Here is a 144179-nt window from a genome sequence, read left to right as displayed (position 1 = left end):
AGCTGAGAAAAGAAGAGAAACTAAAGGCAAAGGAGAAAAGGAAAGATATACACATCTAAACGCAGAGTTCCAAAGAATAGCAAAGAGATAAGAAAGCCTTCCTAAGTGATCAATGCAAAGAAATAGAGGAAAACAATAGAATGGGAAACACTAGAGATCTCTTCAAGAAAATTAGAGATACCAAGGGAGTATTTCATGCAAAGATTAGCACAATAAAAGACAGAAATGGTATGGACCTAACAGAAGCAGAAGATATTAAGAAGAGGTGGCAAGAATACACAGAAGAACTGTACAAAAAAGATCTTCACTACCCAGATAACCACGATGGTGTGATCACTCACCTAGAGCCAGACATCCTGGAATGTGAAGTCAAGTGGGCCTTAGGAAGCATCACTATGCACAAAGCTAGTGGAGATGATAAGATTCCAGCTGAGCTATTTCAAATCCTAAAAGATGATGCTGTGAAAGTGCTGCACTCAATATGCCAGCAAATCTGAAAACTCAGCAGTGGCCACAGGACTGGAAAAGGTCAGTTTTCATTCGAATCCCTAAGAAAGGCAATGCCAAAGAATGTTCAAACTACCGCACAGTTGCACTCATCTCACACGCTAGCAAAGTAATGCTCAAAATTCTCCAAGCCAGGTTTCAACAGTACGTGAACCATGAACTTCCAGATGTTCAAGTTGGATTTAGAAAAGGCAGAGGAACCAGAGATCAAATTGCCAACATCTGTTGGATCATCAAAAAGCAAGGGAGTTCCAGAAAAACATCTATTTCTGCTTTATTAACTATGCCAAAGCCTTTGACTGTGTGGATCAAAACAGACTGTGGAAATTCACAAAAAGATGGGAATGCCAGACCACCTTACCTTCCTCCTGAGAAATCTGTATGCAGGTCAAGAAGCAATAGCTAGAACTGGACATGGAACAACAGACTGGTTCCAAATGAGGAAAGGAGTACATCAAGGCTGTATATTGTCACTTTGCTTACTTATCTTATATGCAGAGTACATCATGTGAAATGCCAGGCTGGATGAAGTACAAACTGGAATCAAGATTGCCGGGAGAAATATCAATAACCTCAGATATGCAGATGACACCACCCTTATGGCAGAAAGTGAAGAAGAACTAAAGAGCCTCTTGATGAAAGCAAAAGAGGAGAGTGAAAAAGTTGGCTTAAAACTCAACATTCAGAAAACTAAGATCCTGGCATCTGGTCCCATCATTTCATGGCAAATAGATGGGGAAACAATGGAAACAGTGGCAGACTTGTTGGTGACTGTTGGTGACTGTTGGTGACAGACTGGATGGTGACTGCAGCTGTGAAATTAAAAGATGCTTGCTCCTTGGAAGAAAGGCTATGACCAATCTAGACAGCATATTAAGAAGCAGAGACGTTACTTTTCCTACAATGGTCCGTCTAGTCAAAGCTATGGTTTTCCCAGTAGTCATGTACAGACATGAGAGTTGGACTATAAAGAAAGCTAAGTGCCAAAGAATTGATGCTTTTGAACTGTGGTATTGGAGAAGACTTTTGAGAGTCCCTTGGACTGCAAGGAGATCCAACCTGTCAATCCTAAAGGAAATCAATCCTGAATATTCATTGCAAGGACTGATGCTGAAGCTGAAACTCCAATACTTTGGCCACGTGATGCAAGGAACTGACTCATTGGAAAAGACCCTGATGCTGGGAGGGATTGGGGGCAGGAGGAGAAGGGGATGACAGAGGATGAGATGGTTGGATGGCATCACCGACACTATGGACATGAGTTTGAGTGAACTCCGGGAGTTGGTGATGGACAGGGAAGCCTGGCGTGCTGCAGTCCATGGGGTCGCAAAGAGTCGGACAGGACTGAGCGACTGAACTGAACTGAATGGTGTTGCCACTTAACCAGTTTGAGTGACGGGAAGAACACTTACCTCCTTTAAAGTCCCTTTACCTTACACCGTTTATAGTTGTCTTAAATATTATCTCTATAAACACTGAGCCCCACATTAGACAGTGTCATAATTTTTACTTCAATCATCAAAAATAATTTGGAAAACTCAAGAGGGGAAGTCTGTTGTATTATCTACATTTTTGTCCTTTTCTGTATTTATCTACATTGTTCTTTTCTGATGTTCCAAGGTTCCTCTTTTGTTATTTCCTTTCTGTTTGAGGAACAACCTTAGCCATTCTTTTATGGTAGATCTGCTAGCAACAAATGCTCTTAGTTTTCCTTCATCTGAGAATATCTTGATTTTCCCTATATTCCTGAAGCATATTTTCATGGGCTTTGACACAATTCTGGGTTGCAGTCATTTTTTTCAGCATTTGAAACAATACTGCACCACTTCCTTCTAGTCCCTATGGTTTCTGGTGAGAAATCTGCTGAAATTTTGTTTTTCCCCAAAGGTTTCCATATTGTTTCTCTTTAGCTACTTTCAAGGATTTTGTAATTTGTCTTTAGCTTTTAGATATTTGACTCAATGTGTATTGACGTGGATTTCTTCAGGTTTATCTTTGAGTTCACTCAGTTTCTCATTGTACATTCAGGTGTTTTGTTTTTGTTTGTTTGGTTGGGTTTTGTTTTTGTTTTTTGCCAAATTTAAGAATCTTTCAGCCATTATTTCTTCAAATATTTTCAGTTCCATGTCTTCTCCTTTCCTGGGACTCTGATGGCATAAATTTTAGATCTCTGTTAGAAGCCCACACATCTCTGAAGTTCTATTCTTTTTTCCACCACTTTATTTTCTCCCCGTTATTTCAATTGGATAATGTATTTCTTTTTTTTTTAATTTTATTTTTAAACTTTACATAATTGTATTAGTTTTGCCAAATATCAAAATGAATCCATCACAGGTATACATGTGCTCCCCATCCTGAACCCTCCTCCCTCCTCCCTCCCCATACCATCCCTCTGGGTCGTCCCAGTGCACTAGCCCCAAGCATCCAGTATCATGCATTGAACCCGGACTGGCATCTCGTTTCATACATGATATTTTACATGTTTCAATGCCATTCTCCCAAATCTTCCCACCCTCTCCCTCTCCCACAGAGTCCATAAGACTGTTCCATACATCAGTGTCTCTTTTGCTGTCTCATACACAGGGTTATTGTTACCATCTTTCTAAATTCCATATATATGCGTTAGTATACTGTATTGGTATTTTTCTTTCTGGCTTACTTCACTCTGTATAATAGGCTCCAGTTTCATCCACCTCATTAGAACTGATTCAAATGAATTCTTTTTAATGGCTGAGTAATACTCCATTGTGTATATGTACCACAGCTTTCTTATCCATTCATCTGCTGATGGACATCTAGGTTGCTTCCATGTCCTGGCTATTACAAACAGTGCTGCGATGAACATTGGAGTACACGTGTCTCTTTCCCTTCTGGTTTCCTCAGTGTGTATGCCCAGCAGTGGGATTGCTGGATCATGAGGCAGTTCTATTTCCAGTTTTTTAAGGAATCTCCACCCTATCTTTTTTTAAAATATGGAACACTTCGCAAATCTGCACATCATCCTTGTTGAGGGGCTGTGCTCATCTTCCCTGTATCATTCCAATTTTAGTATATATGTTGCTAAAGCAAGCACTATATCATTCTATCTTTAAGTTAACTGATTTAATTGATTCTTTCCCCTATCCACTCCATCCTACTCTTAGGCCAGTTGTTGAGGTTTTTGTTGTTGTTACTGCACATTTAGGTATAAAATTTTTCAGAGTTCTTTATAGTTTCTATTTCTTGCTGAGACGCCCTATTTTTTCATTTGTTTCCAGCATGTTCATAATTGGCAATGTTTCGTTTCTCACCCAGCACGTATAGAAGTCTTGGCTCCTCACTTGGCCTTCTCTGCTAGCACCCTACTAATGGAGGCATCGATTGAGCCACCTCATTACAGCATGGCAAAAGAAGAAGTCTAGATCCTCTGGAGAAGGGCATGGAGACCCACTCCAGCATTCATGCCTGGAGAATCTCATGGACACAGGAGTGTAGGCCAGAGGGTCGCAAAGAGCTGGACACAACTGAAGTGACAGCATGCAAGCAAGAACGGATGTCTAGGCTCTCCTCGTGACCTCTGCTGACACAGAGTGGGTGGGACCATCATTGTTTCCTGCGGAGTCTGGCTGAAGCAGAGTAGTTATTGTCTAAAAGTTTTATGTCTTGCTAGGCTATATCTTTCTGGTCCTTTGACCACAGAGAGCAGGCTTTGTTGAGTCCTTTACTTTGTTGGCTTCTATCTCTCTACCTTTCAGAGTCTTCTTGTGTTCATTTTATATACATCTTCCAGGAGCTTTAGTTGTACTTAACAGAAATAATAGGAAAAAGTACATCGACTCCATCTTTCCATAAGCAGGGTGGAAGATTCTTTTTAAATATAATCAAATCTATTTTACATTCCTACTAGCAATGCACAATGGTTTCGTTTTCTCCATGTCCATACCAACACTTGTTTTCTGTTTTATCATAGCCATTCTGATAAGTGTGAAGTGATATCTCATTGTGATTTGTATTTGCATTTCCTTCATGATTACTGATATTAAGCATCTCTCCAAGTGCTTACTAGACATTTCTGTATCTTCTTTGGATAGAGGTCCATTCAAGTATTTTGCTTATTTTTGAATTGGGTTGTTTGGGGGGTTTGTTATTGAATTTTAGGAGTTCTCCATATACTTTGTTATCAAATCAGATCAGATCAGATCAGTCGCTCAGTCATGTATGACTCTTTGCGACCGCATGAATTGCAGCACGCCAGGCCTCCCTGTCCATCACCAACGCCCGGAGTTCACTCAGACTCACGTCCATCAAGTCAGTGATGCCATCCAGCCATCTCATCCTCTTTCGTCCCCTTCTCCTCTTGCCCCCAATCCCTCCCAGCATCAGTCTTTTCCAATGAGTCAACTCTTTGCATGAGGTGGTCAAAGTACTGGAGTTTCAGCTTTAGCATCATTCCTTCCAAAGAAATCCCAGGGCTGATCTCCTTCAGAATGGACTGGTTGGATCTCCCTGCAGTCCAAGGGACTCTCAAGAGTCTTCTCCAACACCACAGTTCAAAAGCATCAATTCTTCAGCACTCAGCCTTCTTCACAGTCCAACTCTCACATCCATACATGACTACAGGAAAAACCATAGCCTTGACTAGACGGACCTTTGTTGGCAAAGTAATGTCTCTGCTTTTGAATATGCTATCTAGGTTGGTCATAACTTTCCTTCCAAGGAGTAAGCGTCTTTTAATTTCATGGCTGCAGTCACCATCTGCAGTGATTTCGGAGCCCAAAAAATAAAGTCTGACACTGTTTCCACCGTTTCCCCATCTATTTCCCATGAAGTGATGGGACCGGATGCCATGATCTTCGTTTTCTGAATGTTGAGCTTTAAGACAACTTTTTCACTCTCCACTTTCACCTTCATCAAGAGGCTTTTTAGTTCCTCTTCACTTTCTCCCATAATGGTGGTGTCATCAGCATATCTGAGGTTATTGATATTTCTCCTGGCAATCTTGATTCCAGCTTGTGTTTCTTCCAGTCCAGCGTTTCTCATGATGTACTCTGAATATAAGTTAAATAAACAGAGTGACAATATACAGCCTTGACGTACTCCTTTTCCTATTTGGAACCAGTCTGTTGTTCCATGTCCAGTTCTAACTGTTGCTTCCTGACCTGCATACAGATTTCTCAAGAGGCAGATCAGGTGGTCTGGTATTCCCATCTCTTTCAGAATGTTCCAGTTTATTGTGATCCACACAGTCAAATAGGTGTTTGCAAATATTTTTCCCACTTTTTTACTTTGTTGCTGGTATTCTTTGATGCATGAAAGTTTTTAACTCTGATGAAATCTAGTTTGGCCATTTGTTTTCTTTTTTTGCCTTTAGTGTCATATCCAAGAAATCATTACCAAATCCAGTGTCATGAAAATTTCCCCTATGTTGTCATCTAAGAGTTCTATAGTTGGGAGCTTCCTAGTGGTCTAGTGTTAGGGTTCTGCCCTTTCACTGCTGTGGTCCAGGCTCAGTTTCTGGTCAGGGAACTGAGATCCTGCAAGCCACATGGACAAAAAAATAAAATAAAAAAGTGTTTTACAGTTTCAGTTCTTACACTTAGGTGTTGTATCCATTTTAACTTAATTCTTGCATATGGTGTTAGACAAGGGTACAGTTCATTCTTTTGCATGTTGATACCTAGTTTTCCCAGCACCATTTCACAGCACTATTGAAAAGACTGCTCTTTCGCTATTAAATGGTCTTGGCAACAATTACTTGTCAAAATTTACTTTTTTAAAAAAGTGAAATCATGAATTCATAAAATATAAAATAAGCAAATACAAAATATTTAATTCATTGATTAATGATAAACCAATAAGATGTTGCAACCAGCTTAAAGGAGAATTCAAAGGATAGAGACATACATAGAGCATAAAATGAATCTACAAATAGATATAAATAGACATTTGGGGGGTGTATTAGTTTCTTACTGCTGCAATCACAAATTTACTGGCTTAAAACAACAAATTTATTACTTTACAATTCTAGAGGTTGGAAATCTAAAATGGGTGTTCAGCAGTGTGGATATTCCTTAAAAAACTGGAAATAAAACTGCCTTATGACCCAGCAATCCCACTTCTGGGTATACACACTGAGGAAACCAGAATTGAAAGAGACACATGTGCCCCAGTGTTCGTCACAGAACTGTTCATAATAGCCAGGACATGGAAGCAACCTAGATGCCCATCAGCAGATGAATGGATAAGAAAGCTGTGGTACATATACACAATGGAGTATTACTCAGCCATTAAAAAGAATTCATTTGAATCAGTTCTAATGAGGTGGATGAAACTGGAGCCTATTATACAGAGTGAAGTAAGCCAGAAAGAAAAATACCAATACAGTATACTAACGCATATATATGGAATTTAGAAAGATGGTAACAATAACCCTGTAAGCGAGACAGCAAAAGAGACACAGATGCATGGAACAGTCTTTTGGACTCTGTGGGAGAGAGTGAGGGGGGGATGATTTGGGAGAATGGCATTGAAACATGTATAATATCATATATGAAACAAATCGCCAGTCCAGGTTTGATGCAAGATACAGGATGCTTGGGGCTGGCGCACTGGGATGACCCAGAGGATGGTACGGGGAGGGAGGAGGGAGGGAGGTTCGGGATGGGGAACATGTGTATACCTGTGGCGGATTCATGTTTATGTATGGCAAAACCAATACAATATTGTAAAGTAATTAACCTCCAATTAAAATAAATAAATTTATATTAAAATAAATAAAATAAAATGAGTGTTCAGGTCTGTTTCCTTCTAGAGGGTCTAGGCGAGAATCTGTTTCCCGCCTTTTCCAGCTTTAAGAGATTGCCTTCATTCTTTGGTCCATGACTGCATCACTCCAACTTCAGCTTCCATTGTCACATCTCCTTCTCTAACACTGACCCTACTGGTAAAAGGATCCTTGTGATTACATTGGACCCTTCTGGATAATTCAAGAGACTCTCCTCATCTCAAGATCATTAACTTATCACATTTGCAAAACCCTTTTGGCCATGTAGAGTAACATATTCACAGGTTACAAGTAGGACATGTACATTTTGCAGGGAGCATTATTCTGCCTACAAAAATGGGGGGTCAATTATTCCTTCCATCACAAATAATTAAGTTGCATATATAAGATTAAAATCATTTGCACTGGGGACTTCCCTGGCATTCCAGTGGTGAAGACTTTGCCTTCCAATGCAGGTGGTCAGGGAGCGAAGATCTCACATGCCTCATGGCCAAAAAGACAAAACCTAAAACAGAAGCAAGATTGTAACAAATTCAATAAAGACTTTTTTTTAAATGGCCCACATCAAAAAAAAGAAAAAGAAAGAAATCACTTGCATTGCTATTGGTTATTTACAATTTGCATGTGTGTGTATATTCAGTCGCTCAGGCCTGTCTAACTGTTCGTGCCCTACGGATTGTAGCCTTCCTGGTTCCTCTGTCCATGGGATTTTCCCAGCAAGAATACTGGAGCAGGTTGCCATTTCCTCCTGCAGGGGATCTTCCCAACCCAGGGATTAAACCCATATCTCCTGCACCTTATGCACTGCTGGTGGATTCTTTACCACTGAGCCACCGGAGAAGCCCCATTTACAATTTACAAAATCATAAAATAGCACAAAGGTGCAGCCCCCGAGGGGATAATCCAGAAAGCAGTGTTTAGTGTTCCATTCCACTCCAAAGCATAGTTTTCCATTAAAGACACCTCATAATCCTTTTGACCCAATTCAATGTCTTTCACCGTCTTCACTGGTTCTCTAACCTGTTTCATTCCCTTATTGCTGTTTCAGGTTCTTTCCTCACCGATAACCTCTATATGCCTTATTGTGCTTTCTGTTCTACTCTCTTTCAAGCTCCTTTTAATTTAGTGTTCATTTCTGATTTTGTATTTTCTTCTGTTTCTCTCCTGATTTCTACCAAGATAGTTCACTATCTTCCTTTCGTTTAGCTCCTTCTTTCCTAAGGTCTTAAATTTCTGCTGTGTGGTCTTTCTTCAAAGCTGCAACTATTTCACTGAGCTATTATTATTATCATTAATATATGTTGGAAGGTTAGGGTACAATTTTCCCCCACCTTTAGCAACATTTTTCTGGTGTGTTTTCTTCATATGCAGAATAATTCTGTTTTTCCTTTTCACTATTTTTCTTATGATATTCTTATAAATGTGCTATAATACCTATTATGTTACTGATATTTTGGTGAGTTCTGTTTTCTAGGATCAGCTGTTAGTGGGCAATCCTGAATGTTGGTAGTACTGGGGCTCCAGGGCCCCCTCTTCTGTGAATACAAAGGACAGATTCTTTCACCTACTCTCTGTAGAGCCAGGCTGCCAGTGTAGAAGGGCTCCCCAAGGCTCACAAATACATGACAACTAAACAACGCACTCCTAGACAACAAATGGGTCAAAGAAGGAGTCAAAAGGAAAACCAGACAATGCTTTGAGATGAATAAAAATGAAGACACAACATACCACAACGTATGGTATGCAACTAAACAGTGCTTAGAGGAAAACTTATAGTTATCACCTTTGTTAACAGAGAAGAAAGAGCCTATCAATAACCTAATGCTGCTGCTGCTGCTGCTGCTGCTGCTGCTAAGTCGCTTCAGTCGTGTCCGACTCTGTGCGACCCCATAGACGGCAGCCCACCAGGCTCCCCCGTCCCTGGGATTCTCCAGGCAAGAACACTGGAGTGAGTTGCCATTGCCTTCTCCCAATAACCTAATGGTCTACCTCAAAACGCTGAAAAAAGGAGAGCAAACTAAACTACAGAAGGGTTTCTTCCCAACCTCTAAGCATCTTCAGTTCCTTTATCAGTAACTGCTGTCTCCAAGGAACACTGAGTCTGCCTTCCAGGGACCCACTCTTTTCCTAAAGCAGTTATTCCTAGGTTGGCCACATCTAGACGCCCTCCAGGCCCATCTACATCTTCTCTCAACCTCCTCCAACTGATTTTCAGTCTTTATTACAGCAGCTCCTCCTCGGAGTAAGACCTTCTCCTTCTAGGAAGTTCTTGTTAGACTCTTCCCCACTGCCCCTTCTTCTCTGCCAGGCCTAGTGATCAACTGTGAGAGCTTTTGACTGCAGTTAAATGTAATTCCAGCTTGGAGCTCTCCTCTGTCTCCTAGATTCACCAAAGGTGCCGTTTCATGTTGTTATTGAGATATGGAGGAAAGTTCAGGGTACTCATTGTTCTACAAGGCTTTTAGGACAAAAAGCATGAAGGTCTGTGACTAAACTGCTGCCTGAGTCCTTCCCAGATTTCCAAGGGGTTTTCTCACCAAATAACTCAGTCTCAATCACGGCTCACGTGAGAGGGCACAGGGAGCTATTGGGGGAGCCCTAGGTTATACTACCATGGCCCTCACCAAGGAACAGAGGCTGCTGCCCCCTTGCATACATGCTCAATTCCACATTTACACTGGGATTATTAAGCCAGAGTGCAATCCTGCAGTTCAGTTCTGATGCTAACAGTCGAGAGCTAGCATCAGGCTCCACAGGGCAAAGCACAGTAAGTAAACGTGCTGTCCGTCTGGGCTCACTCTGCCCCTCCAGGTTTACAACAGGATACAGCATCAGAACTGCAGTGTCTGCAAAAGCCCCTCTGTGCAGGCCTCACTGGCCATCTTTCCTCCTCACACTTCCTCTTGCCACGGGCTGGGTCTGCTCCTCTCTCTTCCCACAGTACCAGCCTCTTAGCCTCAAATTCCTGTACACAATCCCAAATGAGTCTCCAGGACAACCTCTGCTCAACTAAGAACTCACTAAGGTGAACCCTAAGCAAAATGCCAAGAACCCTTGGTCTCTGCTCTCAGCAGCATGGAGAGAAAGCTTTGACCCTCCTCCCTGAACACAGGGCCCGGCCACAGGGGTAGGCTAGGGTAAGGTGCTTCCCGCCAGACAAAGAAGGCCATCCTCCCCAGGGCTCTGCTGCCTGTTCTTCTGCAGCTTGCCCAGCCTGAATTCTTGGGTGCTTGCTCTGGACTCACTCGCCATGCATAAGCTGGTTGGGATTCTGTAGGACAAGGCTCCATATGCCCCTCTCTTGGCTCTTGCCTGCAAAGTCCCCATCTGTGGTATCTTCAGAGTCTGCCCTTCTCTTCCTGTGTGACTTTCATAGTCTCCTTGGGTGCTCCCACCCAGTCCTATGGCTTTACATCCTACCCAAATGCTGAAAAACCCCCATTTCCTGCCCAGGTCCTTCATCCATCTGAATGAAAACACAGGAACTCTTAACTATGGTTTCATCTGGGAAGAAGTTCCAGGAGTTTGGGATGGGAGGAATACCATTTTTCCTTTACTCATTCCCTACTACTTGAATATTTCACAATTCTGTAGTTTTCTATCCATGAAGGTTAGTGTTATGTACCAACTTGGCTTAGATGTGAGAGTGAAAAAGTGAAGTCGCTCAGTTGTGTCCGACTCTTTGCGACCCCATGAACTGTAGCCTACTACACTCTTCCATCCATGGGATTTTCCAGGCAAGAGTACTATAGTGGGTTGCCATTTCCTTTTCCAGAGCATCTTCCCAACTCAGGGATCGAACCCGGGTCTCCCACATTGTAGGCAGACACTTTACTGTCTGAGCCACCAGGGAAGTCCTACACTCTTTAGAGACTAAGTAAAGGAGATTATCCTTGGTAACCTGGATGGGCCTCATCCAGTCAGATGAAAGTCTTCAGAGCAAAACTGAGGATTCCCTGAGGAAGAAGCCCTGCCTGTGGATGCACTGTCAGCTCCTCCTTGATGGTCCCAGCCCGCACTTCCTCACAGCCTGCCCTGCGGATTTTCAACTAGCCTTGGCAGCCCTACATGTAAGCTTTGCAATAAATTGACCTCTCTCTCTCTTTAATATCTTTCTGATTTTGTTTCTCTGGCAGAACCCTGACTGATACAGTGCCTAATACCATTAATTAAACTCAAACTCATTACTCTCATTGCCTCCGCCCCACCATCCAGCCCACCCAGGCACACTGCCATGATCCTATCCTGATGGACTGCATGGCCTTCCTGGCAGCTCCCCAAGTCAGAAGCCCTGGGGTGTGAACTGACTCCTCCCTCCTGCTCCTCCTCTACTCAGTCAGCTGGGTGGAAGGAGAGAGCGGGGGAGTAGAATTCTCTCGAATCTGTGCCCAGCCCTCCAACCCCACTCCAATTTCTTCTCCTTCTGGATCTGGCAGTAGTTGCCTCCCTGGACTCCCTGCACCCATGACAACTTCACCTTCCTTATTCACTCACCAGTCAGGGTCGTCTGAGAAACCCACTTCCCCTATCTGAAGGCCTCTGCACACGCAGCGTGGAGCCCACGTCCCCAAGCCAGTGGGCTCTGCCTGCCTCTCGCCATGCCTCCTCCTTCAGCTCCTCCAGCCTTGGCTCCACACCTGGAGCGGGCCTCCCTCTCTCACCTCTGCACCTTGTCCCCAATTCCCTCACCTTCCCAACTACCCCAGTGAGCCAAGCCCAAGTCGCTGAGCCTTGGACTATCATCTGGCTGTTTGCCTGCCTCCCTGGATCCCGAGCACATTCAGCCCCTGGTGGCAAGGGTTTGGGCTGGCTTTGCTCAGTCCCTGTTTCAGAGTCAAGAACCACAGTAATTGCTGAAAAACATGTCTAACCACAGAATCATCACGTGGACTAATTTACTCGCTCTTTCCTTCTTTCCTTTCCCTTTTGCTGCTCATGATTTGGAACCGAAGAAATGCGTTTAATTAGCTTAGGGGGTTACTAAAGGGAATTTCATTCTATGTTTATGACTTAACTGCAGATGATTTAGGACAAAGAATATTTTGCCCCTGAAGAAAACTAAATAAATTGCTTTGACTCATTTTGGGGCTTAAATTGAGTTTAACTTTTTGTTTTCCAGTAGCACTTGATACTAAAATATGTTCTGCTCAGTGATTCTTTAGTATGTCCTAGAAGAAAATGTGACTCCGGGGCCCCTTTTACAGAGCCTTAAGCAGTTGGAAGAACCCCACGCCCCGGCAGCTCTTACTGTTGTTGCCATCATGACTGTTTTGGATAGAACCCATCCTAAGCATCTTCATTTCCCAAACAGAGTCTTGTCCCTTACCTCAAGCCTTTGTCTCCATCCCTGCCATGAAACTCTTCTAAGTGTTAACTTGGAGATAAGCCTGGTTCACCAGGACTCAAGGCAGAGCCCAAAGCCAGGTGTCCTTGATGGGCAGAGCCCACAGGGTCCCGGGCCTGTGAAGCTGCCTGGTCCCCAACACCACAGGGCTGAAGACACAGCATCAGGAAACAGAGCTGACAGGAAAACCAGCAGCACTTGCTAAAATAGTATGCGTGAACTTTAACGTCCTTCTCTATTTAAGACCCTTCATTTCCCTTCCGTGACCCCCAATCCCTAGTAATCATGTGATACTGTGTCCTCACTGAAAAGTTATGGACGTTGATTGAGCAGACATTTCTGTCAGCAAATAACTGCAACACATACAATCTCCTAAAGGTAAATTTAATCTTTACCTTTGCAGATTGAACCCCTTGCAGATCGAACCCAGGTCCCCTGCACTGGAAGGGCAGAGTCCTAACCACTGGACAGCCAGGAAATTCCCTAAGTTAATTAAATGAAGAGATCAGATGAAACGAAGATGGACAGACTCCAAATCCTAACAACCTGTGTGCCAATGACATCTGGGAGGAGAATCCCGGGGCCCTTTTGGGGGGACTCTCTCTGCCATGGAATGTGTCCTCCCACCACCCTTCGCAGGAAGCTCAGGCCTCAGAATCGGCCTCCCCTCTAAGTTCCAGCCCCCTTCCAGAGAGGTCCATCTCCCGGTAGTTTTCCACCCTCGCCTTCTGAATTCCTGCCATTCCATTGCTCAGAGACAAAGTCGCACTTCTCATAAGCTCAGAACTTTCAGGTTCTCTCACACAGAGACCAGACTCATAAAGGGAGTAACCAAAGAAATTCTAAAGCTCCAGGAACTGAGAGGAGCGGAGAGGGCAGCTGCCAACGGCAAAGCAGTTGAGCCCGTGCGGATGGCAGTGAACCAGCAACCTGGCGGGCCACTGCGGGGCTCGGGAGCCCACTGCCATGGAAACCGCACACAGCATCGCTGCCCCTCGCACCGGCACCAAGCAGGTGACAGTGTTCGGCAAGGCCGCTCGGTGGGTAGAAAACAGCTGAATGAAGCCTTGGGAAGCGTGCCTTCTTCTCGTGGTTGTAACACACTCTCTTCTTATGTCTGGAAGGACGGATTGCCCCAGCGGGACAGCCTCTCCCCGGGAGATAATATCAAAAGAACAGTAGATAAGAAACCTCGGCTCAAAGGCAGCAGCTGCTCTGTGAGCTTAAAGGGACTGGTGTTTCAGTTACTGTGAGTTGAATGACAATGATGAGGACAACCCTTGAGGGGCCAAAGGGAAAGTCACCCCTCCCCTCTTCCAGTCAGAAAGCTAATGGAGAAATTATCCCTTCTGGCTAAGGAATTCTCCCCCAAACCGCTGCATGTGTGGTAACACACAACTGGTAAATAGCAATATTACACATTTCTTACCATAGCAAGCCACAGGAGGTACGTGTAAGAATTAAAAATTGCAATCTTTAGTCTCTTCCCATCCTGAGGCCACTGGAATTAATCTGCCTTGACATGGCTCTGGCCATCTTCTCCCTCTACTGTGAAACTTTCAATGGCTGCTTGTTGCCTGCAGGAAAAATCCAAATCTTTTGGTGTCTGGAAGCCCAAGTTCTCCACAATCTGTCCCTGAGCTTTCCTCACACTACTCAGCAGCTTGAACCTGGACCCCAGCCACCTGCATTCCACATCATCCCTTAAATATGCTGGGTTTCCTTCAACAATTCTTCATCTGGTGCACCACACAGTAAATGTAACACTCTGTCTACTTATAAGTTATGGAGAAGGAAATGGCAACCCACTCCAGTGTTCTTGCCTGGAGAATCCCAGGGATGGCAGAGCCTGGTGGGCTGTCGTCTATGGGGTCGCACAGAGTCGGACATGACTGAAGTGACTTAGCAGCATAAGAAACTTCTGCTAAAAGAGACTTGCACAATACTGGAGAAAAAAGACAACACTGTGAGGGAAAGGGGGAAATCTGCAAGTATTATTTGGTACTGGAAGACAAGAAAGGATTAGACTTAGTCTCACCCTTACAAATAGCTGAGAAAAGAAGAGAAGCTAAAGGCAAAGGAGAAAAGGAAAGATATACCCATCTGAATGCAGAATTCCAAAGAATAGCAAGGAGAGGTAAGAAAGCCTTCCCAGAGATCAATGCAAAGAAATAGAGGAAAACAATAGAATGGGAAAGACTAGAGGTCTCTTCAAGAAAATTAGAGATATCAAGGAAACATTTCATGCAAAGATGGGCACAATAAAGGACAGAAATGGTATGGACCTAACAGAAGCAGAAGATATTAAGGAGAGGTGGCAAGAATACACAGAAGAACTATACAAAAAAAGATCTTAATGACCCAGATAACCACGATGGTGTGATCACTCACTAGAGCCAGAAGTCAAGTGGGCCTTAGGAAGCATCACTATGCACAAAGCTAGTGGAGGTGATGGAATCCCAGTTGTGCTATTTCAAATCCTAAAAGATAATGCTGTGAAAGTGCTGCGCTCAATATGCCAGCAAATCTGGAAAACTCAGCAGTGGCCACTGGACTGGAAAAGGTCGGTTTTCATTCCAATCCCAAAGAAAGGCAGTGCCAAAGAATGTTCAAACTACTGCACAATTGCACTCATCTCACATGCTAGCAAAGTAATGCCCAAAATTCTTCAAGCTAAGCTTCAACAGTACGTGAACTGAGAAATTCCAGATGTTCAAACTGGATTTAGAAAAGACAGAGGAATAGGAGATCAAATTGCCAACATCCCTTGGATCATAGAAAAAGCAAGAGAATTCCAGAAAAACATCTACTTCTGCTTCACTGACTATGCTAAAATCTTTGACTGTGTGGATCACAGCAAACTGTGGAAACTTCTTAAAGAGCTGGGAATACCAGACCACCTTACCTGCCTCCTGAGAAACCTGTATGCAGGTCAAGCAGCAACAGTTAGAACTGGACATGGAACAATGGACTGGTTCCAAGTTGGGAAAGGAGTACATCAAGGCTGTATATTGTCACCCTGCTTATTTAACTTATATGCAGAGCACATCATGCGAAATGCCAGGCTGGATGAAGCACAAGCTGGAATCAAGATTGCCAAGAAAAATATCAATAACCTCAGATATGCAGATGACACCAGCTTTATGACAGAAAGTGAAAAGGACCTAAGAGTCTCTGGTGAAAGTGAAACAGGAGAGTGAAAAAGTGAGCTTAAAAGTCAACATTCAAAAAACGAAGATCACGGCATCTGGTCCCATCACTTCATGGCAAACAGACGAGGAAACAATGGAAACAGTGACAGACTTTATCTTTTTGGGCTCCAAAATCATTGCAGATAGTGACTGCAGCCATGAAATTAAAAGACACTTGCTCCTTGGAGCAAAAATATGGCCAACCTAGACAGCATATTAAAAAGCAGAGACATTACTTTGCTGACAAAGGTCCATCTATTCCAAAGCTATGGCTTTTCCAGTAGTCATGTGTGGATGTGAGAGTTGGACCATAAAGAAAGCTGAGCATTGAAGAATTGATGCTTTTGAACTGTGGTGTTGTAGAAGACTCTTGAGAGTCCCTTGGACTGCAAGGAGATCCAACCAGTCAATCCTGAAGGAAATCAGTCCTGAATATTCATAAGAAAGACTGATGCTGAAGCTGAAATTCCAATACTTTGGCCACCTAATGCGAAGAACTGACTCATTGGAAAAGACCCTGATGCTGGGAAAGATTGAAGGCAGGAGCTGAAGGGAACGACAGAAGATGAGATAGATGGTTGGATGGCATCACCGACTCAATGGACACAAGTTTGAGCAAGTTCCAGGAGTTGGTGACGGACAGGGAAGCCTTGTGTTGTAAAGAGTTGGACACGACGGAGCAACTTAACTGAGAAGATGAGAAAGGATCAGACATAGTCTTACCCAGGAGAAAGAGGTGCTCTCAGACATTGTTGAGAGAGGGAGAGATATAAAGGGGCAGCTCTAAAGGGACAGCTGGCAAAACCTACCAAAAGTATACATGAAAGTACATTTTAATGCACCAGTATCACTTCTGGAAATCAATTCTGCAAATACTCCTGCATACATAGAAATGACAGACACAAGATTATTAACTGGGATGCTCATTGTAATGGCAAAAGATTGAAAACTTCCCAAGTGTCCCTCAGCAGGGGATTCATTAATGTACTATGATACATCAACCAAGGGGACTACCTAGAGCTGTGAAAGAAAATGAGGGAGATCTTTATGAACCAATATGAAAAGATCTCCAGGGTATATTGGTAAATATATTGCATATCACCCTTGTTAAGAAGAGAAAAATCTAAATATGTATCCATACATAATGCATAGGAAACACACTAGTAGAAACAAGAATCTAATGGAAAAAAAAAAAAAGTCACCTAGAGGAGTGGGAGATAAGGAAAGAATGTGAATGGGGATAACTTTTCATGACATTTTGATTTTTGAACCCTGTAAGTTATCTCCTGTTTGAAATTAGACATGATTTTTAAAGGATTATACCCATGCAAACAAAACATTTTTAAATTCAAGAACCACAAAAATGTATCAAGTTGGGCTTCACTTGCTGGATGATCCATGAAATCTACGGATTTTGCATGTTCCTCCCTTGAGGGAAAGCATTTTGCCCTATTTGTGTCTCTAGGTCCAAGTTCATGGTAGGCATTCACAAGTATTTATTGGTTAAGATGGCGGCTATTTGTAGAAACTGACAGCCACAGATAATACACGAAATAAGGTACCAGTGTACACGATCAGGACTGTTCACTTTATTTAACAAGAATCACCATAGTGATGAGAGACAAGTGAGAAAGATGGCTCTGCGGTTGCTAACAGCAGCGGCCTGCAGCCGGCAGGTCCTCTGAACAAAACCTGGGCTGTAGCCAATGAGGGGCTCATCACTGGCTAGAACTTATGCTTGGGGGCGATTTACTGTAAAGGTTTATTCATTTTAACAGCAAATGCTGAAAATGTTCAAATATACATTGTCCCTTAAAATGTATAGCTAAAATATAGGAGATTTAGGTCTCTTGCCATTTTTCCTTTGCTGATAAAAAAAAAAAAAACAGGAAATGAAATCTGGTTTATATATAATTTGTCACACATGTAATATATCCAACTTTGTAAGCACTCCAAGTTTTCATTAACTCTGCTGAAATATATTTACACTAAGAAATCTCTCAGCACTAGTGTCTCCAGTTTCAAACTTCCAAACTTAGTTGCTTTGCTAAAAATGCAGATCAGATCCAGATGGAAGATCAAGCACCCCCATTTGACCTCCTTCCTGATCAAAATCCTATAAATGACAGAAAAGACTCGTTTAATTAACAGAAGCAAAAAACAAGAGAGGGGAGAAAGGAAAGGAAAAAGAAGTACATAATGGTAACCAAGAATCTCCAAACTCTTGAGAAAAATCAACACCATGATAAAATCAAATTTAGCATAGAAGAACTACAACCAATCAATAGAGGACATAAAGACATCATAGGACTTCTCCGGTAAAGACTCCACCTGCCAATGCACGAGATACAGACTCGACCCCTGGTCTGGGAAGAATCCACATGCCTTGGAGCATGCCCGTGGACCACAGCTGTTGAGCCTGTGCTCTGGAGCCTGGAGACAAGAGAGGCCACCACAATAGGAAGCCTGCACATTGCGGTGAGGAAAAGAGTAGCCCCCGCTCTCCACACCTAGAGAAAACCCCACACAGCAAGGGAGATCCAGCACAGTCATAAATAAATAAATTAAATTATTTATTTAAAAAATTATAGTAACTAGAATTTCTATTTTTAGAGAGATGACAGGATATTTTACCCATTAAAAATTAATTGCAAATATTTAGCAAAAACTGAAGATTAACTTCAAAAATAAGGCATTACCAGAATAACACAGGTCAGGGAAACTAGTGACATGAAGATCAAAACAAGGAATTCTCCTAAAGCTAAGTTAGAAGGACAAAGAAATAGAAAACATGAGTCATGAGATATGCAGGGTAGACTCAGAAGTTCCACTGTGTGTGTAACAGGAGTTCTAAAAGGCAAGAACAGGTAAAATGCGAGTGAAGAAATACTCAAAGAAATAACGGGATGGTGGGTGGCAATTCCAGAGCTGAAGAAAGATATTAGTCTTCAGACTAATAGGGTTCATTGAGTGCTAAGCAGAGTGAATGAAAAATCAAATTGAATTTCAGAAATCTAGACATATTGTGGTAAAATTTTGGAACACCAAGTGTAAAAGAAAGTCCTACTAGCTTCAAAAGAGAGAAAATAGGTTATCCCAATACAATGAAAAACAGCTTGGCATCAGTTCAGTTCAATCGTTCAGTCACGTCCAAATCTTTGCAACCCCATGAACTGCAGCAAGCCAGGCCTCCCTGTCCATCACCAACTCCCAGAGCCTACCTAAACTCATGTCCATTGAGCGCCTTCAATCTTTCCCAGCATCAGGGTCTTTTCCAATGAGTCAGCTCTCTGCATCAGGTGGCCAAAGTATTGGAGTTTCAGCTTCAACATCAGTCCTTCCAATGATTATTCAGGACTGATTTCCTTTAGGATGGACTGGTTGGATCTCCCTGAAGTCCAATGGACTCTCAAGAGTCTTCTCCAACACCACAGTTCAAAAGCATCAATTCTTCGGTGCTCAGCTTTCTTTATAGTCCAACTCTCACATCCCTACATGACCACTGGAAAAACCATAGCCTTGACTAGACAGACCTTTGTTGGCAAAGTAATGTCTCTGCTTTTTTAACATGCTGTCTAGGTTAGTCATAACTTTCCTTCCAAGGAGTAAGCGTCTTTTTATTTTGTGGCTGCAGTCACCATCTGCAGTGACTTTGGAGCCCAAGAAAACAAAGTCTGCCACTGTTTCCACTGTTTCCCCATCTATTTGCCATGAAGTGATGGGACCAGATGCCATGATCTTTGTTTTCTGAACGTTGAGCTTTAAGTCAACTTTTTCACTCTCCTCTTTCACTTTCATCAAGAAGCTCTTCAGTTCTTCTTCACTTTCTGCCATAAGAGTGGTGTCATCTGCATATCTGAGGTTATTGATATTTCTCCCAGAAATCTTGATTCCAGCTTGTGCTTCATCCAGCCCAGCGTTTCTCATGATGTACTTTGCATATAAGTTAAATAAGCACGGTGACAATATACAGCCTTGATGTACTTCCTTTCCTTTGGAACCAGTCTGTTGTTCCATGTCCAGTTTTAACTGTTGCTTCCTGACCTGCATACAGGTATCTCAAGAGGAAGGCTTTGGCATAGTCAATAAAGTAGAAATAGGTGTTTTTCTAGAACTCTCTTGCTTTTTCTATGATCCAAGGGATGTTGGCAATTTGATCTCCTATTCCTTTGCCTTTTGTAAATCCAGCTTGAACATCTGGAAGTTCATGGTTCACATGTTGTTGAAGCCTGGCTTGGAGAATTTTGAGCATTACTTTGCTAGTGTGTGAGATGAGTGCAACTGTGTGGTAGTTTGAACATTCTTTGGCATTGCCTTTCTTAGGGATTGGAATGAAAACTGACCTTTTCCAGTCCTGTGGCCACTGCTGAGTTTTCCAGATCTGCTGGCATATTGAGTGCAGCACTTTCACATTGAGTGCACATTGAGTGCAGTTTGACATCAGACATCTCCATTACCCTGAATGCTAGAAGATAGTAGGGCAATTTCTCTCATAATCTGAAGGAAAAAGCATTTTTAACCTAGAATCTAATACCCAGCCAAACTAGCATTCAAGTGGGGATGCTAAATAAAGACATCTTCATGCATGTGTCAGTTCATAGCAGGTAAAACTTGCAAAGAATCAAAGAAAGTGGAAGATATCAGTTCAGTTCAGTTCAGTCACTCAGTGTGTCCGACTCTTTGCGACCCCATGAACCACAGCACGCCAGGCCTCCCTGTCCATCACCAACTCCCAGAGTTCATTCAGACTCCTGTCCATCGAGTCAGTGATGCCATCCAGCCATCACATCCTCTGTCGTCCCCTTCTCCTCCTGCTCCCAATCCCTCCCAGCATCAGATATAGAACCCAATAAATAATGGGGGAAGAGGTAAAGTAAAAACTTAGAGTTGGTGCACTAGTTTTAACAAAAAGTTAAATTTCAATATGGAATTAAAATCTCAGTGAGCTCACTGTGATAAGGAACTGGTTGTGGGGTTAATGGGAGCAGCTAGGAGAGAAAGAAGTGAAATTATTCTCAAAGTGTATATACTGCCTGACTGCAAGAACAGACCTTTTTTAACAAAACATCCTATTATAACTGCCATATTCTATAAAAAATAACTCAAATATGTATTTTTTAATAAATTGCTCAGATTCACTAAATAGTTGGACTAGTAAACCAGTGTTGCTTTTTATTAAGCTAATGAACGTGTTTATAAAGTTTGTCATTGAGTTAACTCAAGGCCAGAAGCAAGGTGAGGAGTACAACTAAGATACTGATTTAAACTGTCACATATACTTTTCAGTAAATCGGATCATACTAGGTGGAGAGCTACCTGAGATGGTAGAGAGATCGTATATGATCAGCAACTGTACAGGAAAGCTTGTATCCTGACAGGTTCTCTTAAAGAGTGTTGAGTTGCTGAGCATGAAAAATTTCTAAAATCACTAATAAATACATTATTAATATATCAGCATATTAAGCTTAAAAGAAACCTCTCCTTTATCCATTTAAATCCAATAAAGAAGCTTCTTTTAATTTATAACAACAGAATGCAAAGGGTGGTAGACTGAACTATGTCCCCAGTTGTTCTCCTCTCTCTGCAGCCACACCCTTGTCACAGTCTCCATGCGGGAGGCACTTTCCCACCGCTTTGGGCTTTCCCATTGACTTTGGGCTCCCTCAATGATATATTAGCAGCTCTGACATAAGAAAAATTTGAAATATGTTTGAGTGGTCAAGAGTGCCCTCTCTCAGACCCCTGCCACCACCTAGAGATGAACATGACCCTGCTAGTTGCAGGAGGAGGGTAGGAGTCCAAAAAAGCATGACACAGAGCCACACCAGGCAACTTGCAAACTCATGTGCCTCAGGTCATACACAGCAGGCGCTAAGTCACTTCAGTCATATCCAGCTCTTTGCGACCCTATGGACTGTAACTCACCAAGATTCTCCATCCATGGAATTCTCCAGGCAAGAATACTGGAGTGGGTTGCCATGCCCTCCTCCAGAGGATCTTCCTGACCCAGGGATCGAACCCCCATCTCTTAGGTCTCTTGCATTGGTAGGAGGGTTCTTTACCACCTGGGAAGCCCCACAAACTCATGAATAAAAAATAAATACGTATTACTGTATGTCATTGACATGTAAGTTATGCTGTTATGCAGCGTAACTGTGGCAATACCTAATACGGGGTAGGTGTTGGGTGTTACCGCAGCAGGTGTAAGGAGTGACTTCCGAGTCACTGCCTGTTAACATGACTTCTCCCATTGTAGACAGAACATTCCACCATAGTAAAAAGTCACCACTTGCACTGTGGTGACAAGGACACGCTCATATGTTGCTGGTGGGAGGGTAAATGGATCCTTTCAGAAAGCAATTTGGGCATAGGTGTTAAGATTCTTAAAAATGCTCACATCTACTGACCCAGTAATTTTACTTCTGAGTATTGATCCCAAAAGAGTAATCTTAAATAAGGAAAAAGGCTTTGTGCAAGATAGTAATGTGGTTTATAACAAAAGAAAAAAGGAGCATTTACTGCAATTATCCCAGTAAGGTTCCCACATGCATTTTTTTTAAATTGGAGTATAGTTGTTAGTTTCTGCTGTAGACAGTATAATATGCAGGTTAGGACCATGGGCCGGGAACCAGCAGTCCAGCGCTTTCCCTTCAAACCTGGACTGCTGGCTCCAGGGCCCATGGTCCTAACCTCCGTGCTGTTCCGCCTAAAACAGCCAAAAGAAAGCATGTGGTTCACTCACACTCTGGACTGTTATGCAGCCATTTTAAAGCACACAATAATTTTATTCTTTTTGATGCAGTGGTAAATGAGGTTGTTTCTATCATTTTTGTTTCTGGTAGTTCATTGTTAGTGTATAGAAATGCACCAAGTTTGTTTACTAATTGTATTTATTGTTTTATTTATTGTTTACCAAATTCACCGATGAATTTTTCAGTTTTCTGATGGCACCTTTGGGATTTTCTGTGTACAGTATCATGTCATCTTCAAAGAATGACAGTTTTTCTTCTACCTTTCCAATTTAGGTTCCTTTTATTTCTTTTTCTTCCCTGATTGCTGTGGATAGGACCTCCAAAACTATGTTGAATAAAAGGGGTAAAAGTAGGCATCCTTGTCCTTTTCTTGGTCTTAGAAGAAATGCCTTTAGTTTTTCACCATTGGGTATAGTGTTAGGGCTCCCCAGGTGGTGCTAGCGGTAAAGAACCTGCCTGCCAGTGCAGGAGACATAAGAGATGTGGGTTCAATCCCTGGGTGGGGAAGATCCTCTAGAGAAGGGTATGGCAACCCACGCCAGTATTTCTGTCTGGAGAATCCCATGGACAGAGGAGCCTGATGGGCCTACAGTTCATAGGATTGCAGAGTCAGACACTGAAGTGACTTAGCACGTACACACTGCATCTCAGATCCGGTATAATGTTAGCTGTGAACGTATTATATGGAGTCTTTATTATTTTGAGGTATGTTTCCTTTATGCTCACTTTCTGAAGTTTTGTCAAAAGTCTTTCTGCATCTATTGTGATGATTATATGCTTCTTATTCTTCAATTTGTTAATGTGGTATATCATATAAATTGATTTGTGGATATTGAAAAATCCTTGTATCCCTGGGAATACCTAGGAATAGACCTATCTAAGGAAGTAAAAGGCCTTGAAAAGTACAAGACATTGAAGAAATGAACTGACCACTAATGTCACCTGGGAAGCCCTCTCTTACCTTATGACCCAGCAATTCCACCCCTACATATTGACCCAAGAGAAAGGAAATACGTGTCCACACAAATTATTGTACAAGAATGTTTATTGCAACTTTATTCATAGTAGAAAAATGGAAGACAACTCAAATGCTCATCAACAAGAAAATGAGTAAGTAAATTGTGGTATGGGTTTCCCTGGTGGCTCAGTGGTAAAGAATCCGCCAGCCAATGCAGGAAACACAAGAGACACAGGTTCAGTCCCTGGGTTGGAAGGTCCCCTGAAGAAGGAAACGGCGACCCACTCCAGTATGCTTGCCCGGAAAATTCCACCAACAGAAGAGCCTGGCGGGCTACAGTCCGTGGGGTTGCCAAAGAGCCGGACACGACTGAGCGACTAAACGACAGTGACAATAATACAGGGGAACACTACGTGACAGGTTTAAAAAGGAATGGTTTACTAACACGAGTGAGAACAAAGAGTACCCTTCAAAAGTGTGTTCTGAGCCAAAGGAGATCCGAAAGAGTGTGTACTTTATGATCGGTTAATATGGAGTTCAAAACTACAAAAAAAAGGCTAATTTTTTGGAATAGAAATCAAAATAGTGTTTGCTTGGGGAGCAAGATGGGGGCAGGAGGGAGACAGAGTGGAAAGGAACAGGCAGGATTTTTTCTAAGATGATAACAATGTTCTATAAGTTGATGGGGGTGTTGGCCACACAGATACGCAAATATTTGTTAAAAAAAAAATCATTGAGCTAAATACACTTAAGGTGTGTGCATTTGACTGAACTATACCTCAGTTTTAAAATGCATGTGTGTGGAGTTGGAGATGATATCCGGCTGAAGCTGAGGGACAGAAAGGCCCATCTGTGGACTTGGACAGCCCCCAACACCCAGCGGGCTCCAGGTAGACAAAGCTTGGCACTCTCATGAAGACTCTGGAACACTTTTCATGGGCTCGGGGTCTGGGCACACCTCTAGATATTTCTGAGGGCCCAGATGAATCTTGGGAAAGAAGTTCAAGTGGGCTGACAGTTGCACTGAAGCTTATCTGCCGCATGGGAAGGAGGCTGAAGAAGGCAGGTGAGCAGAGGAAAAACAGGGCGTGTGCTGAACCCTCCGGAGGAGTCCTGCCTGGAGTCCATGGGCCCTGGGGAGGCAGGGGAGAACCTGCTTCTCAGGCTGCGCAGTTCAATGAACCCCCTTCCCACCTTGGCTCGCCAACAGTCTTATGTAAGTCTATAGTTCCAGCAGTCCTTCCCATGTGGGAGGGGAACGCGGACCGTGCAGGCTTTTCTCATCTCTGTCAGAGGAGGGAGATGCATGGGAAGCTCCTGGGAGCTGGCCCTCCTACAGGTACTAAAGAAGCGGACACACTGGGGCCCATACAGAGTCTGAAAATAGTGTCAGCGGAACAGCAGGTCACGGTGGTGCCGCTGGCCTGAGAGGGCAGAGCGAGCAAAGGCCAGAGGAGCAGGAGCAGGGCCCCGCACAGGACGGGAGACGCCCTCCACAGCCCAGAGACCAAGAGGGCCCCGGGGGGAGGGCTGGGGGCTGCTGTTCGAAGGCGGAAACACTTGAGGACACACCTTAGCCAGAATCCACAGGTGACACCTTAGAGGCAGCTGGGTCACTGAAGTAAGACCCACAAAGACGCTGAGGGCCAGAGCCCACCTGGGTCCCGGGCGGCAGCATGAGCAGCTGAAGGCTCCGAGCTGCCACATACACACGGCAATGTCAACAAAACAGGACTTGGCTGACACAGCCTGGGACTCTGAGTTTGTACTCAGAACACCTCAACTGTGCAGAAATATGTGCAGAAACACTGGGACAAAACATGGCAAGACATCAGTAGCGACTGTCTCTGGTGTCTTGGCCATACCCTGGAACCAGCCCACCCATGTGACTGCCCATGAGCAGACTTTCCCAAGGGGCCTCCAAATGGACAGGCAAGACACAGCCAGCATAGCAAATAACTCATATTTGTCTTGCATAAGACCTTAATTTGTATAATTTTGTGATTTACTTTGGCACTGTCATGAATCTGACTTTTTTGTCACAAAACAGCGAATAACATTTGCTAAACAATGTATGGAATTTAGGGACTTCACCAGTGGCTCAGCTGTAAAGAATCCACCTGCAGTGCAGGAGACCCTGGAGACATGGGTTCAGTCCCTGGGTCAGGAAGATTCCCTGAGGGAGGAAATGGCAAGCTACTCCATTGTTCTTGCCTGGGAAATCCCATGGACAGAGGACCCGGCAGGCTGCCGGCCATGGGGCTGCAGAGTCGGACACAACTGAGCACACCCATACCATACATACATATGGAATTTATTTTTTATTGGTAATAAAAAATGAACTATGTACTTTTAAAAGTGATTTTCCTCTTCTCTGTAATGTTTTGGTTCTTTACAAATAAATTTATAATAAAAGAAAATCCTTGGGACTTCCCTGGTGGTACAGTGGTTGGAACTTTGCCTTCCAATGCAGGGAGTGTGGGTTCGATCCCTGGTGAAAGAGCTAAGATCCCCCATGTCTCTAGGCCAAAAAACCGTAACATAAAAGAGAATCAATATTGTAACAAATTCAATAAAGACTTAAAAAAAAAAAGAAAAACTTTGAAATGTATCTGTGGATATGTGATTACATATAAAATAGTGATTTCAAATGTTTTTGCCTCAGGATACTCTTAAAAAGCTATATTGCAGACCCCCAAAATAACTTTTGTTATGTGAGTTTGTACCTATCCATTTTAACTGTATTAGATAGTGAACTGAGGAGATCTTGAGATATTTATTTATTTTAAAATAGCGTTAATAAACTTAGTGCATGTTAATATAAAATAAGTTTTATGAAAATTAACTGTATCTTCTAAAAATGTAGTGATATTGTCTTACGTTTACAAATCTCTTTAAGGTCTGGCTTTGCAGATGACAGCTGGATTCTCAGATCTACTTCAGCCTTCAATCTGTTGCTATGTCATACGTCATGTAGTCTCCTAAAAACTCCACTGTATACTCCTGGGAGAAAGAGTTAAAAAAAAAAGGGCAAATGACATCTTAGTATTATTACGAAAATAGTCTTGGTTACACTTAGATTCCCTGGTGGCTCAGAAGGTAAAGCATCTGACTGCAATGTGGGAGACCTGGGTTCGATTCCTGGGTCGGCAAGATCCCCTGGAGAAGGAAACGGCAATCCACTCAAGCACTCTTGCCTAGAAAATCCCATGGATGGAGGAGCCTGACAAGAAAAAACGCCCAAATAAAGGTGCCGTGATGCCACCTGGTGGTGTCTCTAATTATTGCAAGTACTGGTTACCACACGTGTGTATGCATTTAGTGTGTGGCGTGTGTGTGCAGGTGTGTGTTCCCATAGGTCATGTGTGTGATGCAGTGCACTGAGCATGCAAGTGACACAGTGTGGGTGTGGGTGGTACGTGGTACATGCGAGGTTGTGGCACGTGTGCGTGTATTGCCTGTGTGTGCTGCGCAGGTATTGTGCATCTAGGTGTCTGTGTGACATGCGTGTGTGCGGTGTCTGCGTATGTGAACACACCGTGTATATGGTAAGTATGTGCGTGGAATGCACGCCTGTAGTGTGTGCTGCCATAGTGTGTGTTTGTGGTGCACGTGCATGTGCTGTGTGTGTAGTATGTGAACACGAGAGAACACTTGCTCTTTCACTGTCTTTGGCATATGCACTCAGCCCTGGACCAATCGCTCAACATTGTAAAAACACCCATTAAATCGCCTAGCACAGCTCCAGGCAGGTGTAAGCCCTCAAGAGACATTCATTGCTGTCCACCAGCTTCATGAATCAGGCATTATCTTCATTGACAAGGAGGACTCTTGGAGGTAAAGTACTTGCTCAAGGTTCCACACCTAGTGAGTGGTAGACCTGGGATTCAGACCTGGGTCTTCTGATCACCTTGGAATTTAGTCATCTGCACTAATGATTGCTTCTAAGTTGTAAAAATCATCTATAGGATATGACCCAAAATATGTTAAAAGGCAAAGGCAATGGCACCCCACTCCAGTACTCTTGCCTGGAAAATCCCATGGACAGAGGAGCCTGGTGGGCTGCAGTCCATGGGGTCACTACGAGTCGGACACGACTGAGCGACTTCACTTTCACTTTTCACTTACATGCATTGGAGAAGGAAATGGCAACCCACTCCAGTGTTCTTGCCTGGAGAATCCCAGGGATGGGGGAGCCTGGTGGGCTGCCATCTATGGGATCACACAGAGTCGGACACGACCAAAGTAACTTAGCAGCAGCAGCAGCATGTTAAAAGGCAAACAAATTTCCAAATGAAAATAGCATGACAGCATCACCTGGGCATTTTCTCTGCTCCATTACCCTTTCCACTGGTGTTCGGGCACACATGTAGGCTACATGAATAATTGAAAAGATATTGATTAGCACCTACTGGGCACCAATTGTATGCCAGGCAGTATGCATATTTTCACATTCAAGTATAAATGTAACAAATACAAATTTTCAGCCTCAAAATCACATGTTCAAAACCTAGCTCTCTATTTTTCATAATGCACTCTGAATTTTTCTTTGCCACATTGCATGGCTTGTGGGATCTCCCAATCAGGGATCAAACCTGGGTCCACGGTAGTGAAAGCGCATGTCTTAACCACTGAACCACCAGGGAATTCTCCAATCTGAATTTCTGATTCCAGTTTCTGTACAGTTTCTTCCAGCCTCCTGAAGGAAAACTCGGTCCCATCTTTGATCCCTCAGACACTTCATGCAGATTCATCCCACCCTGCCCCCCTTTTCTTGGATGGATCCCGGGCTGCAAGACTGACACCTGGCCTCAGTTCCACCAGCATCCTCCCAGACAGCACGTGATGGACGAGCATTTGTGCCTCCACGGAAGCCCACCCCCAGCCACGGCCACCTGCTGGGAGGGAAGGCACTTTTCGTGTTTTTGTCATTGCTGAGAAAGTCCCTGAGGTTCTCTCTCAAGAGATCCAGGCTGTTTACCTGAACTCCCTGCCCCAAGTCCTGATGTGCTGAAGTGCTGGTACTCCACAGTCGGCAGGCTTTCCGTGCTCACACACAGCCCACCCACAGTCCTGCCAGGCTCCCAGCCAGTGCACTCATCTCTCAGCTCCTACAGTTCAGTTCAGTTCAGTCGCTCAGTCATGTCCGACTCTTTGCGACCCCATGAATCGCAGCATGCCAGGCCTCCCTGTCCATCACCAACTCCTGGAGTTCACTCAAACTCATGTCCATGGAGTCAGTGATATCATCCAGCCACCTCATCCTCTGTTGTCCCCTTCTCCTCCTGTCCCCAATCCCTCCCAGCATCAGGGTCTTTTCCAATGAGTCAACTCTTCGCATGAGGTGGCCAAAGTATTGGAGTTTCAGCTTCAGCATCAGTCCTTCCAATGAACACTCAGGACTGATCGCAGTTAGAATGGACTAGTTGGATCTCCTTGCAGTCCAAGGGACTCTCAAAAGTCTCTTCCAACACCACAGTTCAAAAGCATCAATTCTTCAGCGCTCAGCTTTCTTCACAGTCCAACTCTCACATCCATACATGACCACTGGAAAAACCATAGCCTTGACTAGGCTTCCCTGGTGGCTCAGAGAGTAAAAGCGTCTGTCTACAATGCCGGAGACCCGGGTTCAATCCCCTGGAGAAGGAAATGACAACCCACTCCAGTCCTCTTGCATGGAAAATCCCATGGACTGAGAAGCCTAGTAGGCTACAGTCCATGGGGTGGCAAACAGTTGGACATGACTGAGCGACTTCACTTTTTGAGTAGACAGACCTTTGTTGGCAAAGTAATGTCTCTGCTTTTTAATATTCTATCTAGGTTGGTCATAACTTTCCTTCCAAGGAGTAAGCATCTTTTAATTTCATGGCTGCAGTCACCATCTGCAGTGATTTTGGAGCCCAAAAAAATAAAGTCTAACATTGTTTCCACTGTTTCCCCATCTATTTCCCATGAAGTCATGGGACCAGATGCCATGATCTTAGTTTTCTGAATGTTGGGCTTTAAGCCAACTTTTTCACTGTCCTCTTTCACTTTCATCAAGAGGCTTTTTAGTTCCTCTTCACTTTCTCCCATAACTGTGGTGTCAATCTGCATATCTGAGGTTCTTGATATTTCTCCCAGCAATCTTGATTCCAGCTTGTGCTTCTTCCAGCCCAGCGTTTCTCATGATGTACTCTGCATAGAAGTTAAATAAGCAGGGTGACAATATACAGCCTTGACGTACTCCTTTTCCTATTTGGAACCAGTCTGTTGTTCCATGTCCAGTTCTAACTGTTGCTTCCTGACCTGCATATAGGTTTCTCAAGAGGCAGATCAGGTGGTCTGGTATTCCCATCTCTTTCAGAATTTTCCACAGTTTGTTGTGATCCATGCAGTCAAAGGCTTTGGCATAGTCAATAAAGCAGAAATAGATGTTTTTCTGGAACTCTCTTGCTTTTTCGATGATCCATTGGATGTTGGCAATTTGATCTCTGGTTCCTCTGCCTTTTATAAAACCAGCTTGAACATCTGGAAGTTCATGGTTCACATATTGCTGAAGCCTGGCTTGGAGAATTTTGAGCATTACTTTACTAGCGTGTGAGATGAGTGCAGTTGTGCAGTAGTTTGAGCATTATTTGGCATTGCCTTTCTTTGGGATTGGAATCAAAACTGACCTTTTCCAGTCCAGTGGCCACTGCTGAGTTTTCCAAATTTGCTGGCATATTGAGTGCAGCTCTTTCACAGCATCATCTTTCAGGATTTGAAATAGCTCAACTGGAATTCCATCACCTCCACTAGCTTTGTTCGTAGTGATGTTTTCCAAGGCCCGCTTGACTTCACATTCCAGGATGTCTGGCTCTAGGTCAGTGATCACACCGTCGTGATTATCTGGGTCATGAAGATCTTTTTGTACAGTTCTTCTGTGTATTCTTGCCACCTCTTCTTAATATCTTCTGCTTCTGTTAGGTCCATACCATTTCTGTCCTTAATTGTGTCCATCTTTGCATAAAATGTTCCCTTGGTATCTCTAATTTTCTTGAAGAGATCTCTAGTCTTTCCCATTCTGTTGTTTTCCTCTATTTCTTTGCATTGATCACTGAGGAAGGCTTTCTTACACCAACCTGCAATCTTCCCTATTCAGTTCTTCATGCAGAAAAAATGTTTGAATGAGTCTTTCAGGATTTGTCTAAGTAAATCAAAAAGATCATGATTTTCAAATTAGTCTTTCCTTGGTTGTAAGTTAATCCATTTAGAAACTTGGCTGTCTTTGTGTTCTCTCTGGGTCTGAGATCTTAGTGTCCCTTCTTCCCTGAGCCAGGAAGAGGCCCGAGAAAGCCTACAAGGACCACAGTGAGGTAAGAATGGTAATTAACATGCACAGGGCTGGCTGGGTGCTGATTCAACCCAAAACATACAGATGGAGAGGTAGAGAAATGGGAATCCGAACCTCTGTTGGCCAGCTCGCTCACCATTCTCTTGTCCCCACGCCCCCAGGGAAGGAAGGACTTGCTCTCATGCCTCATGCCAACTCCCCAGTGTGGTTGGGCAAGAGCCCCCAAATCTTACCAGCGCAGGTCTGGAGGGGCCCACATCCCTCACATGAGTAGGAAAGCAAAGGCCACAGGGATATAAGTAGCAGTTCTCAACAGAATCCCTGGGGAGCTAGTAAACATACATGTTCCTGGGCCCTGCCCCCAAATATTTGATTCAGGCGGTCTCCAGCAGAACCTGAGCATCTGCATTCCCACAGAGCTCCCAAGTGACGCTAATGCTCTGGCCCAGGACCACAGTGAAAGCACTAATTCAAAGGACCTCAAAGGTGGCTTGAAGGAAGGGGACAGAGGCCAGCCATCAGAGGAGGTGGCCCCAGCAGAGGCAGACTTCAGAAAGGAAACAAAAAACAATGCTGAACACAAGAGACACTGTAATGAGAACTCTTAAGGAGATATGTCTACACAGAGAGACAGGGAGAGAGAAATTAGATACAGATTTGGTATAGATATAGTCCAAAATCTTTGTTTTTTTCTTTTTTTCTTGTTTTTCTTTTTTTCTCAGGAATTCTGGCCCTCAGTCCGACTTCTCCCTTAGACACAGGAGTCTGAGTCCCAGCCCCTCCTGTCTTGTAACCAATTGTCCAGGGCCTCTACTCTCCTATATGGTTCTTCTAGGTTTTTCTCGTGGGACCTGAAGAGCTGACCAATGTCCGCAACGTAGAGAGACTGAAGAAGGAGCTGAGGGTGAGGCTGGGAAGTCTGTTGCCCCTGCTCACGTCCTCTGACTTGCAGTCAGCCTGCCTCCCTTACCCTGGAAGCCCTCTCTAGGTTCGCTGAGGTGGTGGGCAAGGCGTTCATCAGCCTGGTCATGTCGGGCCGGGTGGTGGCAGCGACCGAGAGCTGGTGGCGGCTGGGGAGGCCGGAGGCCATGCAGCTCCCCTGGCTGGTGGGGTCCCTGCCACCGCAGGCCGCTCGCGACTCCCCGGTGTACCTCTTTCCTGGCCGTGACACCTGTTTCCCCACAGGCTGCTGCTCCTCCACCTGGAGCTGAAACGCTCGTTTTTTCTTATTGTTTCTTGCTAATATCTTCCTGACTCTCCTTAAGAGTTCTCACTACAATTATTTTTTAGATTTTTGTTATAATTTTAACTTATTTATTTGTACATTTTATATATTTGTGTATTTTATTTTTACTTTATTTTTAATAGTTTTTATTCTATATACATACAGAACATATATACATACATTCAAATTATAAAAATTCAGTAGAGGTAATGAAAAGCAAAATGGATGCTCTAGCATTATTGTAATTATCACTCCCACACACACGCCAAACTCCTGCCCCTAACTTCCTTGAACTCTCTTAATGAAACCTTGACCATGTTAAATCCAACTCTCCAGCAGAAGATAGCTGGGAAAAATCACAAGTCGCATGGATGGGCTTCACTCCAATCCCTGACTGTGAACCTCAAGAGGCAGTTTGTCCTGCCCAGGTCATGTTGTACTTCCCTCATCCGTCCACTCCCCAGTCTCCAGAGGCTTGTTCTCACTTTCCTCTCTCGCCGCAAACCCCCAATATTCTGCCTTTACCAGCCCTCTCCCACCAGCATCTGCCCACCCTGGATTGTCCAAGCTGCCACCCACAGCCAGTCCCTCCTAACCGATGCAAGGGTCCTGCTCCAACAACATTGCTCTCTCTCTGCCACATCATCAGTCTTCATTCTTTCATTCTCCTGGATCTTCTTCAACTGTATACAACAATGCTGTTACCTCTCCCAGCTGAAAAGAACAAGAGAAAAGACTTGTGGACTCAGCGGGGAAGGAGAGGGTGGGACCAGCTGAGACAGTAGCACTAAAACTTATACATTACCATATGCAAGGGGCTTCCCTGAGAGCTCAGTTGGTAAAGAATCCGCCTGCAGTGTAGGAGACCCCGGGTTGATCCTGGGTCGGGAAGATCTGCTGGAGAAGGGATAGGCTACCCACTCCAGTATTCGTGGGCTTCCCTTGTGGCTCAGCTAGTAAAGAATCTGCCTGCAATGCGGAAGACCTGGGTTCAATCCCTGGGTTGGCAAGATCCCCTGGGGAAGGGAAAGGCTGCCCACTCCAGTATTCTGGCCTAGAGAATTCCATGGACTTCCTGGACAAGTCCATTTGGTCGCAAAGAATCGGACACAACTGAGCAACTTTCATTTTCACCATAGGTAAAATTAGATAGTCAGTGGAAATTTGCTGTGTCATGCAGGGAGTTCAAATCTGGTGCTCTGTGACAACCTAGAGGGGTGGGATCAGGTGGGGAGGTGGGACAGAGGTTCAAGAGAGAGGGGACATACATATACCTATGACTGATTCATGTTGATATATGGCAGAAACCCGTGGAATATTGTAAACCAATTATCCTCCAATTAAAATAAATTAAAAAAAAAAAACCACTGCAGTTTTGTTTTTTTGGCCACACAGCACTGTTTGTGGGATCACAGTCCCCCAACTAGGGATTGAACACATGCCCCTGCAGTAGAAGCATGCAGTCTTAACCACTGGACTGCCAGGGAAGTCCTCAAAACACCCTAGTCTCGAGCTTACTCCTCCTGCCAACATCTGTCCCATTTCTTGTCTGTACTTGTCTCAAATTCTTCTCCATCCACCGTCTCTCTTTAACGTACTTCAATCAGGCTTTTACACGTGACAGTAATAAATTGCTCTCCTCAAGCTTACAAATCATTTCCATATAGATCCCATGGGCTGTCCTCATCTCACTGTCCCAGCATGGCCACCTTCCCATCCTTGTAATATTTTCATCCTTGGTTTCCAGGATACCATCTCCTTGAATTCCTTTCATCTCCTGAACATTTCTTCTCTGTCTCCTTTGCTAGCTCCTCCTCCCCTCCATGACCTTCTTTTCCCCTCTAACTACCTGGCTTCCCTGGTGACAGCCACATCTCCTCCCACTCCTTCCCAGCAACTAGAAGACCATATGTGACTAGTTCTGGCTAATAGATTGAGTAGAAGAGACAGGTCACTTCCCAGCAAAGCCTGGCATAAAATTTTCCAGCTGTCTTTTCTCCTGCTGTAGCTATTTAGAGAATTTCTCATGTTGATGTGTGGGACCAAAAAACCAAAGCAGCCTGTTCACTGAGTCACTCTATAAAAGACAGACGTCCTGGAAATGAACCCAGATGTGCATCAAGCTTCATATCATTGAGCAAACATCTGTGTATCAATTGCTTGTATTTGGGAGATATTTGTTACCAAGGCAGAAGCCTCATCTATTCTGACCAATACAGTTACCTTATCCAACTTTATACCTTTAACTACTTAACTACATATGCCAGTTACTCCCAAATTTATAGATTTTGCCAAATTTGTCTCCTGGACTCTAGACTCAAATATCCAACTACCTACCCAATGCCTCCAGTTGAAACATTAGACTTCTCAAACTTAACATATCCCAAGCCAAATTATTGATTTTACTCTCATAACATTCCTCATTTCAGCTAGCGGAAACTCTGCTAGCCATTACACTCCACTGCTACCAAACTCCACTGCTACCACCCTGATCCCAGCCACTGTCACACTCGTTATTAAAGAATCACTTCCAGTTAGTTCTCCCATTTCTACCTCTACAGTCTATTCCCATACAATTGATACCTGGACAATCTATGCCTAACAGATTAGCCAGAGAGATCTTTTTATTGTTTATGAAACTATACTAAAAATTCTTTATCTTATTGAAGTATAGTTGATTTACAATGTTGTATAAATTTCTGCTTGTGCAGGACAGTGACTCAGTTATATACATACACATTGTTTTTTCATATTCTTTTCCATTGTGGTTTATCAGAGGATATTGAATATAGTTCTCTGTGCTATACAGTAAGACCTTATTGCTTATCCATTTTACATATAATAACTTACATAAGCTAACTCCAACCCTCTGTTCCATCCTTCCTCCGGCCCTCTCCCCCTTTTATAATAAGTCAGATCAAGTTATTCTTCTGTATCAATACTCTACAATGGCTTCCCATTTTAGCCAGAGTAAATCCAAAGTCTTTACTGTGGTCTATAAGACTCTATGCTATGCTAAGCTATGCTATGCTATGCTATGCTATGCTAAGTCACTGCAGTTGTGTCCCACTCTGTGCTACCCCATAGACGGCAGCCCACCAGGCTTCCCCGTCCCTGGGATTCTCCAGGCAAGAACACTGGAGTGGGTTGCCATTTCCTCCTCCAATGCGTGAAAGTGAAAAGTGAAAGTGAAGTCACTCAGTTGTATCCGACTCTTAGCGGATACTAAATATCCAACTACAGTCCAAATATCCAACTACCTACCCAATACCTCCACTTGAAACGTTAGACTTCTCAAACTTAATATATCCCAAGCCAAATTATTGATTTTAATCTCATCAGATCAGATCAGATCAGTTGCTCAGTCGTGTCCGACTCTTTGCGACCCCATGAATTGCAGCACACCAGGCCTCCCTGTCCATCACCAACTCCTGGAGTTCACTCAGACTCACATCCATCGATGTGAGTGATGCCATCCAGCCATCTCATCCTCTTTCGTCCCCTTCTCCTCTTGCCCCCAATCCCTCCCAGCATCAGAGTCTTTTCCAATGAGTCAACTCTTCGCATGAGGTGGCCAAAGTACTGGAGTTTCAGCTTTAGCATCATTTCTTCCAAAGAAATCCCAGGGCTGATCTCCTTTAGAATGGACTGGTTGGATCTCCTTGCAGTCCAAGGGACTCTCAAGAGTCTTCTCCAACACCACAGTTCAAAAGCATCAATTCTTTGGCACTCAGCCTTCTTCACAGTCCAACTCTCACATCCATACATGACCACAGGAAAAACCATAGCCTTGACTAGACGGACCTTTGTTGGCAAAGTAATGTCTCTGCTTTTGAATATGCTATCTAAGTTGGTCACAACTTTTCTTCCAAGGAGTAAGCGTCCTTTAATTTCATGGCTGCAGTCACCATCTGCAGTGATTTTGGAGCCCAGAAAAATAAAGTCTGACACTGTTTCCACTGTTTCCCCATCTATTTCCCATGAAGTGATGGGACCGGATGCCATGACCTTCGTTTTCTGAATGTTGGCCTCACTTCAGCTAGTGGAAACTCTGCTAGCCATTACAGTCCACTGCTACCAAACTGCTACCAAATATCCATGGACTGCAGCCTACCAGGCGCCTCCATCGATGGGATTTTCTAGGCAAGAGTACTGGAGTGGGTGCCACTGCCTTCTCCGATAAGACCCTATAGGTTTTGTTATCCATCAGAACCTCAGTATCCACTCTGTGCCAGTCATACCAGCATTCTTGCTCTTCATCCAACACACAAGGTACACGCCCTTCTCAGGCCTTTGCACCAGCTGCCTCCTAGAATGTTCTTCCCCAGGTCCTGCAAGGCTCACTCCCTCACCTTGTTTGACTAATTCTCACCTTCTCAAGAGGCCTACCCTGAACAACCCATTTAAAATTGCAGATCAGAGGAGCTAAGATGGCGGAGGAGTAGGACAGGGAGAACACTTTCTCCCCCACAAATTCATCAAAAGAACATTTAAACATCAAGTAAATTCCACAAAACAACTTCTGAATGCCGGCACAGGACATCAGGCACCCAGAAAAGCAACCCAAGTCTTCAAAAGGAGGTAGGAAAAAATATAAAAGACAAAAAAAGAGACAAAAGAGGGAGGGACGGAGTTCCATCCCGGGAAGGGAGTCTTAAAAAGAGAGAAGTTTCCAAACACCAGGAAACCTTCTCACTGCCGAATCTGTGCAGAGCCTTGGAAGCACAGAGGGCAACATAACAGGGAGGAAAAATAAATAAACAATTAAAACCTGCAGATTACGAGCCCTACGGTAACTCCTCCAGCGGAGAAGCAGCGCAGACGCCTGCACACGCCACTAGCAAGCGGGGGCTGGGCAGGGAGGCGTGGCGCAGGCTGCATCGCTTAGAGTAAGGATCTGACCTGAATACCCCGAGCGCTATCTGAGCGAAATAATTTGGGCTAGCAAACCAGACTGTGGGATATCTACCACGCTAAAAGCCAGCCCTAACCTAAGACACTGCCAGGCCCACGCACGGAACAAAGGACTGAACAGAGATAGCCGGCTGCAGACCATCCCCCTGCAGTGACAGGCAGCCAGAGCCAGAAGGGGGCAATTGCAGCCCTAGAGAGACATTATCTATAAAACTGTAAGCAGGCTTCTTTGCTAACTAAGATTTCTTGAGGGTCTGGACGGTCAACATCCGCCTGAGAAGATGCGCCGGTTGTACACCTAGAAAACTGAGTGGTGGGGAGGCGATAAGTCGCAGCAATCGCGCTCGCCAAACACCTCATCACCTGAGCTGCTCAGACCTGGGAAGGGCACAAAATACAGGCCCAACCGAGTCTGCGCCTCTGAGGACTACCCGAGTGCCTGAACCTGAGCAGCTTGGACCTGGGAGGTGCCGGCAGCCCAGGGCCGGCCACGGATGGTTCCCGGCAGAGCAACCTAGAGCCTGAGCAGTGTGGGCAGGGAGGCTCCATGCGCCGTGAGCGGGGGCAGAACCAGTGTGGCTGAGGCACTGCGAGCACACGCCAGGGTTATTTGTTTGCAGCGTCCCTCCCTCCCCACAGCGCAACTGAACAAGTGAGCCTAAAAAAAAAAAAAAAGTGTCCACCACCGTCCCCTTTGTGTCAGGGCAGAAACCAGACACTGAAGAGACCAGCAAACAGAAGAAGTTATAACAGAGGGAACCGCCTTGGAAGCTACAGGCAATAGGTACTAACTCTGTGGTTAGTACCATCTACATAGGAAGGGGCCTATAGATCTTGAGAACTATAAGTCGGACCAAGGAACTAGCCGAAAATGAACTGAACCCACAATACCGACAACAAAACCAGAGAAAGTCCTAGATATATTTTTACTATTTTTACTATCATTCTTTATTTTTTTTTTAATTTTTAAAAAAATTTTAAGTCCTCTATTGTTCCTTTAATTTTCACTTCTATAACCTACTATTACTTTGCAAAAAAAAAATCTATTTTTTAAAGCAAACTTCATATATTTTTTATAATTTTTGACCTTTTTTTTTTCTTCTTTTCTTTTCTTTTTTTTTTTTTTAAATATATTTTATTTTGCTTTATTTGGCTGCACTGGGTCTTAGTTGCAGCATGTGGGATCTCATTCCCTGACCAGGGATCAAACCTGGGCCCCATGGACTGCAAACGCAGTGTCTTAGCCACTAGCCCACCAGGGACGTCCCCTTCTTTTCTTTAACATTGTATTTCTGAAATTCCAAACTCTACTCTAGATTTTTAATTTTAGCTTTTTGGTATTTGTTATCAATTTTGTACCTATATTTTTTTTCTTTTTATAATTTTTGTGACTTTTTTTTTCTTTCTTTCTCTTCTTCTTTTATATAACATTGTATACCTGAAATTCCAAACTCAATTCTAGATTTTTAATTTATGCTTTTTGGTATTTGTTATCAATTTTGTACCTATATTTTCTTTATAATTTTTGCAACTTTGTTTGTTTTTGTTTGTTTGTTTTCTTCTCTCTTTCTTTTTCTTCTTTTTTTTTAACATTGTATTTTTGAAATTCCAAACTCTACTCTAGATTTTTAACTTTTGCTTTCTGGTATTTGTTATCAATTTTATACCTATGTTTTCTTTATAATTTTTGCGACTTTGTTTTTGTTTGGTTGGGGTTTTTTTTCTCTCTCTTTCTTTTCCTTTTCTTTTCTTTAACATTGTATTTTTGAAATTCCAAACTCTACTCTAGATTTTTAATTTTTGCTTTTATGTATTTGTTACCAATTTTGTACCTTTAAGAACCCAATCTTCAGTACCCATTTTTCACTAGGAAGCGAGATTACTGGCTTGACTGCTCTCTCTCCCTTTGGACTCTCCTTTTTCTCCACCAGGTCGCCTGTGTCTCCTCCCTAAGCCCTCTCTACTCTATCCAACTCTGTGAATTTCTGTGTGTTCCAGACGGTGGAGAACACTTAGGGAACTGATTTTTGGCTGGATCTGTCTCCCTCCTTTTCATTCCCCCCTTTTATCCTCCTGGCCACCTCTGCCTCCTTCCTCCTTCTTCTCTTCTCTGTATAACTCCGTGAACATCTCTGAGCAGTCCAGTTGTGGAGTGCACATAAGGAAGTGATTACTCGCTAGCCCACTCTCTCCTCTATTGATTCCACCTCATCTCAACCAGGTCACCTCTAACTCCCTCCTCCTTCTTCTCTTCTCCATGTAACGCTGTGAACCTCTCTGGGTGACCCTCACGGCGGAGAAACTTTTCATCTTTAACACAGATGTTTTATCAATGGTGCTGTATAGAAGGAGAAGTTTTGAAACTACTGTAAAAATAAGACTGATAACTGGAAGCAGGAGGCTTAAGTCCAAACCCTGACTCCAGGTAACTCCTGACTCCAAGGAACATTAATTGACAGGAGCCCATCAAAAGCCTCCATACCTACACTGAAACCAAGCACCACACGAGGGCCAACAAGTTCCAGGGCAAGACATACCAAACAAATTCTCCAGCAACAAAGGAACACAGCCCTGAGCTCCAAGATACAGGCTGCCCAAAGTCACCCCAAAACCATAGACATCTCATAACTCATTACTGGACACTTCATTGCACTCCAAAGAGAAGAAATCCAGCTCCACCCACCAGAACACCGACACAAGCTTCCCTAACCAAGAAACCTTGACAAGCCACCTGTACAAACCCACACACAGTGAGGAAACGCCACAATAAAGAGAACTCCACAAACTGCCAGAATACAGAAAGGACACCCCAAACTCAGCAATCTAAACAAGATGAAGAGACAGAGGAATACCCAGCAGATAAATGAACAGGATAAATGCCCACCAAACCAAACAAAAGAGGAAGAGACAGGGAATCTACCTGATAAAGAATTCCGAATAATGATAGTGAAATTGATCCAAAATCTTGAAATTAAAATGGAATCACAGACAAATAGCCTGGAGACAAGAATTGAGAAGATGCAAGAAAGGTTTAACAAGGACCTAGAAGAAATAAAAAAGAGTCAATATATAATGAATAATGCTATAAATGAAATTAAAAACACTCTGGAGGCAACAAATAGTGGAATAACAGAGGCAGAAGATAGGATTAGTGAACTAGAAGATAGAATGGTAGAAATAAATGAATCAGAGAGGAAAAAAGAAAAATGAATTAAAAGAAATGAGGACAATCTCAGAGACCTCCGGGACAATATTAAATGCTACAACATTCGAATCATAGGGGTCCCAGAAGAAGAAGACAAAAAGAAAGACCATGAGAAAATACTTGAGGAGATAATAGTTGAAAACTTCCCTAAAATGGGGAAGGAAATAATCACTCAAGTCCAAGAAACCCAGAGAGTCCCAAACAGGATAAACCCAAGGCGAAACACCCCAAGACATATATTAATCAAATTAACAAAGATCAAACACAAAGAACAAATATTAAAAGCAGCAAGGGAAAAACAACAAATAACACACAAGGGAATCCCCATAAGGATAACAGCTGATCTTTCAATAGAAACTCTTCAAGCCAGGAGGGAATGGCAAGACATACTCAAAGTGATGAAAGAAAATAACCTACAGCCCAGATTATTGTACCCAGCAAGGATCTCATTCAAATATGAAGGAGAAATCAAAAGCTTTACAGACAAGCAAAAGCTGAGAGAATTCAGCATCAACAAACCAGCTCTTCAACAAATATTAAAGGATATTCTCTAGACAGGAAACACAAAAACAGTGTATAAATTCGAACCCAAACAATAAAGTAAATCATACTTATCAGTAATTACCTTAAACATAAATGGGTTGAATGCCCCAACCAAAAGACAAAGACTGGCTGAATGGATACAAAAACAAGACCCCTACATATGTTGTCTACAAGAGACCCACCTCAAAACAGGGGACACATACAGACTGAAAGTGAAGGGCTGGAAAAAGATTTTCCATGCAAATAGGGACCAAAAGAAAGCAGGAGCAGCAATATTCATATCAGATAAAATAGACTTTAAAACAAAGGCTGTGAAAAGAGACAAAGACGGTCACTACATAATGATCAAAGGATCAATCCAAGAAGAAGATATAACAATTATAAATATATATGCACCCAACATGGGAGCACCGCAATATGTAAGGCAAATGCTAACAAGTATGAAAGGAGAAATTAACAATAACACAATAATAGTGGGAGACTTTAATACCTCACTCACACCTATGGATAGATCAACTAAACAGAAAATTAACAAGGAAACACAAACTTTAAATGATACAATAGACCAGTTAGACCTAATTGATATCTATAGGACATTTCATCCCAAAACAATGAATTTCACCTTTTTCTCAAGCACACATGGAACATTCTCCAGGATAGATCACATCCTGGACCATAAATCTAGCCTTGGTAAATTCAAAAAAATAGAAATCATTCCAAGCATCTTTTCTGACCACGATGCAGTAAGATTAGATCTCAATTACAGAAGAAAAACTATTAAAAATTCCAACATATGGAGGCTGAACAACACGCTGATGAATAACCAACAAATCACCGAAGAAATCAAAAAAGAAATCAAAATTTGCATAGAAATGAATGAAAATGAAAACACAACAACCCCAAACCTGTGGGACACTGTAAAAGCAGTCCTAAGGGGAAAGTTCATAGCAATACAGGCATTCCTCAAGAAACAAGAAAAAAGTCAAATAAATAACCTAACTCTACACCTAAAGCAACTAGAAAAGGAAGAAATGAAGAACCCCAGGGTTAGTAGAAGGAAAGAAATCTTAAAAATTAGGGCAGAAATAAATGCAAAAGAAACAAAAGAGACCATAGCAAAAATCAACAAAGCCAAAAGCTGGTTCTTTGAAAGGATAAATAAAACCATTAGCCAGACTCATCAAGAAACAAAGGGAGAAAAATCAAATCAATAAAATTAGAAATGAAAATGGAGAGATCACAACAGACAACACGGAAGTACAAAGGATCATAAGAGACTACTATCAACAATTATATGCCAATAAAATGGACAACATGGAAGAAATGGACAAATTCTTAAAAGTACAACTTTCCAAAACTGGACCAGGAAGAAATAGAAACTCTTAACAGACCCATCACAAGCACAGAAATTGAAACTGTAATCAAAAATCTTCCACCAAACAAAAGCCCAGGTCCAGACGGCTTCACAGCTGAATTCTACCAAAAATTTAGAGAAGAGCTAACACCTATCCTACTCAAACTCTTCCAGAAAATTGCAGAGGAAGGTAAACTTCCAAACTCATTCTATGAGGCCACCATCACCCTAATACCAAAACCTGACAAAGATCCCACAAAAAAAGAAAACTACAGGCCAATATCACTGATGAACATAGATGCAAAAATCCTTAACAAAATTCTAGCAATCAGAATCCAACAACACATTAAAAAGATCATACACCATGACCAAGTGGGCTTTATCCCAGGGATGCAAGGATTCTTCAATATCCGCAAATCAATCAATGTAATACACCACATTAACAAATTGAAAAATAAAAACCATATGATTATCTCAATAGATGCAGAGAAAGCCTTGGACAAAATTCAACATCCATTTATGATAAAAACTCTCCAGAAAGCAGGAATAGAAGGAACATACCTCAACATAATAAAAGCTATATATGACAAACCCACAGCAAACATTATCCTCAATGGTGAAAAATTGAAAGCATTTCCTCTAAAGTCAGGAACAAGACAAGGGTGCCCACTTTCACCATTACTATTCAACATAGTTTTGGAAGTTTTGGCCACAGCAATCAGAGCAGAAAAAGAAATAAAAGGAATCCAAATTGGAAAAGAAGAAGTAAAACTCTCACTGTTTGCAGATGACATGATCCTCTACATAGAAAACCCTAAAGACTCCACAAGAAAATTACTAGAACTAATCAATGAATATAGTAAAGTTGCAGGATATAAAATCAACACACAGAAATCCCTTGCATTCCTATACACTAATAATGAGAAAACAGAAAGAGAAATTAAGGAAACAATCCCATTCACCATTGCAATGAAAAGAATAAAATACCTAGGAATATATCTATCTAAAGAAACTAAAGACCTATATATAGAAAACTATAAAACACTGGTGAAAGAAATCAAAGAGGACACTAATAGATGGAGAAATATACCATGTTCAGGGATTGGAAGAATCAATATAGTGAAAATGAGTATACTACCCAAAGCAATTTATAGATTCAATGCAATCCCTATCAAGCTACCAACATTATTCTTCACAGAGCTAGAGCAAATCATTTCACAATTTGTATGGAAATACAAAAAACCTCGATTAGCCAAAGCTATCTTGAAAAAGAAGAATGGAACTGGAGGAATCAACCTACCTTCAGGCTCTACTACAAAGCCACAGTCATCAAGACAGTATGGTACTGGCACAAAGACAGAAATATGGATCAATGGAACAAAGTAGAAAGCCCAGAGATAAATCCACGCACCTATGGACACCTTATCTTTGACAAAGGAGGCAAGAATATACAATGGATTAAAGACAATCTCTTTAACAAGTGGTGCTGGGAAATCTGGTCAACCACTTGTAAAAGAATGAAACTAGAACACTTTCTAACACCATACACAAAAATAAACTCAAAATGGATTAAAGATCTAAACGTAAGACCAGAAACTATAAAACTCCTAGAGGAGAACATAGGCAAAACACTCTCCGACATACATCACAGCAGGATCCTCTATGACCCACCTCCCAGAATATTGGAAATAAAAGCAAAAATAAACAAATGGGACCTAATTAAACTTAAAAGCTTCTGCACAACAAAGGAAACTATAAGCAAGGTGAAAAGACAGCCTTCAGAATGGGAGAAAATAATAGCAAATGAAGCAACTGACAAACAACTAATCTCAAAAATATACAAGCAACTCCTACAGCTCAATTCCAGAAAAATAAATGACCAAATCAAAAAATGGGCCAAAGAACTAAATAGACATTTCTCCAAATAAGACACACAGATGGCTAACAAACACATGAAAAGATGCTCAACATCACTCATTATCAGAGAAATGCAAATCAAAACCACTATGAGGTACCATTTCATGCCAGTCAGAATGGCTGCGATCCAAAAGTCTACAAGTAATAAATGCTGGAGAGGGTGTGGAGAAAAGGGAACCCTCTTACACTGTTGGTGGGAATGCAAACTAGTACAGCCACTATGGAGAACAGTGTGGAGATTCCTTAAAAAACTGGAAATAGAACTGCCTTATGATCCAGCAATCCCACTGCTGGGCATACACACTGAGGAAACCAGAAAGGAAAGAGACACGTGTACCCCAGTGTTCATCGCAGCACTGTTTATAATAGCCAAGACATGGAAGCAACCTAGATGTCCATCAGCAGATGAATGGATAAGAAAGCTGTGGTACATATACACAATGGAGTATTACTCAGCCATTAAAAAGAATTCATTTGAATCAGTTCTAATGAGATGGATGAAACTGAAGCCTATTATACAGAGTGAAGTAAGCCAGAAAGAAAAATACCAATACAGTATACTAACACATATATATGGAATTTAGAAAGATGGTAACAATAACCCTGTATACGAGACAGCAAAAGAGACACTGATGTATAGAACAGTCAGTCTTTTGGACTCTGTGGGAGAGGGAGAGAGTGGGCAGATTTGGGAGAATGGCATTGAAACATGTATACTATCATGTATGAAATGAGTCACCAGTCCAGGTACAATACATGATACTGGATGTTTGGGGCTGGTGCACTGGGACGACCCAGAGGGATGATATGGGAAGGGAGGAGGGAGGAGGGTTCAGGATGGGGAACACATGTATACCTGTGGCGGATTCATTTCGATATTTGGCAAAAACCAATACAATATTGTAAAGTTTAAAAATAAAATAAAATTAGTAAGAATAAAAATAAAATAAAATTGCAGATCATCCCTATATTATTAATACCACTCCCAACTCTCCTTGCCCTACCCTACTTGTCTCTTTCTTCTTTAGTACTCATCATCTTCAAATATATTATGGTATTTACTTCTTTGTCATCTATCTCTTCTCACTAAAATGCAAGCTCCTTGAAAGCAAGGTTCTTTGTGTTATTCATGATATAACCTAAGTGCCTGAATTTGGGCACAGAGGAGGTGCTCAAAAATGTTTGTTAGGGGAAGGCGCCAAGATGGCGGAGGAGTAGGACGGGGAAAACACTTTCTCCCCCACAAATTCATCAAAAGAGCATTTAAACGTCGAGTAAATTCCACAAAACAACTTCTGAATGCTGGCAGAGGACATCAGGCACCCAGAAAAGCAACCCAACTCCTCGAAAGGAGGTAGGAAAAAATATTAAAGACAATAAAAGAGACAAAAGAGGGAGGGACGGAGTTCCGTCCCGGGAAGGGAGTCTTAAAAAGAGAGAAGTTTCCAAACACCAGGAAACCTTCTCACTGCCGAATCCGTGCCGAGCTTTGGAAGCACAGAGGACAACATAACAGGGAGAAAAAATAAATAAACAATTAAAACTTGCAGATTTCGAGCCCTACGGTAACTCCTCCAGCGGAGAAGCAGCGCAGATGCCTGCACACGCCACTAGCAAGCGGGGGCTGGGCAGGGAGGCGCAGCGCGGGCTGCATCGCTGAGAGTAAGAATCTGGCCTGAATACCCTGAGCACTATCTGAGCGAAATAATTTGGGCTAGCAAACCAGACTGTGGGATATCTACCATGCGAAAAGCCAGCCCTAACCTAAGACACCGCCAGCCCGCACACGGAACAAAGGACTAAACAGAGGTAGCCGGCTGCAAACCTTCCCCCTCCGGTGACAGGCAGCCAGAGCCGGAAGGGGGCAATCGCAGCCCCAGAGAGACATTATCTATAAAACTGGCTTCTTTGCTAACTAAAACTTATTGGGGGCTGGACGGTCAACATCTGCCTGAGAAGGTGCGCCGGTTTTACACCCAGATAACCGAGTGGCGGGGAGGCGATAAGTCGCAGCACTGGCGCTCGCCAAACACCTCATCACCTGAGCTGCTCGGACCTGGGAAGAGCACAAAACGCAGCCCCAACTGAGTCTGCGCCTCTGAGGACTACCTGAGTGCCTGAACCTGAGCGGCTTGGACCTGGGAGGTGCATGCAACCCAGGGCCAGCCTCGGGTTGTTCCCAGCGGAACAACCTAGAGCCTGAGCAGTGTGGGCAGGGAGGCTACACGCGCCGTGAGCGGGGGCAGACCCAGTGTGGCTGAGGCACTGCGAGCGCACGCCAGTGTCATTTGTTTGCAGCATCCCTCCCTCCCTCCCCATAGCGCGACTGAACAAAGAGAAGAAATACAGCTCCACCCACCAGAACACCGACACAAGCTTCCCTAACCAGGAAACCTTGACAAGCCACCTCTACATACCTACACACAGCGAGGAAACACCACAATAAAGAGAACTCCACAAACTGCCAGAATACAGAAAGGACTCCCAAACTCAGCAATCTAAACAAGATGAAGAGACAGAGGAATACCCAGCAGATAAAGGAACAGGATAAATGCCCACCAAACCAAACAAAAGAGGAAGAGATAGGGAATCTACCTGATAAAGAATTCCAAATAATGATAGTGAAATTGATCCAAAATCTTGAAATTAAAATGGAATCACAGATAAATAGCCTGGAGACAAGGATTGAGAAGATGCAAGAAAGGTTTAACAAGGACCTAGAAGAAATAAAAAAGAGTCAATATATAATGAATAATGCAATAAATGAAATTAAAAACACTCTGGAGGCAACAAATAGTGGAATAACAGAGGCAGAAGATAGGATTAGTGAATTAGAAGATAGAATGGTAGAAATAAATGAATCAAAGAGGATAAAAGAAAAACGAATTAAAAGAAATGAGGACAATCTCAGAGACCTCCAGGACAATATTAAATGCTACAACATTCGAATCATAGGGGTTCCAGAAGAAGAAGACAAAAAGAAAGACCATGAGAAAATACTTGAGGAGATAATAGTTGAAAACTTCCCTAAAATGGGGAAGGAAATAATCACCCAAGTCCAAGAAACCCAGAGAGTCCCAAACAGGATAAACCCAAGGAGAAACACCCCAAGACACATATTAATCAAATTAACAAAGATCAAACACAAAGAACAAATATTAAAAGCAGCAAGGGAAAAACAACAAATAACACACAAGGGAATCCCCATAAGGATAACAGCTGATCTTTCAATAGAAACTCTTCAAGCCAGGAGGGAATGGCAAGACATACTTAAAATGATGAAAGAAAATAACCTACAGCCCAGATTATTGTACCCAGCAAGGATCTCATTCAAGTATGAAGGAGAAATCAAAAGCTTTTCAGACAAGCAAAAGCTGAGAGAATTCTGCACCACCAAACCAGCTCTCCAACAAATACTAAAGGATATTCTCTAGACAGGAAACACAAAAATGGTGTATAAACTCGAACCCAAAACAATAAAGTAAATGGCAACGGGATCATACTTACTAGTAATTACCTTAAACGTAAATGGGTTGAATGCCCCAACCAAAAGACAAAGACTGGCTGAATGGATACAAAAACAAGACCCCTACATATGTTGTCTACAAGAGACCCACCTCAAAACAGAGGACACATACAGACTGAAAGTGAAGGGCTGGAAAAAGATTTTCCATGCAAATTGGGACCAAAAGAAAGCAGGAGTCACAATACTCGTATCAGATAAATTAGACTTTAAAACAAAGGCTGTGAAAAGAGACAAAGAAGGTCACTACATAATGATCAAAGGATCAATCCAAGAAGAAGATATAACAATTATAAATATATATCCACCCAACATGGGAGCACCACAGTATGTAAGACAAATCCTAACAAGTATGAAAGGAGAAATTAACAATAACACAATAATAGTGGGAGACTTTAATACCCCACTCACACTTATGGGGATCAACTAAACAGAAAATTAACAAGGAAAAAAAAAAAAAACATGTATCTATAAAGTTCACTAAAGCAAAGCACAGTAAAATGAGGTATGGCAATAAAAGGCGTTAAATTTATCAAAAAAATAAAATAAAATAAAATAAAGTGCTGAAAAATTAAAAAAAAATGTTTGTTAAGTAAATACATAAATAAATAACACCACAAATGCATATTCCTGACACGAAAAGAAGCACGGAGAAAAAAAGAGTGAATAATAATAGTTCCAAAATGAAAGAAAGGAACAGTAGAGAAAGTAATAATATAAGATATAATACATGAAAACTTCCTTATCTGAAAAAAAGACTTGAATTTTCTGATTGAAAATGCCAAGCTAAGTACCAAGCAGAGTTAATTTTTTTAAGTCATAAATATGACATTTCCTGTAAATTTTTTGAACTGTGATTATCAAAAGACAATCTTAGGAGCTTCCAGAAAGAAAGAACAGGCTATTTGCCAAAAATAATCATACTTCTAATGCATTTCTCATACAGTCTACCATAAACATGTCCTTTCTAAGGAAATAACTGAAGAATAGTTTCATAAACATGAAAATTAAATCAGAACAGTAACCTCAAGACAAGAGAAGACAGTGTGTACAAGGAATACTGATGAATGAGAAATCTAATTAAAACCATAACCTGCTTTGTGAAATAATTTTACTAAACTGCCCATTAGGAACTGGGTGTTATATGAACCACCAAATCAAAAAATTGGGTGTGTTCAGAAGCATTTCATTATGACATGTAAGGGGTACCTACTAGAAAAGTCTGAGTGGTTCCAAAAGACCCAATAAAATATCTGTGTGTGTGTGTCAGATTCCACAGGACCTGCCCCTACTGCTTTGCTGCCAGGCCTGCCACTGTTCTGTGATCTTATGGGTATTCCCTATGACCATAAAATGAAGAGAAAAAAGCGCAATATGCCAGCACCAGCCTAAAGGGGACAACCACTCAGGGAAAACCCTAGAAACCCTAGAAAACAGTATTTGGAGATCTTCCCAAAGACAGAACTTCAGACAAGACATCTGGTGGTCCGTGTTGTATGGAAGGAAAGATGGCCTGTGATATGGGTCTACAGTGGTTCACGTGCAGTGGCTAATAGATTGGCCAGCTGGTCTAGGACTTGGAAAGAAGTAGAATACCTAGAAGACAGCATCCACCTCCTGAAGAGAATGCTCTCATAAATGTCAGTCAGCCTCTTCCCCAATCGCCCAGTGCTTGTTCATTAAGTCTAGGTACAAAGTGGCCACAGAAACAAGAAGGAGGCTCTTTGTGGACTTTCCTTCATAGAGGTTGCTCTGGCCACAGCTGCTGCTGAGGGCCTACCCTACCAAAGGCAGACGGCACCAGTTCCCAGGGAGACCACTCAGCCCACTCCAGGTGACCACACTGGGCACTCCTGTCAGGAAGGGGATGGGCCCGCTCCAGGTGATCACAGTGGGCACTTCTGTCAGGAAGGGGATCAGCCCACTCCAGGTGACCACACTGGGCACTTCTGTCATAAAGGGGATCAGCTCACTCCAGGTGCTCACACTGGGCACTTCTGTCAGGAAGGGGATGGGCCCACTCCAGGTGCTCACACTGGGCACTTCTGTCAAGAAGGGGATCAGCCCACTCCAGGTGATCACAGTGGGCACTTCTGTCAAGAAGAGGATCAGCCCACTCCAGGTGATCACACTGGGCACTTCTGTCAAGAAGAGGATCAGCCCACTCCAGGTGCTCACACTGGGCACTTCTGTCATAAAGGGGATTGGCCCACTCCAAGTGATCACACTGGGTACTTCTATCATGAAGGGGATCAGCCCACTCCAGGTGCTCACACTGGGGACTTCTGTCATGAATGGGATGGGCTCACTCCAGGTGCTCACACTGGGCACTTCTGTCAGGAAGGGGATGGGCCCACTCCAGGTGCTCACACTGGGCCCTTCTGTCAGGAAGGGGATCAGCCCACTCCAGGTGCTCACACTGGGCACTTCTGTCATGAATGGGATGGGCCCACTCCAGGTGACCACACTGGGCACTTCTGTCAAGAAGGGGATCAGCCCACTCCAGGTGATCATACTGGGTACTTCTGTCAGGAAGGGGATCAGCCCACTCCAGGTGATCACAGTGGGCACTTCTGTCAGGAAGGGGATTGGCCCACTCCAGGTGATCACGGTGGGCACTTCTATCATGAAGGGGACAGCAATTTGTCCTAATAGAGACAGACATAGTTTTGGTGTATGAATTTGCCTTCCCTGACCGCAATATTCTTGGCAGCTGCCATAACCATCACAACAAAATTAGACAAACTAGAATATTTTTTAAAAGGAAGAAACATGGAAGGAGGGAAGAAGTAAGAGAATAAGGAAAGAAGGAAGTGAGAAAGGAAGAAAAGGAAGACAGGAAGAAAGGAAAAAGAATGGGAAAGGAGAAAAAAAATCCTTATAAACCAAATGCAAATTTTCTAAATAAAATATCAGTAAATAGAATCCAGCATTCTATTAAAAGAAAAATAATAACAATCTAATGGAACTTATTTCAAGAATGTAAGAATGGTTCAAGAGTAGAAATTTTCTTACCATATTAACAGATTAGTGAGAAAAATTTCACCACTATCTTGATAAACATGTTTCTCCCACTATCCAAAAGTAGAGCGTTCCTATGAAACCTTTTGTAAAACTACAAAAGGGCAATAAAGCTAGAAGCGATTACCTCAGTATACATCTTGCTAAAGGACACATGAAATACATCTAGACAAAGCACAGATGCTCACGGACATGGTTCACAGCTTCAGCAGCTCCTTGCTGAGGTGCCAAGCGGTTCCCAGGGAGGGAGTTGGGCAGGGCCACTCTATGCTTGGGATTCAGCTGCCTCTGTACAGACTCATCTGGTTAGCAAAAAAAATGCTGAATGCTGTTTTAGCTTCTTGCCTTTTTTGTAAAGGCAAAAATCTTCTTAGACTTCTTTCAGTTCAAAGCAAAAACAGGTCGTTTTTTCATTGAATAAGGATACTTGATTCACACTATTGTGTTCGTTTCTGCCATATAACAACTTGAATCAGCCATAAGTATGTATACATATATATGTGTGTGTGTGTGTATATGTATCGGAGAAGGCGATGGCACCCCACTCCAATACTCTTGCCTGGAAAATCCCATGGAGGGAGGAGCCTGGTAGGCTGTAGTCCATGGGGTCGCTAAGAGTCGGACACGACTGAGCGACTTCACTTTCATTTTTCACTTTCATGCATTGGAGAAGGAAATGGCAACCCACTCCAGTGTTCTTGCCTGGAGAATCCCAGGGACGGGGGAGCCTGGTGGGCTGCCTTCTATGGGGTCGCACAGAGTCGGACACGACTGAAGCGACTTAGCAGCAGTAGCAGCAGCAGTATATATATATATATATATATATATATCTCCTCCTTCTTGAGCCTCTCACCCCTCTATGTCATCACAGAGTGCCAAGTTGGGCTCCCTGTGTTATACAGCAGCTTCCCACTAGCTATCTAGTTTATACATGGCATTTTTGCCTGGAAAATTCCAAGGACAGAGGAGCCTGGCGGGCTACAGAACATGGGGAGGCAAAGAATCAGACACGACTGAGCATACTATACACAGACAGTGTAGATGTGTCAATGCTACACTCCCAGCTGGTCCTGCCCTCTCCTTCCCCTTTTGTGTCCACAAGTCCTTTCTCTACCTGTTCCTCTCTATTCCTGCCCCCAAAACAGGTTAAAAGGTCTCTTAAGGTAAGTCTTTGTAAAAGTGAAGTGGTGTAAAGTAGGGGATACCTCTGTCTGTAAACCATTTTATAATGTTTGATACCATTCCTGATTTTATTTTAAAGCTGAAGAAGAGAAAGAAGCTTATTTAACATCATGAAATTTAAAAAAATGTCTCCCCACAAATCTATAATAAGAAACTAATGCCATAGTCTAAAGCAATCAATCAGTAATAATAAGAGCAAAAGACAAAGACGTAAATCTTAAAAATGGGGGGGGGACTGACACTGTTTTGCAAAAGACGTGATTGCCTACCTAGAAAATTCAAGAGGGTCAATTGATAGGTGAATAATTAACAAAAGAATAAAGTAGAAAGATATCACAACACAGTAAAAAATCAATACTTTACATTTCAAGTAAGTGGAGGAAAAATAGACTATTGAATTAACAGTGTTTGAATAAATGGCTAACATTTGGGGGAGAAGTTAAGTTCCTGTATTGTATCAGACACCAAAATAAATTCCATACAGATCAATATATCAATATAAAGAATATAATTGTAATACTACTAAAGCAAAATATAGGAGTAAGTGTTTAGAATCTTGAGATGGTAGCAGGGGGGAGTTTAAAAAACCACAAAGACATAAAATAAAAGAATAATATAAGTTACAGAAAGAGAAACCCAAGAAAACTAAGTAGACAGGTTTATCAAATAAATAATGTGAAACCATTCCCAGAAAAGTAGAATACAAGTTTTCAGATTAAAAGTGCCCACTACTACTACTACTTCTACTACTAAGTCGCTTCAGTCGTGTCCGACTCTGTGCGACCCCATAGACGGCAGCCCACAAGGCTCCCCCATCCCTGAGATTCTCCAGGCAAGAACACTGGAGTGGGTTGCCATTTCCTTCTCCAATGCATGAAAGTGAAAAGTGAAAGTGAAGTTGCTCAGTCGTGTCCGACTCTTAGCGACCCCATGGACTACAGCCTACCAGGCTCCTCCATCCATGGGATTTTCCAGGCAAGAGTACTGGAGTGGGGTGCCATCGGAAGAATGAACTTTCAAATCATAATTCAAAATCCACTGGGGATGAAATATGCAACATGATGATTAGTTTACACTGCTGTGTAATCTATTTGAAAGCTGACAAAAATTTTCATCACAAGAAAAAAATTTTTTTTTCTTTTTTTCTTGTATCTATACAAGATGATGGATATTAAGTAAACTTATCATGTTAGTTATTTTGCAATATATGTAAGTCAAGTTATCACACTGAATACCTTAAATTTATATAATGGACTATGTCAATTATATATCAATAAAACTGAAATTAAAAAATAAGTCAATAAAATTGGAATTTAAAAAATGAAATCCAGAGGCCACACAGCCTTGCTTCCTGCCAACTTGGCAAACCAAGGCTGCAGACTTGCTCCCAAGAATGGAGAAGGAAACATGAATACCAAGAAATAACCATCCCCCCAAAATAATAATCCCCAAGAAAGCTCTGAAAAGACTAAAACTTAAGTAAAGGCAGAATTTGCAATAAGAAGGCATATTGGAGTACAGCTTTTTACTCCATCCCCCACAACCCAACCCACCCATTTTCTCGGGACAACATGTCCCCCTAGAAACCTGTGGTTAAACCATAGGTGTCACAGATTGTGAGGTGGTGTCAGAGCAGTGTAAAATTCTGTTGAGATGAAAGCTGATGAAGAGATACTATTACACCATAAAAATGAATGAAAATTTTCCAGCAGTATTGAGATATTATTGATATATAACATTGTATTAGTTTAAGGTATACAATGCAATGGCTTGAAATATGTATGCGAAATCAACTTAATTTTTTCTCTAGTTATGGAGAAAGCCACAACTGGAAGAAATTTTAAGAGAAATAATAAGTTAATAATACTTTCTCAGAAACTGATAGAACTGTAGGGAATAATAGCTAGATCAATAATTTTAACATCTCTCTTGGAACCAATAAACACAGCAGATAAAACAATAAACAGAGACATGAAAGACCTACAAAATGCTTTTTAAATTTCTATGTATGTCTTTATCCACAATAAACAAAATTATGTAATTACATATTTAATTATGTAATTTAGAACATTTCTGAGAATTAAACATATGATTGCACCTTAAAGTACACTTTAATAATTCCAAAAATTCAATATCATAACACCTCTGTTCTCCAACCATAATGGAAATGAAAAGAAAGAGAGAGAAGAGTAAGGGAGAGAGGGAAGGAGGAGGGAGGGATCTTGGAAGGAAAAGAGGAAAGGAAAAATAAAGAAAGAAATTATGTACGCCTACATAACCCTTCCAGCTGAGCTATTTCAAACCCTAAAAGATGATGCTGTGAAAGTGCTGCACTCAATATGTCAGCAAATTTGGAAAACTCAGCAGTGGCCACACGACTGGAAAAGTCAGTTTTCATTCCAATCCCAAAGAAAGGCAATAACAGTGTTCAAATTACTGTACAACTGCACTCACATCACATGCTAGCAAGGTTATGCTCAAAATCCTTCAAGTTAGTCTTCAGCAGTACATGAACCGAGAACTTCCAGATATACAAGCTGGATTTCAAAAAGGCAGAGGAACCAGAAATCAAACTACCAGCATCCACTGAATCATAGAAAAAGCAATTCCCTTGCTTTGGAATGGGATTCAAAAAAAAAAAATTCTACTTCTGCTTCACTGACTACACTAAAGTCTTTGACTGTATGGATCAGAACAAACTGTGGAAAATTCTTAAAGATATGAGCATACCAGATCACTTTACCTGCCTCATAAGAAGTGAAAGTCGCTCAGTCGTGTCGGACTCTTTGCGACCCCATGGACTACACAGTGTGTGGAATTCTCCAGGCCAGAGTACTGAAATGAGTAGCCTTTCCCTTCTCCAGCAGATTTTCCCAATCCAACCCAGGGATCGAACCCAGGTCTCCTGCATTGCAGGCAGATTCTTTACCAGCTGAGCCAAAAAGGAAGCCCCCTCCTAAGAAACCTGTATACAAGACAAGAAGTAACAGCTAGAACAGACATGGAACAATGGACTGGTTCAAAATTGGGAAAGGAGGAGTACGACAAAGCTGTATATTGTCACCCTGCTTACTTAACATATATGCAGAGTACATCATGCAAAATGTGGGCTGGATGAATCACAAGCTGGAGTCAAAATTGCCAGGAGAAATATCAACAACTTCAGATATGCAGATACCACTTTAATGGCAGAAAACAAAGAGGAACTAAAGAGCCTCTTGATGAAGGTGAAAGGGGAAAGTGAAAAAGTCTGGCTTAAAACTCAACATTCAAAAAATGAAGATCATGGCATCTGGTCCCATCACTTCACAGCACATAGATGGGGAAACAATGGAAACCATGACAAATTTTATTTTCTTAGGCTCCAAAATCACTGCAGATAGTGACTGCAGCCACGAAGTTAAAAGACGCTTACTTCTTGGAAGAAAAGCTATGACACACCTAGACGGCATATTCAAAAGCAGAGACATCACTTTGCCAACAAAGGTTCATATAGTCAAAGCTGTGGTTTTTCCAGTAGTCATGTATGGATGTGAGAGCTGGACCATAAAGAAGATTGAGCACAGAAGAATCGATGCTTTTAGACTGTGGTGTTGGAAAAGACTCTTGGGAGTCCCTTGGACTGCAAGGAGATCAAACCAGTCAGTCCTAAAGGAAATCAGTCCTGAATATTCATTGGAGGGACTGATGCTGAAATTGAAGCTTCAGTACTTTGGCCACCTGATCCGAAGGGCAGACTCATTGGAAAAGACTCTGATACTGGGAAAGATTGAAGGCAGGAGTAGAAGGGGGTGGACAGAGGATGAGATGGTTGGATGACATCAAGTGACTCAATGGACATGAGTTTGAAGCTCCAGGGCATAGTGAAGGACAGGAAAGCCTGGCGTGCTGTAGTTCATGGGGCTGCCCAGAGTTGGACCCAACTTAGTGACTGAACAGCAACAAGAATAGATTGACGCAACTTGTCAAATCCTGGATTGTTAGAAACCCAAATCCATTTTAGACCACTAGATGGAGCCAAACACTGATACTTGTTACATAGTCATGCGTGTCTTTGGGCATAAATTTAAAAGTATTTATGATATTCCCTACTGGGAAGTAGAAAAGCCTTCACCTCTCTGCAGAGCAGAGCAGAGCTTCCAGACTAATAAGGCTACTCAGCAGTTAGCTGTTCAGAGACGCTGATATGTTTGGCCCAGGGGTGACCCAGTGAAGTCTGAGGAAGCAAGACTCCCCAAGTGCTACTTCTGCAGCAAGGAATCTTCCATTCATTTACAATGCAGTGTTCTACCACAAACATTATCATGTTCTGAGTGATTCATGACATGAAAAAAGATTAGGAAGCACAGCTTTAGGAGTGAGAATCTCTCAAACTTATAAAGGAGTACAAAGACCAGAGAGTTTGAGAATGCTTGTTCAGGAAATGACCTGGAGCAGCCATCTACCTGAAATTTACTGGAAGAGTAAATATCCATCCTGAGCTCTCCGTTTTAAAAACAATTTGCATATATAATTAAATAATATCATACAATTCCTTTCAAACATACTTAATGAACACTTGATCTGTGTCTTCTCTGCCATACAGAAGGGAGTGTTATTGTCAGGTGGCCCCTTTTTTCAAGGAGCTCCCAATGTAGAGAGGAGCCAGCCAGACAAACCAAATACTATCATACAGCAATAAATACACTGTGAAACTAGCACACCAAATGAAGTTCAGGTTCACACAGTGCATCACTTAGGGATACTTTCAGCTGCAAGATGAAAGTAAGCATTTACTGTGGCATAAACAGAGTTATTTACCCTCATGCTGGTCACATTATGATGCCAAAATGGCTGCCATGGCTCCAGCCATCGTGTCTACATTCAAGGAAAGGAAAAAAGGAAAAGGAAGTGGATCATCAGCTGGTGAATACATAGATAGACCTGGTAAATGTTACATGGCTTCCCACTTATCAGAAAAAGCAAAAGACTTCCCAAAAGCCCCAATACAGTAGTTACACTTCATTGGTCAGAATTACGCTACATGGCACGCCTAGCTGCCAGGGAGGTAATAAACATCAGTATCCCACCTAGGATTGAGCCTATTAACAAAATCAGCATTTATTTAGCAAAAAAAAAAGAGTACCTATACTAATAAACAAAGAAATGAAACAAAAGGAGAGCTCTTTCTCACTTATCAAATTGGCCCACATCTCTAAAGGCTGATAATGTCTAGTGTTGGAAAGATGGAGGAAAGTGAACATTTTCATAACTTGTTGGTAGAAGTGTACAGTCTTCATCTGGCCATCTACTACAAATCAAGATTTTTAATTTATTTTTGGCTGTGCTAGTTCTTCGTTGTTGCATGCCAGCTACTCTGTAATTGCCGTGCACGGCTTTCTCATGCAGAGGCTTCTCTTGTTGCAAAACAGAAGCTCCAAGATGTATAAGCTTCCTTAGTTACAAACTGTGGCCTCAGTAGTTGTGATGCATGGGTTTAGTTGCCCTGAGGCATATGAGATCTTCCCAGACCAGGGATCGAACCCATGTCCCATGCATTGGCAGGTGGATTCTTAACCACTGGACTACCAGGGAAGTCCCAAGATCTTTTTTTAATGAAACATTTTGACCCAAAAATTCCACTCCCAGAAAATTACTTAGGAGACAAGTACACAAAGATATGCATGCATGTTAAGTCACTTCAGTCATGTCTGACTCTCTGAGATCCTGTGGACTGTAGCCAGCCAGGCTCCTCTGTCCATGGATTCTCCAGACAGGAATACAGGAGTAGGTTTCCATGCGGTCCTCCAGGGGATCTTCTCCCAACCCAAGGATCGAACCTGTGTCTCTTATGTCTCCTGCCTTGTGAGGCAGGTTCTTTACCACCAGCACCACGTTGGCTCAGTAAAGAATCTGCCTGCCAATGCAGGAGATGTAAGTTCAATCCCTGGGTCAGGAAGATCCCTTGGAGAAAGAAATGGCAACTCACTCCAGTATTCTTGCCTGGGAAATAAATCCCATGGACGGAGGAGCCTAGGGGGCTATAGTCCGTGGGATCTCAAAAGAGTTGGACACAACTTGGTGATTAAACAACAATTTATTTTTAAATTAATACAAGATTAGTTTCCTAGAATAACTGTCTTGCATAATAAGAAAGACATATTTGATACTCTGCTTCTGGTCCCCAGAACAGAGCTCCTAAAACTTGTCATTTCCTGAGTGAAAGAGAGATGGGAACAGCTTTTTTGTTATTTGTAAAAAGCCTGTTTCAACAATACCTGAGTTTATGCTAATGAGGTGACTCTTGTGATTAGAGAGTTGGAAATTTCATGCCTACCCCACCCCCACCTCCTGGGAGGGGTAAGGGGCTGGAGATTGAGTTCAATCACCAATGGTTAATAATCAATCATACCTATCTAACTGAACTTCCACTAAAACCCTAAGCAGCAGGATTCATATCAAGGTGCTGAGGGGGTAATGCACACAGAGAGAGCATGGAAGCTCCAAACCTCTTCCCATGCACGTTGTCCCGTGCATCTCTTTTTCATTTCCATTGGTTTCTTAGCTACATCCTTACCACAAAGAGGATAGTTAAGTAAGGCACTGTCCTGAGTTCCATGAGTCATCCCAGCAAGTTATGAAACCTGAGGAGGGGTTCGTGGGAACGGCTTACTGATAGCCAGTCAGTTAGAAGTACTTGTGTCACCAAACAAGGGCTTCTGTGCCCACAGCACAGACAGCCAAACCCTAACAGCAGGTGTCTGCAGAAGTGAGAGTGTATTTGCAGGGTATCAAGCAAGGGAGTGGAAGACAAGCCCCAGATCTACTCCAACCCGATCTTCGGCTTGGGGGTGTTTTTTAAAGGGAAGAACAAAGAAGCTGTGTTTAAACATTATCTTGTGACAATTCTTGATCATAATTGCAGAGGTCAGGATATCTCCAGTTTAAGATTCTCTAGCCATGTGTGGTCCATGGCTCAGGAGTCTGTGAGCTCATATTGCCCTAGAGAAACAACCTGAGTTTTTACATTAATGATGATGTCTACAATAGCAATTTGAGTACTTCAATAATGTTATTGACAAGAGCAATTTTAGTCATCCGACTCTGGTTGACTAGGGTTCAGTTAGCATAGGACTGAGGTCAGAGCGGACAAGAAAGAGAATAAAGTTTTAAATAGATTAATCATAAACTCGGTAAAGGAACTCAGTTTTAGGGGGACTCAGTTTCACTGGAGGCCTAGATTGGCCTCTGAATTGAGGAGACAGTCTTTTTTTTATCTTTTTTTAATGGAAGGATAATTGCTTTACAGAATTTTCTTGTTTTCTGTCAAGCATCAACATGAATTAGCCATCAGTTCAGTTCAGTTCAGTCGCTCAGTCGTGTCTGACTCTTTGCGACCCCATGAGTCTCAGCACGCCAGGCCTCCCTGTCCATCACCAACTCCTGGAGTTCACTCAGAATCACGTCCATCGAGTCAGTGATGCCATCCAGCCATCTCATCCTCTGTCATTCCCTTCTCCTCCTGCCCCCAATCCCTCCCAGCATCAGAGTCTTAGGAGGGGACAGTCTTGTGGGACTGAGCTCTCACCCTGTGGGGTCCACATTAACTCCAGACAGTTAGTGTCAGAAGTACTGTGAGTAGGAAGACAAGTTTTCCTTTCAGTTGGTTACCCTTTAAACTTTCACACTTTGATGCCATCTCAGCAACAGTACTTACATCTCGTTCAGTCACAACGAACCACCACAAGTTCTACGATTCAACTTATCATTGTAGAGTATTTTACCCAAATCCCTGTAGTTACAAGGCCATTCAGAGAAGCCGAAGTCTTTAAAATGTTAAAATATTTACTAATGAGTATATTAGTATTACCACTTATAAAATCCATCCCTGCTCCAAGCTCACTTCCTGCTGGACCCCAAAGTACTATACCTCAGGTACTGAGCCAAAGGCTAGCCAGTCTCTGGCTGGTTGTCAGATGTCTACAATGCAAATCAATTGTACAGTGAAGCTATAAATCTGCACACAATGCAAGATTTCATGGAGTAAACAAAAGTGATACTAAAGTCCCAGCCAATCCCACACAAAGCCACAGACATATAAGATCAGCAGAAAAGAAAACTAATGCTGCTGATCCAATAGGAGCTTCAAAATAGAATAGTTGGGGAAAAATAGTAAATTTAAAACATATGAAAAGAGAAGAGTGAGCTTAGATGGGCAAAACGGCTTGTTTTTTCCTATGAGATATCCCACCAAAATATCCAGAAGGATGAATAACATGATAAACGGGACAATTACTTTACCACTTTGGGCCAACTAGCTTGAATTGTATGTACATGCAAAGAGATACAAGTAAAATGAAAAGGTAGCCAGAATAGGGTGTGGTTTAATCTGCCGCAGGATTAAAGGGGCCTTGAGAAAAAATATGAAGCCTAAATATTTTTGGACCCTCTTTCTGACTCCATTGTGAATCAGATGTGAAATAAATAATGCTATATAATGTGATTATCTTCAGAAAAATTGTACAAAGAAAATTAGCACTTATTCATTCTTTACTCATTATACAAACTAGTACATGGTTGCGAACATTTTAAATTCTGTTAAGTATAAGATAAAAGAAACTTATTTTTGTTTTTATTATCAAAATAAAATCTCAGTTAAGACTTTTTTTTCTTTTTTTTAATTGAAGGATAATTGCTTTTCAAAATTTTTGTTGTTTTCTGTCATACCTCAACATGAATCAACCATAGGTATACATATATCCCCTCCCTTTTAAAACTCCCTTCCACTTCCCTCCCATCCCACCCCTCTAGGTTGATACACAGCCCCTGCTTGAGTTTCCTGAGCCATACAGCACATTCCTGTTGGCTATCTGTTTTACATATGGCAATGTAAGTGTCCATGTTACTCTTTCCATACATCTCACCCTCTCCTCCCCTCTCCCCATGTTGTAAGTCTATTCTCTATGTCTGTTTCTCCATTACTGCCTTGTAAATAAATTCCTCAGTACCATTTTTCTAGATTCCATATATGCACGTTAGAATATGATTTTTATCTTTCTCTTTCTGACTCACTTCACTCTGTATAATAAGTTCTAGGTTCATCCACCTCATCAGAACTAACTCAAATGTGTTCATTTTTATGGCTGAGTAATATTCCATTGGGTATGTATACCACAACTTCCTTATCCATTCATCTGTCGATGGGCATCTAGCTTGCTTCCATGTTCTAGCTATTGAAAATAGTGCTGCAGTGAACCATGGAATACATGTGTCTTTTTCAACCCTGGTTTCCTCAGGGTATATGCCTAGAAGTGGGATTGCTGGGTCATGTGGTGGTTTTATTCCTAGTTTTTTAAGGAATCTCCATACCCTCTTCCATAGTGGCTGTATCAATTTACATTCCCATCAAAAGTGCAAGAGCCTTCCCTTTTCTCCACATTCTTTCCAGCATTTATTGTTTTTAGAATTTTTGATGAGGGCCATTCTGACTGGTGTGAGATGATATCTCATTGTGGTTTTGATTTGCATTTCTCTAATAATAAGCGATGTTGAGCATCTTTTCATGTTTGTTAGCCATCTATATGTCTCCTTTGGAGAAATGTCTGTTTAGGTTTTTTCCCCCACTTTTTGATTGAGTTGTTTGTTTTCCTGGTATTGAGTTGTATGAGCTGCTTGTATATTTTGGAAATTAATCCTTTGTCGGTTGTTTCATTTGCTATTATTTTCTCCCTTTCCAAGGGTTGTCTTCTCACCTTGCTTAAAGTTTCCTTTGCTGAGCAAATGCTTTTAAGTTTAACCAGGTCCCACTTGTTTACTTTTGTTTTTATTTCCTAGGAGGTGGGTCATAGAGGATCTTGCTTTCATTTATGTCATCAAGTGTTCTATGTTTTCCTCTAAGAGTTTTCTAGTTTGGGGTCTTATATTTAGGTTTTGAATCCATTCTGATTTTATCTTTGTGAATGGTGTTAGGAACTGTTCTAATTTCATTCTTGTACATGCAGCTGTCCAGTTTTCCCAGCACCATTTATTGAAGAGGCTGTCTTTGCCCCATTGTATATTCTTGCCTCCTTTGTCAAAAATAAGGTACCCATAGGTGCATGGGTTTATTTCTGGGCTTTCTATCTTTTTCCATTGGTCTATATTTCTGTTTTTGTGGCAGTACCATACTGTCTTGATGACTGTAGCTTTGTAGTATAATCTGAAGTCAGGAAGGTTGATTCCTCTAGCTCCATTCTTCTTTCTCAAGACTGCTTTGGCTATTCAGGGTCTTTTGTGTTTCCATATGAATTGTGAAATTTTTTGTTCTAGTTCTGTGAAAAATGCCATTGGTAATTTGATAGGGATCACATTGACTCTGTAGATTGCATTTCATAGTGTAGTCATTTTCACAATACGGATTCTTCCTACCCAGGAACATAGAATATCTCTCCATCTGTTTATGTCATCTTTTATTTCTTTCATCGGTATCATAATTTTCTGTGTACAGTTCTTTTGTCTCCTTAGGTAAGTTTATTCCTAGATATTTCTTTTTGTTGCAATGGTGAATGGGATTGATTCCTTAATTGCTCTTTCTGATTTTTCATTGTTAGTATATAGAAATACAAGTGATTTCTGTGTATTGATTTTGTATCCTGCAACTTTGCTAAATTCACTGATTAGCTCTAGTAATTTTCTGATACTATCTTTAGGGTTCTCTATGTACAGTATCATGTCATGTACAAACAGTGAGAGCTTTACTTCTTCTTTTCTGATATGGATTCCTTTTATTTCTTTTTCTTCTCTGATTGCTGTAGCTAGGACTTCTGGAACTATGTTGAATAATAGTGATGAAAGTGGACAGCCTTGTCTTGATTCCTGATCTTATGGGGAATGCTTTCAGGTTTTCACCATTGATAATAATGTTTGCTGTAGGCTTAGCATATATGGCCCTTACTGTGTTGAGTAGGTTCCTTCTATGCCCATTTTTTGAAGAGTTCTAATCATAAATGGGTGTTGAATTTTGTAAAAGGCTTTTTCTGCATCTATTGAGATTTCACTTTTTGCTTTCATGCGTTGGAGAAGGAAATGGCAACCCACTCCAGTGTTCTTGCCTGGAGAATCCCAGGGACAAGGGAGCCTGGTGGGCTGCCATCTATGGGGTCGCACAGAGTTGGACATGACTGAAGTGACTTAGCAGCAGCAGCAGCAGCACTGAGATTATCATGTGGTTTTTATCTTTCAACTTGTTAATATGGTATATCACATTGATTTGTGTATATTGAAGAATCCTTGCATTCCTAAAATAAACCCAACTTGATCATGGTGTATGAGATTTTTGATGTGTTGCTGAATTCTGTTTGCTAAAATTTTGTTGAGGATTTTTGCATCTATGTTCATCTCAGTCAAGACTTTTTTGAGGGTTTTTCAGTCTTCTTGTTTTCTGTCACGCTGTGTAGCTTTCGGGATCTTAGATCCCCAAACAGGGATTGAACCCAGGTCCACAGCAGTGAAAGTGCAGAGTCCTAACCACTGGACTGTCAAGGAATTCCCTAGGATTTTTCAGTCTTTATGACATATTGGTTCCCATTTCATATGTATTCACTTTTTTATATATCTTTTTACTTTTTATTATGAAAATTCAGACATTGAAAAAAGTAATAACTCTCTTACACTCATTACCTAGATTTCAAAACTGTCAAGATCTTGCCACGTTCACACCAAATACTTTCTTGACTTTCTAGAAAGAAGTCTTTCAGAAGGTAGTTCCAGTCTCATCAGGGTTGCCTGTTCTACCAGGTCATGGCAGATGCTGCCCATTGTAGGAATGTCTCACTGTTTGCTACAGGTGCTGTTTCTCTTCTTCCTTTCTCCCCTGCATTTCCTATAACCCAGTCACATGATCTTCATTGCAAGTGCTCAGCAGCTGCCTGTGACTCCTGTACAGTCACAGGCCACCATACAGAACATTTACAGCTAAGGGTTCTATCAGACAGTGCTGCTCAAAAAGCATATTTTGCTTTAGGTAAACACTTTTGGCAGAAGACCACAGCCAATGGCATATTGTGTTATTCAGAAAAATGATTTGACCTTAATTGGCCGTTCTTGGCACAGGGTACCAATTATGTCCAGATAGTGAAGCTCACTTAGATTATAAAATGCCAATCAAAGTGCACAAATTATACACACATGAGACACAATTAGTAAAGCACCGTCTACTGATAGGCCAATTGCAATCCTACTGAAGCCACAAGGATCCATCTCTTTGGCTCTCACTTTGGACTCAGCCAAGTCACCCAACCACCATGGGATGCTGCATAACTCGATATCTAGTCCACACCAAGGAGAAAATGAGCAATCTGCAAACTGCAGCATGTAGACAAGACAAAGCCTCCTGCCACAGGGAAGCAAAGGGAGGTTTGAAAACAAGAAGGAAAGGATCAGCCCTGGGTCTTGGAAGTCCTTGGCTGAGCTGGAACAGATGCAGGAAGTAAAGCCCCAAGGCACAGGGAAATGTCCTGGTGAGTGACTACAAACCAGGCAAGAATCCACTCAGGCAGGGGCACTGGGCATAGACATGCAGGGCCTGATGTGAGAGACAGAGTCTAAGAAATGTGATGAGAATCCTCCAAAGGATTTTTTTAAGTGAGAGTGACTGCAATGGGCACAGGATGGAATCAGACTCAGGAAGAGGGAGCAGACGCATGTAACCCAAGCCACGAGAAATAAGTCAGAGAAGGGAGAAAAAGTTCTAGGCCTAACCACACAAAAAGGCATTTGTTAAAAATGCTGGGGTGCATTTCTGGGCATATAGTCAGAACAGACAAAAATTCTAATTTGAGAAGACACATGAACCAAGTCACGGAAACAACTTAAGTGTCCATCAACAGACGAATGAATAAAGAAGATGTATTATGCACGTGTATATGAACATGTACATGCTTTGTGTTTAGTTACTCAGTTGTGTCCGACTCTGTAACCCCATGGACTGCAGCACACCAGGCTTCCCTGTTCATCTCCAAGTCCTGGAGATTGTTCAAACTCATGTCCATTGTGTTGGTGATTTCATCTGATCATCTCATTCTCTGTTGTCCCCTTCTCTTCCTGCCTTCAATCTTTCCCACATCAGGATCTTTTCCAATGAGTCAGTTCTTCCCCTTAGGTGGCCAAAGCATTGGAGCTTCAGCATCAGTCCTTCCAATGAATATTCAGGACTGATTTCCTTTAGGATTGACTGGCTTGATCTCCTTGCAGTCCAAGGGACTCTCAAGAGTCTTCTCCAACACAACAGTTCAAAAGCATCAATTCTTTAGCACTCAGCTTTCTTCATGGTCCAACTCCCAAATCCATACACGACTACTGGAAAAACCATAGCTTTGACTGGACAGACCTCTGTCAGCCAAGTAATGTCTCTGCTTTTTAATACGCTGCCTAGGTTGGTCATAGCTTTTCTTCCAAGGAGCAAGTGCCTTTTAGTTTCATGGCTGCACTCACCATCTGCAGTGATTTTGGAGCCCAAGAAAACAAAGTCTCTCACTGTTTCCATTATTTCCCCAACTATTTGCCATGACATGATGGAACCAGATGTCATGATCTTAGTTTTCTGAATGTTGAGTTTTAAGTCAACTTTTTCACTCTCCTCTTTCACTTTCATCAAGAGGCTCTTCAGTTCTTCTTCACTTTCTGCCATAAAGGTGGTGTCATCTGCATATCTGAGGTTATTGATATTTCTCCTGGCAATCTTGATTCCAGCTTGTGCTTCATCCAGCCTGGCATTTTGCATGATGTACTCTGCACATAAGTTAAATAAGCAGGGTGACAATATACAACCTTGATGTACTCCTTTCCCAATTTGGAACCAGTCTGTTGTATGGTTCTAACTGTTGCTTCCTGACCTGCATACAGATTTCTCAAGAGGCAGGTAAGGTGGTCTGGCATTCCCATCTCTTTAAGAATTTTCCACAGTTTGTTGTGATCCACACAGTAAAGGCTTTGGCATAGTCAATAAAGCAGAAGTAGAAGCAGAAGATATTAAGAAGAGGTGGCAAGAATACACAGAAAAACTATAGAAAAAAAGATCTTATAAAAAAAAGATAACCACCATGGTGTGATCACTCACCTAAAGCCAGATATCCTGGAGTGCAAAGTCAAGTGGGCCTTAGGAAGCATTACTACGAACAAAGCTAGTAGAGGTGATGGAATTCCAGTTGAGCTATTTCAAATCCTAAAAGATGATGCTGTGAAAGTGCTGCACTCAACATGCCAGCAAATCTGGAAAACTCAGCAGTGGCCACAGGACTGGAAAAGGTCAGTTTTCATTCCAATCCCAAAGAAAGGCAATGCCAAAGAATGCTCAAACTACCACACAACTGCACTCATCTCACACACTTGCAAAGTAATGCTCAAATTTCTTCAAGCCAGGCTTCAGCAGTACATGAACTGAGAACTTCCAGATATTCAAGCTAGATTTAGAAAAGGCAGAGGAACCAGAGACCAAATTGCCAACATTCATTGGATCATATAAAAAGCAAGAAAATTCCAGTAAAACATCTACTTCTGCTTTATTGCTTTGGGGTAGGAACTTTTTAATCATTATTGAATATTTCTAGCGCATAGAAAATTATAGAAAAAACATAACAAGTACATTAGAGTATCATCTAAATTTCACTATTTGTACCTAAAATAGTCAGACATATCCTCTTCACCAAAACCCCCTTAGCAAGTTTTCTCCAAAGTTGATCTCATATACAGTAAAAATTGAAAGAACCTGGAACTGCCATGTTTCTTTTGGGGCTTCCCTTGTGGTTCAGCTGGTAAAGAATCCAACTGCAATGTGGGAGACATGGGTTTGATCCCTGGGTTATGAAGATGACCTGGAGAAGGGAAAGACTACCCACTTCAGTATTCTGGCCTCGAGAATTCCATGGACTATATGGAATGGGGTTGCAAAGAGTCAGACACGACTGGATGACTTTCACTTTCATTTTGCTAGGACCATTAAGATAAATACATGCAAACTCAATTGCCCACCTATCAAAAATACATATTTTATAATGTTCCACTTGCTATTCTGAAATGAAACATATAGAATAAACCAACAAACACTCAAAATTACAAAAAATTTAATACAATGTGATAAGCATAATATGAAAGAGAAATAAACCTACAGTATGTATTTCATATATTTCAAAGGAGGTCACCTCAAGCCAAACTACAGGGAGGGGACACAGCCCCACCCATCAACAGAAAGTTGGATTAAAGATTTACTGTGCCTGGCCCCACCCATGAGAGCAAGACTCAGATTCCCCCACAGCCAGTGCCTCCCATCATGAAGCTTCCACAAACCTCCCATCTTCATCCATCAGAGGGAAGACAGAATGGAAACCACAAATACAGAAAACTAACCAAACTGACCACTTGGATCACAGCCTTGTCTAACTCAATGAAACTATGAGCCATGCTGTGTAAGGCCACCCAGGATGGTGGAGAGTTCTGACAAAATGTGGTCCACTGCAGAAGGGAACAGCAAACCACTTCATTATTCTTGCCCTGACAGCCCCATGAGCAGTATGAAAAAGCAAAAAGATATGACACTGAAAGATGAAATTCCCAGGTCAGTAGATGCCCAATATGCTTCTGGAGGAGAGCAAAGAAATAGCTCCAGAACGAATAAAGAGGCTGAGCCAAAGTGAAAACAATGCCCGGCTGTGGATGTAACTGGTGATGGAAGTAAAGTCTGATGCTGCAAAGAACAACACTGCATAGCAACCTGGAATATTAGGTCAACGAATCAAGATAAATTGGAAGTGGTCAAACAGGAGATGGCAAGAGTGAACATCGACATTTTAGAAATCAGTGAACTAAAATGGACCAGAATGGGTGAATTTAATTCAGATGACCTTTATATCTATTACTGTGGGCAAGAATCCCTTAGAAGAAATGGAAAGTGAAAGTCACTCAGTCGTGTTCGACTCTTTGAGATCCCATGGACTATACAATCCATAGAATTCTCTAGGCCAGAATACTGGAGTGGGTAGCCTTTCCTTTCTCCAGGGAATCTTCCCAACCCAGGGGTTGAATCCAGGTCTCCCGCATTGAAGGCAGATTCGTTACCAGCTGAGCCACAAGGGAAGCCCAAGAATATTGGAGTGGGTAGCCTATCCCTTCTCCAGCAGATCTTCCCAACCCAGGAATCAAACTGGGGTCTACTGCATTGCAGGTGGATTCTTTACCAACTGAGCTATCAGGGAAGCCACAGAAGAAATGGAGTGGCCCTCATAGTCAACAAAAGAGTCTGAATTGCAATCTCAAAAATGACAGAATGATCTCTGTTTGTTTCGAAGGCAAACCATGCAATATCATGTAATCCAAGTTGATTCCCCAACCACTAATGCCGAGGAAACTGAAGTTGAATGGTTCTATGAAGACCTACAAGACTTTCTAGAACTAACACCAAAAAAGATGTCCTTTTCATCATAGGGGACTGGAATGCAAAAATAGAAAGTCAAGAGATACCTGGAGTAAAACTGGCCTTTGAGTACAAAATGACGCAGGGCAAAGGCCAACAGAGTTTTGCCAAGAGAACTCATTGGTCATAGCAAACACCCTCTTCCAACAACACAAGAGACGACTCTACACATGGACATCACCAGGGGGTCAAAAACGAAATCAGACTGATTATATTATTTGCAGCCTAAGATGGAGAAGCTTTATACAGTCAGCAAAAACAAGACTGGGAGCTCACTGTGGCTCAGATCATGAACTCCTTATTGCCAATATCAGACTTAAATTGAAGAAAGTAGGGAAAACCAAAAAAAAAAGAAAGTAGGGAAAACCACTAGACCATTCAGGTGCAACCTAAATCAAATCCCTTGCAATTATACAGTGGAAGTGACAAACAGGATCAAGGAATTAGATCTGATAGAAAGAGTGCATGAAGAACTATGGATGGAGTTTCATGACACTGTACAGGAGGTGGTGATCAAAACCACTCCCAAGAAAAAGAAATGCAAAAAGGCAAAATGGTTGTCAGAGAAGGCTTTGCAAATAGCTGAGAAAAGAAGAGAAGTGAAAGGCAAAGGAGAAAAGGAAAGATATACCCATCTGAATGCAGAGTTCCAAAGAATACCAAGGAGAGATAAGAAAGCCTTCCTAAGTGATCAATGCAAAGAAATACAGGAAAACAATAGAATGGGGAAGACTAGAAATTTCTTCAAGATAATAAGAGACACCAAGGGGACATTTCATGCAAAGATGAGCACAATAAAGGACAGAAATCGTATGGACCTAACAAAAGCAGAAGATATTAGCAAGAGGTGGCAAGAATACGCAAAAGAAATATACAAAAAAAGATCTTAATAACCCAGATAACCACGATGGTGTGATCACTCACCTAGAGCCAAACATCCTGGAGTGCGAAGTCCAGTGGGCCTTAGGAAGCATCACTACGAACAAAGCTAGTGGAGGTGATGGAATTCCAGTTGAGTTATTTCAAATCCTAAAAGATGATGCTGTGAAATTGCTGCACTTAATATGCCAGAAAATCTGGAAAACTCAGCAGTGGCCACAGGACTGGAAAAGGTCAGTTTTCATTCCAATCCCTAAGAAAGGCAATGCCAAAGAATGTTCAAACTACTGCACAATTGCACTCAATCTCACACACTAGTAATGTTCAAAATTCTCCAAGCAAGGCTTCAAAAGTACATGAACCAAGCACTTCCAGACGTTCAAGTTGGATTTAGAAAAGGCAGAGGAACCAGAGATCAAATTGCCAACATCTGTTGGATCATAGAAAAAACAAGAGTTCCAGAGAAACATCCACTTTTGCTTCATTGACTACCCCAAAGCCTTTGACTGTGTGAATCAAAACAAACTGTGGAAATTCATAAATATATGGGAATACCAGACCAGCTTACCCAACTCCTGTGAAACCTGTATGCAGGTCAAGAAGCAACAGTTAGAATTGAACATGGACAATGAACTGATTCCAAATTGGGAAAGGAGTACATCAAGGCTGTACACTGTCACCCTGCTTAGTTAACTTATATGTAGAGTACATCTTGCAAAATGTCAGGCTGGATAATGCACAAGCTGGAATCTAGATTGCCAGGAGAAATATCAATAACCTCAGATATGCAGACGACACCACCTTTATGACAGAGAGTGAAGAAGAACTAGAGAGCCTCTTGATGAAGGTGAAAGAGGACAGTGAAAAAGCTGGCTTAAAACTCAACATTCAAAAAACTAAGATCATGGCATCTGGTCCCATCACTTTATGGCAAATAGATGGGGAAGTAATGGAAACAGTGAGAGACTTTGTTTTCCTGGGCTCCAAAATCACTGCAGATGGTGATTGCAGCCATGAAATTAAAAGACACTTGCTCCTTGGAAGAAAAGCTATGACCGACCTAGACAGCATATTAAAAAGCAGAGACATTACTTTGCCAACAGAGGTCTGTCTAGTCAAAGCTATGGTTTTTCCAGTAGTCATGTATGGATGTGAGAGTTGGACCATGAAGAAAGCTGAGTGCTAAAGAATTGATGCTTTTGAACTGTGGTGTTGGAGAAGACTCTTGAGAGTCCCTTGGACTGCAAGGAGATCAAACCAGTCAATCCTAAAGGAAATCAGTCCTGAATATTCTTTGGAAGAACTGAAGCTGAAGCTGAAGCTCCAATACTTTGGCCACCTGATGCGAAGAGCCGACTCATTTGAAAAGAGCCTGACGCTGAGAAAAATTGAAGGCAGGAGGAGAAGAGAATGACAGAGGATGAGATGTTTGGAAGGTATCACTGACTCAACGGGCATGAGTTTGAGCAAGCTCTGAGAGTTGGTGATGAACAGGGAAGCCTGGCATGCTGCAATCTATGGAATTCCAAAGAGTGGGATATGACTGAGCAACTGAACTGAAGATTGGGATCATGATATCAGTTCCTGAAAAAAATCTAACTATCTAAAGATATGTCCCACCAGATTCCCTGGAGCACAGAGGCCTCACTCCACCCTGAACTCAACAGCGGGTGTTGGAGGTCAAGAGCCACAGCAGTGCAGGGTTCAATGTTGGCAGAAAGTGAAAAGAGAGAGAAAGTACTAGTCACTCAGTCGTGTCTGACTCTTTACAACCCTACTCGGTGGTAAAGAATCTGCTTGAAATGCAGGAGACCTGAGTTCGATCCTTGGGTCAGGAAGATCTCCTGGAGAAGGGAATGGCAACCCATTCCAGTATTCTTGCCATGTAAATCCCCTGGACAGAGGAGCCTTGAGGGCTACAGTCCACGGGGTCGCAAAGAGTCAGACACAACTGAGCATGAGCCACCATGAAGGACTGTAATCCATCAGGCTCCTCTGCCCATGGAATTCTCTAGGAAAGAATACTGGAGTGGGTTGGCATTTCTTTCTCCAGGGGATCTTCCCAATGGCAAATGCCCTTGTTCAGTCGATGGCAATGCTCTTGGCAAGTGCCAATTTTTAGTTGACAGGCAAATGCCAATTTGTAGTTGACGGGTTAATAACTCTTGGGCTCTAAACAAATCACGTTAGTCACATTCTGGGGAAATTCAGAGTACATTTATGGCAGTCATTATACTGTCCATCAATATTCCATTTTCCTTTTCCCAGATTCTAGTAGGAAGTTGGAGATGACATGTGACTTGCTGTGGCCAATGAAATGTGTATAAACAAAGTTTGTCACTGAATGGCTAAGATACTTAAAACTGAGTACTTGGAGCAAAACTCTGCTCCAACTAGTGGAGCCTCCAACGGCCTGACCCCTGAACAAAGCACAAAGAGAAAAAACATCTGTGATGTTAAACCATAAAAATTTGAGGGTTATTTTTGTTCAGATCAGATCAGTTGCTCAGTCGTGTCTGACTCTTTGCGACCCCATGAATCGCAGCACACCAGGCCTCCCTGTCCATCACCAACTCCCGGAGTTCACTCAGACTCACATCCATCGAGTCAGTGATGCCATCCAGCCATCTCATCCTCTGTCGTCCCCTTCTCCTCCTGCCCCCAATCCCTCCCAGCATCAGGGTCTTTTCCAATGAGTCAACTCTTCGCATGAGGTGGCCAAAGTACTGGAGTTTCAGCTTTAGCATCATTCCTTCCAAAGAAATCCCAGGGCTGATCTCCTTCAGAATGGACTGGTTGGATCTCCTTGCAGTCCAAGGGACTCTCAAGAGTCTTCTCCAACACCACAGTTCAAAAGCATCAATTCTTTGGTGCTCAGCCTTCTTCACAGTCCAACTCTCACATCCATACATGACCACAGGAAAAACCATAGCCTTGACCTGATGAACCGTTGTTGGCAAAGTAATGTCTCTGCTTTTGAATATGCTATCTAGGTTGGTCATAACTTTCCTTCCAAGGAGTAAGCATCTTTTAATTTCATGGCTGCAGTCACCATCTGCAGTGATTTTGGAGCCCAGAAAAATAAAGTCTGACACTGTTTCCACTGTTTCCCCATCTATTTCCCATGAAGTGGTGGGACTGTAGCATAACCTAGCCTGGTAGAATATTAAAATTATTCTTCCCCCAAAAGTTTATGTTTTTATGCAAAATGGAATTTGGTTCCAGTCTCTAATCATTATAAACAAACTTTTCATCGATATGATTGTCCAATGGCATTGAAAAGTCACAAAGGATCCCAGACAACAGTTTGTTTTTCCAGACTACCTAACACATCTGTCCACTCTATTCCAGTAAAGGCTAGTAGCATCCCCTCAATCATTGTGACAACTCAAATAGCATGCCCACAAATTACTTAGTCACTCCCCACCCATCTCTCCAGAAAGCAACTGGCCGTCAGGAACCAGTCAAGTCACAAAAACTAATTAAAGGGGCTAGATGAAAATAACAGGAGAACTTGGACTTTAAAAGGGCAGCCATCTTCAAACAATAAATGTTGGAAAGAGTGTGGAGAAAAAAGAGCTCCTTCCTACACTGTTGGTGGGATGTATATTGGTACAGCCACTATGAAGAATAGTATGGAGGTTCCTTAAAAAACTAAAAATTTAGAGCTACCATTATGATCTAGCAATCCCACTTCTGGGTATATATCCAGAGGAAACCATACTTCAAAAAGATACATGGACCCCAGTGTTCATTACAACACTAAGCCAAGACATGGAACCAACCCAAATGTCCATCAACAGATGCGTGGATAAAGAAGATGTGGTATATATATCAATGGGATATTACCCAGTCATAAAAATGAAATTATGCCATTTGCAAGCAACATGGATGGACCTAGAGATTAGCATACCAACTGAATTAAATCAAAGACAAGTATCATATGATATCACTTATATGTGAAATCTAAAAAAATCATACAAATGAACTTGTTTACAAAACAGACTCACAGACGTAGAAAACAAATGTATGGTAACCAAAGGGGAAGAGGTGAGGAATAAATTGGGAGGTTTGCATTAACACATACATTCTACTATATATATCAAGTATTTGACAAAGGTCTGAACACTCAAAGCTATGGTTTTTCCAGTTGTCATGTATGGATGTGAGAGTTGGACCATAAAGAAGACTGAGCACTGAAGAATTGATGCTTTCAAACTGTGGTGCTGGAGAAGACTCTTGAGAGGCCTTTGGACAGCAAGGAGATCAAACCAGTCAAACCTAAAGGAAATCAACCCTGAATATTCATTGGAAGGACTGATGCTGAATCTCCAATAATTTGGCCACCTGATGCAAAGAGCCAACTCATTGGAAAAGACCCTGATGCTGGGAAAGATTGAAGGCAGGAAGAGAAGAGGGCAACAGAGGATGAGATAGTTGAATGGCATCACAGATTCAATGGACATGAGTTTGAGCAAACTCCAGGAGACAGTGAAGGACAGGGAAGCCTGGCATGCTGCAGTCCATGGGGTTGCAAAGAGTTGGACACAACTGAATGACTTAAAAACAACTCAGTCGTGTACAACTCTTTGTGACCCCATGGTCTGTAGCCCACCAGGCTCCTCAGTCCATGAAATTTTCCAGGCAAGAGTACTGGAGTGGGTTGCCATTGCCTTCTCCAGGGGATCTTCCCAACCCAGGGATCAAACCCAGGTCTCCTGCACTGCAGGCAGATGCTTTACTGTCTGAGCCACCAAGGAAGACAAAAAACAACAATATATATTAATAAAACAGATAATCAACAAGGACTTATTGTTGCACAGGAAAGGCTACTCAATACTTTGTAATAACCTAAATGGGAAAAGAATCTGAAAAAGAATGTGTACAGCTAAATCACTTTGCTATACATCTGAAACTAGTACAACACTGTAAATCAACTATTCTTCATTTAAAATTTTAACGTATTTTAAAAATTTAAAAAGGGCAGCCATCATGCACTCCACCAGTTTGCTGCCATCAGAGAATACATGGAGCTGCAAAAGCTTCTGATGTCTCAAAAGAAGGCCAACATCCAAATCTTTATGTAAATTCTTTTGATTTCTAAATATCGGTCACTTAAATATTTTTAATTTGAAATTCAAATGTTCTGGGAATCAAAACACTTCTCCTAGTTTGATGAGGCTTATATGCCAACATTTAGCAAATAACGTGTTAAATGTTAGTGAAATTTAAGTTTCTATTTAGACAAATTTCTTTTTTCCAAGTGACGAAGAAGACTATAATATCGAACAAGCAGATCCTGTCTTGCCCAAGCCACATAGCTGAGAAACAGATAGTGCAATTATTCATGTCTGCCATGTGCTCCTTATTTAATAATGAGATTGGCTCTATTATTATCACCATTTAGCTAATTAACAGCAGAGTCATCTGCTGGATCATACAAAATAGAGGAAAGAAATAGAAGAAAGACTAGAGATCTCTTCAAGAAAATTAGAGATACCAAGGGAATATTTCATGCAAAGATGGGCTCAATAAAGGACAGAAATGGTATGTACCTAACAGAAGCAGAAGACATTAAAAGAGGTGGCAAAAATACACAGAAGAACTGTACAAAAAAGATCTTCATGACCCAGATAATCACAATGCTGTGATCACTCATCTAGAGCCAGACATCCTGGAATGTGAAGACAAGTGGGCCTTAGGAAGCATCACTACGAACAAAGCTAGTGCAGGTGATGGAGTTGATCTATGCTGCTGCTGCTGCTAAGTCGCTTCAATCATGTCCAATTCTGTGTGACCCCATAGATGGCAGCCCACCAGGCTCTGCCATCCCTGGGATTCTCCAGGCAAGAACACTGGAGTGGGTTGCCATTTCCTTCTCCAATGCATGAAAGTGAAAAGTGAAATGAAAAGTGAAAGTGAAAGTGAAGTCACTCAGTCTTGTCTGACTCTTTACAACCCCATGAACTGCAGCCTACCAGGCTCCTCTGTCCATGGGATTTTCCAGGCAAGAGTATTGGAGTGGGTTGCCATTGCCTTCTCGTAGATGAGCTATATCAAGTCCTAAAAGATGATACTGTGAAAGTGCTGCACTCAATATGCTAGCAAATTTGGAAAACTCAGCAGTGACCACAGGACCAGAAAAGGTCAGTTTCATTCCAATCCCAAAGAAAGGCAATGCCAAAGAATGCTCAAACTACCACACAATTGCACTCATCTCACACGCTAGTAAAGTAATGCTCAAAATTCTCCAAACCAGGCTTCAGCAATACGTGAACTGTGAACTTCCAGATGTTCAAGCTGGATTTAGAAAAGGCAGAGGAACCAGAGATCAAATTGCCAACATCCTCTGGATCATTGAAAAAGCAAGAGAGTTTCAGAAAAAAAACATCAATTTCTGCTTTATTGACTATGCCAAAGCCTTTGACTGTATGGATCACAATAAACTATGGAAAATTCTGAAAGAGATAGGAATACCAGACCACCTGACCTGCCTCTTGAGAAATCTGTATGCAGGTCAGGAAGCAACAGTTAGAACTGGACATGGAACAAACTGGTTCCAAATAGGAAAAGGAGTACGGCAAGGCTGTATATTGTTACTGTGCTTATTTAACTTATATGCAGAGTACATCATGAGAAACGCTGGGTTGGAAGAAGCACAAGCTGGAATCAAGATTGCCAGGAGAAATATCAATATCCTCAGATATGCAGATGACACCACCCTTATGGAAGAAAGTGAAGAGGAACTAAAGATCCTCTTGATGAAAGTGAAAGAGGACAGTGAAAAAGTTAGCTTAAAGCTCAACATTCAGAAAACAAAGATCATGGCATCCGGTCCCATCACTTCATGGCAAATAGATGGAGAAACAGTGGAAGACTTTGTTTTGGGGGGCTCCAAAATCACTGCAGATGGTGATTGCAGCCATGAAATTAAAAGACACTTACTCCTTGGAAGGAAAGTTATAACCAACCTAGATAGCATGTTAAAAAGCAGAGACATTACTTCACCAACAAAGGTCCATCTAGTCAAGGCTATGGTTTTTCCAGTAGTCATGTATGGATGTGAGCATTGGGACTATAAAGAAAGCTGAGCACTGAAGAATTGATGCTTCTGAACTGTGGTGTTGGAGAAGACTCATGAGAGTCCCTTGGACTCCAAGGAGATCCAATCAGTCATCCTAAAGAAAATCAGTCCTGAATGTTAATAGGAAGGACCGATGTTGAAGCTTAAACTCCAATACTTTGGCGACCTGATGTGAAGAACTGACTCATTTGAAAAGACCTTGATGCTGGGAAAGATTGAAAGCATAAGAAGGGGATGACAGAGGATGAGATGGTTGCATGGCATCACCAACTCAATGGACATGAGTTTGAGTAAACTCCAGGAGTGGTGAAATGGACAGGGAGGCCTGGCATGCTACAGTCCATGGGGTTGCAAAGAGTTGGACATGACTGAGTGACTGAACTAAACTGAACTGAATTGTTGGATCATCAGAAAAGCAACTGAATTCCAGAAAATCATCTACTTCATTGGCTATGCTATGCTACGCTATGCTATGCTAAGTCACTTCAGTCGTGTCCGACTCTGTGTGACCCCATAGACGGCAGCCACCAGGCTCCCCCGTCCCTGGGATTCTCCAGGCAAGAACACTGGAGTAGGTTGCCATTTCCTTCTCCAATGCATGAAAGTGAAAAGTGAAAGCGAAGTCGCTCAGTCGTGTCCGACTCTTAGTGACCCCATGGACTTCAGCCTAGCAGGCTTCTCCATCCATGGGATTTTCCAGGCAAGAGTGCTGGAGCTAAAGCCTTTTTTCTGTGTGGATTACTACAAACTGTCAGAAATTCTTAAAGAAATGGGAATATCAGACCACCTTACCTGCCTCTTAAGAAACCTGTATGCAGGTCAAGAAGCAACAGTTAGAACCAGACGTGGAACAATGAACTGGTTCAAAATTGGGAAAGTCATGGCTGTATATGTCACCCTACTTATTTAACTTATATGCAGAGTACATCATTAAAAATGCCAGGTTGGACAAAGCTCAAGCTGGAATCAAAATTGATGGGAGAAATATCAATAACCTCAGATATGCAGCTGACACCACCCTACTGGCAGAAAGTGAAGAGGAACTAAAGAAAAAGTTGTGGTACATATACACAATGGAATATTACTCAGCCATAAAGAGGAATGCATTTGAGTCCATTCTAATGAGGTGGATGAACCTATTATACAGAGTGAAGTAAGTCAGAAAGAGAAAGATAAATATCATATTCTAAAACATATATATCTAGAAAAATGATACTGAAGAATTTATTTACAGGGAAGCAATGCAGAAACAGACATAGAGAATAGACTTATGGACATGAGGAGAGGAGAGGAGCAGGTTAGATGTACGGAGAGTAACATGGAAACTTACATTACCATATGTACTATAGAGAGCCAAGGGGAATTTGCTGTATGACTCAGGAAACTCTAACAGGGGTTCTGTATAAACCTGGGACTTCTCTGTAGCTCAAATGGTAAAGACTCTGCCTGTGATGCAGGCGACCAGGGTTTGATCCCTGGGTTGAAAAGTTCCTCTGGAGAAGGGAATGGCAATCCACTCCTGTATTCTTGCCTGGAGAATTCCATGGACAGAGAAGCCCGGCAGGCTACAGTCCATGGGGTCACAAAGAGTCAGACCCAACTGAGCGGCTAACACACACACATACACACACATCAACCCAGAGCGGTGGGATGGGGAGGGAAATGGGAGGGAGGTTCAAAAGGGAGGGGATGTATACCTATGGCTGATGCATGTTCAGGTTTGACAACAACAAAATTCTGTAAAGCAATTATCCTTCAATTAAAAAATTAATAAATTAAAAAAAAAAATAAAGAGCCTCTTGCCCAGGGTGAAAGAGGAGAGTTGGCTCTTTCTCTTTTTAATCCAAAATGTTGGCTTAAAACTCAACATTCAAAAAACTAAGCCCATGGCATCGAGTCCTATCACTTAATGGCAAATACATGAGGAAAAAATGGAAACAGTGAGACTTTATTTTCTTGGGCTCCAAAACAACTGCAGATGGTGACTGCAGTCATGAAATAAAAAATGCCTGCTCCTTGAAAGAAGAGATACTACTAACCCAGAAAGCGATTAAAAAGTGGAGCCATCACTTTGCCCACAAAGGCCCATATAGTCAAAGCTGTGGTTTTTCCAGTACTCATGTATGGATGTGAGAGTTGGACCATAAAGAAGGCTGAGTGCTGAAGAATTGATGGTTTTGAACCCTGGTGTTGGAGAACTTTTGAGAGTCTTTTGGACAGCAAGGTTATCAAACCAGTCAGACCTAAAGGCACTCAGCCCTGAACATTCATGGGAAGAAGGACTGATGCTGAAGCTCCAATACTTTGGCCACCTGATGGGAACAGACTCTGATGCTGGGAAAGACTGAAGGCAGGAGGAGGAGGAGACAGAGGATGAGATGGTTAGATGGCATCGTGTGACTCAATGAAAAAGTTTGAGCAAACTCCAGGAGCCAGTAAAGGACAGGGAAACCTGATGTCCTGCAGTCCATAGGGTTGCAAAAAGTCAGACACGACTGAGCGACTGAGCAAAAACAACCGGACCTTCTGATTCCCATTCCACCACAGTGTGTTCAAAAGAACACTGCCAAGTTGTCAGTTTTCAGTTATTTAATTATTTTTTTAAAGTCCTGCCTTCCTGCCTTAACTGTTGCAGAATTTCCTTACCTGCTCTTTTAGGGCTTGTTCTGAAAACTACCGCAGAATAATGGCTAAGCAAAGCAAAATATGAAATGAAAATTTAAAAGAGGGAATTCTTTCACAAAGAAAACTACGGCCTTTGGGGCTCTGTTTTAAGCCAGATAGGAGGAACCACGAAAAAGGGAGAAAACCCAAGAGGAACTTCAACGGAAACAAGTCCCCCCAGCTGATAAGAACGTGTGACTTGCGCCTTCCCGAGCTTTTCTAAACTGAAAGAAAGGAGAGTAGAACCGTAAAGAGGAAGAAAACCGGGCGCGAACACGAAAACGAGCAGCGAGGACGTAAAAGCGCCCTCCCGCGCGCCCGGCTAGTCAGCCGCCGGGGGCACGTGACACGGCCAAAATGGCTGACGGGGACGACGGCTGCCGGCCGGAGCAGGAGCCGGGGCCGGAACCGGGAGAAGAGTTTGAAATCGTGGACCGGAGCCAGGTGCCGGGCCCAGGCGAACTGCGGAGGGCGACGAAGTCGCGGGCGGCGACAGAAGGCTGGTCCGCACCCATCCTGACCCTGGCGCGGAGAGCCACAGGCACCCTGTCGGCCAGCTGCGGGAGCGCGCTGCGCGCGGCCGCGAGCCTGAGCGGCGCGGAAAGCGGCGCGGACGACGTGGTGCGCGCAGGTAGGCTCCGGCCGGGCACGCTGCGTGAGCTTTCCATCAGACAGGTGGTTGTTTTGCCTTGGGTGCCAGGCTGGCAAGACTGTTTAACTGACTCAGCTTGTTAGGTTGTTAACACGCGCAACTACTCGTCGGTTTTCTTTACACCGTGCGTCCGAGTCAAGATAAATACCTGGGCGTGGGTGGCCTGAGATTGGAGCAATTTCACTTCCTATGGTGTGCCCCAGACAGCATTCTTATTCTCATCGGTGACCTTTATACTAAAAACTGGACGGCTTTAAGTTTAGTTAGTCCTTATTTATTTTTAAAGGACTTACTTAGGAAATGAAAATGTACTTTTCTCTGCTTTAAATCTCAAACTTCCATGCCAGCTCACATCTCTAGTTGTTGACGGCGCATACTGACTCACCGCGGAGTCAGAACACCAGGTGGAGTTTAGAGGGCGAGGGTTCCGGTTCAGTTCAGTTCAGTCGCTCAGTCGTGTCCGACTTTTTGCAGCCCCATGGACTGCAGCACGCCAGGCCTTCCTGTCCATCACCAACTCCGGAGCGTACTCAAACTAATGTCCATTGAGTCGGTGATGCCATCTAACCATCTCATCCTCTGTCGTCCCCTTCTCCCGCCTTCGATCTTTCCCAGCATCAGGGTCTTTTGCAATGAGTCCCTTCCTCACATCACATCGCCGAACTATTGGAGTTTCAGCTTCAGCATCAGTCCTTCCAGTGAATTTTCAGGAATAATTTCCTTTAGGATTGAATGATTTGATCTCCTTACAGTCCAAGGGACTCCCAAGAGTCTTAATCACCACAGTTCAAAAGCATCAGTTCTTCGGTGCTCAGCTTTCTTTATAGTCCAACTCTCACATCCATATATAACGACTGGAAAAACCATAGCTTTCACTAGATGGACCTTTGTCGGTAAAGTAATGTCTCTGCTTTTTAATGTGCTGTCTACGTTGGTCATAGCTTTCCTTCTAAGGAGTAAGTAAGCATCTTTTAATTTCATGGCTGCAGTCACCATCTGCAGTGATTTTGGAGCCCAGAAAAATAGTCTCTCACTGTTTCCGTTGTTTCCCCATTTATTTGCCCTGAAGAGATGGGACTGGATGCCATGATCCTAGTTAAGCCAACTTTTTCACTCTCTTCTTTCACTTACATCAAGAGGCTCTTTAGTTCTTCTTCACTTTCTGCCATCAGGGTGGTGTCATCTGCCTTTCTGAGGCTATTGATATTTCACCCAGCAATCTTGATTCCAGCTTGTGCTTCATCCAGCCTCTCATTTTGCATGATGTACTCTACATATAAGTTAAGTAAGCATGGTGACAATATACAGGCTTGACATACTCCTTTCCCAATTTGGAACCAGTCTGTTGTTCCATGTCCAGTTCTAACTGTTGCTTCTTGACCTGCATACAGATTTCTCATGAGGAAGGTCAGGTGGTCTGGTGGTACTCCCATCTCTTTTAAGAATTTTCCACAGTTTGTTGTGATCCACACAGTCAAAGGCTTTGGCATAGTCTATAAAGCAGAAGTAGATGTTTTTCTGGAACTCTCTTGTTTTTTCGATGATCCAATAGATATTGGCAATTTGATCTCTGGTTCCTCTGCCTTTTCTAAATCCAGCTTGAACATCTGTAAGTGCTTGGTTCAAGTACTGTTGAAGCCTCGCTTGGAGAATTTTAAGCATTACTTTACTAGTGTGTGAGATGAGTGCAATTGTACAGTAGTTTGAACATTCTTTGGCATTGCCTTTCTTCGGGATTGGAATGAAAACGGACCTTTTCCAGTCCTGTAGCCACTGCTGAGTTTTCCAAATTTGCTGGCATATTGAGTGCAGCACTTTCACAGCATCATCTTTTAGCATTTGAAATAGCTCAACTGGAATTCCATCACCTCCACTAGCTTTGTTCGTAGTGATGCTTTCTAAGGCCCACTTGACTGCACACTCCAGGATGTCTGGCTCTAGGTGAGTGATCACACCATTGTGGTTATCTGGGTCATGAAGATCTTTTTGTACAGTTCTTCTGTGTATTCTTACCACCTCTTCTTAATATCTTCTGCTTGTGTTAGGTCCATACCATTTCTGTCCTTTATTGTGCTCATCTTTGCATTAAATGTTCCCTTAGTATCTCTAATTTTCTTGAAGAGATCTCTAGTCTTTCCCATTCTAATTCCAGACGACCACTACAACCAACGAGCTGTATGATACAGGCAAGTCATCACATTTTCCAGTCTGTAAAATAGGAATTTTGTGATTCACAAAGTTCTTATAGCCTTCAATGATCTCTTATCATCAACTCTTTTAAGCCTTTGTCATCTAGAATAGTTTCAGCACATGAGTAAGAATGGAAACGTTAAATGATTGGTAGAGTGTGACTTAGAAAGTCCTGTAAAGCCAGATATTTAGAGCTCTGCCAACCAGTACAATAGCCACTACCCACATGTGATGTTTAGCGATTAAAAATTCAGTTCCTCAGTCACAACAGCCACATTTTAAGTGGTTCAGTAATCTACATGTAGTGAGTGGCTACTGTACTGGATTGTGAACTGAGAACATTTCATCATAGTGCTATGGGGCAGAGCTCACTAAAGACTGTGAAGTACCCCCTAACAAGTATTACAGTGTGCCTTTAAGGCTTCTTGATTCCATCCTATCCAGTGTATATTTGATGTAAAAAGCACGGATAGTGAGTTGTGATAGTTTCAATGGCTAGGAAAGATTTTTACAGTTTAAAATCTCACTTGTTTTGATAGGAAACTGTATGTCTCTGGCAATAGAAAGCAGGACTAGAAGGTAATGAAGGAACCTATTTAACTCAGGAATCTAGTTCCCACTAAATTGCCACCTTTACACGTTTTGACTGTATGCCCACCCACTGGTGTTCAGTCCAGAGAGTCAAGGCCCGAGATCTTCTTAGAGGCTTGTTAGTAAGCAAATAATGTTAGCTGTTTGGCGAGGAAATGTGCCAGTGCCTAGAACTGTGCCTAGCACGGAATAATATTTGTTGAACAAATATTTGAAAAATACTTTTCTATTTATGGTAATGCTATAAATAATAAGTAGCACTTATATTGTGCTTCCTAGGTAACGGATATTATTCTTAAATCTGTACATATATTAGTTCATTTCATCTTGACAGTAATCCTAGGTGATAGCTGAACTGGCTTCATGATGTTCATGAAGTGCAGGCTTTAATCAGTATGACTGCACAGGGCCAGGCCCTCAAAAGTACCCACAATAGAAACTCTTATCTTTAAATTTGTGTTAAGTGAAGTCTCATGGGACAAAGGAGCAGGTGTGGGGCCTTGGAGCTGGGCTCCTGTGTGGTCCCATCTCCCACTGTCTCCGTGGGACAGGTTCTCTGCCACTCAGGTCCATTGAATTTCCCTTGGGCTTCTCCCTACCTGTCCCTGACATACTGCATGACCATGCTGCTCCAGGGAGGGTTGATGTTATGCCGTTTGACTCTCAGGGCAGGGCCAGGTGTCCACTGGCCTGCTGCAGGCTAGCAGCACCACAGCACATTAGGCAGGAACTGGGCAGGGACTTCTCACCCACCCAACCGTATGGGAACTGCATCCCTGCAGGAAATTGCAGTCCCTTAGGGGCATGGGAAGTAGTCGTGGACTTCATGCCTCCACTCATGTAGCCTGCCCCATGTGATAGATACCATTATTATTCCTTGTTTATAAAGAGGGAGGCTGAATTAAAAAGTAAATTGACCAAGTTACTTAGAAATGGCAGAGCCAGAACTTGAACCAAGACAAGCCTCCTCTCAAGCCAGTGCTTAGTTACATCACCTCAACGCCTTGATGTTTTTAAATAATGTTGTAATACGCTGTAATATATACATACGGATTTTTTAGTCAGTTAAGTAAACAACTGCCACTGAAATCTGGCAAAAGTTGTGAGCATGGCTTACTGAGGGCCAAAGGGTGGGGAACAGCTGGCATGAGCTATGTGACTGGTTTCCCAGTGGTAAGCCAGATTTTAAGTCATCAGATAGAGCAGGAGTGGGAATGGGGAAAAGGAACTGAAACCCAGGTAGCATGCTCTGCAGAGGCCTCAGAAAGCAGGTCAGAAGATAGTGGTCACCACTCCAGCCAGGGCTGGCTCATTTCCTTTCCTTTGATCTGCTTATCTGCTTACAAAAGCAGTGAGGTCAGAGATTGTTCAGTGGGAGCGGTGAAGGAGCAGAGACTGAGTATGAGCAGCACTCTTGCCAGATAGCTTTTGTGGTGATCTAGGTTTAAGAAAGATGCTGTGGAATGTCATGAAATGACTTGTATTAAAATGTTAACCCACATGGGGTCTGGTAGCGCAGCTTGCCACAATGATTGCATTCTCTGTAGTTGTTTGGTTTGGGGGTATTCTTTTTCTAAAGGATGAATAACAAAACTCACTGAAAAAGTCACTCTTTAATTTTAAAAGTATTTAGATATATATTTGCCATTAGGTAAGTGGCATTATATTATGCCTTTCTTTGTTGTCTTCCAATGGCAAATTTTATTTTCCACGTATGAGAGCTCCACTGCACAAAGTAATATGCCTCCTTCCAAAATGAAGTACAATGCCTTTTTCATTTCATATTGCTGAACTCCTTAAGTTAGCCATTGAGATGATAAGTGAAAATTCTGGAAAATTAGTAAAATGTAAAATGGTTTTCTTGTCAGTACAGTGTAACACCATATTGTATTATAAGATCTTTTGAGACACCAAAGGGCTAATCAAAACTAAAACTCAAATTTATAAAGACTGTAGTTACTTCTCTTTAATTCAGAACCCAATAAAAGAAATCTGTAGAGCCCACTCTCCTGAATATGTATTCTCTATACCAAGGTTACAACACACTGGCAGCCCTTTGAGATGTTTGTGCTGGTAGCTGCATTCTTTTTTTTTTTTTCACATCCTGCACAGTGTAAAAGCATTTAGGTTTTTTTTTTTTAGCCAATTACCAGGTTTTCTATTAAAAATCCAGATCCCAGTTTCTTCTGACTCCCATCTGGCACACATGATCAGTTAGCATTCCTCTAGCAAGGTGTCTTTATGTCTTCTCCAGCTTTTCCTCTCACTGGGTCACTCTTTTATGTTACAGGCTCAGCCCCTCTGTAACAGTCAAGGTCGAGATCCCTGATCAGACCATTTACTTGGCAATTCGATAAGTGTAGAATTTTATGATATTCTGTGTGCTGTGTTGAACTATTATTAATGAAGCTTAGAGATGTAAATAGCTTAGCCAAGGTCACAAAGCTAGTAATATGGAGAAATGAAACAAAGATCCTTCCAATCAAATTTTCCATGACTCTAAATTGAGCTCGAATGGGAATTGGTGACTAACCTAACTGGGGAATAGATGAGATGGCTGCAAAACACTACCGTGTTCCCAGGAATGACTGTAGGAGCCACTTCCTGAAACACTAGTCTTCACATTTTTTGTTCACATGACCCCCTAAAAAAAATCTTCAACTTTTAAAGTTGATACATAAAATTCATCATAATTTTCAATAAACTTTTTGGTTTATTGTAAAAATTGACTTTTTAAAATAAAACCACTGTATCATTATTTTAAGTGTATCAAGTGATCAATACCTTAACAACTTGATAACTCTGCCATCTATCTTGTTAATAAATTAATAATAAAATTATTTAATATTTATAAATTTTACACTTTTCCCTTTATTCCTTGAATTTCCAATCCACTTAATGTATGTTTTAAATTTTTTTATTGGTCATCGTATCATACATCTCAGAAAAAATATGTAAATTAATTAAAATATAATAAACTTTTCTTGTGACTAAAGCTCTGAGTGTATAAAAAATTTTTTCTTCTATAATGAATTACCATTAAAATTATTAGTAATGCTAAGTTGATTAAAGGGATACAAATATAATTTTATAAGTAATTATACATAATTTTTTCTTGGAATTACTTTTCTTAATGAACTGAATGGTGTCTTTGTTTTTAATTTAAAAAATGCAGATGAATATACATGATTTACTGATGTAAATGTGATGGAACTCAGCATCAATTTTATTCCCATCTTTTGGGTTTTTTATAGATGTGATCCTTGAGAACTCTGACTCATATAAATAAAAAATAGAACTGGACAGGTTGGTTTGTTTTGCCCCCATTGGTAAATTCTACCAAACATTTTAAAATATTTTATTTCAGTACAGTTGATTTACAATCTTATGTTAATTTCTCCTGTACAATAAAGTAACTCAGATATGAAATGGACAGCTGTGTTATAGTAATGTTATTCAGGTCTTTGAACTCCTTCTAAGTTATATGCCCCAAATCGCATTGATCTAAAAACATTTTTTTGATCAAAAAATTTTTTGTTCAGATTTTCATTTTGTTCGAATGAAAATCACCTTTCTTGCAACCATTAAAGATATTTCTCTTTCAGGGAAGTTCTCCAAAAAAGGCTTTACCAAGACCTATCAAACGATAATTATGCCTTATAATTCTTTCACTTTGTTTAACCTAGACACTCAAAATGGTTGGAGACATCTAAACATTGCTTATATCATCACATCTTGCCGATACATTATGTTTTAACAGAAAGACTTTAGGAAATTCCCTGGTGGTCCAGTAGTTGGGACTGAGCACTTCCACCACAGGGGACACGTGTTTGATCCCTGATCAGGGAACTAGGGTTTCATATGCCAAGATGTGGCCAGAATGCATAAAAAAGAGTTAGTGTACGTGTTCTTCAAGGGCTGCAGTTTGGCTCATTTAGAGAACATGTCCATCAAGTTAATGGCACATCCAAGGAATAAGTATTGAGACCAACCAAAAAGAATTACATACATTTTTACTTGTAGATAAATTTTTTTTTTAACTTTCTAAATTCAGGATACCCAGCAGACGGGTAGAAACCACTCCTCTCCCCCAAGATCAAGTTTCTTTAACTAAGTTCAGCAAATGAAAGACTGGAATCTCTTCAAGTTTTTAGTGATTTGATGAATCATCAAAGGAAGCTTCACCTCTATCTGGTATGTGGCAATTTCTGTACCTCAGGTCAGTGCCTCAGGAGGAAGATACGGGACAAGGAGTGAACTGTGATTCTTCTGTAGAGTGGGTAAAGAAAGAGTGCCTGTGAAACTTGAGATCTAAAAATCAAGTTCCTCAAAATATCTGGACCTGCCTAGCCCTCTGCAGGACTTCCTGCCTATTTATTCCCATTTGAAGACCACTAGACTTCATTTATAGCCTAGGGATTGGTATCTTCTTTAAGGATCAGTTCAGATGCTCAGTTGAGTCTGATTCTGCAACGCCATGGACTGCAGTACCGCAGGCTTCCCTGTCCATCACCAACTCCCGGAGCTTGCTCAAACTCATGTCCATTGAGTCGGTGATGCCATCCAACCATCCCATCCTCTCTCGTCCACTCCTCCTCCTGCCTTCAATCTTTCCTGGCATCAGTGTTTTTTTTTCCCAATGAGTCAGTTCTTTGAATCAGGTGGCCAAAGTACTGGAGTTTCAGCTTCAACATCAGTCCTTCCAATGAACATTCAGGACTGATTTCCTTTAGGACTGACTAGTTTGATCTCCTTGCAGGCCAAGGGACTCTCAAGAGTCTTCTCCAGCACCACAGTTCAAAAGCATCAATTCTTTGGTGCTCAGCTTTCTTTATAGTCCAGCTCTCACATCCATACATGACTACATAAAGACCATAGCTTTGACTAGATGAACCTTTGTCGGTAAAGTAACGTCTCTGCTTTTTAATACGCTGTCTAGGTTGGGCATAGCTTTTCTTCCAAGGAGCAAGTGTTTTTTATGGCTGCAGTCACCATCTGCAGTGATTCTGCAGCCATGAAAATAAAGTCTCTCACTGTTTCCATTACTTCCCCATCTATTTGCCATGAAGTGATGAGACCAGATGCCATGATCTTAGTTTTTTGAATGTTAAGTTTTAAGCCAGCTTTTTCATGCTCCTCTTTCATCAAGAGGCTCTTTAGTTCTTCTTCGCTTTCTGCCATAAAGGTGGTGTCATCTGCATATCTGAGGTTATAGATAATTCTGGAAATCTTGATTCCAGCTTGTGATTCATTCAGCTTGATATTTCACATGACGTACTCTGCATAGAAGTTAGATAAGCACGGTGACAATATACAAGCTTGACATACTCCTTTCCCAAGCTGGAACCAGTCTGTTGTTCCATGTCTGGTTCTAATTGTTGCTTCCTGACCTGCATACAGATTTCTCAGGAGGCAGGTCAAGTGGTCTGGTATTCCCATCTCTTTTAAGAATTTTCCACAGTTGGTTGTAATCCACACAGTCAAAGCCTTTAGTGCAGTCAATAAAGCAGAAGTAGATGTTTTTCTGGAACTCTCTTGCTTTTACGATTATTCAACAGATGCTGGCAATTTGATCTCTGGTTCCTCTGCCTTTTCTAAATCCAGCTTGAACATCTGCAAGTGTTTGGTTCATGTACTGTTGAAGCCTGGCTTGGAGAATTTTAAGCATTACTTTACTAGTGTGTGAGATGAGTGCAATTGGGAGTAGTTTGAACATTCTTTGGCATTGCCTTTCTTTGGGATTGGAATGAAAACGGACCTTTTCCAGTCCTGTGGCCACTGCTGAGTTTTCCAAATTTGCTAACGTATTGAGTGCCACACTTTCACAACATCATCTTTTAGGATTTGAAATAGTTCAGCTGGAATCTCATCACCTCCACTAGCTTTGTTCGTAGTGATGCTTCCTAAGGCCCACTTGACTTCACATTCCAGGATGTCTGGCTCTAGGTGAGTGATCACACCATCATGGTTATCTGGGTCATTAAGATCTTTTTCATGTATTTCTTCTGTGTATTCTTGCCACCTCTTCTTAATATCTTCTGCTTCTGTTAGGTCCCTACCATTTCTGTACTTAATTGTGTCTATCTTTGCATGAAATGTTTCCTTGGTATCTCTTATTATCTTGAAGAGCTCTCTAATCTTTCCCATTCTATTGTTTTCCTGTATTTCTTTGCATTGATCACTTAGGAAGGCTTTCTTATCTCTCCTTGCTATTCTTTGGAACTGCATTCAGATGGATATATCATTTCTTTTCTCCTTTGCCTTTCACTTCTCTTCTTTTCTCAGCTATTTGTAAGGCATCCTCAGACAACCATTTTGCCTTTTTGCATGTTTTTCCTTGGGGACGGTTTTGATCACTGCCTCCTGTACAACGTCATGAACCTCATCCATAGTTCTTCAGGCACTCTATCTATCAGATCTAATCCCTTGAATCTATTTGTCACTTCCACTGTATAATCATAAGGAATTTGATTTAGGTCATACCTGAATGGTCTAGTGGTTTTCCCTACTTTCTTCAATTTAAGTCTGAATTTGGCAATAAGGAGTTCATGATCTGAGCCACAGTCAGCTCCCAGTCTTGTTTTTCCTGACTGTATAGAGTTTCTCCATCTTTCGCTGCAAATAATATAATCAGTCTGATTCCATTTTTGACCTCCTGGTGATGTCCACATGTAGAGTCGTCTCTTGTGTTGTTGGGAGAGGGTGTTTGCTATGACCAGTGAGTTCTCTTGGCAAAACTCTGTTAGCCTTTGCCCTGCTTCATTTTGTACTCCAAGGGCAACCTTGCCTGTTACTCCAGGTATCTCCTGACTTCCTTCTTTTGCATTCCAGTCCCCTATGATGAAAAGGATATCTTTTTTGGTGTTAGTTCTAGAAGGTCTTGTAGGTCATCATAGAACCATTCAACTTCAGCTTCTTTAGCATTAGTGGTTGGGCCATCAACTTGGATTACTATGATATTGAATGGTTTGCTTTGGAAATGAACAGAGATCATTCTGCCTTTTTGAGATTGCACCCAATCACCCATCTCATTAAACTTTTCAAATTTATAAATAATACATAGGAGTCTCTCAATATTTAAAATATACCATCCCCACCCAGATGCTTTACTTAAAATCTGTTTTTCTTTTTCCAAAACCAAGATGAAATATTTAGACCAGTTTTTCTTTCCCAGTAGCTGTCTTCTTGGGTTTTGCTGAGAATTTGGAATTTTCAGTCCCAGGCTGTCTTGAGTCTCATTCATATTTACTTAATACTTGTATTATAAATTCAGAGTCATAGTATCATCCTTTTTGATTTAGCTATACACATATATGCTCTTTTAACTATATATCCATATTAATTATTGCTGATGAAAGAAAGCAGGTAAACAAAGGATTAATATCCACAATACACAGACCCATAAGACAAAAGCAAACAAATCAAGAAAGTTAAAAGATTTAACAGGCAAGTCATAGAAATAATACTAGGAAACAATAAATATGAAAGTCTGCTTAACATATATAATGAACAACTGGTAAACAACCATATACTTCCCACCCCATCCTCCAATCCAAGGGGCAAACATTTAAAAGACCAAAAGGTGGCATTGGTGCAGAGAGAGGGGTGCACCAACCAGGGCTTATTTTCCTGCTGGAACTAGGTTATAGTCTGAGGGTCTATAATAGTTTTAATTTCCAGAGTGACAGTTTCCTAGGCTTGAGAGGTCACTCAGTAAGAATTTGTCATGGATTGGGTTGCACGTAGAGCAGAGGGCCTAAATAAATGGCTCATCTGTTTATAGCCCACCAGACAGGAATCTGGGTTCACTGTGACAAGAGGCACAAAACTTCTAGTGTTTCAATGAACAAATATCCAAACTGTGTCCTTGTTCACCTCCATGTGGCTGCTGGGCAGGACCAGTGGGACAGGGCTCGATATTGGAAGAAGAGGTGCAGTACTTAGTCAGGGAGCTTGTGACCTAGAGCCCTTCTGGTCATGCATACGTTGGCCATGAGTGGTCTTAAAAAGGCTTTGAACCTGTCAAGGAGAAAAAAAAAGAAAAATAGATTCCAACTAAATGCCATTCTGGAAAAGGCAAAACTCTGGAGACAATAAAAAGATCAATGGTTGCCTGGAGTTAGCAGGGAGATGCATACACAGTACAGAAGTTTTTATGAGCAGTGAAAATACTTTGACATTATAACGATGTCATTATAATGATATTATACTTTTGTCCAAACCCACAGAAGGTGCAATACTACTTACTTCATCAGTGAACATAGAGGATGAACTGGGACCTTGGTTATCATGTGTCAATGCAGTTCTGCTGCTGCTGCTGCTGCTAAGTCACTTCAGTCATGTCCGATTCTGTGTGACCCCATAGACAGAAGCCCACCAGGCTCCCCCGTCCCTGGGATTCTCCAGGCAACAACACTGGAGTGGGTTGCCATTTCCTTCTCCAATTCACAAATGTGAAAAGTGAAAGGGAAGTCGCTCAGTCGTGTCCAACTCCTAGCGACCCCATGGACTACAGCCTACCAGGCTCCTCCATCCATGGGATTTTCCAGGCAAGAGTACTGGAGTGGGGTGCCATTGCCTTCTCTGCAATGCAGTTCATCCTTATTTAAAAAAAAAAGTTCCAGTCTTGATAACAGCTGTGCATGTTCATTGGAAGGACTAATGTTGAAGCTGAAACTCCAATACTTTGGCCACCTGATGTGAAGAGCTGACTCATTTGAAAAGACCCTGATGCTGGGAGGAGAAGGGGATGACAGAAGGTGAGAAGGTTGGATGGCATCACTGACTCGATGGACATGAGTCTGGGTAAACTCTGGGAGTTGGTGATAGACAGGGAGGTCTGGTGAACTGCGGTTCATGGGGTCGCAAAGAGTCAGACACAACTGAGAGACTGAACTGAACTGATGCATGTGCAGCTGCTGCTGCTAAGTTGCTTCAGTCGTGTGCGACCCCATATACGGCAGCCCACCAGGTTCCCCCATCCCTGGGATTCTCCAGGCAAGAACACTGCAGTGGGTTGCCATTTCGTTCTCCAATGCATGAAAGTGCAAGTGAACTCGCTCAGTGGTGTCCGACTCACAGGGACCCCATGGACTGCAGCCCAGCAGGCTCCTCCGGCCATGGGATTTTCCAGGCAAGAGTACTGGAGTGGGTTGCCGTTGCCTTCTCCAGATGCATGTGAGGGAAGGGAATTTCCGTACCTTCCTGTCAATTTTGTTGTAAACTTACAACTACTTAAAAAAAAAAAAATTCTACCCCCCCCCCCCAAAAATTAACTAAGGGTAGACTTTTTCGCAAAATTTTGTTTCACCTTTATACATTTTTCCATATTAAATGAGCTTTCCTCTTGGCTCAGTAGTAAAGAATCGGCCTGCCAATGCAAGAGACGGGCCTCGGATCCCTGGGTTGGGAAGATGCCCTGGAGAAGAAAATGGCAGTCCACTCCAATATTCTTGCCTGGAGAATCCCATTAACAGAGGAGACTGGAGGACTGAAATCTGACCTAACAAAATGAAAAATAATCTAATGAAATATTGCTGAACTCCAGTGGTTATTAAGTGTAAATACAATTAATGAATACAAAGAAACTTCTAGCACATTGTATTTTATAATTATTTATAATAGTAATAAAGATTTTTTTAAAAACCTTGAATGATTGAACTTTTATTAACTGTACCAGTTTATAGTGCTTGCATTTTATTCTAATGGTTTTACCTTACAAAAGAAGTGTGAAACAGTGCACTAATCGTGCACGAAAGAAGGGCAACGAGAATTTGAGCCCTGTACCAAGGCATGGATGCTTCCCCGAATGCCCCGGGTGGCACTCACAGACAAAACAGCTGGCTCAGGAATCCCTCTAGCTAGTATACGACCCACCCCAAGCAAGCCCGGAAGCCGATACCTCCCTCCTGGCAGAGAAGTCAAAATGGCGCCCGCGAGCTCTGGGGGCGTGGCCTCGAGCTGGACTCCTCCAATAGAAACGAGAGGGGGTGAAGCACTTTCCCAGCAAGCCTCCTAGCTTAGGGCAAGGCTTTCTGGAGTATGCATCGTTCCATTGGTCGAAAATGGAATAAGGGCGTGGGAGACACCAATCGCAGTGAGTGCTGATAGGGCCGTCGCCGTAGCAACGCGCGGAGCTACCTGGGAGAAGCCTTGCAGACTGACCCACGGCCTCAGCCGCCCGGGTGAGGCTGTGACCTCCCGGGGATAGGGGCCGGTTGGCTGAGAACTCCAGTTAATCCGCACGTGAGTGCTCAGAGCAGACCAGCCGACGGGTCTTCCCTTCGTTGTTCTGCGTCTAGCCTCCTCACCCGGGACTACATTCAGTGCACTAACGAAGCTGTCCCTGCTTCCACTCTACAGCTTCCAAGGGCCAGATGATGGAGGAGCGCGTCAACCTGATGCACATGATGAAACTCAGCATCAAGGTCTTGCTCCAGTCTGCCCTGAGCCTGGGCCGCAGCCTGGATGCAGATCACGCCCCCCTGCAGCAGTTCTTTGTAGTGCTGGAGCATTGCCTCAAACATGGGCTGAGAGGTGAGCCGCGGCCGTGGGGCGGGGTGGGGCGGGGGGCTTCCAGGGCGTGAAAATTCAGGCTGACTTCGCTCAGCATCTTCAATGCCAAACATTCTTCTGGGTGCTGGGATAACAGCTGTGCACAAAACAAACAAGATCCCTGCCCACAAGACATGACATTATAGAGCAGCGCTGTCCAGTAGAAATGCCATGCAAGCCACATGTGTAATTTCTGATATCCTAGTAGCCACGTTTTTAAAAAGCAGAAAGAAACACATGAAATTTTAGTAATTTATTTTATTGAACCCAGTATAGCCAAAATAGTATCATTTTGACGTATATAGTCAGTATAAACCTTATTAGTGAGATATTTTACATTCTTTTTAAGGTGAGGCTTAAAGATCCACTGTATTTTACACTTAAAGCACATCTCAATTGCACTGGCTACATTTCAGTACCACTTGTGGCTAGTGACTACCTCGGACAGCACAGTTCTAGAGAGGAGATAAGACAACAAATTCAGAAGCAAAATAGTTGCAAAATGCTACTAATTCAGGGATGCAAGATTGGTTAAAAGATAGAGGGAATCAAGGGAAAATCTTTCCAGTTAGGGTAAAAGGGGAACGTCTTTCTGGGGAGTGAAATGTGAGCTGAGAGCTAAAGGAGAGAAGGCGTCAACTGTGCAAAGGTTTGGGGCAAGAGCCTTTCTAGAAAAACAAAACAGGTGCAGAGGTCTTGAGTGGGACCAACCTTGGTTTGAGGAAGACACCAGGTAAGTGAGGCATGCCAACAGGAGGAGAGGAGGTCAGGGTAGTTGAGATGGGCTGGATAACATCAGCCTTTAAAGGTCAAGTTAGGAGTTGGATTTTATTTCATGAGTATTTGGAGGATTTTCAGCCATGGAAAAATAAGATCTACATTTAAAAAAAAACTTTCACCCATGTGGAGAACAGATTAGAAAGGTGGGGTGGTAACAATATTAGGAGCAAGGAAACCCATTAGGAGGTTCTTGCAGCAATTCAGATGAGGGATGGTGATGATGATTTGACAAAGTCCATCAAGAACTGACTTTGGCATCAGGTAAGAGGGAGAAAGGGCAAGGATCTCATAGATGATTATTTGAGCACTTGTTTTATTTTGTGGGCAATAAATACTTGAGGGAGCATAATGGGTATGACAGAGAAACCCTGTCATCAGAAGCAGGGAGAGCTCATTTGGTATTTGGCTCCTCCCAGTCCCCAAGACTGAATCAGAAGGAATAAGCAGTGCAGCTCCATAGCTTTCATTTGGCTTTTGGGAGAGAGACTGAGGGCCCCTGAAGACGTTTTGCAAACTGTTCTTATGAATAATACTTTTGTTTTCCCTTTTAGTTAAGAAGAGTTTTATTGGCCAAAATAAATCTTTCTTTGGTCCTTTGGAGCTGGTGGAGAAACTTTGTCCAGAAGCATCAGATATAGCCACTAGTGTCAGAAATCTACCAGAATTAAAGTGAGTGAGAAGTAGTTACATCAATTTGATGTTTAAAAAAAAAAAAAAAAACTCCCTTCTATTTATCCATTTCTCAATTCCTTGCTAATAAAGTATCTTCTAATTTGGAACAAACTATAGCACAAGCCACACTTTACTTAGACTTTAGTCTCAGCTCTGCTGCTCAATTTCCACATAAACTTGAGCAAAATTTGCCCCATTCTGAGCCTCAGTTTCCTTTTCTTTAAAATGAGGACCATAATTCCTGCTTGTCGTACAAGGTTCTGTAATGAAAAGGTATTGTCACTGCAAGAGCAGTTACAGGAGGAGAAGGAGATCCTGGGGTACATACCAGAGCCCCTTGCAGAGTCTTCCACAAGGAACCTAACTGTCCAGACTCTCTTTGACCTTCTCCTGCAGAGCCAGCCTATTCCATTTTAGGGTAATTACATTAGCCACCACCACTGACTAAGGCCCTGCCAAGTGCCAGGCATTGTGCTAAGGACAATGCCTTAGCACTTCATTATTTCATTTCATCATCCACAAATCCCTAGGAGCTAAGCTGTTGGTGTTCTTATCTGCAAGTGCAGAAACTGAGACTCAGAGTGGTTAAGTAACTTGCCCAAGGTCCCTCGGCAACTGAGTGGTGGAACCAGGAAGAGAACACAGGTCTCCTGGCCTCTGAAACCCTCTGCATCTTGCTAAACTCATTTGCTGCTGAACCCCATGCGTTCATAGGATTTAAGCCTTCTGTCTCTGACCTGGGTTCAGCCCTGTGGGCCTGTGCCACCTAAGGCTTTCGCCTATAGCAGGTGACAAACTTTCATATATTTATTTGGTGACACCACCCCACCCCACCACCCCCACCAGCCGTGATCTTCCTGGGTTTCCCTGGTGGCTCAGATAGTAAAGAACCTGCCTGCGATGCAGGACGTGTGGGTTCGATCCCTGGGTGGGAAGATCCCCTGGAGAAGGAAATGGATACCGACTCAGTATTCTTGCCTGGAAAATTGGATGGGCAAAAGACCGTGGTCCATGGGGTCGCAGAGTTGGACATGACTGAGCAACTGACCCTTTTGCTTTTCACTTTCATGAGCCTCCCACATCTGCCTTGTTTCTTCAGTTGTTCTGTGCGTGGTCCTGTTGTCCATCCCTTCCAGCCAGCTCACTCCCTCTAGAGACCCTGTCCTTGGGTGGTCTGATTGGGTGGAGCAGGGGTCTGCCTTCTCCTGCACTCACGCTTCTATTTCCACTTAGGCACAGGGGCATTTCCGAAGTCTTGTTATGCTAACAAAGAGCTTCTTGTCAGCTGAACTCACTGCTTCTGTTCCCTTATTAACCCTGTGGATGCTGAACAAGCAACTAGTTGAAGTATCAAAATCCTCCCTGTGTCTGCCAAAAAGGAAATACAGAGTGACTCCCTCTTCTTGATGCCTCTGGAGTAGTAGCCTTTTTGGGAGCCATGTGAGAAGACTGCTGGCTTTGCTCCATAAACAGCTGCAGTGTTTTTACCATTTCATTAAACAGGAGCACAAGTTCTAAAATTTCTACAGGATTTTGGAAGTTATGATTAGTATTTTTTGGAGAGTAGAGACTGTTTGCTCTGAGGTAGTTTGAAACTTGCAGGACAGACTTTGAGTCCTGAGAGTCATCTCTCTGGAGTTTAATTTCCTTGTCTAATTGAGATAAAAATGTCTTTTACAGTGTGGCCCAGTACCCAGAACTTTACATTGTTTTCATATCATGGTTCACTATTAAACATACTGTTACACAACGAATACGATTTCACGTAGTGGCATGTAAACCCAGACAACAGACAAGGTTCTCTACTTTTTTGGAAATTAAAAACAGTCTTTTTTCTTATTACATAATTTTTAATTAGGAAATAAGAACAAGCAAAAACGATGCTTCTGTTAGCTTACTGCTCAGAAAAAACAAAGCTACAATTAATATCTTGGTCATTATCCTTGTAGAGTCAGACAGACGAATAAAGAAGCTTCTACTGTGATTCACCTTTGCCTCCCCCGGTGGCATCACTGTTGCAGTCCTCATGGACTAACCACCGAAGCCAGCAGCGCATCTACCTTTTGCCCCAGTAACTCTACTTCTAGGGGTTTTATCTCATAGACCTAACACGTGAAAATGACACATGTACAGAGATGTCTGTTGCAGCATCATTTGTAACAGCAGCAGATTAGAAATGGCCTAGATTAAAAACTGGAGAAGGCAATGGCACCCCACTCCACTACTCTTGCCTGGAAAATCCCATGGATGGAGGAGCCTGGTAGGCTGCAGTCCATGGGGTCGCTAAGAGTTGGACACGACTGAGTGACTTCACTTTGACTTTTCACTTCCATGCATTGGAGAAGGAAATGGCAACCCACTCCAGTATTCTTGCCTGGAGAATCCCAGGGACAGGGGAGCCTGGTGGGCTGCCATCTATGGGGTCGCACAGAGTCGGACACGACTGAAGCAACTTAGCAGCAGATTAAAAACTAGGTAAATAAATCATGGCACAGTCCAGTAGTGAAACATCTTAAAGCTATGAAAACATGAACAGGAAATTTCCTGTGTACAGAAAGAATTTCAAAATAACAGATATTCAGTAAAACGAGCAAGTTGCAAAATGGTATATGTAGCATACTAATATTTTTGTAAGAAGGGAAGAAAAATAAGAACATTTATTTCCAATGCAGAAAAATGCTTGGGATGTGAACCTTAACTAGGAGCGGTATATTAATGAACAGAGAAGGAGAACTGGGGAAAAAACAAGTATTAAGCTGTACATACTGTAGCTTTTTTCCCATTTAATAGTAGACTTTAAGCCTTTTTCCATATTAAATATTCATCCACAACTTTGTTTTTGAAGTGAGCACACAGCATTCTGTTGTTTAGCCCCTCCCACTTTGGGCTTTGTGCTGCTAAGTCACTTCAGTCGTGTCCAACTCTGTGCGACCCCATAGACGGCAGCCCACCAGGCTCCCCTGTCCCTGGGATTCTCCAGGCAAGAACACTGGAGTGGGTTGCCATTTCCTTCTCCAATGCATGAAAATGAAAAGTGAAAGGGAAGTCACTCAGTCGTGTCCAACTCTTCTCGACCCCGTGGACTGCAGCCTTCCAGGCTCCCCTGTCCATAGGATTTTCCAGGCAAGGGTACTGGAGTTGTGGTTGTCTTCAAATCCTCATTGTCCAAACTGCAGTGCTGACCACCCCCAACACACATCTTTGTGCACATCCTCAATTACTTCCTTACCTTGCTAGATGCAGAACTTTGATAACCGGCTGGCATTAAATTGCCTGCTGGAAGAATTGTGCCAGTTTGTACTCCCACCAAGCAGGACATGTAGATGTGCATTTTTCCTATTTCTTTTCTTCTTTTACTCTAACTTCACATCATTTATTGAAAGGTGGGGGGAATCCAAAGCCTTTTATATTAAGTTGGGTGCCTTCTAGCCCTTTGAGGCAGGTATTGATTACAGCAGTACCTCTAATACTCTCTTGGACATTACAAATGCAGTTACTCTGCTTAGAACAGTAACTTTTTTTTCCTTAAATAGTGCTAGGTCTATATTTGGGAGGCTTTTTCTTTCTTTTAAAACAGATCTTTTCAAAATTGCACCTTTGAGACTGGTTGCACAACATGGTGCCTAACAGAGCTAACAGTACACTTAAAAATGGATGAGGTGGTAAACTTCATATTATGTGTATTTTACTGTGTCAGAAATAAACTTGATGTAGTAAATTTCAAGCTAATGCCTTAGAAATCTTGTGAGTTCAGTACTTTAATAACTGTATTCTATATTCATCTTTTGAAAGAATGTTTATCCATGATACAATCTAACCTGATATTTCTTGGCTTCCTGTGAAATGTATGAATACATGCAAAGTTTTATCTAATTGTATTTGTTCCAGAAATCAGATATTTCTGGCTTAAATATTTTTCTGGTTTTGTTGTGGTTTTTTTTTTTTGAGGGGGAAGGAGGGAAATATATGCCTATGATAGAGACTTCAAACAGTCCCGAAAAAAATGCAGTGAGCCATTTCCTCAGCCTTCCCAGAGTGTTCCCGCAACCCCCAGGGCAGCTTTGCATTCACAAGCGTGCGTGTGTGTGTGTGTGTGTGTGTGTGTGTGTGTGTGAATATATTTCTCCCTGGCTAAGTTGGCTTTTTTCCCTTTGTTTTTGTTGTAATGCTTTAATAGTCTGATCCTCTGTTTGAATTACAGGACAGCTGTGGGAAGGGGCAGAGCTTGGCTTTATCTTGCACTCATGCAGAAGAAACTAGCAGATTATCTGAAAGTGCTTGTAGACAATAAAAATCTCTTGAGGTATTTCATCACCTATCTTCGCTTAGTTTTTGCTTCGTAATTAGAACATAGTTTTGTACATCATTAGGAATTAAAATAAGAATGTATTGACTTGGCCAAATGGTTCATTCATGTTTCTCTGTAAGATGTTAACGCAAAAACCTAAACAAGCCTGTACAGTTTTTATTCAGATTATTATGAAGTATAACTATTCTGTGGCTTACTTTTAAAATAGCAGAATTTTATTTTTTGAGCACTGATGTCTGAAAGTCTTTATTAATGAAGATTCATATTTTCATTTTGAAGATAATTCTTCAAAAATACCTAAGATCAGGTAACTGACAGCATACTCCATTAAGTTTCAACAAAATAGTATTTGATTGGGTGATAATAGGGGGGAAATGACTTGAACTAGATTCAGTGGGCAATTTTAAATTATAAGACCCTGCTTTTTATAAGAGAACATACCTAGATTACCTATTTTAGGATTCCATATTCAAATTGTAAACTTTTATATCTCTTGGCATCAGTAAAGACAAACTATCTCTGTAATTTATGACTGGGTTCATTTTTTATATTTATATCTTTATAGACAAAAGAAATCATTATAAGAGGAATTTTCTCTATGATATGAGAATTTATGAGGAAAAAATCTTTATAGAGCTAATGCTCTTATCTAACTGAAATAAAAATATCTTTTACAGTATGGCCTATCATCCAAAATTTTCGATTGTTTTCAAGTCATGGCTTATTACTGAACAAATGTTTTCATGATAAATACTGATTTCAAATAATTTACATACCTTGTACTCTTCTCTGACCGTTATACTGAATAACTTTGAGGTACGGATTTTGTTCTAAACAGCTAGTTCTGGGACTGCCCTCACGGTCCAGTGGTGAAGACTTCGCACTTCCACTATAGAGGGCACAGCTTCCGTCCCTGGTCTGGGAACCAAGATCCCACATGGCTCACTGCCAAAAATAAAATGATAATAAATAAATAAATAAACAACTAATTCTGAGGATAACAAGTTCTTATGCACTCACACACACGCTGGTGTATTAGCTAATCACTGATGACCAGAGCGGTGACGGATGGAGCCTCACTACACATGGCCCGGGGGACTGGGAGGGAAGGAAGTCAAAGCAGGCAGTGTTCCCCGGGACACAGGGGAGAGGGAAGAGTGTTGTTCTGGGTCAGGGGGGTGGGGATCGCAGGATTGCACTTCATGTTGACATGAACGTGAGTGTAGCAGTAGTTCATGTAGGAAGACGAAGGAAGCAGCCAGGTGGAAAGAGGGACAGAGTGGCGTTTAGGAACACAGGGGCCTAATGAGAAGAGCTGGGCTCCAGGGTCCAACCAGAGAAGTTAACCTTAGACCAGAGGTGGGAGGGGTCCGTTCTAAGCCCCAGGAAGAGAGACGAGGCCAGAGAAGAGATCACAGAACTTAAAGTGAGAGAGGGAATAAAAGGCAGAAGGGAATGCACACAAGGCAGCCTCTGGCTCCTGGTGAAACTCTCAGCCAGGCCACGAGCTAAGAGGTGAAAAGTCAGGAGGTCCAGTAGAAGGGTGGTGAAGGTGTTCTGTCGTATCCATCTCTTTCAGTGAGTTCTATGAGCCTGAGGCATTAATGATGGAGGAAGAAGGGACAGTGATTGTTGGTCTGCTGGTGGGACTCAATGTGCTTGATGCCAACCTCTGCTTAAAAGGAGAAGACTTGGATTCTCAGGTAAGATAGGAATTTTGACTCGAGATCAAATGTCTTATTTGGGCCAGGGATTTTACATTGGATCCGCAGACGTGTGCAGGAAGGGGCAGATGGCAGGGGGTATCTGGCAAAGGGCTGTGCAGGGTGCTGCACTGGACCAAAGCTGGAACAGCTGGCAAAAGTCCTGGGGAAGAGCGAAAAATAGCTCGGGCAAAGGCACAGAGGCATACACACAGAGCATGGCATGTCTGGGAACGGGAAATGGTTCTCCATGGCTAGGACACGGTCTGCCCAGTGAGTGACATGGAGGTGGAGGCCGGCCCAGGTTTTACATCGCAAGTGCCATGTTAGAGGCTTCAGCTTTTGTCCCTGGAACTTTGGGAACCATGGGAGGTTTTTAGGCAGTACACTGAAATGGTCAGGCCTGAGACTGAGAAAGTTGAAGCTAGCAACCATGCGGGTCATGAGTTAGAAGCAGCCAAGAATGGAGAATGCAGGAACATGAAGCAGATAAGTCAGGAAATCAGGGACAGACAAGTCTGCATGAGGAGTGGGAGAACAGACTCAGGAGAGATTTGGAAAGTCAGATGGTAAAACGGAGCAGGAACTTTCAGGCCGTGAGGTGCAGAGTGCCCCTCGCTGGAGACAGCCTTCTTTTGATGGGCTTTTCCTCCTGCACAGAAGCCAGTAGCCAGGGCTGAGGCCTAAGCTCCAGGTGCTGGAGACTAAATCCAGACAGTCTGCCCCGCCCTAACCTCCACCCCACTTCAGGGCATCAGGAACTGTGGCTGGGCCGCTGCCCCGCCTTCTTCCCACTACATGTTTGGACATGAATCTAAAGCTTCCCCAATCCCTCCATGACCAGATCAGCTGCTTTTTTTCCCCCAGTAGTTTTCTTGTTCTGGCCTGTTGAATATTTTTCAAAAAATATAAACAAGTTTTTTTTTTTTTTTTTTAATAGTTTTCTATATATAGGTCTTTAGTTTCTTTAGGTAGATATATTCCTAAGTATTTTATTCTTTTCGTTGCAATGGTGAATGGAATTGTTTCCTTAATTTCTCTTTCTGTTTTCTCATTATTAGTGTATAGGAATGCAAGGGATTTCTGTGTGTTGATTTTATATCCTGCAACTTTACTATAATCATTGATTAGTTCTAGTAATTTTCTGGTGGAGTCTTTAGGGTTTTCTATGTAGAGGATCATGTCATCTGCAAATAGTGAGAGTTTTACTTCTTCTTTTCCAATTTGGATTCCTTTTATTTCTTTTTTTCTGTCTGATTGAAAAAGAGTTTTTTTTTAAAGAAACAAAGTATCACATATTGTCCCATTACACAGAAACAGCTGATTCAGTGTTACATTTTGGGATATATCCTTCCAGCACATGAATAAAAGGTGTGAGTGTGTGTGTGTGTCTTTGTATCTCACAGACAGATGTTTGGAGCTTTCTTTTTTCATTAAACCAAAATGTGATTATTCCAAGAACACCATTTTGCAATTTCTTTATTTAATAATGTGTTCCACATAGCTCTTGATGTCAAGAGATACATCCATTTTATGAATATACCATAATTTATTTAACCAATACTTTTTTTTAATTGAAAGATAATTGCTTTACAGTGTTGTGTTGTTTTCTGCCATACAACACAAATCAGTCATAATTATATATATATATATACATATAATTGTATATATAATATATATATCCCCTCCTTCTTGATTCTCCCTCCCTAACCAATACTTATTAATGTAAGTCATTTTCATGTTATAATGACAGTGTTATAAATATCCTTATACTTGTTTTTAAGCCTTGTCCTTTTGTTTTCTTAGGATAAGTTTTGAGATTGCTGTGTCAGACTGCACAAGTTCTGCATGAGTGTTGTGAAAGCATGAGAGCGTTCTTGGTCTTTTTCAATCAGACAGAAAAAACTCTTCATCTCAAATTTGTGTTTTTGAAAACTAGGATGATGGAGTTGTTTTGGTTTTTTTTTTCATGTTTTATTTAAATATCATACAAGGTTTATTCATTTTGTATTACAAACATTAAACAAGCCATTGGTGGTTCACCTGTTCATATCCTTTGCCCATTTTTTTGAATATTCCATCTTTTTCCACTTCTTTATTATAGATAAGGATATTTACCATTTGTCAGAATATTTGTTATAAAAATTTTTTTCTGCTCTCTCGGGGTTTGTTTTCTCTATAGACCTTTTTTTTTTTCCCGTGCAGTCGTATTTAATGGACTTTTCCTCTATACCTTCTAAACTATTGTGCCTAGAAGGTCCTTCCACATCTAAAAATTAACTTAATTTTTAAATCACATGTATATATTTTACATGTAAATAATCTGCCTGTCATTCTTTTTGACATAGTATGAAGTGGAAATCCAGATTTCTTACATAAGTACAGCAGTGAACCAGTGTTTCCAGTATCATGTATCAAATATTATTATTTTGCCTACTGATTTGAAATTCCACCTTTATCATGTGTTAAAATATCCATTATACTCAGGGGGCTTATTTGTAGACTCTCTATTTAGTCTCTGGATCTTTTTATTTCTATGCTAGTAACATAGTCTTTTAACTACCAAAGCCGTATAGTATGTTTTATGCTCTGGCAGTTCACCTCCTACCTACTTTGTTATGCAACATTTTCAGATTTAGTTGAGGCTGTCCCGTTTTCCATTCTGCCCGATGACCTTGAACATCATTTATTTTGTCAGATTCCAAAATGAAAATTTGTCTGGGATTTTTATTAAATAATAGATGTGATTGAGCCCCTGGCTTATTCTTATCATCAACATAATGCCTCCTGCATGTCACTAGGAAGCATGAGTATTTGCTGCTGCTGTCTCAGAGATCCTCTTTCTCGTGTTTAGAAAGTGCTGTTCTCTTCTAACTTTGCATTTTTATTTAAAAATGAATATTGACATGTATCAGCCACAGGTGTACATGTGTGCCCCCGTCCCAAACCCTATGACAAAAACCACCTCAATATTGTAAAGGAATTAGCCGCCAATTAAAATAAAGAAATTAATTTTTAAAAAATGAATATTGAATGCTATCCAGCACTTTCTGGCATCTATTGAGATGTCATATCCATTTTTAGCCCATAATTATAATTGAAATAATTCTTGGGCTTCCTATTGTGATATTATTATTCCTGCATTCTTAAAATAAATCTTACTTAGTCATCGTACATATACTTTTAGTGTACTCCTAGACTTAATGTCTGTGGTTTATTTGGGATTTTTGTGTTTCTACTTATAAGAGACACTTGTCTGAATCTTCCCTTCCTATACTGTCTTTGTAACTTTTCAGTGTCAGGATTGTATAACCTCATAAAATAAGCTGGATAATATTCTTTTCGTTCTTATTTTCTACAAAAGTTTGTTATAGCAAGAATTATTTTTCTTTAAATGTTTGTTAAAACTTGCTGGTATAACCGTTTCAGCTCTTTATAATCTGCATACTCTGACCACTTCTATTTTTTGCATAGCTTTGGTCAGTTCATTGGTTTCCTAAGCAGCAGCAGCAGCAGCCAGACTTATAAAAACCTTTAGTCATTTATATTTTTCCAGAAACCATTTATTTCATTCAGATCTCCGCTGTTAGTTGCATGAGAGTATTTTCTTGCAGCTTTTTAAAATCTCATATTTCCAAATTGTAATATTGTACACATGACAGAGTTCGTCTACTGTGTTGAGCTCGAAACCCAGATCTTGCTCTTTACTCATCACTTCTGCTTCGGGAGGAGGACTTTATCTGTCTTCTAGTCCATTAATTTCTACTTTGGGTATTAATTCTTTCTCATTCTTTCTATTGTTTCCTTTTTTCCAGGCAAATGTATATATATTTTTTTTTTACTCTTTTTCTATTATAGAAGAAGTACATGCTTGTTGAAAAAAATTAAGCAATTACAAAAGCATGTAAAGTGAAAAGTGAAATTCAAGCTTCCCTTTTCTCCTCCCCCTTCAGTCCCACTTTTGTCCCCACAGGTAATGTGAAAACTTGAGGGACTACTTTTTCTATGCATTTATGTGTACATAGGTTTTTGTTTCTGACTAAATCTTTTCTGGCTTTCTATTGCAATGTAACAAATTAACAGTCACATTAAAAATACCAATCACTCATAGTTGATGGTTAGCTGATTTCAGCAATTTGATTCTGAAGCACACCTGTGATTATAGGCAGTTGGTGGCTAGGACTGGAGTGGCTGAAGGCATGTGCTGTCACTGCCCTCTGAGTTGAGAAGGTCAGTGAGTGGGCGCTGGAGCAGCAGGGGTTTCCTGGGCATCTCTGTCTGCATCTGGTCTCTCCACATGGTCTCCAGCGTGGTGCCTCAAGGTAGCCAGACTTTTCCCATAGAAGCTCAGAACTTCAGAGGCATGTGCCCAAGGGAAAGAGCCAGGACGAAGTTTGTACTGCCTTTGTTAATCTAGCTGAAAAGTCACAGCCTCCTTCCTGCTGCTTTCTGCTCATTTGGACAGGTAGTAAGGCCACCCAGGTTCAAGGGTCGGGAATGGAGATTGGTGGGAGGCGCAACAGAGAAGTTGCAAAAGACGTCACATATAGCTTTGGCTTTTAACATGAGTGGGGTTGCTATACTATATATATATAAGTGGGGTTAATGCTGTACATAGTATTCTTTGACTTAAAGTTTTATCGTGGAGCTTTCTTCATTTCATTACATTTTCATTCCCTGTGTTCTTTGTTATGGTTGCAGAGGGTTCTGCAGTATGGCTATAATGTGATTGATTTAAATATTTCTGTATTGATGGACCCAATTATCCTGTATTTCAAAGGAATGGCTTCACTTTCACCAGAGTCAGTGGTGGCAGGCTAGGGCTCTCATTCACTCTCTCTCAAGTGCTTTATTTCTGAACAAAGCACCTAACTTTGAGATGTTGAGGGATCTTGGACCTCCCTAGTTCCCTATAGCAGAGAATTTTCCCTGAAATACTGACTGGACCTTTTCATCCCAACTTGGGGAAAGAAGGAGTCAGAGTTATCAGTTGAGGTCACCACTTTAAAGATCCAGGTCTCTCTCTCTCTCTTTTTTTTTTTTTTTAAATCACTTTGTACCCAAAGAACTTTGTTGATCTTTGTCAACAATTTGTTGAATAAAGACAGAAAAACTAATCATTATTAAGTGGTAAAACTTGAGAATATTCCCTCGAATTCTGATTTTTAGTAAGTTTTTCTTCTAGAAGATGATGGGGTTGTTTTTCTTTCGGTTTGTTTGCTTGATTGCTACTTTAAGCTCATCCATCTAACTGACTGTTTAGGAAGGAGATAGGCATATAAACACCATGAATTTTAAAGATAGTAAGGTTTGTGGAAAGTGGGGAAATTATCTTTCATTTAAACTGGTGCATTTTCTTTCAATCAGGTTGGAGTGATCGATTTTTCTCTCTACATTAAAGATGTGCAGGATCTAGATGGCGGCAAAGAGTAAGTTCTGCATTGTATGCTGCTCTTATGATTTTAATGAATTCTAGCAAAGAATGCGACTTTTTAAAAAACTGAGATGTAATTGACATATAACATTATATTATTTTCACATGTACAACATAATGATCTGATATTTATATATATTGTAAAGTGATCACCACAGTACATCTAGTGTACATCCATGACCTTAACATAGTTAGTTACAAAAGAACATTTTTCTTGTGACAAGAGCTTTTAGGATCTACTGTCTTAGCAACTTTCAAATATGCAGTTTTACTGTTAACTATAGTTATTAGTTATACTTGATTATATATATTAACTTTATATATAAAATGCTCTTAACTATAGTCATCATGCTGCACGTTGCGTCACTAAGCCTCCTTTGTTTTATAACTGGAAGTTTGTGTCTTATGACCCCCTTCACCTTCTCCCCCACTCCCCAACCTCTGGTAACCACCACCAGTCCCCGCATCTGTGAGCTTGGTTCTGTCTTTGTTTGTTTTAGATTCTACATATAAGTAAGAGCATAAGGTATTTGTCTTTCATTGTTTTACTTATCTCACTTAGCATAATGTCCTCAAATCCACTCATGCTGTCAGAAATGGTAGGATTTTTTTTTTATGGATGAATAATATTTTGTTATGTAAATATACTACGTTTTCTTCATTCATCTATTGATGGACACTTAGGTTGTTGCTATAAAGGAGTGAAGTGAAAGTCGCTCAGTTGTGTCCGACTCCTTGCAACCCCAAGGAAAATACAGTCCGTGGAATTCTCCAGGCAAGAATACTGGAGTGGGTAGCCTATCCCTTCTCCAGTGGATCTTCCCAACCCGGGAATCAAACCAGGGTCTTCTGCACTGCAGGCAGATTCTTTACCAACTGAGCTATCAGGAAGGTTGTTGCTATATCTTGGCTATTGTAAGTAATTTTGCCGTGAATATGGGGGTGCATATATGTATTCATGTTAGTTTTCCCTTTATTTGGGTAGATACCCAGAAGTGGAATTGCTGAATCATTTAGTAGTTTTATTTTTCATTTTTTGAGAAACTGCCATATACTGTTTTCCATAGTGGCTGCACTCGTTTACATTCCCACCACCACTGCACAAGGGTTCCCTTTTCTCTGTTTCCTGGCCGACACTTCTTATTTCTTGTCTTTTCAGTGATAACCATTCTAACAGGTATGAGGTGTTACCGTCTTGCAGTTTTGTTTTGCATTTCCTGATGATTAGTGTTGTTGAGCATCTTTTCCTGTAACTGCTGACAAAGAATTCTACTTTGGTTTTTGCACTGTTTGAGATTTTAGTTTTTATTTAGCTGTTTTTAATTACAATGGTAATATGTTCCTGTTCCTGTAGTTTAAGGAATTAGGCTCTCAGGAAGAATAGAGAGTACAAGGACGACTTCCCCATCCACACTATCCCCCGGTCTCCCACCTCAGTCCCACTCCCCGCCTCCTTCGTCAGAGGAAGCCACTCATGCATGACTCCTTCCAAGTCCTTTTTTTTAATGCCTTTCAGATGTATATTGTTGATAGTGTAATTTGCTTTATGGATTGTTGGGATGTAAATGGAAAAACACTGTGACACATTTAGGTTGCCTCTAGACTTACTCTGACCACAGTGTGTCTTGGATATCTTTTCATGCCACATGTAACTCTACCTCATCCTTGTTAACAAGAGCATTAAAAGAAGTCACTCTGAAAAAAGAGACAGAAAAGAAAAAAAAGCAAACAATGTGTATAACATGCTAAAATTTATGTTGTAATAAAGAAGACATAACACTTGTATTTATATGTTGTACTTCCATATACATGGATCACTTCTAGAGAGGCACATGGACTGAACACAGATGTGGGAGGGAGTTTCACTGTAAACCCTTGGGCTGTGTTTGAATATTCTGCCAGAAACATCCATTACTTGTCCTTCACACTTCTTCGTATTGAGGACTCTTCTGGTCTCAGTGTCCTGGCAGTGTACCTTACCAAGGAAGGCATGCTTTATGCCCCTAGAGTACTAAGGTTTGCTCACTTGGAATTAAAAATATATTCTTAATGTCGAAAAGAACTGGAAATGAGCTGATTGTCCACCTTTAAGGGAATGCAGTCAGCCTCTCATACCTGCAGATGTTGAACCCACAGATGTAGAGGGTCAGCAGTGCTCCGCCATGTGTATGAGAGACTTGAGCAGTTGCAGATTTTGGTATCCACAGTGGTTTTGGAACCCATCCCCTGTGGACACTTAGGGACATCTGTAATTGAATGAATTGTGGAATATCCAAAATGTTCCACGCTGTGGTATATTATACAGACATGAGAAAAAGCAAATTTTACCTAGTGAATAGTAGGTTTAGAGGGGTTTCCACAGGTATTATTGAGTGAGAAAAGTATAATACTGAGAAGTATATATATTCCATTTTTTAAACCCTCCAAATCTCTTTTATATTTTAATTGTATATACTATATATAAAAATATAGATATTATGATTATATGCACAGAGGCTACTCAACAAGCTGTCAGTATGTGTCACCTGGGAAAGCTATGTGAGGGCAGAAAGGTTAAAAAAATAATAATAATAAACTATACTGACCAATAAATCCAGCACCTGTGGCATGAGTGTGGGTTGAATAATCTCATTTACGTACATATGTATGTAAAGAAATTGGTGGGGGGAGGCTAACTTTAAAATGTTAAAGTCTTTTTTATATATATAAACACATATAAAGTTTTTTGTTGTTGTTTTGTTTGTCACACTGCGTGGATTTGGGGATCTTAGTTCCCTAACCAGGAACTGAACCCACCCCCTTGGCACTGAAAGCACAGAGCCCTCACCACTGGACCACCACGCAATTCCCAATGTCTTTTTTTTTTTTTCAAACCCAGACTAATCAGCTTTGTGTTGTGAAGAGTTTTGTGATCTTCTTTTATGAGCCAGCTTCTTTTCCTTCAGTATACCAAGGGCTGCTTCATCTCCTGCCTCGGGAGCCATTTGCGTATGGATTTTGGTGTTTCCACCTCGCACCCTGGTGGCATTCTCAAATGCTAGGGATGCGGTGCGAGGAGTATCTGTAGGGAGGATCCTTTCCAGGCAGCGTTGCCAGAGTGTTCCATGTCCTCCCAGCCAGTCATGCTGGTTCACTCAGGACCATGTAGACGTTGCTACACTCTGACTGTCTCTTGGTTTCCCAGTGGCACTAATGACATTGGTACTCCTACAAGGTAATTGGAAGGTTGGGGGCAATTACAGAGTATTAACCCTGAGTAAAGGCAATTCCTTGGGACTTCCCTGGTGTCCCAGTGGTAAAAAATAATCCATCTTATAATGCAGGGGACACAGGTTCAATCCTTGGTCAGAGAACTAAGATCCTACATGTCAGGAAGCAACTAAGCCCATGCACCACAACTGGAGAGTCCATATGCCGTATCAAAAAGACCAAACACAGCCAAATAAGTAAATGCATTTTTTTAAACTGTTCATTGCAAAAAAATAATTTCTCTATTTTTATGCCCTTTTTTAAAGGCATGAAAGAATCACGGACGTCCTTGATCAAAAAAATTATGTGGAAGAACTTAACCGGCACTTAAGGTAGGACTCCCTTCTTTTTCCAGTGTTCGTTCTCAGTGCCCAATAATTGCCTCATGGGACCTTTTTTGAGTTGCCATATATTTATAACTTTTTTCCTAATCAGGAAGAAAGATTGTCATTCAGTGCTCATGTGTACAGGTTATAGAAGTATGATTTCTTGATAAAGAGCTTTGGGGAATCCTTTGGTGCCTTGTTCTGTGTAGTCATGCAGCTTAGAGAGTAATGAATGAAACCTGACTCTCCACCCCTCAGCCTACAGCAGCTTAGTTGGAGATCCCTGCCTAGAAACCACTGCTGCCGCTGGGAATCAGCACACATCCCTCCCGTGTGCTGAGCAGGAAAAGGAGTTGAAAACCACTGGGTTAGACCTTTGAAAGCAATTCAGAAGAGATTTAATAGCAAGTGTTTTGGTTTTTTTTTTTTTTTGAAAGCGGGTATCTTTATCTTGAGTTTTCTTTTTAATTGGAAAGCTGCTCCTGTGTGTCGTGAAACACTGGTTGTTGCAAGTGTGGATGGGGAGTGGATGGAGATTCTCAGCGTAACATTTTTGGGAGATACAGTTCTCTCCCTGAACCCTCAACCCCTTTAGGAAATTTACTCTGCACATTAACAGTGCCCTATGGGAGCAGCCTCTGTGGCCCCCAAAGCCAATGAAACAGGCAAAGGATCTGGCATGTTCTTTAGAACATACATAAGGAAGCACATTTCTGAGCTCTCTGAGGTATGATGCTGACTATTGTTTTGAGAGAGAGATTCTTAATTCATTCCTAGTTTATTGAGAACTTAAGAAATAGATGTTGAATTTTATCAAATGCCTTTTAGCATTCATTAAGTTAATCTTGACTTTTATCCCTTAATCTATTGACATGATACAATTTTACTAATTTATTTTTTCCACAGGGATAAACTACTTGATCATAGCTTTAATGATTTAATCATTCTCTTAAGGCATAATCTAATGTAATTGTTCCATAGTTTTCCTTCTGGCATGGTCTCAAAGCAGCCTCACAAAATGAATCAGAAAGCTTTGCCTTATTTCTGTGCCTGGGAACACCTTCTAGTTCATGAAATCCTTGAAAATTTGAAGCACCTGTAGAGAGGCAATACTTTGCCAGCTTTTCAGTCTTTCCTTGGTTGTTAGTTCATCTAGCTTTTCTCCTCTTGTTCAGTTCAGTTCAGTCACTCAGTCATGTCTGACTCTCTGCGACCCCATGAACCGCAGCACACCAACTCCCAGAGTCCACCCAGACCCATGTCCATTGAGTCGGTGATGCCATCCAACCATCTCATCCTCTGTTGTCCCCTTCTCCTCCTGCCCTCTATCTTTCCCAGCATCAGGGTCTTTTCAAATGAGTCAGCTCTTCGCATCAGGTGGCCAAAGTTTTGGAGTTTCGGCTTCAACATCAGTCCTACCAATGAACACCCAGGACTGATCTCCTTTAGAATGGACTGGTTGGATCTCCTTGCAGTCCAAGGGACTCTCAAGAGTCTTCTCCAACACCACAGTTCAAAAGCATCAATTCTTCAGTGCTCAGCTTTCTTTATAGTCCAACTCTCACATCCATACATGACCACTGGAAAAGTCATAGCCTTGACTAGACAGACCTTTGTTGGCAAAGTAATGTCTCTGCTTTTGAATATGGTATCTAGGTTGGTCATAACTTTCCTTCCAAGGAGTAAGCATCTTTTAATTTCATGGCTGCAGTCACCATCTGCAGTGATTTTGGAGCTCAGAAAAATAAAGTTTTCCACTGTTTCCCCATCTATTTGCCATGAAGTGATGGGACCAGATTCCATGATCTTAGTTTTCTGAATGTTGAGCTTTAAGCCAACTTTTTCACTCTCCTCTTTCACTTTCATCAAGAGGCTCTTTAGTTTTTCTTCATTTTCTGCCATAAGGGTGGTATCATCTGCATTTCTGAGGTTATTGATATTTCTCCCTGCAATCTTGATTCCAGCTTGTGCTTCATCCAGCCCAGCATTTATCATGATGTACTCTGCTTATAAGTTAAATAAGCAGGGTGGCAATATACAGCCTTAACATACTCCTTTTCCTATTTGGAACCAGTCTGTTGTTCCATGTCCAGTTCTAACTGTTGCTTCTTGACCTGCATACAGGTTTCTCAAGAGGCAGATCAGGAGATCTGGTATTCCTATCTCTTTTCAGAATTTTCCACAGTTTATTGTGATCCACACAGTCAAAGGCTTTGGCATAGTCAATAAAGCAGAAATAGATGTTTTTCTGGAACTCTCTTGCTTTTTCGATGATCCATGGGATGTTGGCAGTTTGAGCTCTGGTTCCTCTGCCTTTTCTAAAACCAGCTTGAACATCTGGAAGTTCATGGTTCACGTACTGCTGAAGCCTGGCTTGGAGAATTTTGAGCATTACTTCACTAGCATGTGAGATGAGTGCAATTGTGCGGTAGTTTGAGCATTCTTTGGCATTGCCTTTCTTTGGGATTGGAATGAAAACTGACCTTTTCCCGTCCTGTGGCCACTGCTGAGTTTTCCAAATTTGCTGGCATATTGAGTGCAGCACTTTCACAGCATCATCTTTTAGCATTTGAAATAGCTCAACTGGAATTCCATCACCTCCACTAGCTTTGTTCTTAGTGATGCTTCCTAAGGCACACATGACTTCACATTCCAGGATGTCTGGCTCTAGGTGAGTGATCACACCATTGTGATTATCTGGGTCGGGAAGATCTTTTTTGTATAGTTCTTCTGTGTATTCTTGCCACCTCTTCTTAATATTTTCTGCTTGTGTTAGGTCCATACCATTTCTGTCCTTTATTGAGCCCATCTTTGCATGAAATGTTCCCTTGGTATCTCTAATTTTCTGAAGAGATCTCTAGTCTTTCCCATGCTATTGTTTTCCTCTATTTCTTTACATTGATCACTGAGGAAGGCTTTCTTATCTCTCCTTGCTATTCTTTGGAACTCTGCATTTAGATGGGTATATCTTTCCTTTTCTCCTTTGCTTTTCGCTTCCCTTCTTTTCACAGCTATTTGTAAGGCCTCCTCAGACAGCCATTTTGCTTTTTTGCGTTTCTTTTCCATGGGGATGGTCTTGATTCCTGTCTCCTGTACAGTGTTACGAACCTCCGTCCATAGTTCATCAGGCACTCTATCAGATCTAGTCCCTTAAATCTATTTCTCACTTCCACTGTATAGTCATAAGGGATTTGATTTAGGTCATACCTGAATGGTCTAGTGGTTTTCTCCACTTTCTTCAATTTCAGTCTGAATTTGGCAATAAGGAGTGCATGATCTGAGCCACAGTCAGCTCCCGGTCTTGTTTTTGCTGACTGTATAGAGCTTCTCCATCTTTGGCTGCAAAGAATATAATCAATCTGATTTTGGTTTCGACCATCTGATGATGTCCATGTGTAGAGTCTTCTCTTGTGTTGTTGGAAGAGGGTGTTTGCTATGACCAGTGCGTTTTCTTGGCAGAACTCTATTAGCCTTTGCCCTGCTTCATTCTGTACTCCAAGGCCAAATTTGCCTGTTACTCCAGGTGTTTCTTGACTTCCTACTTTTGCATGCCAGTCCCCTGTAATGAAAAGGACATCTTTTTTGGGTGTTAGTTCTAGGTCTTGTAGGTCATCATAGAACCGTTCAGCTTCTTCAGCGTTACTGGTCGGGACATATACTTGGATTACCGTGATATTGAATGGTTTGCCTTGGAAATGAACAGAGATCATTCTGTCGTTTTTGAGATTGCATCCGAATACTGCATTTCAGACTCTTTTGTTGACCATGATGGCTACTCCATTTCTTCTGAGGTATTCCTGCCCACAGTAGTAAATATAATGGTCATCTGAGTTAAATTCACCCATTCCAGTCCATTTTAGTTCGCTGATTCCTAGAATGTCGACTTTCACTCTTGCCATCTCCTGTTTGACCACTTCCAATTTGCTTTGATTCACGGACCTGACATTCCAGGTTCCTATGCAATATTGCTCTTTACAGCATCAGACCTTGCTTCTATCACCGGTCACATCCACAGCTGGGTATTGTTTTTGCTTTGGCTCCATCCTTTCATTCTTTCTGGAGTTATTTCTCCACTGATCTCCAGTAGTATACTGGGCACCTACTGACCTGGGGAGTTCCTCTTTCAGTATCCTATCATTTTGCCTTTTCATACTGTTCATGGGGTTCTCAAGGGAAGAATACTGAAGTGGTTTGCCATTCCCTTCTCCAGTGAGGATAGTCTCCTCTTGAGGATATATCTTTTTTGGCAATTTATGTTTTTTAAGATTTGTTCTAAGATTTATGTTTGGAAATTTATGTTTCCTAAGAAAAAAATAGCAATTTATTAGTACTTTGTGAGTTATATAGTCAGTACAGAATTGAAAATGCCATACTCTTTAAACTTGTAATTCCTTCCATATCTTTTGTTTTGTTGCCGTTTTCATTTTGTGTCAATTTGTATTTTTATCTTTCTCCCACCCAATTCCTGAACCTTGGTTCACTAGCCTTGAAAGATTTGGCTCTTGGTACCCACCCCCTCAATCGCAAAAAACATCAGTTTTTGGTAGTAGGATCTGTTGCCTAAAAGTGCAGATTCTAGATCCAGACTTCCTGGGTTCATAGGGGTATGAACTTAGTGAGTTTTTCAATGTAAAGTTACAGTTTCCTCATCTGTAATACAGATTAACAATAAAATTTGCCTCACAGAATTGTGGGGAGGATTACATAAGTTGATGCATTTAAAATGCTTAGACCAAAAGAGAGCCTGGTACATTGTCCAAAAAGAAAATTACTACTATTATTGTTGTAGCTATTGTTGTTGTTTATGAAGTCTACACTAGCTTTTTGTGTATTTTTCAGTATGAAGGTAGAGCATGTTACTTAAAGAGTATGTGAAAAATGGGACAAAGTATAAAAAAGATTTAAAAATCAACTTTGATCCTAGTGCCCAAAAGTACCAATATCTTGTTATGAATGTTACTTTAGATGTATGACTGCCAGGGCATTTTGGCTCCCATCTATTGTGTTGGGAGAAACTCTTGTTTTCTTTCCAGTTGGCTAAAAAACAAATGGGTAGCATATTTGGGGAAGAAAACATTGAAAACTTTTCAATTAATATACATATATATTTAGAATCCTCATCTATGAGTTAATTGGAAACCCTTTGACTCCATTTCATACAGGAAATCTGAAACTCTCTATTCTCATTGTTTACAAATTGGGAAGACAGCCTTCATAGGTTCACATTTACTTAATATTTTCTGTTTTACAGCTGCACAGTTGGGGATCTTCAAACCAAGATAGATGGCTTGGAGAAGACTAATTCAAAGCTTCAAGAAGAGGTTTGTAACTTCCTGAAATGCTTAAGCCAGAATGACCCCAGGCTAAGAGAAATGGTATGGTTGGTATATCTGACCAGAGCTGCTCACTGGCAGGAATGGGAAGTGCTAACCTTGGGTGGAGCTGCAGACAGGACGGGCACTCTCAGAATTTCACATCCTCAGAATGTCTGTGTTCTGCGCTGGCCAGGGCTCCCGTGAGCCAGTGCAGCTGATGGCGAGCCAGCTCTCGGGGACTTCGGTTTCATCGCGCCACAGTGGCTCAGAGGAGACAAGTGCAGGTCCTCTTGTGAACGTGCTGTTCTCTTCCTCTTTTACCACCCGTCCTGTGATGTTTGTGTCTCCCTGCTGTCGGAAGGCGCAGGCTCTGCCACGGGGTGGAAGTACCCTTACCCGCCCCTTTGGTGTTTTGGCCTTGCTGGCGCGTGGAGCCAGTCTCCCCACAGTGTGGTCTTTCTCTGCTTTCTCACTAGGAAGAGAGAGAATGAAAGGCCAGGAAGAAGGAGGGCTGAGGCCGAGGAAGAGGCTTGCTGCCCGCACCCGGCCGTCCGCTTGGTGGACACAGCTCGTCTCCTACTAGCAGGAGCGGGGTGCGTGCCCACAGGTAGCGGTCCCTGGCTGCCCGGCCCCCCCAGCTCTCACTGGGAAGGAGAGGCCGCGAAAGCGGCCGGAGGACAGCCGCCCGTGGCTTGGAGCAGGTCACGGCCGCGAGGAGTCGCAGAGCATGCCTGTTAGTAAGGACTCCAGTGGAAGGCTCACTGCAGACTTCCTATACTCTTCTCAGGGCCATGACCGGAACAGCTTTCAGGAGAGGAGCTCAGATATGTGAGAGGAGGCAGAAATTCAAAGATGAGCGTCACAGGAGAGACTTCATCGCATTTAGAACTGAAGCACTCAAATTCCTCTGGGGATGGAGTGGGCCTTTGGGTCTCTCTTTCCTCATCTCCAAATTGGGTGATAAGTCATACCTTACAATAGTGTTGTATAGATTAAATTAGGTTAATACCATATAAACGTGCCTTGCCTGATACTTGGCATGTAGAGGCGCTCAAAGAGACCTTAGTTGCTTTTAGACAAGCAGATTCACTCTTTGTTCTCCCAGATGAGGCGGCATGCTTTGTTTTTTGTTGTTGTTGTTTTAGGGTTTTTTAAATCATTTTTATTGAAGTATAGTTGGTTTATAATGTTATGTTAGTTTCAGGTATACAGCGAAGTGAATTAGTTATATAAATACATACATCCACGCTTTAGATTCTTTTCCCATATAGACCATTACGTAGTATTGAGTAGAGTTCCCTGTGCTCTACAGTAGGTCCTTATTAGTTAACTATTTTCTTTTTTTTTTATTTTTTTTTAGTTAACTATTTTATATAGCAGTGTGCTTACGTTAGTCTCAGTCTTCCAGTTTATCCCTTTCCTCCCCCTTTTACCCCTGGGAACCATAGGTTTGTTTTCATCTGGAACTCTTTTTCCATTTTGTATATAAGTTCATTTGTACCCGTTTTTTAGTTTCTACATATAAACAATATCATGTGACGTTTGTCTTTCTCTATCTGACTTACTTCACTTGTATGACAGTCTCTAGGTCCGTCCATGTTTCTGCAAACTGACATCATTTCATTCTTTTTTATTCCATTGTGTATATGTACCACATCTTCTTTATCCCCTCCTCTGCTGATGCACATTTAGGCTGCCTCTGTGTCCGGGCTGTTGTCAGTAGCGCTGCAGTGAACACTGGGTCTGTGAATCTCACACTCTTGCTTTCTCTGCTGCATGCCCAGGCGTGGCACTGCTGGGTCACGGTAGCTCTAGGAAGAGTTTTTTAAGGAACCTTCACACTGTTCTCCACAGTGGCTGCACCAGTTTACATTCCCACCAACAGCGTAAGAGGGCTTCCTTTATCCACACCCTCCCTGGTATTTGCAGTTTGTAGGCTCTTATGATGGCCATTCTGACCTGTAGTTTTGGTTTGCATTTCTCTAGTAATTAGTGATGTTAAGCATCTTTTCGTGTGCTTTTTGGCCATCTGCATGTCTTTGGAGAAATGTCTGTTTACATCTTCTACCAATTTGTTGATTGGATTTTTCTTTTTTTAAATACTGAGCTGCACGAGTTGTTCGTATATTTTGGAGATTAATCTCTTATAAGTTACTTTGTTTGCGAATATTTTCTCCCACTCTGAGGGGAGTTGGCACACTTTGAATGAAGGTCTAATTTAGCTTTTGAAACTGAACAACTGGGTTATTTTTTCTTCAAAAGCAAACAGTTGTAATAGAAAATGTGCTTTAGAGAAAAGTACACCTCTCAGTCGGGGTGTGCTCTCTCTATCCTCAGAGAGTAGGACTGGAATTACCATACGGTTTTTTCCTGCTTCTTCCCTTGTAGCAACTAGCACCTCCTTTCAAGCCTTACAGTTTTTAGCTTGGGCACAGAAGTTATGTTTAGAAAACCTCAGTCCTGGCTTCTGAGTCTGAGTGGACCTAGATGCATTGACCAAGAGAAGGCTCCCCTTCGCGAATGATGCTAGGAGCATAGCCACACATTGGGACACACGTCTTGCTTCTTTCTCCTTACCCAGCCTCACCTTCTCTCTCGAGGCTGGTTCAGAGTCTGGATAAGGACAAGCTGGTTGGAGCATTCACTCCTTGTCTTTCCTGCTGGCCTCTCTTCAGCAGCTCCACGAAGACACCTGCTCCTATATACTTTTCCCTAAACTATGTTAACTCATTCAAGGCAAGGAAGATGTTTTCCTCAGGCACATCTTTAGTGGTTTGGTTGTGATTCTACTCCCACATTCTTTAATTATCTCTCTAGTGATAAGATATACTTTTGCTCATTGGCTAGAAAAACTAAAAAGGGGGTGGGGGGGAGGGGTAGACAGGAAACCCATAATCCCTTGGCTAAATGACAGCTCTTTTTAACACTTGGATTATAGTGTCCCCATCTTGTCCTAAAAGTTTTGTTTGTTTGTTTGCTTTTGATTTTCTTCTTAAGCACTTTTAAGTTGTGGGGTTTTTGTTTAGTTTTGTTTTAGGCTGTGCCGTGTGGCATGTGGGGTCTTAGTTCCCCAGCGAGGGATCAAAACCATGTCCCCTTCACTGGGACCACCAAGTCTTTACCCCCACCAGGGAAGTCCTTGTGGTGGTGGTTGTTTTAAACTAGTCATGAGAACATACTCTATAACCTGCTTTATTGTATTATATCATAAATATGTTCTCAAGTCATTAAAAGTTTTTATGAATATTTTAATAACTACTTGTTTCTTTTTTTGCTCTCACTGTGATTTGTTAAACCATTTCTAGTATTGGACATTCAGGCTGTTTCTAATATTTTGTGTCCGTAAATCTTTGCCCATGTGAAATAGATGGTATATTGTCATTTTTGTGAAAGAGTATCTGGGGAGGGCAGAGATCACTAGGGGCAAGGGTGGGAGAGAGATTTTACTGTCTATGTATTTTTATCTTTGGAATTTTGTGACCGTATTACCTAATTCAAAACAAGGATAAAATACAAAATTTCACATATGTGGAAATGCATTGTCAATTTCGAGGATGCTAAATGTTAGCTTCTGATTTGAGCAGTAAGATTCATTTTGATGTTAAAAAAATATAAAAATCTTTCTTAATAAGCTTTCAGCTGCAACAGACCGAATTTGTTCACTCCAAGAAGAACAGCAACAGTTAAGAGAACAAAATGAATTAATTCGTGAGAAAAGTGAAAAAAGCGTAGAGGTGAGAAATGGGCCTTGCGGGCACTCAGACCTGTCCATCACAGACCTCAAGCTTGAAACGTGCAAAGATGCTCTGTTTCAAAGATGCCTTGGTACCCTCATGTCACTCTCAGGCTACCTGGACCACTTGCAGTTTCCCAAGTGCCTCTAGGCCTTTGTAAATGAAAGTTACTGTTCCCTCCTCAGCTTCTCTTGTGCACCCAGGCCCCTGTGGGGCTGCCCCGGTGCCCAGCAGTGGGCCTGGGCCCTTCTCCTCCTGTGTTCTCATCACTCGTCGCGTCTCCCTCCATTATAGAAGCCATTTGCTGGTTTGTAGAACTGCTGACTTGCAGCCGTCTCACCCAGTGACTTGAGGGTAGAGACCGTATCTGATTCATCTCTAAATTTACCCAGTGCCAACAGTTATGCTAGATAAATATTGAATGGGGACCTTTCCCACTCAGAACAACTTTTCTGTTTTAAGGAAAATTAAACTGTTTCTGAGCCCACCTTTTCAAAAATCTGTTAGTTTGCTTTCATCCTTCAAGTTCAAACACGTTAAAATATCTTTAAAATTTTAACTTTTCTCTATTATTTTAAAAAATAGAAATTAGAAATTATGCTACTTTTTAAAACATATATGTGGTATATTTTAGCAACTTATTGACCAGAGATATATTAATATATCTTTTGTTACCTGAACATGATTGACCAGAGTGTTTCATTATTCACTTACATAACAAATCAGCAGTCACCGGCATTAGTTTCTGCAATAATTCCCCAGTCAATATGCGTTAAAATACTTTGTACTTGGCCAACCCAGTAGTTAGCTTGTTTCTGTAAGCAAACCATTCCTCTGGTGCTCTTGTTTGATCACAGATAACAAAACAAGATACAAAAATTGAACTGGAGACTTACAAGCAGACTCGGCAAGGTCTGGATGAAATGTACAATGATGTGTGGAAGCAGCTGAAGGAGGAGAGGAAAGCCCGTCTGGTGAGTGTGTGGGCCTGAGAGTCGTCAGAAAGATTTCCCACTTCATTTCCTGTAAGCTAACTTCTATCAGCACTTTGCAGACACATGCTTCAGCCTTCTTTAAAATGAATTAGTTTTATGGGAATAAGGCTTTTAACGTGTTAAAAAAAAATTCCTGGAGTGTTCCTCATTGCCACCTACCTACTTTCTGTTGACTTGATGCTGAGCCAGTGTTCACTGTAAAATGAGAAAAGGGGTAAAATTAAATCTAGTTGTGCTCCAGACAGACTTGTCTGCATCTCCCTAACCTATTCAGACCTTTGTATTTTCAGCACTGCCCAAAATACAGTATCAGTTAAGTTCATTTCTCTGATCTACTATTAATATTAATACTATTACTACTAATACTAATAGTATTAATAATACTATTATTAATATTACTACTATTAATATTCTCCTTATTCATATCCTTTAAGGAACTAGAAAAAGAACTGGAGTTACAAATTGGAATGAAAACTGAAATGGAAATTGCAATGAAGCTACTAGAAAAGGACACCCATGAAAAGCAGGACACTCTAGTCGCCCTGCGCCAGCAGCTGGAGGAAGTCAAAGCCATTAACTTACAGATGTTTCACAAAGTCCAGGTGGGAATTGGCTTTGTGTCCACATCACACAAAGCCCCGACACAGTGGGCATGGATTCCGTCTTCCAAGTTTGGGCAAGTGACAGTTTGACTTAATGTTGGCCATAACTCGCAGGGCTCATGATATCTGCTTTGGCATCGCCAGACCCCTGTCTGCAGAGTCAGCACAGCATAGCTGGATTCCCCAGGGAAGGACCACCCCCACGTCCCTCTAGTGCTGCTGGAATTCTGGCTTCACCGTCTTTCTCCCTCTGGGCTTCAGATGCCGAAGGCTGAGTCAACACTTGTATCCCTGGTTGGAGCACTGTAAAGAAACGTCCCTCCTGTTTTCTTATTTCCTTTTACCCCCCACCCCACTCCCATCCTCTTTCCTGTAGCTCAATATTCGAAAGCGTTAATCTTTTCATTTGTATTTATCACTCTAAAACGTGTATCGTTTTGAGATACAAATTTTAGTTTCCATCAGTGGTATTTTGCTGTGGCTCTCTTGTTCCTTTTTCTGCCTCGGCGTGACATTTATCTGCGTACTTGTCTGCTGTTGGCTTCTTAACACGGTTTAGCTTCCCAGTGTGTGTACCCACTGCACTTTCCTGCCCAGTGATGGACAAACGATTTTCCTTCACTGTGCTAGCACAAGCCACACCCTGGCAAGCAGTGTACCCATCTCCCTTTGCAACCTGGGAGAATCTCTCTGGCAGACACAATCGTAGTGTCCTCCTAGCCAGACGCTTCTTTCTTCCTTTGTGTTCTTGGTTTGCACAAGTCCAGCCACACAGCTTTCCAGAAGGGCTGCACCAACATACACTCCCTCCAGCTGTGTCATGCGGTTACCTGTATTGTGAGTGAGCGTACAATTGTTTTAATATTCATTTCTAAGTCTAGTGAGCTTGAGCATCCTTTCACATGGCAGTTAGCCATTTATGTTTCCTCTCTGTGGCTTACCTGTTCATATTTTTTGTCCTTTATTTCTTTTGGGTTTTCTGTTTTCCTTGTTGATGAGTAGTAATGTATAGTGTAAATATTAGTCCTTTACTGGTCTACAGATTGTAAGTATCTTCTCCTAGTCATCTACTATCCTTAAGTCCCTAGTTTTGATGTAGTCTAATGTGTTGATTTTTCACATATGGTTAGCACTTTGGGGGCTTCCCTGATAGCTTAGTTGGTAAAGAATCCGCCTGCAATGCAGGAGACCCTGGTTCTATTCCCGGGTCTGGAAGATCCCCTGGAGAAGGGATAGGCTATCCACTTCACTCAAACTCACGTTCATCGAGTCGGTGATGCCATCCAGCCATCTCATCCTCTGTCGTCCCCTTTTCCTCCTGCCCCCAATCCCTCCCAGCAGCATGTTGACTCATTGGAAAAGACTCTGATGCTGGGAGGGATTGGGGGCAGGAGGAAAAGGTGACGACAGAGGATGAGATGGCTGGATGGCATCACTGACTCAATGGATGTGAGTCTGAGTGAACTCCGGGAGTTGGTGATGGACAGGGAGGCCTGGCGTGCTGAGATTCATGGGGTCGCAAAGAGTCGGACACGACTGAGCGACTGAACTGAAATGAACTGATGTTAACTCTATTTTTAGTTTTTTAAGGAATCTCCATATTGCTTTCCAGCGTCTGTACTAATTTACATTCCCAGCAACAGTGCAGGTGGTTCCCTTTTCTCCACACCCTCTCCAGCGTTTATTATTTGTAGACTTTTTGATGATGACCATTTTGACTGGTGTGAGGTAATACTTCACTGTAGTTTTTATTTGCGTTTCTCTGTAATTAGGCATGTTGAGCATTTTTTCATGTGCCTGTTGGCCATCTGTATGTCTTTCAGAGAAATGTCTAATTAGGTCTTCTGCCCATTTTTTGATTGGGTTGTTTGGTTTTTTGATATTAAGCTATGTAAGTTTTTTATGAATCAAGAAGAGATAAGAAGGCTTTCTTCAGTAAACAATGCAAAGTAGAGGAAAACAACAGAATGGGAAAGATTAAAGAACTCTTCAAGAAAATTGGAAATATCAAGGGAATATTTCATGCAAGGATAGGCACGGTAAAGGACAGAAACAGTAAGGACCTAACAGAGCCAAAAGAGGTTAAGAAGAGGTGGCAAGAATACACAGAAGAACTATACAAAAAAAGATCTTCATGACCACGATAACCATGATGGTATGGTCACTAACCTAAAGCCAGACATCCTGGAATATGAAGTCAAGTGGGCCTTAGCACTACAAACAAAGCTAGTGGAGGTGGTGGAATTCCAGCTGAGCTATTTAAAATCCTAAAAGATGATGCTGTTAAAGTGTTGTACTCAATATGTCAACATTGGCCACAAGACTGGAAAAGGTCAGTTTTCATTCCAATCCCAGAGAAGGGCAATGCCAAAGAATGTTCAAACTACCAGTCAGTTGTGCTCGTTTTGCAAGCTAGTAAGGTTATGCTCAAAATCCATGAAGCTAGGCTTCAGCAGTACGTGAATCGAGAACTTCTATATGTACAAGCCAGGTTTAGAAAAGACAGAGGAACCAAAGATCAAATTACCAACATTCATTGGATCACAGAGAAAGCAAGGAAATTCCAGAAAAACATCTAATTCTGCTTTATTGACTACGCCAAAGACTTTGACTTTGTAGATCACAACAGACTGGGAAATTCTTAAAGAGCTGGGAATAGCAGAATACTTTACATGCCTCCTGAGAAATCTGTATGCAGGTCAAGAAGCCACAGTTAGAACCTGACGTGGAATAACTGGTTCCAAATTGGGAAAGGAGTACAACAAGGCTGGGTATTGTCACTCTGTTTATTTAACTTCTTTGCAGAGTACATCTTGGAAAATGCTGGGCTGGATGAATCACAAGCTGGAGTCAAGATTTCCACGAGAAATATCAACAGCCTCAGATATGCAGATGATACCACTCTAATGCAGAAAATGAAGAGGAACTAAAGAGCCTCTTGATAAAAGTGAAAGAGGAGAGTGAAAAAGCTGGCTTAAAACTCAACATTCAGCCACAGGTGCACATGTGTTGCCCCCATCCCGAGCCCCCTTTCCTGTGGCTCATTCATGTTGATGTATGGCAAAAGCCACCACAATATTGTAATTAGCCTCCTTAAATAAATTAATTTTTTTTAAAAGAACTCAGCATTCAAAAAACAAAGATCATGGCATCCAGGCCCATCACTTCATGACAAATAAGTGGGAAAACAGTGGAAACAGTGACAGATTTTTTGTTGGGCTCCAAAATCACCACAGATAGATAGTGACTGCAGCCATGAAATTAAAAAGATGCTTGCTTCTTGAAAACTGTGACAAATCTAGACAGCATATTAAAAAGCAAAGACATCACTTTGCCGACAAAAGTCCATATAGTCAAAGCTCTGGTTTTCCAGTAGTCATGTACAGATGTGATAGTTGGACCATAAAGAAGACTGAGTGCCAAAGAATTGATGCTTTCAAACTGCAATGCTAGAGAAGACTCTTGAGAGTCCCTTGGACTGCTAGGAGATCAAACCAGTGAATCCTAAAGGAAATCAACCCTGACTATTCATTGGAAGAAGACTGGATCGCTAGGTAATGCCATATACAAAAGTTAACTCTTGATACATTACAAACCTAAATGTGAAAGGTTGAGTAAACTAGTGTTGAATATCTTTGTCACCTAAGCATGAGAATGTTTCTAAAACAAAACCTCCAAAGTGCAAACCATATGTGAAAAATCAACACGTTAGACTGTGTCAAAACTAGGGACTTAAGGATAGTAGATGACTAGGAGAAGATACTTACAATCTGTAGACCAGTAAAAGACTAATAGTTAGACTATACATGGAATTACTGCTCATCAACAAGGGAAAGATAGGAAATCCAAAAGAAAAGGGACAACAAATATGAACAGGCAAGCCACAAAGAGGAAACATAAATGTTGAAGCTGAAGCTCCAGTACTTTGGCCACCTGATGTGGAGAGCCAACTCATTGGAAAAGATCCTGATGCTGGGAAAGATTGAAGGCAGAAAGAGAAGGGGGCAGCAGAGAAAGAGATGGTTAAATAGCATCACTGACTCAATGGACGTGAATCTGAGCAAACTCCAGGAGACAGTGAAGGACAGGGAAGCCTGGCATGCTGCAGTCCATGGGGTCACAAAGTTGGCCACAACTTAGGGACTGAACAACAACTGTAAAGCTGGCTGTTGGTATATTTTCAAAATCCCTCTGTTGATCACATCATTAGCAAATATTTTCTCTCATTCCATAGGTTGTCTTTTCATTTTGTTTATGGTTTTCTTTGCTGTGCAAAAGCGTATAAGTTTAATTAGGTCACATTTGTTCATTTTCACTTTTGTTTCCATTTCTCTAAGAGATGGATCCAAAAAACTATTGCTGCAATTTATGTCAGTGTTCTGCCTATGTTTTCCAGTGTTCTGCCTTGATCTTTAATCCATTTTGAGTTTTTCTTTGTATATAGTGTCAGAAAATGTTCTATTTTCATTCTTTTACATGTAGCTATGCACTTTCCCAGCACCGCTTGTTGAAGAGACAGTTCTTTTCTCCATTTTCTTGCCTCCTTTGCTGTAAGTTAATTGACCATAAGCGCATGGGTTTATTTCTGTGCTTTCTCTCCCGTTCCATTGATCTCTGTCTGGTTTTGTGCCAGCATCATGCTGCTTTGGTTACTGTAACTTTGAGTGTAGTCTGATTCTTGATAAATATTTTAGAATAAGATATAAACTTCCTTTTTTAAAGCTCCAGCTGAATTTCCTAAGTGGGAATTACATTGAATTCAAAGCTTGCTCTCCTTTTGTCCTTTTTATTCCATAAGAGTTGCATTTTCTCCAGGTGAGCCCCTCGATTCTGTCTAGTTCTTGATGGTAGCGTGGTTGTTTCCTTATTTTGGCCGCGTCTTCTAGTGAGGTCTTACTAATATAGAGAAGTGCTTTTGTGCTTTATAGGTTGATCTTGCATTTGACAACCTTGCCCACCACGTGGTTCTGATAGTTTGTCTGTTGATCTTGTTGGTTGTAATTAATCATATTGTAGGCAAATAAAGACAGTTTAGTCTCTTCACTCTCAAGTCTTGTGCCCATTATTTTTTGTTTCTTTTAGCACTGGCCTCCATGACTACATTAAACAGGAATGGAAATAGTGAGCAGACTTGTGATTCTGATCTTAAAAGTAATGCATGCAAAATTTTCTCCATCAGGCCTTCCCTGGTGGCTCAGTGGTAAAGAATCCGCCTGCCAATGCAGGAAACACACGTTCCATCCCTGATTGGGAAATATCCCACATGCCTTGGAGCAAGTAAGCCCGCGTGCCACAACTATTAAGCCTGTGCACTAGAGCCTGGGAGCCACAGCTGCTGAAGTCCACACACTCTAGAGCCTGTGCTCCGCAGCTAGAGAGTAGCCCCTGTTCCTTGCAACTAGAGGAAAACCCACACAGCAACAAAGACTGAGCACAGCCAAAAATAAATAAATTATTTTTAAAAAAGATTTCCCCATCAAGAATAATGCTTACTAGATGGTTGGTGTATAATCTTTACTGAATTAAAGAAGTTCTTTTTTTTTTTAATTTATTTATTTACGTTCTGTGCATGGGCTCCCTCTCGCTGCATGGAGCAGAGGCTGCTCTGATTGTCCCACACAGGCTTCTCACTGCAGTGGCTTCTCGTCGTGGAGCGCGGGGCTTGTGGGCTTCAGTAGCTGCAGTGCGTGGGCTCTAGAGCACAGGCTCAGCAGTTGTGGTGCTCGGGTTTAGTTGCTCATGGCATGAGCGATTTTCCGTGATCAGGGATGGAACCCGTGTCTCCTGCATTTTCAGGCAGATTCTTAACCACTGGACCCCAGACAAGTCCATGAAGTTGTTCTTTATTTCTTTTTTGCTCAGAGATTTTTCTCATAAATAAATACTAAATGTCTTAGGCTTTTTTGCATTTTATCTATTGTGATAGAACAGTTCTTTTTCTCCCTTATTTATGTGGCAATTTATAGATTAACGTTCCTGGATTCCTACCTGATTGTGATATATTTAAATATGTAGCTAATGTGTATGTTTATACATGAGACAGACCTCTAACTTTCTTTCCTATTACTAACCTTATGTGGCTTCAAAATCATGGTTGGACTGATACTGTAAAATAAGGTTTCCTGTTCTCTTTCTTAGAAATAACTCTTATAAGATAGCAAGTATTTATTCTCCAAAAGTTTTGAGAATCCCATCCATGTTATGAGAATCCCATTCATCTGGGCTGGGCTTTTTGGCTTAAGAAGACTATGACTGCCATTTCAATTTATTGAATGCTTACTGGTTTATTCGTATTTTCCATTTCTTCTCAGACCAATTTTGGTATATTTTATACTTTTTCCCAAAATGTGTCTTGTTTTATTTAGGTTTTCAAGTGTTCTAGCTCATAATTGTTTATAATATTCTTTTGCAGAATTTTAAAATCTCTTTCAGTGTTTTCTTATTGCATTTTCTGTCTTTCTTCCTTATCTAATCTTGCCAGAATTGTGTCTGTTCTTTTCAAAGAACTGGCTTGTTTTCTAATATTCCTTATTGTGTACAGTTATTGTTTCTTATTTCATTGATCTCTACCTTCACTTTTATTATATTCTTTCTTATTTCTTAGGGTTTACTCTGTGGCTCATTTTCAGCTTCTGAAATGCATACTTAGCTCATCTGTTTTATTTTTTTTAATTTCATTAAATATTTTATTTAAAGTTTAAAATTGCCCACAAGTACTATTTTAGCTAGGCTTCCCCAATGGCTCAGATGGCAAAGAGTCTGCCTGTAGTGCAGGAGACCTGGGTTTGATCCCTGGATCGGGAATATCCCCTGGAGAAGGAAATGGCAACCCACTCCAGTATTCTTGCCTGGTACCCATAGACAAAGGAGCCTGGTGGGCTACAGTCCATGGGATCACAAAGAGTTGGACATGACTCAGCGACTTCACTTCACTGCACTGCTTTAGCTATGGCACTCACATTTTGAGAAAAGTATTTCATTGATTGGGTTGGCCAAAAGGTTTGTTTGGTTTTTTCCGTAAGACAGCTCTTGCAACATTTAGTCTTTAACTTCATTCAAAACAGTTTTGTTAGATTGTATCATGACAGTTGTTATAGCAGCCTGCATTTTCAAAAAACTTCGCAAAATTGGTGAATTTTTGTAAAGCTATTTTAATATTGAAGATGGAAGGGAAAAAGCATTTTTGGCATATTGTTATTTATTATTTCAAGGAAGGTAAAAATGCAACTGAAATGCAAAAAAATGTATGTGTGCAGTGTGTGGAGAAAGTGCTGGTCAACTGTGTCGGAAGTGGTTTGTGCAGTTTGCTGTTGGAGATTTCTTGCTGGATGATGCTCCCCAGTCAGATGGACCTGTTGAAGTCAATAGAGGTTAAATCAAGACATCAACTGACAATAATCAGTGTTAAATTACATGAGAGATAGCTGACATACTCAAAATATCCAAATTAAGTGTTGAAAATTATTTGCACCCCCTTGGTTATGTTAATCATTTGAATGGCTTGGGTTCCACATAAGCGAAATAAACCTTCTTGACCATATTTCCACATGTCGTTCTCTTCTGAAACGTAATAAAAACATTCCTTTTTAAAAACAAATCGTGAAGGGCAATGAAAAGTGGATACTGTACAATAATATAGAATAGAAGAGATCATGGGGTGAGCAAAATGAACTACCACCAACCTCGCCAAAGGCAGGTCTTCATCCAAAGAAGGTGATGTTATATATATGGTGGGATTAGAAGGGAGTCCTCTATTATGAGCTCCTTCCAGAAAAACCAAACAATTAATTCTAATAAATACTGCTCCCAATTAGACCAACTGAATGCAGCTGTTGATGAAAACTGTCCAGAATTAGTCAACAGAAAACGCATAGTCTTCCATCAGGATAACACAAGACCACATGTTTCTTTGATGACCAGACAAAAACTGTTACAGCTTGGCTGGGAAGTTCTTCTTTAAAAAAAAAAAAAAAAGATAGGGTTTTGTTTGGTTTTATTTATTCATTTGGCTGTGCCAAGTCTTAATTGTGGCATGCAGGATCTTTAGTTGCAGCGTGTGGGATCTAGTTCCCTGACCAGGGATCGAACCTGGGCCCCCTGCAGTGGGCTCTCAGCCCCTGGATCATCAGGGAAGTCCCTGGCTTCGAAGTTCTGATTCTTGCACTGTATTCACCAGACACTGCACCTTCAGATTTCCATTTATTTAAATCTTTACAAAATTCTCTTCATGGAAAAAAATTCAGTTACTTGGAAGAATGTAAAAGGCACCTGCAACACTTCTTTGCTCAAAAAGATAGAAAGTTTGGGGAAGATGGAATATGAAGTTGCCTGGAAAATGGCAGGAGGTAGTGGAACAAAATAGCATGTTGTTCAATAAAGTTCTTGTTGAAAATGAAAAATGTGTCTTTTATTTCTTACCTAAAAACCAAAGTACCTTATTGGCCAACCCAATAAAAATCATATTTTTCTTATCTATCATCTCTGAAATTAAGACACGTCTTATAGTCAGTGTCATGACATGTTTCAAGTAGCAGTCTTTTCCTTTCTTAGTGGTATATAAAATTAGGATGCATCTTCAGTAATGAAATACTGCAGTGTTTTCAGTGTCTTTCAGCTCTAAGTATTTCATAATTTCTCTTCTGATTTTTTTAGCTCAATGTACTTTAGTAATATTCTACTCCATTTCCAGATGTGAGGTGTTCAGCTACTCTTTAGTTGCTTACATCTAGTTTTATTACGTTAAAGCCAGAAAATACAGTCTATGTATTCCTAGGAATGTATCAGTACTTCTTTCTGTCTTCAGTCTTTCTGTTGCCTTGTATTTAAGAGTGTCTCTTGTAGACACACAGAAACATGTTTGGTTGTTTTGTTTGGTTTTGTTTTTTTTGCTGCCTCCTGGTCACTCAGCATCTGCCACAGTTGAAAGCTTGGGTTGAGAAAGTCACATGGGTGGGGGTACGAACCCAGCTGCACCGCATTTGTGCTGTAACCTTTACCCAGCTGCTTTCTCCTTCTGAGCCTCCGTCTCTTGCTCAGAGAAGTTGCTGCCAAGTCGCTTCAGTCGTGTCCGACTCTGTGCGACCCCATAGACAGCAGCCCACCAGGCTCATTGAAGTGGGGGCTCACAATGCCCGCCATGAGAACCCTGCAAGACTCACATAAACTCATGGAGGTGCCTGGCATATGAGAAGGCTCAGCAATGTTGAGTCAGATCTGACTCTGAAGTTCCTTTTCAAAAAGGGACTTGGCCTGTTCAAACACAGAGCTTCATTACCTCCCTCTCTGCCTTTTTTCCACCGCTCTGCGAGGTTGCAGGATCTTAATTCCCTAATTAGGGACTGAACCCAGGCCACAGCAGTGAAAACGCCAAGTCCTAACCGCTGGACTACTAGGAAATTCCCCCTCTGCCTTTCTTTATGTTGATGACACTGGGAGCGTTAACCTCGTTTGTCTTCCAGGGCTGTAGTGAAGAGCCGCAATTAATGAAACACTCTTGAAAGTATTATTTAAAAAGTACAAAGAGAACAGTTGAACCCTCTTGTAATCCAGAACAGGCAGGGGGGTGAGACAGAAGCAGAAAATGACCTCTTTCCTTGCTTTTATAGAATGCCGAGAGCAGTTTACAACAGAAGAATGAAGTCATTACATCTTTTGAAGAAAAAGCCAATCAAGTCATGTCCAGCATGAAACAAGTGGAAGAAAGGTAAACTTCCTCCTGGCAGATATTCCCTAGAAGGTACTAGGCATTGTCTGGGCCTGCAGACTTACTCAGAGTCTCTCTCAAAAGTATAGACAAGTTGGAATGACTTTCCTTCAGGTCTTTAGTCTTGCCCGGAAAGGGGACTGGATTCCCTAGTTTTGCCTAAGCGTGTATTCAGTTATTCAACTTTTGGGCTACTATATCACTTTGACATCTCAGGGAGTCAGAACTATCCACTGAGCTCACATTTAAATCAGGTCAGGGACTTCCCTGGCAGTCCAGTGGATAAGACTCTGCACTTCCGTTGCAAGGGGCAGAGGTTTGATCCCTGGTCAGGGAACTAAGATCCTGCGTGCTGCACAGCATGACCAAAAAATAAAAGTTAAATAAATAAATAGCAGGTCAGTAAGGGATCAGAATACAGTTAAAAAAAAAACAGACTCATACAAATATAGGTGACTGTTTTTTTTTTAACAAAGGTACAAAGCCATTTCAATGGAGAAAGGATAGTTTTTTTTTAATACATGGTTTTGGAAACAATTGGGTATCCATAAGCCAAAAAATGAACCTCAATTTAGACCATACCTTTATATAAAAATTAAAATGAATCATGAATCTACATGTAAAACTTAAAACTAAAAACTTTTAGAAGAAAACATAGGAGAAAAATCTTTGTGGCCTTGGGTTAGACAAAGAATTCTTAGATGTGACATAAAAGCTCTGTTCATAAGAGAAAAACTTGATAAATTGGACTTCCTCAAAATTTAAAACTTTTGTTCAGTGGAAGACACAGCTAAGAGAATAAAAATCCCATATCTGACAAAGGACTCATATCCAGAATATATAAAGAACTCTCAAAACTCAATGAACAGTCCAGTCTAACACAGACAAAAGGCTTGAAAAGACCCTGCATCAAATAGGACATATGGAGGGCAAATAAGCACACAAAAAGGTAGTCAAGAATCTGTTGGATTTCTTAAGACTAACTATGATATATCAGAAAAAGTAAGAAAAAAAATTGCTGTTTAACATCACATCCAAAAAAAAAACAAAAACCCTAGGGATAAACCTAACCAAGGAGGTGAAAGACTTTGAAGATGATTCAAGGAAATGTAAAGATATCCCACGTTCTTGGATTGGAAGAAGTAATACAGTTAAAATGACCATACAACCCAAAGCAACCTATAGACTTAATGTGATCCCTATCAAATTACCTATGACATTTTTCACAGAACTACAACAAATAATCCTAAAATTTATATGCAACCATGAAAGACCCTGGATGCCAAAGCCATCCTGAGGGAAAAGAACAAAGCTGGAGAAGTAACCCTCCCAGACTTCAGACAATACTACAAAGTGATAGTAGTCAAAACAGTATGGTATTGGCACAAAAACAGACCTGGATCAATGGACAGAATAGAGAGACCAAAAATAAACCCACACACCTACGTCAATTAATCTTTGACAAAGGAGGCTAGAATATACAATGGAGAAAAGATGGTCTGTTCAGCAGGTGTTGGCAAAGCTGGACAGCCTCATGTAAATCAGTGAAGTCAGAACACTCCCTCACACTATACGCAAAAATAAATTCAAAATGGTTTAAAGACTTAAATGTGAGTTGTTGTTGTTCAGTTGCTAATAAGTCATGTCCAGCTCTTTGCAACCCCAACAGACTGTAGCACTGTCCTCTATTATTTCCTGGAGTTTGTCAAATTCATGTCCATTGAGTCAGTGATGCTGTCTGTCTAGCCATCTCACCCTCTGCTGCCCCCATCTCCTTTTGCATTCGATTCTTCCCAGCATCAGGGTCTGTTCCAATGAGTCTGCTCTTTGCATCAGGTGGCCAAAGTATTGGAGCTTCAGCTTCAGCATCAGTCCTTCCAATGAATATTCAGGACTGATTTCCTTTAGAATGGTCTGGTTTGATCTCTTTGCAGTCCAAGGGACTCAAGAGTCTCCTCCAACACCACAGTTCAAAGGCGTCAGTTCTTTGGTGCTTAGCCTTCTTTATGGTCCAACTCTCACATCCATATATGACAACTGGAAAAACCATAGCTTTGACTATACAGACCTTTGTCAGCAAAGTGATGTCCCTACTTTCTAATACACTGTCTAGGTTGCTCATAGCTTTCCTTCCAAGAAGCAAGCATCTTTTAACTTCATGGCTGCATCACCATCCACAGTGGTTTTGGAGCCCAAGAAAATAAAATCTGTCTTCAACTTTTTCCCCTCTATTTGCCATGAAGTGATGGGACTGGATGCCATGATCTTAGTTTTTCTAATCTTTTTCAAGCCAGCTTTTTCACTCTCTTCTTTCAAGAGGCTCTTTAGTTCCTCTTTACTTTCTGCCAGTAGGGTGGAATCATCTGCATATCTGAGGTTATTGATATTTCTCCCAGCAGTCTTGACTCCACCTTGTGATTCATCCAGCCTAGCATATAAGTTAAATAATCAGGGTGACAGTATACAGCCTTGTCACACTTCTTTCCTGATTTGGAATCAATCAGTTGTTCCATGTCTGGTTCTAACTGTTGCTTCTAGACCTGCATATAGGTTTCTCAGGAGACAGGGAAGTGGGGTGGGGGGCATTACTTGAAGACCATTGAGGACCTAGGGGCTCAGATTTTTCCAAATTCTGTGGCCAATGCCTGCATCATTCTACAGATTGACAATGCCCCATCTCATCTTGCTGCTGATGACTTCAGAGTCAAGTATGAGACAGAGCTGGCCATGCACCAGTCTGTTGAAAGTGACATCCACAGACTTCTCAGGTTATTGATGACACCTGTGTCACCGGCTGCAGCTGGAGACTGAGATTGAGGCTCTCAAGCAGGAGCTGCTTTTCATGAAGAAGAACCATGAGGAGGAACTTGGGTTACCATAGAATTGGATGCCCTCAAACCTCAGGACTTCAACAAGATCATGGCAGACACTGGGCCCTGTACAATGAGCTGGCTCAGGAGAACCAGGAGGAGCCAGACCAGTACTGGTCCCAGCAGATCAAGGAGAGCACCACAGTGGTCACTTTACACAATCTGAGGTAGGAGCTCCTGAGATGACTTTCTCAGAGCTGAGACACCATCTAGTCCCTGGAGATCAACCTGGACTCCATGAGAAATCTGAAGGCCAGCTTGGAAAACAGCCTGAGGGAGGTGGAGGCCCACTATGCCATGCAGATGGAGCAGGCCATCGGGGTCCTCCTGCACCTGGAGTCAGAGCTAGCCCAGACTGAGGCAGAGGGGTAATGCCAGACCCAGGAATATGAGGCCCTGCTGAACATCAAGGTCAAGCTAGAGGCTGAGATCAACACCTCCTGCCACCTGCTGGAAGATGGGGAAGACTTCAGTCTTGATGATGCTCTGGACAGCAGCAACTCTATGCAAGCCATCCAGAAGACCACCACCCTCAGGCTCGTGGAAGCAAAGTGGTGTCTAAAGCCTCAGATCCTGAAGTTTTGAGGCATTGAATGAATAGAAGCATTGTACCCTGCAGAGCAGGAGGCCAATAAAAGTTGAGACGTTATTGCATTAAAAAAAAATGAGCAGAGGACTAAATAGACATGTCTTCAAAGAAGACAGATGAAAAGATGCTCCATCATGGCTAATTATTAGAGAAATGCAAATCAAGACTACAATAAAGTGTCATTTCAAACCAGTCAGAATGGCCAACATGGAAAGTCTATAAATAAATGCAGGAAAGGGTGTGGAGAAAAAGGAACCCTCCTGTACTTGGTGGAAATAAAAAATTGGTGCAGCCACTGTGGAAAACAGTATGGAGATTCTTTTAAAAACTAAAAGTAGAGTTGCCATATGATCCAGCAGTCCCGCTCTTGGGCATATATCCAGAAAAGATGAAAGCTCTAATTAAAAAAGACATGTGCACCCCCAGTGTTCATAGCAGACCATTTACAATAACCAAGACATGGAAGCAAACTTAATGTCCATCAGTTAATGAATGGATAAAGAAGATGTGGTACATACATACAATGGAATATTACTCAGCCATAAAAAATAATGAAATATTGATTTGGAGCAACATGGATAAACCTAGAGATTATCATACCAAGTAAAATAAGTTAGAGAAAGACAAATATATGATATCACTTATATGTGGAATCTAAAAAGAAAATGTTACAAAGGAACTTATTTACAAAGCAGACTCAGAAAAACAAACTTACGGCTACCAAATGGGAAAGTGGGGAGGGCTAAACTGGGAGAGTGATGAATAGACATATACCACTTTAAACTGGATAAACACAGTGATTTTCTGATACCTTATAGCACAGGGAGCTATATTCAATATCTTGTTCAGTTCGGTTCAGTCACTCAGTCGTGTCTGACTCTGCGAACCCATGGACTCCAGCACGCCAGGCCTCCCTGTCCATCACCAGCTCCTGGAGTTTACTGAAACTCATGTCCATTGAGTCATATGATCCAGCCATCTCATCCTCTGTCACCCCCTTCTCCTCCTGCCTTCAGTCTTTCCCAGCATCAGGGTCTTTTCCAGTGAGTCAGTTCTTCACATCAGGTGGCCAAAGTACTGGCGTTTCAGCATCAGTCCTTCCAATGAATATTCAAGACTGATTTCCTTTAGGATGGACTGGTTGGATCTCTTTGCAGTCCAAGGGACTCTCAAGGGTCTTCCTTCTCCAATACCACAGTTCAAAAGCATCAATTCTTTGACATTAAGCTTTCTTTATAGTCCAACACTCACATCCATACATGACTATTGGAAAAACCACAGCTTTGACTAGATGGACCTTTGTCAGCAAAGTAATGTCTCTGCTTTTTAATATGCTATCTAGGTTGGTCATAACTTTTCTTCCAAAATCAACTATGTTTCCATTTTTAAAAATTGTTCAGCATTAGCCATTAGGGAAGTACATGTTAAAATCACAATGAGATGCCACTGCACACCTATTAGAACAGCTAAATTTTTGTTTTTAATGATAATACCAGGTGCTGGTGAGGCTACAAAGCAACCGGAGCACTCATGCATTACTAGTGGGAATGTGCTTTGGAAAAGAGTCTCTGAAAAAAGCTAAACATACTCCTATCGTATGATCCAATAATCCCATTGCTGACTGTTTGCCCAAAAGGAGTGAAAACCCATGTTCACAAAAAAACCTGTACACAAATGCTTATAGCATCTCTATTCATAATGGCCAAAATCTAGAAGCAACTCAGATGTCTTTCATCAAGAGAATGGATAAACGGGTCATCTACCCAATGAAATTCTACCCAGCATAAAAAGGAATAACCACTAATACACACAGAAACTTGGGTTGATCTCAAAGATACGCTGAAAGAAAGAAGCCAGTCTCAAAAGGCTGTGTGAAATATAATTCCATGTATTAATATATGACATTTGGGGTGGAGAGGTGTGAGTCAAAGGGGCAGTGTTAAAAGGTGTTTTGCAGAGTGATGGAAATAGTCTGTGTCACCTGTTAGAATGGATTGTGGTAATGCTTACGTGAGTTTATGCCTGTGCTAAAGACTCACAGGATTATATACACAAAGGAGTCAATTTTATCATATAGTAATTTTTTAAAATACAAGAAAGCCAGCAAGGATATGCAAAAATCATGGTAAATGTGAGGAGTGATCCTTTCCTTACAAGTATTTGGTTCCTTCGGTCTAGGTTACAGCACTCAGAGAGGGCGAGGCAGGGGGCTGAGGAGCGGAGCCGCAAGCTGCAGCAGGAGCTCAGCGGGAGGAGCAGCGCCCTGCAGCAGCAGCTTGCCCAGCTGCACGAGCAGTGGTAGGAGCCCTGGAGGCAGCATGTAGCTTCGTGGTGTGGCAGGGATGGGGGAGGCCATCTCCCAAGTGGGGCAGACAGCGTCCCACTTCACAGGTGACCCCTGCAAGGCTAGGATTAGGATGAGAGATAAGGTGTCTATTCCCCGCTTCACAAATGAGAAAAATGACTTCATGGGGGCTCAGTATAGTCCCCAAGGCTATTCAGCTGGTGAGAAAGGCATCAGGATTAAACTGAAACTCACCCCCCACCCCTTAGTAGCTTCCTCCTTGTCCCGAGCCCCCCAATATCCTCCACTGTTAGCTGGGCTCTTTAAAAAGCAGGATAAATGTTGCAGAATAAATGTCTCCATCTCAGTAGTAGGTTCTGTGTGTGCAGCCACAAGTGTTAGAGCTCTCTTCCTCCCTTCCCATTTGTGTAACTATCAAATGTGTGCCTGTGCCTGCTTTCCTTGGCGTGTTCCTGGTCTTTCTTATGGAGGTGCAGATGGCCCTGGGGGAGCGGGAGCCTGATTTCTGTGCTTTGTGGAAGGGTCTGTATGCTCACATCACAGTTCAGATTGCTGTGAATCCCCTGTTTCTGATGTGGTGACTTGGGTTGTGGATTGTGCATTTCCATGAAGATCTCTCATTGAGACTAACTCAAGTTCACTGTGCAAAAACAGCGCAAGTCTAGAGAAAGAGCTGAAATCAGAAAAAGAACAAAGACAAGCTCTTCAGCGAGAGTTACAGCATGAGAAAGACACTTCCTCTTTACTCCGAGCAGAGCTACAACAAGTAGAAGGATTAAAAAAGGTAAGGTGGACTGCCTTGGGGAGAAAAAGAGCTTCTAGATCTCCAGAAACTCCTGCCCGAGAGCCTCCCAGCCAGCAAGTGAGACGCACGGCGGCTGCAGAGTCCGTCCCCGCTGTGCACACATCAGCTCTGGGTCTGGGACGCTGTTCCCACATCCTCGGAGCCTCTGCTTCAGGAAGAAAAGACAAAGACAAATCCTAAGCAGCGAGCAAACCAGAGATTCAGTGATGAGGGCTATGAAGAGAAGAAAACAGGAGCGTGTCCCCACACCGGGGTGGAGGGTGGCCTGGGAAGAGAGTGACAGTTAGACAGAGAACTGAATGGTGAAGCAGGGCCAGCCATGCAGAGCTGCCAGGAAGTGTGAGGGACCGTCACAGTGAAAGAGCAGAGAGAAGGGCTGTGTGCCCTAGGTGTGACAGCAGAGGAAGGAGGGCTTGGGCAGCGACCCCAGACGGCCTTCCTGTGCCGCTGGGGCAGTTCCCAGACAAGGGTTTTGTCTTGTTGAACACAGTAATGGGCACCGCTGCAGTTTGAGGTAAAAGCCCTTTGATTTCTATTGGAAAGTACCTAGAGTCCCTCATGGGAGAGCCTGCTAGGCCCAGTGTGGGGGTTGCTAGTGAGGAGAGAGCTTTCCAGGAGCCACTCAAGCTCAGAGATGGGAGGAAAGGACTTCTAGAAAGTTCTGCATGATGGAACACTCCCCCTTCACTTCAAAATGCTTTGGTCTAAGATTTGAATTACACACACCCTGCAAAAGGAACAAAACAGCATATCTAACCTTACCAGGAAGCCTTAGCATGCCCTTGTGAGTCCGTGTTAAACAGTCTCTGGGGCAGAAGGCCCAGGGGGTGGCTGAGGTGGGAACTGCCCCCTACTCAGGCCTTAAGCCCTACTGCTTGCCCTGGGATCAGCCCTGAAAACCAAGTTGCTTTTCCGAGTCTTCGTCTCTGCCCTTGCCAGCCTGTGTCCTCAAGGTGTGCTCACCCCAGTTTATAGAGTCATCAACATCGTGCCCACTGAGCTTCGCTCCGTGGCTCAGGGCCCCTGGAGGGGCTTGCCATCCTCAGGGCCATGAAGGAGATCCCAGATCTTGGCTTTCATCAGCCTTGCTCATTTATTTTCAGAAAATGTTGACCAGCTCTTTCTAAAAAAGTTTATTCCTAAACTAGCTTTCCCTGATACAGATCTGTCTTCTAATAGAAACAGAAAAAACTTTTTTTGCAAAAATCTGTTCGGAATGTTTCCTGCCCCACGTTCCACACTGCAGAGCCACTCATGAAGCGCTTCCCTTCCAGTTGTCCATCTGGAGAAACACACGAGTGTTTCTCAAAATAACCCTGTTGTGAATGAGATTGATACAACAAAACTGTTCCTTGCTCTTGCAAAACATTCTAGGGAATTCCCTGGTGGTCCAGTGGCTAAGACTCCATGCTTCCACTGCAGAGGGGTGAAGGTTCAATCCCTGATCAAGGAACTAAGACCCTGCATGCCATGTGACATGACCAAAATTAAAAAATAGGAAAAAAAAAAACATTCCGACCTGCTTGTCATTGTGATGACTAAACCTTTTTTTAAAAAAAGGACTTTGAGTTCTGTGTCAGGCATCTGGTTGGTTTGTTTTAGGAGCTGCGGGAGCTCCAGGACGAGAAGGCAGAGTTACAGAAGATCTGTGATGAGCAGGAACAAGCCCTCCAGGAAATGGGTCTGCACCTCAGCCAGTAAGAAACCCACTCCCCTTGTCTGCCACCCACATCAGGGCCACCGGGCCCACCTCCCCCTGGAGAGTCACAGCAGCCTGCCCACTGCGTCACTTGAGCCGCAAACCCGTGTCCTTTTTGTCCAGGGAAGGGCAATCAGGGAGGCCTGCCAGCTGTTCAAGGGGAACCCCCTGCGCAGGAAGTCAGGCTTCAGGGACACAGCACTGGTTTGGGTTAATTAATTCATCGAGAACATCCTTTTCTAGTGACCGGAAGTCTTACGGTCACAAACTGAGTGTCTGTGTCCCAGGGGAACCAGATGAGTGATAAGAGGGTGGTGTGTTTAGCTCCAGAGGGAGTGCTGTGGCTTGCGACTGTGAGCCCGCCACAGTGCAAGTCTGGCGACCACTTCCCTCCCTGGAGCCTGTAAACTCGCATCTGCCAGAGTCTGCCTGTCTGCCTCCGACGGGTGATACTGCGGGAGTGCACACCCCGCGGCTCTGTCTGCCCTCTGACTGAACAGGTCTCCTCCCTGATGTCCCAGTCCTGCCAGGTTGCTCTGGACAGTTTGGTAGGTCACACCGCGGGCGGTGGAACGTGCTCATTTGTGTGATTGTTGCGTTTTTAAACAAAATGGGTAGCTTTTTCTTCTCAAGTCACAACTCTTGGTTGCTAGTGACAGAAATCCAGTTCAAACTGGCTTAAGCAAAAAAAAGTCATCAGGAGTCAGTGTCTACCTGTCACTTGCCTCGCAGGTGGGCCTGGCCCCCAGCAGGGCTGTCTGTCAGAGGAACGAGCCTGTCTCTCTCCCGTCACTCCACAGAGATCCCAGGTTGACTCACGGCCCACCTGAGTCCTGGTGCAGGCTCAGTGAGCAGCAGAGCCCGGCTCAGGCCCGGTGCAGGACACACCGTGACCAGAGACGGGAGCTCAGAGCAGAGGAAACCAGACATACTCAAGTAGTGCACATGTGTGCACAAGCTTGGGAGCTTTCTGTCTGCAGAGTTGGAAGGTCTCAAGCAGTGCGGTAGCCCACAAAAGTATAAGGAAGAATGTTATGACTCTGATGAGGTGGTCTTTTTGGTAGTTTAATGTGAAGATGCTGCCCATTTGCTCTCCTCTCCCATTCAGCGGCTCTTTCTAGACCAGCTCAGGGCCACTGGTCCTTCCCCAGAGAGCTGCCTGCCCCCCACAGGTGGAGTGTGCCATGCGCTGCCCCCGCCTGGGGGGAGCTCTCAGAGAGTACCAGCCAGCTCTGAGGGCTCCCTGAAACTACTGAGAACCAGCTGTGGACGCTGACGTGCTGCTGCTTCTTGGATGCGAGCGGTATTTAGAGAGACGGAGGCATTCTCAGGGTGCCCTCCCCCTTCTCACATGGCTCGCCCCGTTTTTTTCCTCCTGCCTGTGCTCTTCACGTTGGACAAACAGCAGAAGTCAGAGACACATTCCTAGTAAGGCAGAGGCCTCAGAAAAGCAAAGTCTGGTCTTAGAAAGGCACCCCTGCCCTTAGCAATCTCCACCTTCAGTGCCCTTCACAGCCGAGGTTTCAGCGCTGCAGACGAGACGTGTGTTCTCCCCGTTCCCTCCTTTATGCAAGCCCCCACCAGACGACAGAGAAGGGAAAGCCCACTGTCAGATGCCTCCCCCAGCTGCAGACACACGTCTGGATTCTCAAGTTGTGTTTCCCAGGGAAGTTCTTCTGTGTCCCAGGCCGCCTCTGGCCCCGTCGGTCTGCCCTCCTGCTTCTGTAGCCGGGCGGGGAGGGGAGGAGCCCCTGCAAGCATTCCTGCAGGCCACAGGGTGTTTTCTTTCAAAGGCTCTGATGTTTGGTTTCCTCGTCCTTCCCTAGAAGTCTAAGCTGTGACTCAGAGCCTTCCTCTCTGACACTTGGATTAGGCGAATCCGGTGACAGTTTAAGCTAACTTCAGCTTTTAAAAAAGGGCTTTGACATACACGTAGTGTTCTGCTTTATCTGGTTTAATTCTGCCATTTTAGACCATGTTCGGTCCTGTCTTCTATGTGGAGAACTAAGGAATTATTCTTCCGTTAATGAATGAGAATGGAACAAGAACAAACTACCGTGCCCCCTGAGCCTGGCTGTTCTAGACAGAGCTGGCAGCAAGAGAGGGGCAGAGAAGCCTACAAATGCGGGGTCCCTCACCTGGTGAGGGAGTGCACCTGCCCCTCGCACATGTCACAGACGGGAACGGTTGCTCAGAGAAGGTAGAAACGTGGACTTTTATGAGATCATTCTGTTTTTAAATGATTGCAACTATTTCAAAGCCTTTTTAAACCCTGCCACAACTCAACAGCGTGTATCTTGGGCCAGATTCAGTCCAGAGGCTCAGCCTCAAGACCGCCCCAGACACGAGCCAATACAGTGAGATGACTCTGGGATTGTAAAAAGGTGGAAAGAAGTTATTCTGTAAAAACTCATGTTATCATGTTCCTCTCTTACAGTCTTGTTGCCCTCACAAAGCCAAAAAGTTAACTGTGGATTTACTTCATGAGAGCTTGAAAGTCCCTCTTAGTGAGGCTGTGAATTTCTCTCTCTTTTTTAAGGTCAAAGCTGAAGATGGAAGACATCAAAGAAGTAAATAAGGCACTGAAGGTACTGGACTATTAACGTTATTAAGAATCACTGCTCGTAGCTGTCAGTCAGCTCCTGCTCATATATTGGCATGCTCTTAGGTTTTCTCACAACAGTCAGATGAGAATATGTGGTTGATTCCTGGCTCCCATCACTTATTTACAGATAAGAAAACGCTGCCCAGAGCTGTGTGTCTAGGCTGAGATGGTGGCGCAGACAAGCAGCAGGGCCTGAACTGGTCCTGGAGGAGTCAAGGTCCTCTGGTTCTGGTCTCTCTGCCGTCAGCTGCAGTTTGACATTAGACCTAGATCATAGGTGCCCTAATGAAGGAAATGAAAAGTGGCAGAAAGAGATCCAAGAAAGGTTGTCTTTTTTTTTTTTTTTTTAAATGATCAGAGTAAGACCTTTCCCTCCAGGTAAGGTGCTAGAGGCCACATTGTCCCATTAAAGTGCCCTGTGCCATTTCCGGGGACCATTTAAACCCTCAGCTGGGCCAAGTTTCTGAACCATTCTGGGGAGGGCAGAATGGCACACGCCACTTATGAGCAGGGATGTGTGGGCCAGGTGACCCAGTGTGGCGCTGAGCTAGCCCGCTGAGGCCGAGAGTGGAGTAGGGGAGGGCAGGAGTGTCTGACCCTCAGCCTCAGCTCTGCTCTGGCAGCAGTGTACAGACAGCCCTCTTCCCAGGGGACCCTGCAGCACATGCTGGAGCAGAGACCCTTCTGTCTCCAGGCACTTGACTACCAGGCCGCCTCAGGTCAGAAGCAGCAAATTGTCACAGCAACTAACAGCAGCCTGGACTTGCAGTTCACATCAGCTTTGTTTTAGCCTCCCTTGTAGACTGAAAAGCTCCTTAGATGTCATTGCTGTGAGCTGTTTTTATCCCCCGCAGAGATAAACAAGTGTTTGCGCAAAATGTCAGCTGACTGTGCTAGAGGGAGGATAAGTCATGAAATGGGACCCTAGCGCTTCCTGGGGCAGTGGAACACAAGGCTGAAAGCACGGTGGGCCTGTGCTGCACCTCCCAGCCCTATCTCTGTGTCATCAGGAAAGCGATAGTCAACAGAAGCCAAGGCACCAGTAAAGCGCCTGGGGCGCTTGACCCTTGAACAGCTCAGTCTGAGACGAGCAAATGCACATCCCGGTTTTCCCTTAGAAAGACTTCCAGAAAGGCATATCTCTAAGCCTCAGGTGCCTCCTCTGCTCCCCCGGGAAGCTCTGAGAATCAGGGCATCAGTGTGTATGGAGAAGCGCTTCCTGTCTCCGCAGCACGTTGCCCTTCTTTCTCAGCGGGGACTGGTGTCAGATTTTCTAGTCTGGCTGCCAGGGTGGGCCTGTCTTCCTCCTGCCAGTTTAGGGGGCAGTTTGGATAATGTCTCAGCCAGGGATGGAGTTACAAGCACCAGACCCTGATTCTGATCACCTCGGCCCTAGGGCACTTACTGAAAGGGAGTGGAGTCTCAGGTTAACGCGAGGCTGGAGAATCTGGCAACCTGCAGAGACAAGGAAGCCCCAGGACAGGCAGGCTGCAGCACTTGAGCTCCAGCTGTGGTCAGGCTTGGGGACAATCCTGGGACCACTTCTAGTGGAGAAGAGGCAGTGCCTCAAAAGCAAACCAGGTGCTATTAGGGATAGTGGATGCTGGGCTGAAGGATGAACATGGCTAAAGGCTCATCAGGAGCCAAGCCATAAAACAGGACTGTGTTCTTTCTTCCTCAGGGCCATACTTGGCTGAAAGACGATGAAGCAACACATTGTAAGCAGTGTGAAAAGGAGTTCTCCATTTCCCGGAGAAAGGTATGTGGGGTAGCCCTCCACTTGCTCGCCCAGGGACTAAGTTGGTACCTTGCCTGGGCCCTGGTTCTGGAGAAGGCCCGTAGGTCTAGGCCCGCTGCATTGGGTTCATGCTCACCGGTCTGCTGGCAGATGACTTCCCAGCCTGCCCCCCTTCAGGGACCTCAGCCCATTAGCACAGGCCTTGTCTCCACCACAGTCCTGTCAGTGATTTGGGAGTTGGGGCTGCTTGTTTGCGGAAGTGGTCTAGGTGTGTGTGTATAAGCTGAAAATTCTCTGAGAGCAATAGGACCAGAACCTGGCCTAGTTAGGCAAAACCAGAACCTATGGGGAACCTGTGGGCAATCAGTCTTAAGCCTGGCATCCAGGTGGCTATCTGGGCAGGGCACTTGCGGCCAGTGGATCTGCCTCTGCCTGTGTAGCCCGCCTTCAGGTTCCAGGAACACGTGGTCTTGGGCCCAGCCTTCAGTCCAAGGTTGACCAGGCCTTGATTGACCAGTTGGGCAGGGCAAGATACAGATGCCACACAAAATAGAGAGCCTTTATTAAAGGACTTCTCAGGAGTGGCTGGCTAAAGAAACCTTGGGTCACCACCATGGAATGCAGCAATTACAGGGAACATACCCAGGCACATAAGGTATCACTGACTACCAACTCAGAGTTGGCAAGTCCAATAAACACAAAGAAAAAGAACCTCACTCGTGCCATTCGACACCCCCTCCAACACTCCATGGATTTACAGGAACAGAAATGTAGAAACACGAGGTCTAGAAGAACCCCTTACAAAATGATACAAGCCTCTGGAGGAGGGATTTTAGCATATTAAACTTTTAAAGATTGGTCAACTACAGTGGGTGTGCAGGCCCAGGCAGCACAGCAGTCGCTAACTGCCTCTTTTCACCCTCTAGCACCACTGCCGGAACTGCGGCCACATCTTCTGTAACGCGTGCTCCAGTAATGAGCTGGCCCTGCCCTCCTACCCCAGACCAGTCCGTGTGTGCGACAGCTGCCACACCCTGCTCCTTCAACGGTGCTCCTCCTCCACCAGCTCCTAAGGCAGGGGCCTCAGCAGGGCCTGCTTTCCAGACCAGTTGCCAGCCTATCTTCATCTCTGTGGGCAGCCTCAGAACAGTGCCAAACTCTCTGGGTCTTGAGTTGGTCTGGGACTTGGAAGGTTGGTTTCCAAGCTGGGCTGCTGGCCCTCTGGAACGCAGCACACAGGACTGGAAGCTGCACATGCCTCTCCTTTCCAAGTTGTACAGAATCAACTCCTCTGGCGGCTTTGGTTCAGATGCAACTTCATGATTTTGCTATTATCATTTTTCAATTTCCAAAGAATTAACCTCTTTTGCAACAGCCCAACTAGTTGTAGTAATCAGGTCCTTTTCCTCCCTACCACCCCAGCATGCTTTCCCCTACTTCGGAGTCAAAAAATTCACACCCTTGTGAATATCCATCATTAGCCCTGCAATAAAACTGTTTATTTTTCATTCTGGTATAACGAAGGAGCTTATGTCAGCTTCACAGGATGCCCAGAACAAGCCCCATTTCAGGACTAGAGGCCCTCAGTGAGGGTGGCTGCATCTGAGGTAGAGGCCTGAGCTTGCTGGGTTCTGGGGTGCAGGCTGCTGCCCAGCTGAATAAAGGACAAGCTGAGCTGTCCCCTACACACAACACACACCCCCCTAACTTCCCTCCACCGGTTAATGGCCTTGAGTATTCAGGTTACAGAAGTGTAACAAGTACTCTTAACACAATCAGACAGGTCAGCCCATCTGTATGCAAGGCCTCTTTTTCAGTGCCCGAGTCCACCTCCCACCAGCATTCTGACCTTGACTGTCCAGCCTCTGCTTGAGAGCCTGGCTCTCTCTTCCTTCTGTACTCTGTCCTAGCACAAGGCACACCCACAGCCTAGCTGATTCCACATCTGCTCACCTAAACACACCGTTACGGATGGGAAACATGGAAGGTTCAACG

General features: G+C 42.3%; 1 protein-coding gene, 1 long non-coding RNA gene, 2 other non-coding genes and 1 pseudogene across 6 annotated transcripts; 3 read left to right on the top strand and 2 right to left on the bottom strand.

Annotated features, from left to right (window-relative positions):
- Positions 1–3473: 3473 nt before the first annotated feature.
- On the bottom strand, positions 3474–3576 carry LOC139184255 (U6 spliceosomal RNA). The gene has a single exon (XR_011567849.1). It is a non-coding gene; the product is annotated as a U6 spliceosomal RNA (small nuclear RNA).
- Positions 3577–79098: 75522 nt separating this feature from the next.
- RUFY1 (RUN and FYVE domain containing 1) lies at positions 79099–143692 on the top strand. Of its 3 annotated transcripts, none has more exons than XM_019963713.2 (18): positions 79099–79395; positions 92560–92733; positions 94083–94200; positions 98405–98506; positions 100092–100215; positions 105583–105644; positions 109165–109230; positions 114476–114545; positions 118172–118273; positions 119131–119247; positions 119703–119870; positions 129476–129573; positions 135211–135330; positions 135992–136121; positions 137745–137839; positions 140381–140429; positions 142128–142205; positions 143111–143692. In XM_019963713.2, exons 1-18 carry the CDS (start codon positions 79122–79124, stop codon positions 143255–143257), a joined length of 2094 nt encoding a protein of 697 aa, XP_019819272.2. In that variant the 5' UTR covers positions 79099–79121; the 3' UTR covers positions 143258–143692. The 3 variants fall into 3 exon arrangements, with proteins under 3 accessions (XP_019819272.2, XP_019819271.2, XP_019819273.2); XM_019963712.2 differs by lacking the exon at positions 79099–79395 and adding an exon at positions 92285–92442; XM_019963714.2 differs by lacking the exon at positions 79099–79395 and adding an exon at positions 92359–92381.
- LOC139184017 (uncharacterized) lies at positions 86208–92275 on the bottom strand. The gene is made up of 2 exons (XR_011567431.1): positions 90445–92275; positions 86208–90216 (listed from the first exon to the last, which is right to left on the bottom strand). It is a non-coding gene; the product is annotated as an uncharacterized lncRNA (long non-coding RNA).
- On the top strand, positions 89931–90060 carry LOC139184298 (small nucleolar RNA SNORA11). The gene has a single exon (XR_011567887.1). It is a non-coding gene; the product is annotated as a small nucleolar RNA SNORA11 (small nucleolar RNA).
- On the top strand, positions 131068–135203 carry LOC109560780 (keratin, type I cytoskeletal 18 pseudogene; annotated as a pseudogene).
- Positions 143693–144179: the final 487 nt, after the last annotated feature.

The sequence above is a fragment of the Bos indicus genome, chromosome 7, assembly GCF_029378745.1.
Source record: "Bos indicus isolate NIAB-ARS_2022 breed Sahiwal x Tharparkar chromosome 7, NIAB-ARS_B.indTharparkar_mat_pri_1.0, whole genome shotgun sequence".
Lineage (NCBI taxonomy): Eukaryota > Metazoa > Chordata > Mammalia > Artiodactyla > Bovidae > Bos > Bos indicus.
The sequence above is the reverse complement of the archived record's forward strand: the minus strand, read 5'-3'. Positions and strand labels throughout refer to the sequence as shown.

What these genes read in the sequence shown, in the direction of transcription:
- RUFY1 (XM_019963713.2), top strand. Translation starts at nt 79,122, where the DNA reads ATGGCTGACGGGGACGACGGCTGCCGGCCGGAGCAGGAGCCGGGGCCG. An exon ending in GAGAAGACTTGGATTCTCAG is followed by an intron (nt 100,216 to 105,582) that starts GTAAGATAGGAA and finishes TCTTTCAATCAG; the next exon opens with GTTGGAGTGATCGATTTTTC. An exon ending in AAGTAGAAGGATTAAAAAAG is followed by an intron (nt 136,122 to 137,744) that starts GTAAGGTGGACT and finishes GGTTTGTTTTAG; the next exon opens with GAGCTGCGGGAGCTCCAGGA.